The 144,179-nt window shown below is 39.0% G+C and overlaps 1 protein-coding gene across 1 annotated transcript; it reads left to right on the forward strand.

Annotated features, from left to right (window-relative positions):
* The first annotated feature begins 43,518 nt into the window (after nucleotides 1-43,518).
* Nucleotides 43,519-98,640, forward strand: LOC139469315 (substance-P receptor-like). Its single transcript, XM_071251453.1, has 5 exons — nucleotides 43,519-44,026; nucleotides 82,198-82,643; nucleotides 85,788-85,889; nucleotides 94,000-94,108; nucleotides 98,425-98,640. The coding sequence occupies exons 1-5, from the start codon at nucleotides 43,681-43,683 to the stop codon at nucleotides 98,589-98,591; spliced, it is 1,170 nt and encodes a 389-aa protein (XP_071107554.1). The 5' UTR covers nucleotides 43,519-43,680; the 3' UTR covers nucleotides 98,592-98,640.
* Nucleotides 98,641-144,179: the final 45,539 nt, after the last annotated feature.

Genomic DNA, 144,179 nt, shown 5'->3' on the forward strand with positions numbered 1-144,179 from the left:
AAAGTTTAAGTTTAGTCGTCGAAAATCATAAAAAGAAACACCATTTAACGAACACTTTGCGAAGAACATACAATGACTTCATCTGGACCTTAGCTGAATATTCTACTTGGAATCGAACGTAGAGCCTGATACACTGATCTGACAGTATCATATGTGGATAAAAGAATTACCCCATAACGAAGTGGGACATACAACAAATTTAAATAAATCAAGAACTTAGTTTCTCTATTTTCTTGTCAAATTCGGACTATATATAAGTGTAAACGATCAATACATATGAATAGGGCGGTGAATGTATTTGTACTTGTAAAATATTGCCACCGTGTAGATTCCAGGTCAAAATAGGTTCCCAGTAATCCATGTATAAGAGGCGACTGCATGGATCTGTGACTTAGTTGATTGCGAGTGATCGCGTGAATCAGTGCTCACAATATGATTTTGTTGGTTTGTTTTTTACCGCCGCACTCAGCAATATTCCAGCTATATGACGGTGGTCTGTAAATAATCGATGCCATGCATCAACCAAGTCAGCGAGCCTGACCACCCGATCCCGTTAGTCGCCTCTGACGACAAGCATGGTCGCCTTTTACGGCAAGCATTGGTGGCTGAAGATCTATTCTACCCCGGACCTTCACGGGTTGCTCACAATATATGAATCACTGGAATATCTGGTTTAGACTCAACTGTTCACAGGTCGCCATTTAGCTAAAATACTGCAACGTTAAACAAATAACCAAGCAAAAACAAATTTAAGATATAGTGCGTTAGGAGATAGCCGTTTTATTTTCGGATATTGATGAGGTGTGGAATGTACACTAGAAGAAATACGACTGGACCTTGATGTCAATAGTTTCAACTTTCCCTTTATGTAGAGCAATATTCCAGCAGCTCTAGCCTTTTGTGTCTACATTTCACAACTTCTCAGGCACAATCAATCACGCTCTTTTCAAAGATTTCAAAGACAGTCACACAACATTCAAATCCTCGGTAAAGCTTTAAAAAAAGTTCTATTGTGGACATGTAGAGGACATTTCTAAATTTGACGCATAAGTCACCGAAATGATTCCCGATGCGATGCCCTATTTTGACTCGTACCATATATTGCCATGTTTTTTCAGGTAAACAATTAACTTGCTTTTTGCGTACACTTTGTATCATCACTATTTGATAGTAATTTTCATAAACATATGCTCATGATAAAGTCAGTCAGAGATTACTTATGAACAAGGAACGAGTTTTGTTGCTTTTGTTGTCGTGCATTTTCATATATGTTAATACCCGTGTTTAAGCTGTAATGGTGCCTTAATCTTGTCTCGATATAAGTCAAGTGTTTCAGCGCAGATACACGTGTTCCCGATGTGCAATCTTTCGTGTATTTTTTTATATCATTTTATTGCCACTAAACTTTAACGCTTTATGATTACATAACTGAAAACCATTTAATCTCCAGTACCAATTTGCTATACCAATTATATTCAGTTCGTTGGTTTTTCAATATCAAGCTTATGCGAGACTGAATATATAGATGGATTATGTATGCCAAGAAAGGCTTTGCATTGTTCTTCGATGTAATATGGACAAGATCGTGCTACAAAGACATCCACAAATAATGTGTCCTAAAACTGAGCAGCACTGGGTGCCTTGTGAAATATGCCATTAAATACCATCCAGCGCTGTTGCATTCACACCTTCCTGTCAAGCGTTACGTACACGTGTTTAAACAATACCACCAAAGAAGCTGTACGAACTGATCTTGTTTCACTAACTGCGTCCAACTGCCTCAGGCATGAAAGTAGCATTGTCATTGGTTCTTTGTAGTATCATACCATCCCAAACATCAGAGTTGCATATCAAATAGCGCCAGAATTAACAATGGTAGTGAAACATAAAACACAATGATCTGACTTTCAACTGTGCGTTTTTGTGAATTTATCATGCATCACTCGGCAAAGGGTTTCGTCGCTGTCTTTAATACAAATTGTTCCTTTGAATAACTGTTTTTATCGAGGACGTGAATTTGATTAATAAGATTATTATGGATCTCATGATCAGTTACGACAGGTCTTATATCATCTTGGTGTATAATAAACTTGCAGTTTAATCGCCGTTTAACAATTCAAGGGGAATATAGTGAATCATGACAAAGAAGACACAATTTATGGATAACAACTTCTTTGATACTATAAAGGCAACGTTTCGGAATAGATCCTTATACCGTTGTCAAGCAGCCTTGCGACGTTTCGGTATAGATCCTTATACCGTTGTCAAGCAGCCTTGCGACGTTTCGGTATAGATCCTTATATCGTTGTCAAGCAGCCTTGCGACATTTCGGTATAGATCCTTATACCGTTGTCAAGCAGCCTTGCGACGTTTCGGTATAGATCCTTATACCGTTGTCAAGCAATCTTGCGACGTTTCGGTATGGATCCTTATATCGTTGTCAAGCAATCTTGCGACGTTTCGGTATAGATCCTTATACCGTTGTCAAGCAATCTTGCGACGTTTCGGTATACATGTAGATCCTTATACCGTTGTGAAGCAACCTTACTTGACAACGGTATAAGGATCTATACCGAAACGTCACCTTTACAGTTGTTATCCATAAATTGTGTCTACTTTGTCATCTGTCAACTTCTAGGTTAAGCCTATCAAACAATTCATAGTGAATCGTGTATATCGCCGCTTTGAACTGTTAATGTATTGTTACAGTATACGTATTCAGTTATAATATTACTTGTTAACGTGGGAGGAATATTCAAAGCATGATACGACTTTGATGAAACCCACAAGCACAAGAATTGTGTGACAGCCCCAAGGTATCATACTCTAGATCTGCGCGAATCTGGGACTCGAAATCAGCATTTCCGGATCCTAAGAGCATTTTCCCTTACATCTGTCTGTCTATACATCTCGTAAAGCCGGTGCGCGGTTTTTGCCGAGAGATGAAAGTGTATGGAATGTAAATAAATTGTTTTAGTCAATATTCCGAAAGGCCACATCTGTAGTATATAGACATATTATTTAGTATCATGTACACAACACTTTAGAAAGATTTCAAGTTTGTTTTTTAAAGCTGTGATAATTGAGCAACGAGACTCTGTAGCTCACCTTTATTTTGTGGAATATTGTTATACGATCGGAAAGGGCGTATAAGGTTTAAAAAATATGCAAACGAAAACCAGATATTAAAAACAAAATATATTGCGCATATATACGTGAATGACAGAGGACAGGTAGAGATGTGGTAACAGATGGACTTTGCGCCAATGATTAGACAAAATGATATAAATTCTATGTTATTAACATAATTTGCTGACGAGGAAAAACTCTTTGAGGCTATATATTGATGCTATAACCCTATATTACATCAATTTACGCACGGGAGCGTTACTATTAAATTGTAGATAAACACAAACGTATACTGTTCTACCGACAAAAGTATCCCAAGAACCATTTTAAATTGTACTAAGGGTATTACGGAATAGAATTTGGTCACTCACTATATTTAATCAGACCACGCGGATTCAAACAGTTTGTAACAAAGCAAATTAGTACACTGTATACATAAAATCATGATTATCAAAACGTTCATTACATTTTATGAAATGGAAAATTGAATTTGAGTTCTGTAGGCACATTTTAGAGATCAGAACGGCACAAAAAACGGCAGCTTCACAATAAACAAAATGCAGCGTAATCAAGGCCAAAGGCATCAGTAGAGTATAATATCGTAATGTGCCATAAAACAAACACACAACTTACTGCGATTATATTGCATCCATGTTTAAAATAGTTCTGTGAGAATCTTCTTAAACATTTGAGATCATGCTTGCAAAATTTAAGCTACATTTGAGCTGTCTGAGGTGGTGTGAAAATCGTAAATATTTACTCCAATTCAATAAGCTTACTTGAGCTGCAAATTCATGGGAGTTTAAATTAGAATTACACTTTCCACAAACATCAATTTCGTGTTTCATGTTTTATGTACATGCAGGGAGGAATTGTTATTCGTTTCGCGAAGATGTCATGGACTTCGTATTCTGTTGTCTCTAGATTACAAACCACAAACTTCTTTCCATAGTCATAAGAAGTATCTGCCAAAAGCACCGTTGTACGATTCCGATTGTGGTCCGTTTATGAATCACTGTCAATTTGTGACGATACCAGGTGTTCGTCAAAAGGCATCTCATTGAAATGTCTACAAAAATATTTATATAATAAAGCTTTGAAAGTTGCCCTTGAAAATTTTAGTTGATATAAAAAAAGCGACAAAAACCCTTTCCACAACCACAAGAAATCGCTGCTGCGGCAGAGCCAATTATACGATTCCGACTTTGTTTCAAGCTAATACTTCTTATGACATATAAGTATTACATTTCCCAGCAATTTTGTCAGTTTCGATGTTGATATTAATTCAATCCAATCGGGTTTCTATAATTGTATAGAAAACAAAGAGAAGGAGGGGCTCCGGATTCTGTGCTATATACAATGTTAAACTCAAATTCACCAGAAGCTGCTTAGGCCAAGTTTTGTGACAAACCGTGTGGTATACACACACATGTTCCACACTTAACTATGATGCATTTGCATGAAACGTCCGACTGCGTGCAATAAATATGTTGACTATTGTAAGTAACTTTTTCTGAAGTTTTCTCGAGGTTCTGATATTTCAGTGCAAAGAGCACTTACCTTTGACACCTGCTTATATTTGTACTCAGAATTATTTGCGTAGGGAAATGATTATACCAAGTGATCATGTTTTAGTAAAATAGATGCTTGGAAAACAAACTTAACTCGTTCTACGATACGGTATAATATTCTCAATAGCATGCTTGAAGCATTTAACATTTGCCATGATTTCATTTCGGGCGATCCGTGTATGAAATATACTTGTATCTGTAGAGATATCTTTACTTTACGTTTTCCAATTAGCCTCATCCCGGAGAGCATCCTCAGAGAGGAATGGATTACCATGATTCCTCAATGTAATATACGACCGGGATTCACAGAATAGATCTTTCTGTCCAGAGCCCAATTGCTCAAAGCTATCTCAGCGTTAAGATTATCGTTGCTCCCGTACTTAAAGCTAGATTAGGCTCTGGAAGCCGTGTCCTTGAATCGGGGTATTAAAACAACGCATTGTAAGTAAAGGCCTGCTTACTTAATTCTTATCTAGCAATCCGACAATAAAAGATTACATTCTGTTTGGCTGGAAGCCATAGACGACAATAATTACACCCTCAAGACTAGACTGTGGAGTTCTGATTGCCGAGACGTATGACGTACATGCACATCCCTTTCTGCGGGTATGAAAAGTGCATTTTCCTCTATCAAAATAAGGTGATTGGGTAGTCTAGATGTTTAAGCTTTCATTCGTCACACCGATGGCCCATATCTAGTGTTCCCTGCCGTAATATTGCTTGAATATGGCTAAAACGTAAAAAAAGTGATGCCATACGGTGATAAGATATTTGATCATGGACACAAAGGCTTCATGTTCTCTGCACGAAACCCGTCGACAAATAATGAGACTCTCTATTAGTAATTATATCAAAATAGCCTTGTAATCATTAGCTGCCCTGCCTGCTGGTCCTTGCTTCGAAAACAGATTAGGATACCTTGATAACGGTCCAGCGTCCTGTTGCACAAGGCAATCGTAGCGCTGGGACTGTCGCAAATCTTTGTTAAAGAATAGGAGCTACGATCATCTTAGTGCTAAGATCGCTATGTCCCGATAAATGATACATTCTCGATATACAGGTATACCTATCTTTTTTCTGACTTTCCTGAAGATCTCCACTTATTGATGGTTCGAATCCATAAGATTAAGTCTGGTTTGCATTCACCAGTCCCGTATGTATATGTTCAAGTCGACAATGTCTACGATCTGAGTCATTTGGTCATTTCATAAAAAAAAGGTGAAGTTTCGAAGGTCGTACCCATTCTTGCCCACACGTTATATTGGCAATCTTGCTGTTAAAGGGGGTCTGGTGCCTATTATCTGCCTAGTTCTTGATGTTGTAACTGGTATCAAGGTTAACGTGAGACACTACAGTCTCTGTGTTATCTGGATAATCATTAATTCGAAATAGGTATACATAATACCTATTAGACACCAGTCATACTGACAACCACCAATTTCCCCGACTCTAGTCCTGATTTAACCACATGTCCTAATTACAGTGACCTATTATGTTCTGTTTTTGTCTAGTAAAGTTGTCATTCAAGGTCAATTTCTCCGCGTAACTCCCGGATGTCGCGGACCACAATTAAAGCAAATAATTTACAGCTTTTCCACCAGCTGGAGACAAATGTACGTACTATGATCAAGGTGTTTGTGTAAATGGCCTAACGATGCAGGATAATACAGATACAATTCTTTAACTTGTCAAACGTAACAACGATTTCAAATGATGCCAACGTCATCATGATGATATTTACTTTCTCGATCTTATTTTAATTATAAGAAAGATAAAACCAATTTCCATGCTTCACCATCCCATATAAAATGAGGCGTCCATGAAGATATGACATTTGTTTTCTGAAGGTATTTCTCAATCTCATTAACTGTACCGCAAAAGAAACGCAAATTTCATGAAGGGTAAGTGTGCAAGTATAATTGGACGACGTCGGGTTATGTAAGTTAAAGATAACATAAGATCATGACATACGAGGCGCATCATTTGTTGAATTCGTTCTCTGTACATACTGGTTGTGCTGAAACATGTCTTTTGGGTACGCGAAAATATTTTTTCGTTTCTCCTATCAGAGACATTTTTGGGTTTTGACGCCCTGACTGGAAAAAAATATCCCTTTTCAACCAAAAGTGCAAGCATTCGTCACTACGTACAGAGTCCACAGATGACTGCCAATGCCTTCGATGTCAACGTAAGAAAAAATGTATCTTCGGAAGAAACTTTCAGCACCACAAACAGCCCCAATGATGGCCACGCAGTGGACTCCCAGGGGTGTCTTCACGTCGACATGACAGATAACTGCGTGGGCACCACCTGCTGGGCAAAACTGCAGCTGAGACAGCTGGCAGACTAATAACAGCAATCACGTGCACACCACCATAAGTAATCATACATCCTTGACAGTGGTGCCTTCCCATACAAATGGAAGAGTAAAGTGTGTGGACGGGCGTTATCTTGGTGAAAGATCGCTGAGGTCTGAGGACTTTGGACAACATATCGGCGAGCAAAGATGCTATTGATCCAGGATTTTGAAAGAAGGGATGTGCACATAATACCCAAGGGATTTTGCAGAGGGCGCAGTTGACATGTAAGGTGTCTGTAAAATTTTTAAAAAATGGGGGGGGGGGGGGGGGGGGGGGGGGGCGCAACCTGCAACCCCGAACCCCACCCTCTGTGCTTGGCGAGTACTTACCAACATACCGCTTGTATCCGCTAAACCCTTACACTTCCATTTGTACGGGGTGGCACCACTGTCAAGGCTTATGGTTCTTATAGTGCTGTGACTGCTGTTATGAGTCTGCCAGCTGCCTCAGCTGAAGTTCGGTTCATTGAGTTGTATTTGAGTTTCCTTTTCGGTTGAGTGAGTGAGTGAGTGAGTGAGTTTGGTTTTACGCCGCTTTTAGCAATATTCCAGAAATATCACGGCGGGGGACACCAGAAATGGGCTTCACACATTGTACCCATGTCGGGATTCGAACCCGGGTCTTCAGCGTGACGAGCGAACGCTTTAACCACTAGTCTACTCGACCGCCCCTTTTCGGTTGAGTGTGTAACCCACGGGAAGGACAGTGTCCCACTCTTTATGACATGGCTTTCGCGATGACGCATCACAAGAAATGGGTTTTTACCGTAAATTATAATGTTAAATTCATAATTATGGCATCCGTGTATCCAGATAATAACACAAATACCAAATATTCCAAGTAGCTAGTGGGTGAGTGAGTGAGTATGGTTTTACGCCGCTTTTAGCAATATTCCAGAAATATCACGGCGGGGGACACCAGAAATGGGCTTCACACATTGTACCCATGTCGGGAATCGAACCCGGGTCTTCGGCGTGACGAGCGAACGCTTTAACCACTAGGCTATCCGACCGCCCCTATTCCAAGTAGAATCTAGTTAAACAGAAGTGAGAGAGAGACAGCTTCTGTGGCAAAATGAAAGTAGTCATGAATGAGGAAGTCTGTATTAGCAACTATTTGCCAGTATTTCAGTTACATCACGTTGTATTAGTTTAATGAGGGAATACATTTCAAATCATATCGATTTCGTAAAAAACACGAGCTTGAGTGAGGCATTGATAAAGGATCCCAAACCATGTAACTAAACTTCTAAGCAAAGCTACACTCACGTTTAGGAACCTGTTCGTGGGTGTGAGATATTGAAGTTGAAGCTGTGTTGCAGTCTTTTTGCTTATGTGCCACTGGTATCTGAGAGTTTGACAAGAAGAGCGAACTCTTTAACAGCTATATGAACATATGTGATCCCCACGCAAATGTATATGTATTTCAACCCAAAGGATGTACCTTCAAAGCCCCAGTGTTGACGCAAGAGGCAACTATATTGGATTGGGTAGTCGGGCTCTGTGACTTGGCTGATTGCGTGTCATTGAACCTCGATGATGTGGATCATGGCACATGTTTTAGTCACTGGTTTGTCAAGATTTGATTCGTTACAGGACACCCCCACGCAATATAGCTGTGACAATGACAATGGATGCTTATACAGTAGAACACGGATATAACGAACACGGATATAGCGAACAAACGGATACAACGAACTGATAAAAAATCCCCGATTTATAACGAACTGATTTCTCTGGTCCCTAGTAGTTCGTTATATCCGTGTTGTACTGTAATACCAAACTATTCATGTTGACAACTACTTTAAATGGCTGCGTTTGCTTGGCATCACTCACGAAGTCTTCTACATAAGGCAGGACCTGCTCACCCTTCTTGTGAACACCTTGTGTCATATAGTGATTCATAAGTACAGCTAGGCTCCGCCAAATGTCTAGAGCCTAGACGTATGAGCCACCACAATTCCCTGTGTGCCAGAAATCAACGAACGTGGGTTCGGATTATAGATTCGCATTATTTACAAACTGGGCTTGACGGCAGTATACCCGTGCTCGTGGGTTTCCACTAACTTGGCTTTGTAAGACTTGCATCCTCACGTCTGGCTTTCATCATCTCGCCGCGAATAGCTGCAAAATTGCTGATGCGGCGTTAAGCAATATTCACTCACTCACTCTGGCTTTCATCCCACACCAAGCTGATACGCCTGTATCTGCATTAATCCAAACTCACCCCACACTTAGATAGTATCTCTTCCGCTTTGTTTCCTATTCTGTGAGGGTATACACGTAAATAGATACACACGCAGTTTATATACTGCCATTGTCAGATTCATAGAAAATATTTTTCTGCCTGACCCATCAAGCAAATCACTAGTTCTTAACACATTTTTAACACAAAGCGATTAGTCTGACATAAAGCATTTATACCTTTTGTATTTCTTTTTTTGCAAAGGTTTATTGTGATGTTAGAATATCAACATACCATCAGCACATTTACAAAACGATCGATCAAAAAAATTATTCTTAGGATTGTCCATATGTCTTTTCTAAAGATTTAGTTTATTTCCGCTTCAACTCAATCACAAATGTCAAGAGAAAGTTTGTATCTAAACATTTTGGATAACTGAAAGCATATCAAAAAGTTATTTCCAACCTAGGCACACGACAACCTTAATGAGACACTGGTACATGAATAGCATTAGTCACATGCTTGGTTGGCTTAAAGAGGACTTCTGAAGCGTGTGCAGGAAAGGGATTAGACACAAGTTTGCTTTCGGGAACTTCGGGCGAAAATAGTGAGTGAGTGAGGGAGTGAGTTGTGTTTAACGCCACTTTTAACAGTATTCCAGTTATATCATGGCGTGTCAGCTTAATGTGGGAGGAAAGCCCGAAGTAATGCAGGTCTCAGACGTTTATCACTTCGGTGAAACCCACGAGCACGGGTATGGTGCTGACAAACCTAGAAACATAATCGGGGCGAACTGGGATTCAAACCCACAATCATAGGTTTCTGGCGTGTCCACGCGGCGCCTTAGACGACTGGGCCAACCGTGCCCCCCGAAAATGATACCATCCCTTTGTCAGTACATGTAGTTTATCGTGCATATTAATTGTTACAACAGTAACTTTCTATGCTAACAAAAGGTTACGTTGTACTTACTGAAAGCAAGAAGTTCAATTATTTTTTTTTATGACATCGTTCATAGATTGAAGGAATGATGCTGTGATGATGCTACAGTTAAAGCTTAAGAGTTACAGCCGGGTCCTTGTCATAGTGTGCCGGGGAAACAGGTGGCCCAGCAAGGATGAGGTGCTGTGGAGATTGGCGCCTCCCAGCCGTGCAAGTACATGTACCTGCTAGGAATTGGTTTGAAACCAAAAACCGGTCACTTACTGCTGCATGATCTGTCATCACCACGTCGAAGCTCGAGTGTGTTGTCAGCAAAGTGGTAAACGTCAGTGTGTAAGACCTGCGTCACGATGGGCTACGTATAATTTGACTAATGGTGCAGCCTTTAAGAGAGGTGAGCTAAAATGAGGTTTAACGTCGGATTCAAGATTATTTCACATGCACGTGTGTGTGTGTGTGTGTGTGTGTGTGTGTGTGTGTGTGTGTGTGTGTGTGTGTGTGTGTGTGTTTGTATACGTCAAATATTATAGCCTTCCGTAAGAGCTTTGCCGAGTTACTGTAGAGTTGCCGGAAGGGCAGGACGTTGTGGGAGGATGATCTGCAGCTCGTTCCACATGTGTGCGATAGGGTTGAGGTTGGGTGACCATACTGGCCACTCCATGCGGACAATGGTCTCCTGTTATAAGTAGGTACTAAATAGTCTCACATACACATCCAGAATGCCATCTCTGTAGCGCACAACTGTCATCGTGCCCCGCTGTGGGACAACCAACCTTCCACTCTCCGGCCAGATGCTCCATCATGGCGGAGGCGGCACTTTAAGACTTTTATGACAGTAAGACGTAATGACAATGTGTTATCACAGTAGTGACTCCACTCCAACAAATCCTTCAAAATGAGTCAAGTTAAAACGCGTAGGTGTAGGGTTCATCGTCACATAGACTTAACTGGTAAATCTTGATGTCATTTTAATAGATTCTGTATAGATTTTTCATGAAAGCCTCTTTTGTTCGGTATGTACTTTGTCATATTTGTCCCTTGGGAATTGGCTTGTTATCGGGGTTACTTTGCTTGATGCCCACGCAAGACATGTTCATTGACATCCCGTCACTCAGCATATAAATTAATAACATAACCGAATTGAATCTTTACGCCACAGTTTTGGTTTCACAATATATATGTACATCGTAAGGACATCGTGTTGAACTTGTAATATTGAAAAGTTAAAACCTTGTTTATCTTGTTTATCTTTAACGTATTGTTTAAACACGTGTACGTAACGCTTGACAGGAAGGTGTGAATGCGACAGCGCTGGATGGTATTGAAAAGGCATATTTCACAAGGCTCCAAGTGCAGCTCGGTTTTAGGACACATTATTTGTGGATTCTTATACCACAAAAACCTGCCAATGCCCGTGTAAAATGATGTCTTTTCTATATAATAATTACACCTGAGCGACATGAGAACGATGCAAAGCCTTTCTTACCACACATAATCCATCCACATATCGCATAAGTTTATGATAGAAAAACCAACGAACTGACTATTATTGGTATTGCAAACTGGTACTTGAGATTAAAAGATTTCCATTTATGTAAGCATAAGAGTGTTATATTTCAGTGGCTATAGAATTTGATAAAATCCACATGGAACAATGCAGGCGGGAGCACCACAAGTACCTGTCGCTTGAATATTTGGCTCAGGTCGAGGCACGGTCACAAGGTTAATGCTACCATGAATACAGGTCTGAACAAGTAATAACATACATTAAAATGCATGTCAATAAAGCGTCAAAATCATTTCCACTTTTGATTGTACGATTCCGACTACATCACGAGCATTTGTTTATGAATCACTACCAAATAGTGATGACACCAGGTGTTCGCGAAACGGTCAGCGTATCCTGCGCACCGGTGGCGCCCGTCACAAACACATGCGAAGGCACGTCAATTGCTCACCTGAAAAAAAAACATATGGAACAAATAAAATAGGGAATAGCATCGGACATCATTTTTGTCACTGGTGCGGGAATTTTGTGTCTGCCACAATTTTGTTCTTCTGGAACGTTTGAATGTTGTAATCTTGATCGAACAACTTCATGGCAAGAATCATTTGACGCTATGCAAACATGGTGGAAAGAGCATGCTTGATTGTACTTCCAAAATTGTGAAATGAACATACTAAAGGCTGAAGCTGCAGGAGTATTGCTCGTCATAAAGGGAAAGTTGAAGTTTAAGAAACAGAAAAAAACAAGCTTAAGAAAGTTTAAGAAACTTAACATTGTACACCCACGTTAACGTCGATCCAGTGAATCAAGGAAATCATAACACTTATAATGTCATCGGCCTCTGATTATATTTGAATCATTAGTGCCAACAATCGCGATCACTTTTAATACCGTAGAAATTCCCGGGCTTGTTCGTTTTGTGCAGACCAAACGAATGGTGCCTGCATAACATATATTCATTACCATGTCATGACTCTGAACTGTCGATCAGGATCATGTTTCTCAATACCGAGAGTCCTCGATATATCGCGTCCAAATGTACACTTAACACAAGCATGCTAGTAACAGTGTTTCAAGATCTGTTTTGTCATCCGTTTGTATAATGATTTATAACTTATACGAAGGTATATGATATCATCACCTGAATACATAATCGTTCTCAAGCCTGTAAACTCGAGTGAAATTACACTGTCGGAGCTTCTTTCAGTCTGCCTCAATGCAACCAGTATGGTTTTAAATTAAGAACAGGGCGGTCGGGTAGCTCAGTGGTTAAAGTGTTCGCTCGTCACGCTGAAGACCTGAGTTCGATTCCCGACATGGGTTCAATATGTGAAGCCCATTTCTAATGTCTCCCGCCGTGATATTGCTGGGATATTGCTAAAAGTTGAGTAAATACATACTCACTCACTCACTCACTCAAGTTAAGAGCAGGATAACCAAGATGATGGTGTAAATACATATTGATTAATATAATGTTTGATGTCAACTTTTTCTCGATGTCATGTGACAAATATACTCAATGTATTTAGGGTCCCTTGAATACCTTACATACTGTGTAAATTATTTGCCTTCTATATAAATTAAGACAGAGAGTGGTAGGGCATCCAGCTCAGATCGTACATTACAGGTTACAAAATTCAAGGTATTAGTAAGGCTTTCAAACAGTTTTATGGTAGACATATGTTGGACATTTCCAAATTTAAAGCATCGCTGGCCAGATGGAATTCCGTTTTAACTTGAACCATCTCGAGTTTTTTTCAGGCGAACACCTTGCTTGTGTTTGTGGCGGCTGTCCATGGTGGAGCAGGATATCCGATACGCTCACCTTTTCGCGAACACCTGCTATCATCACTAATTGATAGTTATTCATAAACACATTCCGTAGTCGAAGTAGCAATCGTACAGCGTATTCTGCTTTTAGCAGATATTTCTCGATTAAGGAAATTGTTTTACAGCTTTATTTTACTCAACCTGGGTTCCAATTGCCACGTAAGGACAATTTCCTTCGTATCATCCTTCGTAATATGGTTGCACCAGACCTACCCAAGCTTAAGAATAGCTAAATTGTATCACAGATATTCGTGATGGCAACACTTTGTTTTCCTATCTCCCATATTTCTCCTTTCTCATACAGTCATGTTCAGGAATCTGACCTTTACTTGAACTGCTCGGTGCATCATTACAGCGCCCATGGAGATCAGACAGATTTAACTAGATTTCCAATCAGACACAACAGCCATGGACACATTTCACCCCTTAATGCTTGTTTATGCTTTTCCTTGCTCAGTTTGACATAAACATTAGGGTTCCATTGATCCGTCACTGCCGTTTGCCTCTTCCTGTTAATCTGGTGTTAATGACTTTAAAGTAGTTTCTGTCATGATATTTTCACAAATTGACAAACCTCTCACTAGATATAGTTGACGCGCCTCGTCATTCAATAATACTCTTGGTGGCGCCATGAGAGATGCCAAGCGGTACTTGGTCGATCCTGTCCAAATCTGAAGTTTGAAGTCAATACTCTCTGTCACGGCATGATAATTCCAGAGTTTCCATGAAAGAGTGAAGCCACAACATGAAAGACGTTAATTTGAAAGCTGGAACTTTTTCAAACACGCCAGAAGTTTGAATTTTTCTTATGAAGCTTTGTCATTTATTGAATGAAGTGCAAAGAAGGCAAATTATAATTGTACAAAGTCACTCAAAGCGTCTTGCGTGTGTTGGCGTTATTTAAGAATACATTGTGAGTGAGCGAAGCCTCAACATTAAAGGTAGCTGGAAAGACTTCACAGAAGGATTTGGAACAGAATAAGGAATGGTGAGCTGTCCTGTTTGATCCATTTATAATATAACGAATTGTTGTTAAAAATGTTTCACATAACCCAATTGAATAAATCAAAGAAACAAATAATATTAGGAATAACAGCATCAACATCAATATCAATAACACAAAAATGTTGCTTTTGAAAATCGTATGCCTCTAAGATTCATAAGGAAAAAAAGGTAGTTTGATAGGCCGTTGAACGTCGCAATTCATTTTTATACTGACACGACACTCCCATGTCAACATCTTGATACTCACATTGTTATACTGACACGACGCTCCCATGTCAACATCTTGATACTCACATTATTATACTGACACGACGCTCCCATGTCAACATTTTGATACTCACATTATTATACTGACACGACGCTCCCATGTCAACATCTTGATACTCACATTGTTATACTGACACGACACTCCCATGTCAACATCTTGATACTCACATTGTTATACTGACACGACACTCCCATGTCAACATCTTGATACTCACATTGTTATACTGACACGACACTCCCACGTCAACATCTTGATACTCACATTGTTATACTGACACGACGCTCCCATGTCAACATCTTGATACTCACATAGTTATACTGACACGTCGCTCCCATGTCAACATCTTGATACTCACATTGTTATATTGACACGACGCTCCCATGTCAACATCTTGATACTCACATAGTTATACTGACAAGACGCTCCCATGTCAACATTTTGATACTCACATTGTTATATTGACGGTGATAACGAACAAGTTCAGAGAATAAAAGCAAGGGCTATGTAGAATCAACACAAGGCATAATTGAGAAGAGTATCGTGTCACAGATGCAAATGTATTTCTTCGCTTCAAACGGCGAACAGGGGCACAGGTGACCTAGTCATATAAGGAGCCGTAATTCGCTGTGCAGAGTTACGTGCCTTAGGCGTGCCTATGACTGTGGGTCCGAATCCTAGATTCGCCCTGATTATGTATCTATGTTTTTCAGCACCTTACGCGTGATTGTTTGTTTCATCAAAGTTGGACCCGTGAAGATCCGGCTTAGAGTGAGTGAGTTAAAATTTAACGTCACATCGGCATTATTTCAGCCATATAGCGACTCAGGCTTAGACTATATCTCCAGCAACCCATACAACAGGCGACTTTTCTTTTAAGATGCGACTAAAGGGATCGGATGGTCATGATATCAATCACTGGATTGTCTGTTTCAGACTCGATTATTTATAGAACTGCGTCATAGAGCTGTAAAATTGCTTGTTTGTTGAACAAGAAACAAACTAATCATCAAAGTGGTAAATAAACGTTTAAGACCTGCATCGCTTCGGGCTTTCCTCCCACATCAAGCTGACACACCGCGATGTAATCGAAATGCTGTTCAAAGCGGCGTTAAAACAACTCACCCACTCAAACGGAGAAGACATGATAGCTGATGTAATCTTCTCCATTTACAAAGTGAGGAAATAGGTAACCTCTTAATTTATTCAGTCATATTATTGTAAGAACATTTCTTGATGTGTGTTACATTTGAAGAACATAAGCACATATATAGTCGGCGTGTAATCGAAGTTAAGGTTCAGTCAAGATTCACCACTTCAATCGAGACTGCTGGAATATCGATATTGCTTGACACTTGTTGGAATATAGGTAAAACTCCCTAAATTCCATCTCACTAACTCAATGCTTAGACACGCAAAAGCAAGTGCAAAACGATTCGTAAATCGTAAAAGTGCTGCTGAAAGTGTTATTTAACCTACTATGTTATTATTCGTATGTATTACACAAACTCACGTGTGTGTGAGTGTGTCTGCGTGTACTGGTCCGGACTGATGCCGATTTATAGTGCTAGTCCATGAGATATCAAGCCGCAGTTTAACATGAATACCCTACTAAGACAGAGTATACTGACTCCGAGCCAACCAGAAATTGTTTTAGCCCCTTAATGTCAAGCGTCGGCCAGGGTAACAACAAGTACACTCTTTTTGTATGACACCGGACCTTCCGCTCTCCGGGCGGACGCTCTACCACTAGACCACGGATGAATAACTTAATTGCAAGTGATTCCATGGCATTTGATTAGCTAACCAATGTTTTAGACCACGCCCACTAATGGACGTCTGTTGGGCCGCCAGAAGAATGGAAGGAGTTCGTGCTGAACAATGTGATTGGTTCGATGCTGTTTTCCTTGTTTTGGGTGTGGTGATAATTGAATAAGCAGTCAGTGAAGTTGCTGTTGTTGGCGTATTTATTCATAAGAATTATTTTCATAATGGAGTTAAACGTAAAAACCGATGGGCACACTTTGCAAAAATACGCTACGCAGATTTTCACATTGTGCGGGTCAGTTTTCACGTATATACATGTACCATATCCGAAACTATTGAGGTTAATTCTTAAGTAGCATAAGTCTTCCAAACATACTTGTATTCAGTAATGTGGACATATGACTCACAACAAGACCATCAACGAACAATATATAAATGGTTCCGTGGGTATGTATAGGTCATAGGTGCAGTGTAATTTATAGACCCATGCACACATATAAAATTTGGTTAATTCGCTGTCTAGACGTTTTTGGTTACATGCAATTATTAAGCCACCTAATCAAAGGTTTATCAATCAGTATTAGTGAAAAACAGCAACTTCTAATGAAAGATCACGTGATCACTAGTTAGGGTGTTCCTGTGGGACTCTTTGAAGGGATGATTACAACATTCGGACTCAATTTACGGGAGTGGAATTCATCAGGATGGGTATATCAAGAAATAGGCTTATCGTCATAGATTCGATACAGGTTTGTCACGGGCAGGATTTTATGGAGGTGATGTAACAGGTCCTCACTTAATATCCTGCCCAGCATTTGAGAGAGGACCTTCGAATTCGAATATTCCAAGGATATATCAACATGTATTTATATCTAAAAATTAATAGTAATATGAAATATCTCAATATCCTTGTCAAAAGTTAGCTGATATACAATACACATCTTGCATCGGCGCCCACTGTTAACTTTTTATGTAAATAAATGAAGAAAAAGGTGCATGCTCTGGTACAGAATTTAGGGATATCAACTTTCCCTATTAAAAATTTAGTTCTACACAATCTGGTATACACGTACTGTGACAAAACTAGCATCGACGCCTATAGGTAAGTGATTGATAAATAGACTAAACGTGGAATAAATATCCTTGTTCTGAATCTAGGAAAAGCAACATTCACTATCCAATATTGAGCAGTATAGAATATGCAATACAAAACTTACATCGACGTCTATGGTGACGTCTAACGTGAATAAATGAAGAAGAAAGTGCATGTTCATATACTGAATCTAGGGATAGCAACTTTCCCTGTCAAAAGTTGAGTAGTATACAATCTGTACTATTGTGGCAACACTAGCATCGACGCCTATGGTTAATTTAGATAAATGACGAAGAAAGTGTGTGTTCCTACATTGAATCTAGGGATATGAAAGAACGTTGTCATTGTGGTAACATTTAAATGACCAAACCTGGGCTTGTGGGACATCAGATGTTCAGAGTGACTTACATAACAGGCGGTAACAGTGATATGAAGGTGTCCTTACAACAATCTCGAATCACGCGGGCTAGAGATAGTCACTCAGGTACAAGACATGGGTTTGCTTGGTGTTAATCCGCTTCCTGCACAACGCATCGAGCAGCAATGGTGTAGTGATATTTCTTGCATGAATTAACTGTAAATTATGTAACACCAGATCCCTCCGCATGTAGTTCTAGACGACGGTTGTTTGTAGCGGAAGGTTAGTATTTGATTGTCTGAAATTAGGATACACTTTCATTTGAAGTAAAAAACAAATGGATTCCCAGCTACCTTCAAGTTGCGTTGTGTCATTTGATAGTCACGTGCATGAAGCCAGTTGCATTTTGGCTTGTTGTCAGAGCTGATCGAGACCCTATTGGACTGAAACGAGCCGACTGTTAGGTATCAACACACGGTGTGTAGAACTTATGATGCCTGTACGAGCTTCACGCCATGACATTGCGGTTAGGAGGTCTTTCCTTTGGGTGATAAAGCACAGTCTATGGTCTCTTCGTCTCGTGATAATTGGAGAATGAGTTATGCATCTGGCACTGAACACGGACTGTGTCTCATTGGGTGCACTATTTATTACATAGGAATCTAGTGAGGGAATAACATATAACAGATGGCAAAAACGCAGGAGTGAGTGAGTTTGTTTATCGCCGCTGTATATCACGACATGACAGCTTAATGTGGGGGTGAAAGCCCGAAAGGAATCAATCAGATGCAGGTCTTAGACGTTAAACACTTTTTTGGTGAAACCCTTATGCACGGATATGGTGCTGACAAACATAGAAACATAATCAGGGCGAATCTAGGATTCAGATTTATTGTATTCTGGCACATATCTAAGGGGTGCAACTCTGCAGAGCGAATTACAGCGCCTTAGGCGACGGGGCAACATTAAAGCAGGATAGAAGTTATTTGTTTCTTTCATGTTTATGTGATAAACACTGAATAATAGGTCATGATTAGTACCTTCATTGTCAAAACATATCTTCGGTTACCATATCGGAATAGCTAACACATGGTTCCGAATATATATCCGTTCCCATTTTAATCATTATGTGTGTAATGTTTACTACAGCATTCCCATCCCCGTCCAACTTTCAAAATACTACAAAACATCAAAGTCAAGGATGGATAGTATCTTGGGCAGAAGAATTTGAACATTTATTTGTAAGCACCATAGCCGTGCGACACCATCGATATTATTACCATTTTGACCTCGAAATACGCTGTGAAGATTTGCGCCCCTTTGCAGTACCAGGATCTGATGAATCTGTTCGAATCCCTATTTCACACCTAGGATAATCTTTGAATTATCAGCATTATCCTCAGTTTGTTCGTTAGAGGTAAACTAACGCAATGCCTGGGAAGGCTAGAAACCTGTGATTGTGGGTTCGAATCCCAGGTCGCCCTGATTGTGTTTCTAGGTAGGTCTGCACAGTACCCATGCTCGTGGGTTTCATCAAAGTGGTAAATGTCTGAAGCCTGCATCACTTCGGACTTTCCCCACACAGTAAGCTAACAGGTCGTGATATAACTGGAATGCTGTTCAAAGCGGCATTAAACCCAACTCACTCACTCACTCATTTAGCTAATACGTCATGGTATAATTGAAATACTGTTACCAGCGAGGTTAAACCCGTTTGACTCACTCACTGGAACACTTTCGGTAAGTGTACACCATTGGCATTTCAGTATCAGATCTTGGTGATTATTTGACCTGATGTCACCGGGGAAAAGGAAGCAGACATGTCTCACGGCATATCGACTAGCTCCGATATTAGCTAGGTGTAGCCGGTATTTAGTAGTTTGTAGAATAATCGTGAGAAAAGCGATTTCATGGACATAAATTGCCAATGCACGAAATCAGTATTGACTTTCCTGTGTGTCAAGGGCTGTTTGTTGGTACGTTTACTTGTTTTTCACTAGACATAATCGAGTAGAGACGTTTCTTGTAGCCATCCTGAAGCAGTTTCACAACGGGACTGCTCTCACATATCACGAAATACATTTTTAAACATCTTAACTAAACGATATTTAAAAGCAAAAGAAAACAATGTCGATGTTAAACTGTTTCTTTAATACGTGTGTGCGTTGCAATCCGAGTTAATAGGTTTAAAGGGTTTTGAACCCCAGAAATAGTCTAAACGATTTGAAGCGCATGAATACTTGTACATTCCAAGATGGGAAATGATTGGTATTCAAGAGTTAAACATGGATGTTGGGTTCGTCACGTATTCAACTTCATGTACTTTTCTCCATATTGTATGCTAGCCTCTCGGATAAAATGTCGTGGATGGAGATAAGGCAAGCACTGTTTGATGGCGCATCTGCAGCATGTGATAGTGCAATGAGTAATGTTATGCATTTCCAGATTTGTGAGTGCCACTGAGGATGTTACAGCGGGCAAGTGAATATGAAACTAGGTATCAAATTGGAAGATAAACGAAATGAGTTTTGAAAAACTTTTCTCCCTGTAGAACAGAAACATCTTACTTTCAAATGTATAAATAAGTTTGATTGTTAATGAGTTTCAATTGTGAGTTGAGTTCATTAAAAGTGATTCAGTGGCTATTCTACTATAAATCTTAGAAAGCACACAATCTCAGATTTTCGTGTATTTCTATATCTCAGAATATATTTGAAATAAGGTCGGCAGTATATATTGTTCCAGCATTCTCGAGAGGAACATATATCTGACGTCCCACTGAAGCACACGCCCATACAATTCGCATACAGATATAAACGTTTCCTTTTATTTGCAACAAATGATGCAACGTTTTGGTAATCGGTCCCTTGACAATTAACAGTTTAACAGATTTCACAAATACATGGCAACACACCAACAGATAGTCCTCAGTGCATTGAGATCTATCACTATGTCATCGCGCATCCTACACACAGAGTTGCCGGAAATATTTATTTGCTCAACTGTCCACATTTTATACCAAATCACGCGGACAATGACATTGAATGATTTAGAATCAATATCCTCGCTGGGTTTCTTTGGATGGTGCAAACTGGTAATTGTAATAATGGCAAACAATTTGTGTTTGTTGTTTTTTGGCCTATTTAATATGTGTTACATAATCTTGGCAAAATCTTCATCGAGTTGTTGCATAAGCCTGAAATAAATAATGCAGTGAGTGAGTGAGTTAGGTTTAACGCCGCTATGATCAGTACTATTTTTTATGTCAACGCGTGGCATCTTTATTTGAGAGGAAAACCCGAAGTTTCCCACTTTGGTAAACCCCACTATCACGGATATGATGCTGACAAAAATAGAAACACAATCAGGTTGAAACAGGATTCGAACCCACGATCATACGTTTCTCGCATGCTTAAAGGGCGCTACTATGCACAGCGAATTGCAAGCAGATGAAACGAATGGGCCAAAGAACAAATACATCTGCATTTTCTCGAGAAAAATTGTTTTGCATTAATTTATGATTTAGTGTCCCCCAGGGAGCTGAGAATACAATATGGAATGCACACTGATCCCTTATTAATGGTATGCGCTTTGAGCATACGTTGTGTGGTATATTGCGTTTTTAGTAGTCTTTTATTGGGATTAACAACAACAATATTATTATTTGGAGCCTTCTTGTGAGTGAGTGAGTGAGTGAGTGAGTGAGTGAGTGAGTGAGCCGCCTTTAGCGGGCTTCACGTATTGTACCCATGTATCGAAACAGGGCCGACGGATTGACGAGGTAACGTTATAACCTCTATGCTACCCCACCGACCCAATCTCTTCTTCAAGTATATGCACTGGGGTAGGGGATTATTTGAGAAAAATAGTTTCTTCCCCAAAATGCTGGAAAGTGTCTATTTATTTTTGTTTGATTCTTTCTTTCAGAAGCAATATTCCGCCTCTCACCACATTCCTAGCATCCCTCCTCTTCTCCATCGAGAAAGTCAAAGGGTCTTTCTCTTACCGAGAAGTTAATTATATAAATGTAGTTTTAGCGCAGGCGAAGGCGAAAGTCATGTTTTTGGTTTGCCAGTGCAAAGCGACTGTCACTCACGAACTACTGATATCACTTTAATGTACCGACCATGTCATTCTCTTGGGAGGCCCGGTTTGTTTTCTCGAGAAAAGAGGTTATTCCAGAAACACTGTTCAAACTTCCAAATGTATAGTACCACTCTTTACAAGTAATTTGCATTGACACTATTGACATTTCAACTGCTAATCTTATAATCCGTTTCTTTTGTTATTGTCGTTTTTAAATTAATATTTCAAAGAGTATTCTTGTCTTCAAATTGTCGTAAGAAGACGATCATAAGCTATCCTTTAAGAACAAAATGATAATTGAATTTATTCATGTATACTTAAAGCTGCATCAACGTTTCTCTGTCAGATGCTATAATTTATGCTCACCTTTTCGCCAACGCCTGGTATCATCACTATTTAATAGTGATTCATGAACACATGCTCATGATGTAGTCGAAATCGGACAACAGACTCTGATTTCTTATGAAATTCTACAGGGTTTTGTGGCTTCGATTTATGTAATGAGATATTACAGAACCCATGCTTTCGTCATGACGGCAACCCTGACCCTGACTGAAGCATGGTCAGATCGAAGTCACTCCTATTAAGAGGCTTTATGGAGGATGTTCTATTGCAGGCGATTATTGAGTTACAAGCAGACACAGATTGGCCATTATATTGGCTTAGGGTAGCCATACACAGTATTAGAAGTAGAGGGATCATTGCCTTCTGGTCCATATTATGCCAACTTAATTGGAAGCCAACCTTCGGAGAGATAAGCAGTTAAAATGAGTACTTTCGGTAAGCTCTTTGTGCAGACATACAGCTGTCAGTAGGAAATGACAGCTGTAAACTATGCGTGATATATGAGATCCCATTTCAGACGGGAATTTGTTTTTGTAGTTTTGTATACGGATGAATTGCAGTGGGGATTATGTGTATGATTGGATTATATGGCAGCCAGAAGTCAAATAGGGCGAGTACACACATTCTATAATAGTAGCAACAAAACACTTTTCGTGATCATAATATAATAAATCTGTTGTTCGTTTGATAGACCTGATAGACGTGATAGACCTGATAGCCAACTCCCAGCCCCCCTCCCCTCCCTTGAATCTGGAATACATCTAACTTTTAACGCTCATTTGCTTACCTCTGAATCCCGAACGCTAATTAACACGGATCACGGATGTCAGAGTTCACTCAACAAAGGCAGAATATCGATCAAAGATGATCGATAATCTGTACAACACGTTCCTAGGTCATAAAAGGGGTGATATTTGAAGTAAAATTACGAATAAATATTTGAAAAGATATTCTATGGAATTTTTGCGTACACCTTAAGTCCTTGTTTGAATTTGCGTCACGCGTACTACACTGCTGAGTCGAATACACTTTAAATAGACCAACGAATCCCGCGTACCTGTACCAAACGATGGTTGGCTACCTTAGACCTGGCTTCAAATAATTCAGACAGAAATATATTTCTTGATGTTATCGTTAAAATTTCATCAGATATTTTGGTCACTGATGTGTCAAATTTGGAAATACCCTCCACATGTCCACCATGTGCGCCTTGAATGTTGTTCGCGATATTTAAGGCCATGTACGAATAAATGACGAAGGTTGTTACCTTAGATAAAGAAGTCATTAGTGAATGAATGACCAATATACTGGTAGGAGTATGAAAATGCTTGGCAACCACATTTATGCAAGACGTGCTTATAACTGGACGACGTTGATGAAATGGTGTTCGTATAGGATAATGAAACTGTTGGTGGTTCTTGAAATTTAAGGAAAATTCAATTTCAAATTAAAGAACACGTGGTCTTTTTTCTGATTTGGCCAACGTTTCAATGCAATATCAAGAGAATTTGTCAATACTGTGGCCTCACACTGCTTGTAGGCCCATCCATAAGAAACCTTTGCCTGTGTAGTTTGATTTATTTCAACGACAGAGACTATGGTCTTGTTACTTTGTGAGGTCCCAGTTGTTCCCGAAGGAAGGGCCATAACTCTTCCAATTAAGTGGTATCGTTTGGCCTTGGTCCTTTTTTGTGCCCATGTCTGCGACGGCGTCTTTGGGATGTCGGAAACATATTAAATAGATTCGTAATTAACACAGTGAAAGGTTTGTTTGAATGATAAATATATGATAACAATGATAATGTATAATGTATATACTTTTGTTTATACTGGATATACCCCAAAGTCGAAGTTGGACATATATTTAATGTCAACTATTTCGATAATGTATTTATACAGGCCTTAAGTGCCGCCGGTCAATGACGTTTCCAGTTATGGTGAAACACATGAACATAAGGCGCTGGCACATTAACCCGAAGGTGGTCGTGGTACTTGGGGAGAATCTAGAACTCGAACTAACTCATGCAAAGAACGTTGTGGTAATTTCAATATGGAACAGCTCACGTTGTCTTTAGGTGCTTATTCACATAATCATACTTTTATAAATTATATTATCGTGTTTTGATATGTACACATCTCAATACTGGAATCTCGGATTTGTGTTGGTTTTCATTTTGCACAGCTATATCATACAGCTGCAAGGATTGCACATCTACAGGTTTTTTTATTTGAACTAACATATGTTTGTTTGAACATGGAAGGCCTTGGAAGGCACTGTCATGATGTCATGCTTCTACTGGTTATTTGCATAATACAAACTTGCAGATCAACTGTACAAGGTAAAAAGCTTGGCAAAACTGCCAAACGTGATGGACATCTCACAGAGTTTAATGGTAAAAGCCATGACTTGCAATTGTCAGTTGCACTCCATGTCAAGGGCCATTCCAAGAGCCCCATCTGGATTTACAATTATTGAGGTACTTGAGAGCGCTTACGTTACATGATGACTTCATCAAACGTCACATCGGCTGGTTAGATATTTCTTCATCAGAAGTTATCTAAACATAAGGGGACTCCAAAAATGGTAAAAAATCTTTCGTGAAAATACCGTGAGGCTGTCGATAAATGCCAATACCATACAATACATGTACACTTCAACCTCATAAGGAAGAATTTTCCGTTTATTGTCGTTCAAGATATTTAAGCCGTTCCTCTGAAGTAACCTGGTCTGAACGTTTGGACCGGTTTTCAGGGCCTTTGCAGTGCCAGAATTGTTTCTGGGCAATACCTGTTGAATGTTGCCGGACTGAGTGTTATATGACATGCCCGACTTCTTGCTATTGCTATGTTGCCAATAAGCCCAGAGACTTGTCACAATTTGAAAATGACGTCACCGTCAAATTAATTACGGGCCACTTAATTAATTGATGGTCACTCACCACAGGCGCCGCGGTTCGCTGTCAGCACCGCACCCGTTCTGATAGGTTAACGTGTATGAAATCAAATCAAACTGTAGCAAAGATAGCTACGCGATATATCGCAAACAATGAAGAACGAAGCGTGGTTTATTTCACGATAAAACATTGTTCTATCATGACGTCATATCTGGAGACGTCATATATTGGACGACGCTATTTCGAGAGGAAAATGTCCACTGAGTTGTTCCCCATAGATGTAGCTGGCCAGATGCGTTATGGCCGAACAATCGCATCCAAAAGTGGGAGAGATATGACAATCGGTATAAGTAGAAAATGTATAGATAATCGACATGAGAATTAAGAGAATATGCCGGAAATGCCAAACTTCACCCACCTGATCGTAAAATGGACTTGTCCGACATTTCCGAGGTCGGATTATATTAAGGGAGTCATCATTATTAAAATTTGGGTAAATATTTTTGAACATTTCTTATCAACATCCCTAAAGAGGCTGTACATAATGTTGATATCTCATCTAAGAAATAAACGGCTAGGGGTCGTTGTTTGTCGTACAATAAAACACTGCAGGGGGAATAAACTACTCGGAGATGCGCCCCTCATGGTTTATTCTCCCTGCAGTGTTTTTTATTGTTCGATAAACAAATACCACGAATCGTTTATTTCTTAAATATATATGTAAAGTTATAATCGGAGGATATGTTATAGCCATAATGCGTGCATATGTAGCAAAACATAATGACACAGGCTAGGGTGTAAGGTGCGTGTATTTACCTTCCTTTTGATGATAAACTGACACCCTGGAACAATGAAAATTCTATTAAACATACAATTATGCACCACATTAAAACCGAAGCAGATTAAATGATAATCTACACAGTTATAAGCTATCCGGTTCATGTCACAACATTTCACAATTATAAGCTTAGATATGTCAGTTTAGTGGTTTTACACATTTAATATAAATATGGTACAATAAATATAATATTATAGTAGTGTATAACAATGCAAACAACATATATGATAAATTAATGAATATGAAATTAGCTTCGTTATCGCGTTTTGCAAAACCCATGCATAAGGGCAACAATGAAAAAGTACTATGTTGTATACTAGTCATCCACATGGTATATCCACTCTTACCAAAGGGACAAAACACCTCATATATATGATTATCAGAAGGGCATGTTTAAAACCTGCATCACTTCGGACTTCGTTCCACTTTAAACTGATGTGCGTTGACAAAAATGAAATACTGTTAGCGGCGTTAAGTCTTAATAATTCAATAACTCACCTTTTGCGAACACCTGGTATCATCACTAGTTGATGGTGATTCATAATCACATGCTCATGTGTCACCAGGTCGTAAAACCAGTCTAGTCACGGTCTAGAGACAGACAGACAGACAATAGTTTATTAACGTCTCACTCCTGTACATACATAAAACAGCTTTATACAACTTGACATAGATAAAATGTACAGAACCATTTAATAGAATTATGAGAGACGAATTATCACAGAATTTATACATAAATGATATAAAGATGATATAGTAAAAAGTTATCCATATAAAAGATGTTTTTTACGATTAAAAATTAAAAAGCAGACTTTGGCAAGTATAAAACACACACTGGAGTCACTGAAAATAAAACAAAGTTTGTCGACATCAGGCATATCTAAAACATTATAAGATATAGCAATACATTCATTAAAAAGAGTTGCCCTGATATCATCATATAATGCGCAGTGAAACAAAACATGGACCTCGTCTTCTACGCTGTCATTACATCTTCTATTATTGACAGGTACACCTTCGTATCGACCGGTTTCCACTCGAATAGGAGCCACACCACATCTAAACTTGGCTAGTGCCGATCTATAGTTTCTGGGCATCTTATTTGAAACATAGTATTCTGTTCCATATACTTGTTTGTAACATCGATACATTCTCAATTTATTAAGCCCATTTCGCCCCTCTTCCTTTCTTAACATATCGCTCCAACGGGTAACATATTCATTTTTACACCATTGTTCCACCTGTGTACAAACAGAAAATTTATCAATAAAACCTGTAGCGTTTAATAGATGTCCTAAATCCACATTATTAAACTTCTTTCTTACCCCACCATTCCAATTTTTACAACCATTTACAGCGTATCTATCAGCCCAGTTAAACACATGTTTGTTTAACCTACTAGACATATTCTTAAGACGACACCATTGTCTTGCTACACTTTTCCACTGTCTGACAACAGGCGGTATCCATCCCATGTCCCCATTTATAGCGACGTTAGGGGCGAACCGCTCTCCTCTTCCTTAATTGCCCGGCTTCGTCACCGTTCGGCAAAGTTTGGCGATCGTCAAACTCAGGTGTCTGTACGTTCAATGTTAGAGAATTTGTGACCCGTGAATTATTTAGTAATTGTAGATATTTCTGTTTAATTTATGGTCACTTTTGCCACCTCAATATTTGTACATATCTGGTTGTAAATCTTTAGTGGTATCGTTGGATAGCTTATGTTCACCCCTTTAGTTTTGTATCTACATCACCCATATTAGTTTAGTAGTTAGTTTGCTATTCGGATATTTCCTAAGTTTGAAAACACACATTGGTTACCCCACCAGGCTACTGCATCCCTCCTGCCGACGGGGAGAGGCTGCTTTCTCCGAGGTCCGCGTGTCCCGTATAAAACTTTTAGCGAAATGATGTGTCTTCACCTCAGGGTATCGTTAGGCCGTTTATGGATCGTCTTGCTACTGGTTTGGTCAAGTCGAAACTTATGTTTCGTAAGTAAGTAGTTATGGGGCAGTTTTCTCAGTACAGACTTACTCTAGTGCCATTGAGCTAAAACGTCAGATAGACGTTAAAAGTCAGCTAGACTTTTATATTTCGTACCCGTTTTTCTAGTAATCCATGGATAACAAACTTTCCCACGGTTGCTTAGTTATGGTGAAGTACCTATTTACGATTGGGAAGCAAGTTACTCTTTTAGACAAGTACCTTTCTTATTGATTGGGAGTCTAGATACTCCTTAGGTCAAGTACCTTGTATTAGTGGGAAGTTTTCCTCAGTATTTACTTGGCTAGCCTTAAGTGACTGAGACTTCAGTCTATAAGACAAGTTTGCTGATCAGGCGTTTTTCGTCTGTTTTATTGTCTAAGGGACTTGCTTTAGTGATAAGCCTTTGTGTGATTTTCTCCCTATCTTACCCCGTTGACGTTATTCACTCATTAGTGCGTTGAGTTAATTAACTCTTAGTTGTTAATTGGTCGCAGCCGACGTAATTAGCTGTCCGTGCATGTTGCAATTATCACTTCAGAGTATTCATTTAGCTAGGCTCCTGTTCGGTTACTGTTATACGGTTGCTTAGCTAATCAGCTTGTATATCTGGTCTGATTTAATTAATCAGTGATCATTGTCAGCATACACTGGGTTTTTGATTCTTTATACTGTCGCCTATTGATACAATCAGCTGATAGTAAAAACTGGGAACTTTTACCACGTTTTCAATTATTACTCTATTCTTGTGTAATAACACCCTGGTCTCAGGAGCACAGCTCCATGACAAATGATATAGTCGGAATCGTACAATGAACTCTGCTTTTAACAGGCTTTTGTTTATGATTATAGAAAATCAATGGTTTTGTCGCTTTTATTTCATTGCATAGTAACTTCGAGCTGGTCCTCAACTTACATAAGATGCTATCAACAGAGAACACTTTTATCATTGCAAATTGCAATGATTCGCCATAGCCTTTAAACATTCGTGGCTTCTAGTTTGTTCTAGTTCCTTTCATCTGATCATGACAGAGCTACGAGTGCCGCTACCTACGAGACGCATTCTGACCATGTAATTGTTTGTTGAATCGACGTAATCGGTATAAAATGTTTTTGACTGTCATCGTATCGTGATGAGGTTATACGTGTAGTCATTTATATGCTTCCAGCACTAGTTCCCCTGGCCATGTTCTCTGCTTGATTAATGGCAGGACGCATGGTATTGCTGTAATACTGGGACTTGCGGTAATACAGTGTTCACAATTCACAGTACCATAGCAACTTGCCTCAACACAGCTGATACGTCACAATTGCATTCACAATTGACAAAATTGTTGCTTTGGTTTAAAGTTTAGATGTTACTGGCTCCATTATTGACAATTTCACTTAGTGAGGGAATCGCTTTCATCTAACATGCCGCGTTTCAATCTATTCTGACTTTTTTCTTCTGTTTTAGGATTTCTTTTTCTGTTATTTAGGGAAACATACCTCTCGGAAGATTCAGTTCACGGGCAACGCAAATATAAAAAGCCAGGGAATAATCAGTCTCCATTTCCTACCAAAACAGATTCCATTGGACGTAAAAGGCAAAATTGAAGTGAAAATTATATGAATGGATCACCGAACTTATTCCTTTTTATATTTTCAGTTTGATCATAGACCATAAACGTAAATGTTATTTTCCCTAATAGGATATTTTGTAAGTGGTCATTCGAGATAAAATTTATATTATTTTATGTAACCAGTACTATTGTACTGTTTCCCTGTAAACACACGTCCGTTCAACATAAATATCATTTTCTCGGATTAGTAAAACGTATTCTTGTCCGCGTCGCCTACTTTCGATTATAGTGTTATCAAAACAACCTTATGCACCAGTGATTTATGTTATTTCAAGTTGATCCATTCAATTACAAAGTAGCAGCCGGTAAAAATGATAAAATAGGAGAGTAAGCAATTTTCTTATTATAATTCATCTTCTTTAGTTTCTTTTTACATTACATATTAACAGCACTGTATACATCGCCTCCTATACACCTGGCTGGTGTTGGGACTAACCCATTAGGCGAACTACCAAACCACATCACCATTTCTGTAGGCAAAGCGAATGTAGGCGAACTGCATTGTAGGCAAAAGTAGACATAACCTTTTTAACCGAAACAATACAACACCTGTAATAGTGCAGCGGAATACAACTCGAATAATGGGATCCATGTACTGTATCAATATTTGTAACCGAACCAGTTCTGTTTGTGACAAACCTACACACTTACAATTGTATTTATCACCATATCGACCAAAATAGTAAAGAATAATAACTTGTTTTGTACAGTTGATTCTCTATTTAAATGTTATTAAAATGAAAATCATATTTGAGTTCGAGTGAACAAATCATGAAGGCGCCACACGTATGAGAATAATATGAGTAGAGAAGGAATCGTTCATAAAATATTTGATGTCTCAGCGAGGAACATTTCATCAAAAGGATCGGTAGCTTAACACAGAAGCAATCGTCTGAGATGTAACTGAAAGAATATTCAGTTCGTAATACCTCAATGGGAATACGTGTTTTGTGTCAGTGTCAGGTGCCAAGAAGAAATATGACGTCAATATATATAGTGGTGACGTATTTCATCACAGTTTAAGACGGCGTTATGTGTTTATTGCGTCAAACTTCCATACATCGATTAAATCTGCAATATAATACCAAACTTGGAGGCATAAGTTTGTGAAAGATTGATTAATAGTACAGCGTCAAGAAATATTAAGTTAGCTATTATATTTGTAATATGAATCGTGAACCCTTATCACGTTAATGCGATAATGTAATGAATATGTTCCAAAAGACCGGTGATTGTTATGTGTATTCATTAAAGTAATTCGGTTAGTTGGAGCGATGTATGTATGCACCGTGGAATATTATGGTGTTGTGCTTTGTTGTGTAGCGTACTGAATTATTGTGTTCTGTTCACGTTGTCTTTATTTGAAGTATGGCGTATTGTGGCAATACTTCATTGGTAGTTGCCATGAACTGGGAAAAAAGATAGAAAACACACACACTCCATGTACTTGTGGTTCGGAAACGTGCAGATGTGTTGTACGAAATTATTTCTAGTCGGACCTTAACGATATGTTGTAATACTCTTGCCTCTGATAAACATGGTGATTTACAATTGGCAGCAGGGAAACGTTGTGCGTGTGCAATCTGTATCGGAAATACAAGAAATATAGTGGACATGATTGCGCGTTAGACGATTAGTGTAGCTGCAGCTCTGTCCTTCAATCAAGTACACGTTGTTGAAACACGGCCGAGCAACAGGAACATGTGCTAATCGTCGGTATCGATGCAGTCTATGTGACCGCGCTTCAAGCTGTTAACCGCCGCCCAATAAGACCCTTAAAGCTGCACGCTGAGAACCATCCTCATCATGCAAATACAAGATTGGTAAGTGCTTAGCTGCACGACTGGAATGGTTTTCATCCTGACGTTTAGAAACATCTTCATTTTGACCTGGTATCATGTGCTGATTTGAGTATCAACGTGTGCTTATGCATGTTAGCCATTCATTATTTTGAAAATTCATTCCCCGAAATATCTCCAACACATCAAAATACGTTTTGATGTTGTTGTGAAACCACTGTCAATGACGTTCTGGCAGCGTAATACGGCCGTTCCGAGATGAAGACATCACAACACATCCGTACATGAAATTAATGAATATATTAGTTATACGATAACAGTTTATGTTGTTATATGTTTTGGAATGTGTTTGATGTAAAGAATAGATCTGGACATATATTTTCCCAACAAATTTAAACATGATGGAAGGATAGACCTTTGGCTGTATTTTCTCAAGGATAGGTTTACAGGTAGTAGCCTGTTTTGTCTGTCCAACAGATTGGTTTACATACCTTTCAATGCAGGTGCTACTGGTAGGCCAGGACTCTTATACTTTTCGCGAACATCTGGTGAGATCACCGAATTTCAGTGATTCATTCATAGTATTTTTCCCTTTACGTAAAATTGGAATTTGTTTCTAGATTATTATTCTACACTGCTTATTCTCTTGAATACACAATGTATATTCACGGATGGTAACCTGTTTTGTGTTTGAAGAATACCGCCTCCGTGGAGTTGTGGATAGTGCGTCAGCATTGAAACCAGAAGATCGGTGGTTCGATCCCCTAACCGCGCTATACCAAAAGACGGTACAAAATGGTATTTGTTGTTACCCTGCCTGGCGCTCGGCATTAATGGAGTAAGCTGTGACATGTCGGCTCGGAGTCAATGCAATGTGCCTTAGTTGTTCGGGTATTTATGTCAAATCAAGACGTAGTATCTCAGTGGTCACACACACACACACACACACACGCACGCACGCACGCACGCACGCACGCACGCACGCACGCACGAACGCACGCGCGCACGCACACACACACACACACACACACAAACGTTGGCGTGAGAGTTGCTACATTAAAAGATGATATGGTAAGTTTTATAGTCAATCCAGCTTTGACTTTTTCTGCAATTTCTGCAACATTTTGTTTCCATATAAGCCAATACAGACTCATTGTCAATTCTGCACCTGTGTCTATACCTTTCTCCAGTGTAACGTAGGACTGTCTTCGTGGTTTAGTGGTAGAGCGTGCGCCCGGAGAGCGGAAGATCGGTGTTCGATCCCCGGCCTTGTCATACCAAAAGACGTTAACACGTACTTGTTGTTACCCTGCCTGACGCTCGGCACTATAAGGTGCTAAAACAAGGACTGGTCGGCTCGCAGGCAGTATACTGTGTCTTAGTTGGGTATTCATTTTATAGTGCGGCATGGTATCTCAATGGACTAGCACTATAAAATCGGCATTAGTCCGGACTAGTAAACACACACATGCACGTCCCTATATAAGTGCCATACTCATTAAACGCGACGTAAAACCTCACCTCACCTCCAGCGTAACGTTTCTCTTTTGATTATATGTTTTACATCGATTCTGTGCATTTACCACATTTTGAAAATAACTCTCTAAGCCTGTACGTATTCACACCAACAAGAATACAATCCTATCAACCCATATTTTTTACTTTTTATCTCCAACATCTATGTAACGTGGCTGGTGTACAGTGTGATGCCTGTCCTGAATTTAATTAAGTTTGAAGAAATGATACAATCGACAACAAAAATCGAAGAAGGGAATCCCAAGGACAAACCCCGAATCACTTCACGTTATGGCAGTATGAAACTCGTGTGGAGGGATGTGAATGTTCTTTCGTCAGAAAGCCAAAGACGTCAAGATGTTATCTCAGTTGTTGGTTCCAGTGTATTAATAAATGTCAGTTTTATTTTTTTTATTGTTAAAGATGACATAACGTATGATGACGCTTAACGTCAAGGTGATTAGTTTACTGGTGGTATTTTTTCTCTCTTGTAATCCCCTGCTCTCTATCAGTACGTGTATTTGCACTGTGTAGTGTTTCAATGTATGCTGCAGTCAACAGCTATAATCAGGCAACATGCATATTGACAGAAATTGACTAAAATTGTCAATTTACATGAGACTCGATTTAGACAGATCGACTGAAATGAATTAGACTCCTTAATATAATCTCATCCTTTTAATTTATATCCATTTTGATTCTAGTGATATTGTTTGCAATTAGGTTATCACAGTTGTTACATGTGAACAAATATAGCATGTCTTTGAAAAGCATTCAGAAGTGATACACATAAGGAAGAGAATATATGGATGTCAACTTCTTTATTATGAGGAACACAACGTTTCGGAGTATATGCTTATTATCATGGTAGTTGCATTGACGAGGAGACTGTTTCATGCCACTGTTATGTGACTAATTAGTCATTTGGCTTCTAATCTAACTTTTAAGTTATTGAGAAAACAAAGACGATAAGTGATGTGTCGACATTTTTTAACATCAGATTGCTTCCTGTATATGGGGGTGTAAACTGCACACTTGGAGAAGTTACTTTGATCCTCGTACGACACACAAATGATCCGAATTAAAATGAGATTAAATGAAGGAGTGTAATTCATTTCATTTATTCTGAAATCCAGTCTCATTTTTCAGTCAATATGTACATTGCTGGAATGAATCAATCAATATGTTTACTGACTGAAATGTTCAATATACATATTGCCTGATTATAGACATTGACTTAATCAGATACATGTGTCAGCACCCGTTGGTAATTTGAACTTGAAACAGCCGCCCAAATATTAGAAAATGACCACTTTCATGAACTCGAGACATACTTTAGAAGTATGGTATGTGAAAACGAGTTTTGTTGATATTGTACCTCAGAGGTATTAATAGATACGACAATGAGTATTCAAATGATTAGCACGTACACATCGTTAGTACGCCATGAACATAACCATCGTTCTGGAGGTTGACATACTCAAAACTGACCGACAAAAGTACTTAGCTTGGAACAACACCACGCTTTTCAATAGATAGTGTATTATCGCATCCAGACTGCTATATCATATTACATGACTATTTCGGGCGTACATTTCTGTAAAATAAGGCAAACAAAAAACCAAAAAAACCAAAATACATATTAGTTCTGAATTAGTGAGGAAAATATATATAGTCTGTATTACAAATGTAACAATAAAATACGACTTACGGACATCGATCTCTGGTCTCAAGTTATTTCAGGTGTATGTCCATAGGTCTTATTGGATTGTTATTTAGTTATCTGAAGAAAATTTAGTATCTGAAAACCGAATCTTACTTACTGTCTGGTTATGGTTTCATCTTGATATCAGATGTTGGTAATCATAGGCACTGATCGTATGACAATTCTACCGGACTGATGTACAGTAATTACTGGTGGCACTGACTGCTACGTATACAGTATCTAGATTTACAGTTATGGTACATGAGCAATGCAGGGGCTTGTCGTCATGTTGGACACCATAACGTCATGTTACTTTCTCTCGAATCGATTTCAAACCGACTTAAATTGGGATTGAATGGTTGATCACTTGACCAAATCTCAGATGTGACCTGTATGTCATCGTATGGAGAGTGATCACGTGATCGATCAATAGTTTGTGACCGGACAGAACGTATGTCACCGTGCTCGGACGGAGTGGAGACTTGCTTACTGAATCAACCACTGGTTTTACTGGTCCAGAGACAATAACTTCACAGGCCTTCACGATAGCTGGAGATTTGGATGATCACCGAGATTACATAATTCGTTTCTACCTATCAATGTGAGTCATGAATTTGGTAAAACCGCTTTGAACAGTATGTTGCTTATTGTGGGGTCAGACCAATGATTATTATAAGGGGCATATTTGAACCAAAGACCAGCGGATCCTTGTACAGGTAAAGGTTGTGGATGCGCTAAAACCCTGGAAGGACCTTTAGGTTTTATACCATATTTGAGGTATCAGAGAACAAAAATGATTTCTGAAACTATACCGTACTTTGCCTTGTATCCTAATGCTCAGATGAACATCTGACTTGCCTTTTTGCATGTGTTTGTGACGGATGCCATCGGTAGGGCAGTTGCCGCTAACCATTCCACGAACACCTGGTATAATTAGTAGTTGATAGTGATTCATAAACACAAGCTTAAACAAAGTCGGAACCTTACAATGGAGATTTCCTATGTTCATGGAACCTTACAATGGAGATTTCTTATGTTCATGGAACCTTACAATGGAGATTTCTTATGTTCATGGAAAGGGGTTTGTCGCTTTTATTTTGTATGCAGGAAGACCAAAACATCACGGATAACCCCTGAACATGCTCGCTATTTTAGACGAGAGCCTATCTAGATTTTGTTTCAAACACAAAGGGGAACCCAATGGATTCAGACGCCTTAAAAAAAGAAAAATATCTAGATTTTCCGAAATACGAATTTGACAGATGTTATTACTGTCATAATACGAGAACTGGGACCGCATCCGATGACATGTCAAAGTGAGGGACTGTTTTTTAAACGTTTGAACACTATTTTACTTAAAAAGCCAACGCTAGCTTAACCAGCTTCATATCTATTTCATGATCCTAAGTAATGGAGTCGCTTGAAGTTCGTGACGGCTGAGGAGTGTCGTATTCTATGCGTGATGTAAACGTTTAAGAAACGATGAATCTGTTTGATGAGGGTTGGCACTACAAACTGATGACATTCCATCTGCGGCCGTTTGGCACTGTACTCTGATCAATATCATGATATCATTAACTGCATCAATATATCAACTCCAAACGGCCAGTCTGTCTGTTTTCATCAAGTGGTCATCAGTCATGAACACCGCCACTAATTAACTCTCTGTTAATCATGAGTACACAGACAAACGATATTTCCGCAGGGCATACTCATCAATATGGAAAGCGCTAGCATTTGAGTTTGCGGGGTGATAAACAGTATAAAAACTTCCTTCTTTCTCCGTTGTGATATTGGAATAGAATCTGTTGCAGATCAACATGTGTCAGGTAGGCTGTAATCAACAGATCAACATTGTCGAAGTAATACATCAAGGAAGACCAACCTTAATAGTTTTATGTTTTTGATATGTCATATTCCATGGATACCTGGTCAGAATAGGACCGAATTGATTGTCGTAAGTGGTCAGGCTCGGTAATTTAGTTGATGGGGTGACATCGCACCGTTTGCTCATAATATCAGTCACTGGCTTGTGCGATGCAGTCCTGTTTTTACATGTCGTGATATCATGGCTGGAATATTGCTGACTGACAAACACACAAACGCGTCATCGATTATTCTTAGTTGGGTTCTGACGGTTGTTTTGGGGTAGAAGAATAATGAGAGGAAAACTCAAACAACTTTGACTGGTAAATGTATTTGAACAAATAGGATATTAGTCAATTAGTCATATGCACAGGGATGCTTGAAGCTAGGTCCACAGAACGTCATGTTGTAAACGTCTTTGGTGTCAGCCAAGGTGTGATCAGCAGGGCCTGGAATCGATACCAGACGTTTGGATCAGCTATCAAGCAGCATGCAGGTGGCCGACAGCGTTCCACTACACAGCGGGAAGACAGGTTTCTCCTTATTGCAGCAAGACCTCATCGCTTCGTGACTACCACCACACTCAGAAATGACCTGCGGAACGCCAGTGGCTTTACCGAGACTACTCAGACAGTGCGTAATCGACTCCGTGCGACTGATATCCCGGGCGGTCAGGGACGGTTTGCATTCGTATCCAACTGACCCGACATCACTGGCAGGAACATTAGGGTTGGGCTGAAGACCATCTCAATTGGACAGACCAGGACTGGGCTCCAGTACTTTCCATTGACGAATCGAAATACTGTCTAGACTTCACAGTAGAACGATTTCAGGATTCCAAAGTAGCTTATTCTTGATTTCGGGTTGGATCAGTAGAGGTGCAAGAACCTATATCTCCATATGTCCCACAGCGGGGCACGATGACAGGTGTGCGCTTCAAGGATGGCATTCTGGATGTGTATGTGAGACTATTTAGTACCTACTTATAACAGGAGACATTGTCCTCATGGAGTATGGTCACCAGACCTCAACCCTATCGCACGCATGTGGAACGAGCTGCAGATCATCCTCCAACAATCCCCTGTCCTTCCGGCAACTCTACAGTAACTCGGCAATGCTCTTACGGAAGGCTATAATATTTGACGTATATAAACACACACACACACACACACACACACACACACACACACACACACACACACACACACACACACACACAGAGTGTCGAATACCCAAAGGTACTATTATACCTGTTCACACGAGAAGGAACGAGAAAGAGAAGGAGCAATGCTCACAAGAACACGACCGCGACTTCCTTATCACAGGTCACACCACAAGCAACCCCAATCTGAACAGACACATTTTCATATCTTTCACGAGCGCATGTTATGAATATCTGGAAGATTGTTATGACGAAAAAAACATTGTTACTTTAGGCAAATGTAATTACCGATATCTTAAGACCCCAAAGGACAAACTGAATCATTTTTGTCGAAGAACGCAATTCAATTACCATCCCCGTGTTGTTGTGCACCTTCTCCAATTGAGAAGTAGACATCGAATGCTTTGACAGCTATTCTCATAAGGCATTCAAGAAGTGACATAATTGATGTGGAGTTAGTTTGCATTTATTGTTTGTCAAACTAGATGGATGATGATAGTATGAATAATCATTCTATCAACTGATTTACGATGTCTTGCCCACAAGAGCTCCTCTGTCATTCATTGTTATTGATCAATTCCTTTTACTGTCAAAGGAAGACCTAAGACTGTCAGATACTTTCCCATGACATCAAAAACCAACATCTCAGACGAGTCCGAGATGTAGAACGTAGCTGCTAATATTGTAGAGCGATGTACGACCATACGAACACGCAAATGTCACGCAAAGAAAAAGTCGCAATAAGTGTTTTGTGAATTGCATTATCATTCTTTAAGAAGGAAAAAACGTATGAATAGTCTAGGTCTCAGTTGGCACAAAAAGGTCTTAGTTTTCGCGAACACCTGGCATCATCAGTATTTGATACTGATTTATAAACACATGCTTGTGATATGGTCGGAATCGTACAATTTTCCAAGAATCACCGGTGATCCAGTTAAGATGAGGTGAAATGGGGTTTAATGACGCGTTATAGATTTTTGCACTTATATATATGTATGCATGTGTGTGTGTGGGGGTGCTTGTTCTAATGCCGGACTAATGCCGATTTTATAGTGGAAGTCCACCGAGATAACATGCCGTATTTTGTACATGAATACCCCACTCAGACACAGTATACTGAGACCGAGCAGACCAGTCCCTGTTTTAGGTCCTTAATGCCGAGCCCCAGGCAGGGTAACATAAAGTACCATATTTTAACGTCTTTTGGCATGACGCGGGGATCGTACCCGGGCCGCTCTACCACTAGACCACGGAGGCAGTCTGATTCGGTTAAGAAATACCCAATAATATAAGTATAACTTAAAATGCACTGATTTGATGAATTTGTACCTGAAACTATTGTTTACCAAGAATATTCCAATATCGTGTTATCTTATTGGCAACTTTTAATACATATAAACTGACGGCCAAAAGAAACTTTATCACTTTAAAAATGAAATTGCCAAAAATTAAAAACACAAGTTCAAACTAAATCAATGCAAAACACATCGTCCAAACAGATACTCTACGCAGAAAGTGATACACGTCCACGGCATCTTTTTATGTAGAAAATACGAAAAAACACTCGCAGCTTGGGCAGCCGAAACTACAAGTGCAATAAGGGTATTTAAATGATACAGACGGCATGTCAGACATTGCACGATTGAGACCCGAACAACGCGAGCGGGACCCAGGTAGGTTACAGATGGGAGCAACCCATGTCCTCATTGCTACAACTTTTAGTTGCTCTCGTGTTGCTGTAACTAGCCTGATGCAACTTTGAAATAGACTGGGCAGCAGGCATCAGACAGGCCAAGAACAGGCAGACCCAGGGTTACTAGGCCCAATGAAGACCAGTACTTACGTACTTTGAATCTCCGAAATCATGACAGTGACAGTTCCTGACAGTGACGTCATCAGCGACGAATGCCTTAGGGCATATTGTTAGTCGACAGATAGTGGCCATGCGATTCAGGGAATTGGGGCTTACAGAGGACAGTTATTGACAGCGCAACATCATCGTCAGAGATTGAGAAAAAAGGAAAGTACGTCGTTGGCAGCGACGTGACTGGCAGAGGGTCTTCACTGATTAAAGCCAGTTCTGTCTGTTCTGAGCTGATGGAGGACAGCGTCTTTACCGCCTAAGGGGAGAACGAGCGGCGGCATGTTGCGTTCAGGGGGTCGTGCCGTGTGGTGGAGGGGGTGTTTTGGTGTGGGGAGGAATTTGTGGACAGGAGAGAACGTCACTAGTCTTCGTTAACGTATATTTGACAGCTAAGCGTTACATGGATGACATATACATATATTATATTTGTCATACTTGGACTCGTGGATAGTCTTATTTGTTGCAGTTCGACTATTATAAGTCAACATGTAGTTTTGGCGATCAAAATGGCAAGCCGCCGAAATTCGTTGTGCAGAGTTACGTCCCTCGGGCGCGCTAGAAACCTATGACTGTGGGTTCGAATCTCGGTTCGTCGAAGTGGTAAACGTCAGAGACCTACATTCGGCTTTTCATCCCCAATAACTGGAATACTGTTCAAAAGCGGCGTTGAGCCAAACTCACCTACTCACTCTTCCCTCAGATTTAGATATAATCTGCATCTGATGCAAACAGTAACTTCAGACAAAAAACTCCCCAGCGTGTGTAACCACCTAGGTTTGATTGAAAACACTTCAGCGTTAGTCGGTAATCAAGTGTGAACCTTTCATTTGGCTGCCACATACATAACAAGAACACTTCATTTCCAACCTTAATGACTTCCAAGCCAGAAAGAGAAAAGTGAAAATGCAAAGCATATGTAGCCGCGGTGTAACATTGATTTTGAATTAAGGCTCTAATTAGCCTACCCCCAGCAGCAGCGTGTATATTTTGCTTTTGGTATCTTGCCGCACTATGTGTGAAGTAATAATAGAAGGTGCCGCTTGTTGTGTTTACAGGTCTATCCTAGTAAAAAATGCGTCAGATAATACCAATTTGTAATTTCATACCTGCTTAAAAACTATCGGACTTGCTCACCTGGGGAGCTTCCACTGTTTACGTGTGAGGTATATCAAAATCAGACGTTTGACGTCATCATGTAAATATATGCTGGTGAGGTAGACTCGTTAAAATCACGACGCGTATAGCATAGTTTGTCATGCCCTTCAATCAGAGAGTGTGATAAGAACAAACAACGATGCGTTTTTGTTATGGATCGAGATGCTGTGTTATCGCTTAGTACCGTTCTCTCATTGTTATCTTGCAACCGACATGGTTCTCAACAAAACGTGACGGGATAGGACCTTGTAGCACATGCTTGTCGCAATAACTGACTAAGATGGAGATTGGGCGTTCTGGCTAATTCCGTACTATCCTTCCCCGATGACACGGATTGTTGCTCGCACTTTCAATCACTGGTTTGCTTGGCTAATATTCAGTTATTTACAAACTGTCGCGATATAGTTCAATATTGCTGACTGAGCTTCAAGCAGCATTCATCAACTCACGTTTTCAAAGCGCGTCAGCGGTAGAGCATATGTGCCATCATTGATCCCTGAATATGCATGTGAAACACCTTGCGGTGGTGCGCAGTATGATTTATGATGATCACTGCCAGACCGTTCATGGTGCCTTATAGCTCCGAGAGGAGTAGATACCACCTCCATCCATCGAGCTGACAGATGATGTATGCTGTATGTTTGTTTGCTTGTGTGTAGCATTGTTTTACGTGGGCGTTCCGTACCATTATCGGTACCGTCGCGAGCGTGGCGTGGGACTAACGTTTGCAATGACATCAATGGCTTCGTTAGAAAGTATTTCTGTTTGTCAGTCGCAGTAAAGATAATGATTACTCAGGGTGACTTCATGAGTGATATACATGTACAACATTCACATTTATTGATAAAATCACTATTCGTTCAAATCAATAATGATGCTCGGGATCACATTGGTAACACACAGCATTCACATTATTAATAAAATGTCACTACCCTTACAACGAGGATATATTTAAATCAATAATGATCCTCAAGCTTAAATGGGCGTTTGTAGGCTCAGTAGAGATCTCTTATGATTATGGAAATGTTTTTTGACGCTTCTATTTACATTGTATCCTTTTGCGGGATTGAACGGGCCTTTGGCGTGTTGCATGAGCGAACACGTCAACCACTAGGCTACCCCACTACCTCGTCAATAATGTGAATAGGGAACCAAGCCATTGATCCAAATGTTGCAGCTGTCGGAGAACTCTTTTTACTTGAAGTCTTGTTTTATCTGGATAAAAACAAATTCAACTTATAAATGGGAAATCCGTACCGGAGGCTGTCGTGCTTCTTTCGAAGCGTCTTTTTACACGAAAATCACTCGTAGTTAAGCCTGACTTGTCAATTACATTGATCATATATGTGACAGTTTTTTTGTGTTCATAACACTTATGATGAACACTTATCCTTCGTACATCGACCATATTTAAAAATAATGAAGACACTGATTGCATTATCAGTGTGATATTTTTAAGAAGTGTGATATAAAGTTCATCCGCATGCTTGCAATAAACGGGAACAAAAAGTTATTATCGAATCTGTCTGAGATGTTGACAGTTCAATGTTTCTTGCTGTCAATCACAACAATCGTGTTACGGATATTTTCAAAATGAATAAGTTCTAACTGTGGCATATATTCTGAAAACAAACTCGTTTATGATGGTAGGGCTTCAGTCTACAGATAAAGTGGGTGAGACTGACGATCTCATTTGATTATGGAGTACCTTGACAGCATTAATTCTTCAGGATCATCCACAATCCTCTTGGACCATTAGTTTTGTTATTGTTACAGTGCATGTGCACAACGTTACCGGCAAACCCAAGCTTAAGTTAGTTGACCGCGGTGAGGTAGCCTAGTGGTTAAAGTGTTGGAATCGATTTCCCACATGGGTAAAACGTGTGAAACCCATTTTTCGTGTTATATAACAAGAATATTACTGTGAATGGCGTAAAACCCTACTCAGTCACGAAACCCAGAATATGACATAGGTTACAAGCTAGTTTAAGCGTATGATGCATTTATATATTGTCACCATATGAAGCCAGGGTAGTTTAAGAGTAGTATCCAAGTGTGATATACAGACGTGGTGTTGTCTACATCCGATCGTCAAAGTTCATTAACACTGGCCTTTCTCATTTATCATAAGTCTGCCATAGCTTAGATCTTTCAATAGCTCCAGGCTAATAGCATCCTTATATCCAATATCAGAGAAGCCGATGGGTACAGCATCTCCGCACGCCAAGCGATGCATTTTGAGACTAATTAAGATGTTAATGCTGAGACGCCTGGTATCATGAGTTTTCAGCTCATTTCTTGACACGGGATACCATGTGTTAACATCCACTAAGATAAAAATGCTAATCCCTCTGTTGCCTTGAGCAAACACCACAGGACATATATCTACAAGTTCCGTCAATCGCCTTCTGGACCAATGACTGGCTTCAATGTCTGGGATGCTTGTCTACATGTTCCAATACCGGGCGATAAACTTCCAACGTGTAGACTCCCTCATCGTACTCTGTGATAGAAAAGCCCCGCACTTGCAGGTGATCTAGGCATCTTCAGATTCGCTGCTCGACAGTCAACGGGGCTGTCATGTACAATAGCCCCAGAGAGGAAAGGCGTGGTTTGGATACAAAAGACGCCGATAAAAAAGTTTACAAAGTGTGTTCAGCGGGAATGCTCGTGGGAGGACTTGTGATCAATATTTTCTGTACAGTGATCACACACAGTTGGTAGCCGCTGGCTCGTCAGTCTCGACTTGTTAGTCCTGCATAGTCTAACGAAGTGAATGAAAGTGTGACCGGCGCCTGGACTGTATTAATATTGGGTTCAGACCAGTTTTACATCATGGTCAACGCCAGTGACAGCATCACGGAGCCTCCATATTACGACTTCGACCTGTCACAGCAGCTCTACCCCGGGGAAAGGCGTTATGTCCCGCCCTGGGAGATAGGGCTAAAATGTGTGTTTTATACAATCATAATTGCGTTTTCACTGCTAGGCAACTTTTTGATTGTCGTGATTGTGTATCGTCACAAACGCATGAGGACTACGACGAACTTCTACATTGTCAACTTGGCAATTGCTGACCTGATGGTGACGGTGTCGTGCACGTGGGTCTCTCTCGTCGATGACGTTACCGAGGGATGGGTACTCGGGGAGTACTTCTGTAAATTCAACACTTTTGCTCATGGTAAGAAACAATCCTACTTTTACATAGAACGAATCAAAACTGTATGGATGCATTCTGATTTATCTCCATTGTGTATGGCAATGTCGTTTGTTCTCATGCATGTAGTGTGTTCCAAGATACTCACATTCGGAAACATGGACGAATAAGCAATAATTTTATTCCAAGAAAGACATAATATCAGACTGACGTATGTTCTGCAATGTTTAAAATATCTATATCTGGTCCTCCACTCATCGCACAGGTTATACATCAGTTGTGGAGAGTGCATGCACGTGGGTGACCGACCATAAGCAATACAGCTTGGCTTTTGCAGGTTACATGTGTGTTTCAAAGCAAGCGACTTCATAATATGCCTCTGTTCATCCAGCAGTAAATGGATACCCGGTAGGATGAGATGGTATTGCGAGTAGCAGTTGAGAATACAACTGTACACCGATCCATTGTCGGGTAATAAAACAATTTAGCGCCACGAACATTCGATTGGTAAATGTAATAGCGCGCTAGATGGACATTTTATTAATAACATTAACACAGAAATAATGAGAATAACTCAAGTATCGATAAAACGTGTGGGGTCTGAGGTACACACAACACTCGTTCGTGTATTTCGTACGAGAACAACTCTCCCTACCCTCTCGAAAAGTTTATCGGTATCATCATGACAGAATTTAAGGTTGGCGTTTGATTAGTACTATACGTCAATGGGGCGGTCGGGTAGCCTAGTGGTTAAAGCGTTCGCTCGTCACGCCGAAGACCCGGGTTCGAATCCCGACATGGGTACAATGTGTGAAGCCCATTTCTGGTGTCCCCCGCCGTGATATTGCTGGAATATTGCTAGAAGCGGCGTAAAACCATACTCAGTCACTATACGTCAATGATTTTTCAGTTACTGTGAAATTTAATGTTAATTATCAAGCCTCCCAAGTATCTTAAAAACCTGATGGCTCTGATACGATACTTCTGCGTGAAGAGAGGTTCATAGTGGATAAGCATATCTAATTTAATGATAAGTCAATCCCCCTTAACCTCAACATTGGCTTGATCGAACGTGTGTGTTGTTTTGAAATAATGATATTCATCTAAATACGTTGTCATACACTTTAAGATAGAGAATCCGCCCGGAGAGCGGAAGGTCGGGAGGTCGATCCCCGGCCTCGTCATACTAAAAGACGTTAAAAAATGGTACTTGTTGTTAAGCTGACTGGCGCTTGTTATTAAATAAATCATGTCAAAGTGCGGCATGGTATCTCAGTGGGCTAGCACTATAAAGTCGGCAGTAGTCCGGACTTGTAACAGCAGCCACACACACACGCTATTTTCCTGAGGCAAATTTTAAAATGGAAACACTAAAACTAAATTCACATTTCTGTAAGCTTGTCGTTCTTTCTACTTTGAAACCGTCTCTGTGATCTAGTTGTAGAGCGTCCGCCCGGGAAGCGGAAGATCGGGGGTTCAATCCCCGGCCGCATAATACCAAAAGACGTTATAAGATGGTACTTGTTATTACCCTGCCTCGCGATCGGCATATAGACAAGGACTGGTCGGTTGGGAATCAGTATACTGATTTGGGTATTCATGTTAAACTGTGGCATGGTATCTCAGTTGGCTAACACTATAAAATCGGCGTTAGTCCGGACTAGTACAAGCAACAACAACAACAACAACAACACAACAACAACAACAACACACACACACACACACACACACACACACACACACACACGTGCACGTCGTTGAACGCGGCGGAAAACACTTTTACCTCCCCATACACTCTTATAACCCGTATTCATGCATCCAGGTACACTTCAAGACAGTAACCACTGTTCCTGCCAATGCCGTTTTCCTCTCCAGCCCGCTGCCCTAATTTACAAGTAATTAGATCGTTTGTGGCAATTACCCTAAGCGGATCTGTGTGTGCTGTGTAATGACTAAACAAAACCGCATTTAGACAGGGATTTACCAATACTGAAGTGGTCAGTGGCTAGCTAGTTGGTGTTGATGTGTTTATGGACCACATGATTCGATTCAACAATATAATGAATACAAACATCGACATACTCACTGTGTGATGTTATAGTACGCTCGAAACCAGTGTATCTCCCCTATCGCAGTATTATGTTGTGTATTTTCTGTAAATCCTTCTTTTTATATCAAAAGAAAAGCTACACAATAACCAAGGGAGTTAAAAAAAGCTTTTCTGTCAAAACTTAAAAACAACAAAAATACATTATTATGATAGTGCTTATACTAGCGCTGTCTTTGGAAAAGAGGTTGTTGGCATCAGGCGGTGAAAAGTTCCAAAATGCAAAAGTTTATATTTTCCTTTCCTGAGGCATGGATTAAAACCAAACTCGGTGACGTGCTACTGATGCACGATGGCAGGGGGCCAAAGGCTGTCTGGTACCAGCGTAAACGTTTCACTCTTGGAATGGCTAGATCCTTGTGAAAATAACGCCCTCGCATTGTGAAAAGATGTCAGAATCATGCCTGTCGAGGGTATAGCAAATTTGTGTATCAAGTAGACCGCATGACAGCGACTTCAGTGTTGAAGTGGCACCTTGATGGATGGTCAGCTGGGAAATAAATCCTGGAATGACCGTATTTATATTTAGTTACCGACTTATATTTAGTTTGTCATGATCGTATGTTGAAAACTGATGGTTTCTTTCGACGGTGGGTTACAGTTTATAGGCGCTATTATGTTTTGCAGACTATCAAACTAGCCCCCCACCCCCTCAACTACGCGAAATTCGCGAATGAAGATTGTTATTCTTGATAATAATGATGTATACATTTCAACATCAACGTAACGCTTCTATCATAATCACAGCATACGTTAGCTTCAACTTCAAATACTACACGCATGCCACTTCATTAATGACACTAGCTGTCGGGGAAATGATATCTCTGAACATATTTGTACATATTTCTGAAATTCTTTGAAATTCCCTTTTTACATTTTAAAGGATAATGGATTCTGATTTCAAAACGCCAGCATGACGAACAATTGATACCCCATAGTCAGCATGTTATGTCTTATACTATTTGAAAAGTCAAGACTGATGGCTTTTAATTTCATGATAAGGCATAAATATGACATTCACAGACACATTGTGATACATCAACTGAGTGGTGGCGTTAGACAGTACTGCTTGGAGGTATAAATGTGGGGAACACATTGTAAGAAATTAAGTCTTTATTTTACTCATCTTTAACTCTATTTATGATAATATATAAGTATAATGAACAAGAATCGATACAAGTCTTGCATGCATAATGAATGCATGATCGTAAATGGAAATATTCAGTGTCGGTTTACCGAAATCTGTTAGCAGAGCCAGTGGCACCCTTAATGCACAGATATTTATTCATAGACGAAAAATGCTGAGCCAGAACGCTAGATAGATGAAAGTGAGTTCCCGTTTGACGTCATTAACATAATTATCTATCATCGGAGTCAACATGTTTTTTTACCTCTGGCCGGACTTGTCACATAGACATGCTGTCTGTATTTTCTATCATTGCATACACTTTGTTCACAGCCTGCTCGTAAGTATTGGTATGTGTGACTTCATCCCGAAAACATGTGTTCAACAATAACGTTGGTTGTTATTTCCAATGACAAGTAGACTGCATAACCATATATTTATTCAAACACATGTTGTCAAGAAAGCTGTGTTTGTGGAATTATTTTACGAAAGCGTTACAACGCAGGGCGAATCAATAATTTAGAATGGACAAGGTCAATGTTTGGACCTATAGCGTAATGGTTACCTTACTTTGCAAAATGCTTTGACAGAGGTTTATTTCCATTTTGAGTGAACAGTCGAGATATTGACATGTTTAATAGAAATTTGAAAAAGGTTCCCAGATTCAGAGACGTATATAGTATATGCATTGCTAGAAAGAATAGAGGATTATAAACCTTGAGTGAGTGAGTATTGTGTTACGCCGCTTTTAGCAATATTCCAGCAATATCACGGCGGGGGACACCAGAAATGGGCTTCACACATTGTACCCATGTCGGGAATCGAACCCCGGTCTTCAAGCGTGACGAGCGAACGCTTTAACCACTAGGCTACCCGACCGCCCTATAAACCTTGAGACTTCACTGTGACATAATACCTCCTGTGTTTTTGTCCCCACAAGCCAGGGCTGAATATGATCCCAGCATCACATACTTGTTGTAAGAGCCCACTATCAATGATTGATTGATAAGTTCTGAGACTCATATAGAAGGAATTGCGTTATGGTAAACTTTAACTATAATAATTAAATAATATTATAGAGTTATATCCACAAAAACTTGAGTCAGTTAAGCAAATTGTTTATCTGTGACAATTCTGTATAATAACCTTTGGAAAATGGACATATTTCAGCAAATTGCAGATTGTTGTTTGGCATAGGGCGAGAAGTGGTGAACACAGGTTTCATCCATAGCCATAAGTCGTTGCAAAAACCTTTCTGGATCAGCTTACAGCAGTTTCAAACCCTTGTACGAGTACAGGGTGGTTACAATGCTTGATCTAGTTGAATGTGTGTGGATCGTGGATCATGCTGGTGCAGATACGTCTATTTCTAGTATATACAGTCCATGCTGCGTGCGTCACAAAACAACATTCCCTCATTTCTGTCTTTCCAGGGCATTGTTTTTTTTTGTCAGACTACGTACACGTTGAAGTAGATCGGTATGCAAAAATTTAAATAAAACTCCTTCCATGGTATTCTAAAAACTAGACAATATATACAGGATCGACCCAATATGCAGCAAGTTAAGGGTTTATTATTTTTCGTAAATGAATTTTGGACGAATCAAACCGAGACATCGGGAATAATAAAAAATGATTCCACAAAGACATCACTTGCAATATCCAGTATTGATAAATCGTGTTGATTGAATAATTATCTTGATCATGTTTTGTCGTGTGCCAAGAATAATAAGTGGAACGCCTCTTTTGTTAAATAACGTAATTTCTACGTTTCCTTGCTCAGCTCCTCTGCCAAGTAATCGAAGAATTTTAGGAGAACGAGATGTAAGAAGTAAGTTGATAGAAATGCATGAATAAGAAACTCATTATTTCTTCTCAACAGGCGGCACGTGCTGATGTTTCCAATTAATGGCAATTCATCACAACCCATTTATATAAATTTAAACTCCCGCCATATCAAATGTTTTTTGCTAAAATGTTTTGTCAGATCCAGACTATTTATCTGAGCATTAATCTGAATAAACCCAATGTGGGCATGAATTGCCACTTTACATCGTGATGTTTGTTCTATCGACTGTCAGTACAAATTCATTCAGGAAGGCCTTATTTCATTTGATCTTCGTTTACATTTAGAGGATATTTGTTCTTGATACATCCTCTTTGACAACGGTAACACCAATCGGGAGTCTATAGCTGGTATGTCTATGCCAATGCCAGTGTACACTTTAAATTCAGGAACTGCAAAAGTGATCGACATGACAGGTGTCGAAAGTAGAGTTGATACTTGAGAATGTGTGCGTACTAGTCACATTTGAAACCTGTAATTATTAATTGTAAATACAGGAGGGGAATGATTTATAAAATCATTACTTTGGCAAACCAATCCTATAGCACCGATGGTCTGTAAATATTATGCAAACGTCTCTCCCTACGGAATATAAGGATACCATTACAATGTTTAGATCTTAAGAACAACACCTTTATGGCGTCTTAGTATACACATAGCTCAAAGCATCGTGATGCGGTTAACATGACATCTCATTAAGGATAGATTCGAGTCAAATGTCAAACTCTCTCGATGCCACTGAAATCACTGCTAGTCATTGTCTATAATGTCTCTTTCCGAAATAGCTGCCACAATGTCTGTTTAGTCAGTGTTGTCTTTCAATCGGATTGAGACAAATATTTTCATCTAAATCTTTTCTTTGCGGCGAAGCAGACATCAAGGAAATAATGGCCTCTCGCAAATCCAATAACACGGATCAGTCAGAATATAGGATTCTAAAGTATCATGCAGAAATATACTTTCATCTATATGTTAAGTGTTGCAGTGCCAATTGCTTTTGCTTTATCAGTTGAAGCAAGACTGTATAGCCTGTATGTCCTTGTATAAACGCATCCCTGCCAAAGGTGGATATGAAAAGGTTCGTTTGTCGTTGTGTGACGCTGCACTTACCAATATGGAAGCTACATGGCGGCGGACTGTTAATAATCGAGTCAAGACACTCCTGTGATTGATATCATGAACACTCATGCATGCCATTGGCGGTACGATGACACGTTATCAACCACGTTATCAACCACGTCATCCGAATCCATCCGATTCATTTACTCGCCACTGACAAACAGCATTGGTTAATTAGTCTATCCTGAATCCCCGGAGTAGGAGATATACGTCAAAAGTTTACACGTTGACGCAAACTAAACCTGTATATTCATATTACGAACTTTGCCACCAGTTACCAGTCATTTGTTAAACGTCGGTACAATTAATTTACAGAGCCATTTTCTGCGAACAGTTTTCATATAATAGCCTTCCTATCATGGCGATACGAGCATACGACAATGTGCCACTACGGTGCCATCTTTCTTTGCCCTAACTAAGATTAATGATAAGTCTGTTGCTAAACACCATAATCTGAATAACGATATATTTTTAGGTTTTATGACTCATGGGAATAGCCTCTCCAGTTCTACATGTACACAAGCAGTCCGTTAGTGACATGAATCTTTGTTACACATATGTTTAATAGAATGTTTGTCCTTTTAGAACAGCTCAGATATAAAGGTTCATTGTGATCATACTTGTATATACACGTACATGCATGTGTTCCTGAAAATGAGATTGGGTGAGTTTGGTTTAACGCCGCTTTGAACAATATTTCATCACAGCGTGTAGCATGATCCCGAAATGAAGCAGGTCTTCGATGTTAACCACCGTTGTGAATCTCAATAGCACGGATATTGGAGCTGGCAAACAAAGAGGCATAACGAGGCGAATCTGAGATTCAATCCCACGATCATAACTTCCTGGAGTGCCTGAGGGACGCCTGGGCTACCTGTTGTCCCTTCCTCTGAAAATTAGAATGGAGGAAAAGATTCAACGTAAATTCACAACGCGGTTGCCAAGTAATGTAAGGCGCCGTTATTTGCTATATAGAATTGCGTCCCTTTGCGTGTCAGGATCCGAAGTCAAGGGTTTCACAAGGGAGTTGAAATAAGAAGAATCACAGGATTCAGCTAAGCGGGACACATCTTGACCTGCGTATCTTCCTACAAACCTATATTTTAGTATTAAACTGCAACACCTTGCCACAACTGAAGTAATGGTTAAAGCAGCTTTAAATCCAACTCACACATGCACAGACACATATAAGACTCTCTACCATGAGTCTTATCAGAGTGATAATCTCATTCTAATAAAACACTTTGTCGAGATTATGGGTTAATTGTACATCTACGTGATGATGAATCATTGCTGGTATATCCTGTCATGTCTATGTCCTGGTTCAAACAACGGAAGCGACCTGTCATTTCGGTTCAGATGTAATTATTCAAATATCGGAATATAGTTCTCAACATCAATGATGTATGACTCTTTGACATGGACTGAGTGATTCTGCATAATTACAGATGTCTCTCTTTATATGTCTAGATCTGCAAGTCATGAGTTTTACCAGGATGTTTATAATGTTACAGTCAGTGTGTAAACTGAGTAAAAGAGTTAATCAGGCAATATACAAAACGCCTAAATATTCAGTCAGTTTACAAACTGACTCAACCATTTATTTTATTATGACAACGAATTCCAAACATTTTTATGTTAAATTTCGTCATCCTGTGACTGGAAATGACATGATTAAACGAAAACGAAAGTAACTGTATATTGTTTGTAAATTGCCACATTATGCACATGGGCTGATTTTACATATTGACTGTAACAGTTTAACCAAAGCGTTAAACATTCCGACCTGCATCACTTCCTTCATCCGGATTGATCACCTCAGTTCATAAACCACATGATCGCAGTGTGCTGAGCAACGAATCAAATGCAATTACCGTAACGTTTTGTATGATTGTCAAACAGGTGCTTCTCATTTTAATGATCTTCACCATTTAGTACCCTCTTTGGTGACAGAATCCTTTTATCAATTTTCTTCTTCTATGGAAACATAATTCTCAGATTTCAACTATTGTTCTAGGAAAGTTTAAATCAATAAACTTCAATAACAAATAATTTGAAGCAATTACCTGTTGTGACACTCATACGCTCTTTGACGGTTGCAAAAACTGGTCAGCTTTCCTTTTGGTTCCAGCTTGTGCTCGTTGCCTGGGTCCGTTCACCAAAATGACTACAATGAAAGTAATAAAATTTCGGTGCCCCCGTCGTGATACTCCTGGGCTATTCTATCAAGTATTAACTTGAATGGCCGAAACACTTCCATGTCTTCCCTTCTCAAAAGCAACAGGAGAGCAATGTCTTAATGTCAGTTTGTAATTTAAACATAGCTTGGCGTTCATGATTACGTTAATACATCCTCATAAATAAAAAGAATATTGGGAAGGATTTTCTTTCAAATATCTTGATAGAATCTGATTGGTTTCTGATTGAAACTGAAATCCATATATGAATGGTAATGCGTTAACGGTGTTAGATGTTTGAAAGGTTTATTGCATCGTGCTCTGTGAAACCTACTATGACATTGACGAGGCACATCACACATTCAGTTTAATGCTTGCGTGTATCAAAGAGAAATCAAATGAAACATGCTGGCTACAAATGCACAGTGTTAATATTTTATATGATGAAGTACAGAATGGCGTGATTTGCGTGGTTTTGTTTCTATCTATGTTTAACTGAGTCGGGCAGCTTTAATGAAGGGATGTTCATGTGAATATGCCAAGCATCGTGCATCAAAACGCACATGCATTTGAAATTGAGCAGAGGCAAAGGGTTGAAACAATATAAACACCGCAATATGGTAGGTTTTTTGTTACAGCATTATTACAGTGCAAATGTGGCTAAGGAGAACTATTAGATATATAAAGTCAACGCCAGAGAATAACCAGTTTCGTTTATTCACCGAAGCAGATTCCATTTTGCGTAAAAGGCAAAATACAGGTAAAACTTGATTATTACCTCAAATATGCAGTGTCATAACTTTTTGATATTTGCAGTGTGCAATTAGTGATTCTCGAAGCTGATTGGTCAGTTAAACAAATGTCAGTTTTCATTGGACGACGGGACTATTTTTCTCTCAATGAGTTCATTCACAATTCCAGGGCATTCATTCACATGTTTTACGTGCTACAATCTCACTTATTCGAGATTTATAAGACTAGAACATAGTTTCATATCAAAAACATGATTTCACATTATCATGAATAAAGCATTTATTTCGCATGAGTTTTAGTTTACAATAAGCGTAATTACAAAAAACAACAAATCTACGTCTGCGTTGTTTGTAAACAAACATGGCTGACCATTTGACACCTGTCAAAGTAAATGACCTCGTTAAAGTGGACGGAGTTCTGACAGGAAGAGTTATTCGCATAATTCAACCTCTGAACATATTTAATGTATTTGTTGTCAAAACTGCATATGGCCAGATGGAAGTTCCAAGATTTAGATTGCCAGTTTTGCCAGAGACTGTTTCTAGTGCGCAAAAGTCAACAGCACCAAGTCCGGGGTTGCTGGCGTCTGTGCTAGAGGACTTGCTGTTGACGACTTTTTAGTCCCAGTGAACTTAACTTTAATCTTTGTAAAATTTTAGTTTCGTCACGCAAATCAGATGGTTCGGAATACGAACCTTCTACTCTGAAGGGGATCAAGGCTAGCATTGACCGTTACCTCAAGCGACACGATTACAAACTTCTGCTGGCGGAATCTATGCACTTTGCGAGCTGATCCTGTGTCTGATATGGAACTGGAATAACTCTGTGAATGCGGACAGCTTGGCACTCAGTCTCCAGATGCTGTGTTAAACACATTTTGCTGGAACAGTCTACTTTGGGCTGAAGTCGACCACGCCCCACAAACATGCAGGTGGGCGACGTCACACTCAAAACTGATTCCGATAATAAGGAAATTTTACATTATTTGTAATGTCAGTCAAAAACACGGCAAGTTAATCCATCCCGTGACTTGGCACCCAAAGCGTGGGATTAACCTGGGGACGAATGTTGTCCGGTGGCAGTTTACAGGTTGTATCGGGATGTTCGCCCGAGAGACTTTAGCGATGATGAGAGTCCATTTTATGTTGCATCCACACAGTTCGGGGTAAAATCTGAAAACACCTGGTTTAAACGCCGACCTGTTGGTAGAAACAAATTAGGGTCTCTCATGAAGACCATGGCATCCAGGGCTGGACTGTCCTCAGACAAAAGGTTGACGAACTACAGCGCTAGAAAACGAATGATCCAAACTTTATCCGACAATGGTGTCATGGCCATCGCATCAGATTATGCAAGTTTCTGGTCACAAGAACGTCCAGTCCATCAACAGTTATTCGACAATTAAGGAGTCACAACATCAAAATATCAACAAAATCCTGTCATCTTCTATGTCCGCTCCACAAGCGTGTTTGTCAAATCCTCCCAGAATCCCAGATGCACTAGTGTCCCATCAGTCACACTTGTCACAAATCACACACGATGTCCATTCCCCCCACACGGTGCACACCCTGTTTTCGGGGCTCATATATGGAGGGGCTTTTCATTTCACCATTTCTTCCAACGACTCGGGTCACTCCACTGTCGACAGTCATCTGCCGGCCCCAAAGAGAAGAATACTCGTTGATTCAGACTCTGAGTAAACTATAGAACTTGTTGTCCGGAATAAACTTGCAAACTTTCAGCTGTCTCAAATCTGGGTCAAGTCGGGTCATTCTTTCCGGCACTGACAGCAATCGTATTTTTCAAAGTTTACCTACTTTTCGTAACTTTTCTTAATCAAACATGACTTCTGTAATTCCTTCTATGTTTTTGATACAGATTTTGGCATTTTTATCGAATGACACATGAAAAAATTGACAGGTTTTCCGTGTTTCCTCTTCTCAATGTGAAATTCAAGTCCACGGTGATGCACGACGGCTGTTGTCTTGTCAATAAGAGGTCTTGTCAAAACAAGCCTTGATTAAAAAGCCTGTTGAACCTTTTTTTGAAAATTGTCTTCTTTTATCAATACTAGATAGTGTTCACTGTGTTACTCAGACAGAAATATAACTGAAATAATGTGATCTTTTGTGTTTTGTTAACAGAACTTTTCTTTTTACGCGTAGCAAAACGTTGATTGAGTAATGCGCTTCGAGTGAGTGGACAGTGTTTTTTCAGACGCGGATTGATACAAAACAGCTGATTCTTGATCGGCGACAGTTGATTGTTTTTTTCTTGAAATATGTCTTTAATGTGAATATGTGTAATACATAGAATAACCCACTCGGTACGAGTGATTACGGAAAATATGTCACTCCTGAAATTAATGTTTGAGTCCCTGAAATACTTTCCGTAATCACTCGTACCTCGTGGGTTATTCTATAAATGGATCACTGGAAATCAGTGATGACATTAGTTATTCGCGAAAAGAGGAATATAAGCATGTCCTGCCCCGCCGGTAGCACCAGCTACTCACACAATCTTCTTAAAAAAGTAAGTGGTTGTTTGTTACAACGTTACAGGTTCGATACAACGCAACCGCTGATACAGTTGCTTAAGGAACGATTGTCTGAATTTTTTGATTGGCAGGTCATTTCTCAGGAGTTGTCTCTGAGTTTCCATATCCAGTTCTGCAGCTTTCATTATAATGAAACTTTGTGAGAATACATTGGTAACGGAAATTAATTTATAAACACCGGTACTGCGGTGGATACGGAATGACGTTGAGATTGAACATATCACTGATACCATGGACAAAGGTACACCATTCACCTTTTAATGGTGAGATTCTTAAAATATCTGATTGTGTGTAGATGTCATAAGAAGAGTAAAACAGTATTCGAAATTTTCATGAGGGCATTTTCAACCTCGATTGGAAATGAGATTACTTATTAAGCACTCATTTCCATATGTTGTTGTCCTTCGGGTTTAGTAACAGTAACATTATCTCAGTGTCCATATTAACATTTGAATACGATTATAGAACTGACAGTCAAAAAGCGTAAGCTCTCGTGGATGAACCACTGCAAGTTTACACAGTTGCTTAAGACAGCTGCCATTCAGCAGGAGATAATTAGTTCTCATAAAATTTCTTTATTACCTCTATGACTAGGTGCCAATGTTACGCTCCAAGGAAGCAGTTAACCATAAACACTGGGTGTTGGCAACGTGGAGGAAAATAAACAGCGAACCCAAGACAGCATTTACGTAGAAAACTGGATGTTCTCTGCGAAACGAACTTATTAATTGAAAGTTTCATTTTTGTTTGGTTTAAATGTTTTGCCTTCGGTGTCGTATTTCGAAGATTATTGACTTACACTATTTTCGATTTAGTGTTACTGCTGCTTTGGACAATAAATTATATGAAAACATGGGTATTGATTGAAATATGTAAGTTAGTTGACAGCCCACTTTGACGTTCCTACAAAAGTTGAAGAATGTTCTATCGTATAAACCGTTGTTTTGTCTTTTACCCCCGATGGAATATGTTTCGACTGGTTGTTCGACTGGTTGTTCCTTTGCGTTGGCGGTTCGTATTCAGAAAACTTGAATGAAAGCCATTAGATTAATTTCAATAAAGTTTTGGAGTTCTTGATGTTTGATGCTGAAAGATGTAAGCACAGTGCATGACGGTAGAACATGTTGATTGTTTGGTCATTCGTCAAACAGCTATAAACGGTAAGTATTAAAAGGCATATAGAAGTGATACACGTGCGGACCTGATGATGGAGTAAGTATATACTCCGAAACGTTGTGTTCCTCTTAATAAAGAAGTTCTCTTCCTCATCTATAAACGTTTTCAGCTGTGAGGAGAACTGACCAGCGGTTCATCAATAATATAACACGAATTTAAATTTGAACCAAGCCGCATTGGATTTATTTTATATTATTGCAAGATGATCCAACATTTAATAACATCCCCCTCCCCCACCGAATGTTTCTCACAGATATGTGTAGCCCCAACCTCCATCTCCATCTGCCTGGATGTTATACATGTATATGCATACAGCTGTCGCGCAAAAAAAACTCTATACTATTCTGTCTGATTGCTTCACAAAAAATCAGAAAAATATAAATAATCATTTCCTTGCTCAAATATTTGCAAGATAAATTATTCATGACATATAGTGTTCTCATTTACAGTACCTCGTTGTAATGCTGCTCTTTGTATAACCATATACACCCCTTCTCAAAACTACTTACCTCTTTATATCATTACTGTTTCGCGGTAGTTCCATGGTCATGTCGCAGGCCAAAATTTACCTCAAGCCTGGTTCCACAAAGCGGTCGTAGCCCTACGTATTCTAAGACACGTCAGTCGTTGCACAACGTATTCTAAGATACGTCAGTCGTAGCCCTACGTAGCCTAAGATACGTCACTCGTAGCACTACGTAGTCTCAGATACGTCAGTCATAGCATTACGTGCGCTTTGTGGTACAACAAGGTTTTTGTTGCTAGAGCAGCGCCGTGTATCGCGATGGTACACCGACATTACGCACAAATGGAAATGGATACATTGTACGATTCCAACTATATCATCAGTTTTCTAAGGCGCCGTAATTCGCTGTACTAGGTTTGTCATACTATACCCGTGCTCGTTGGTTTCACCAAAATGGTAAACGTCTAAATGTCTCGTACAATAAAACATTTTTAATGTTTTCCTAAGGCCTTGAATGCTGGAACCCTGATGAAAGAACATTTGAGGAAGAGTCGCATGACTTTCTTTGAAATCTTAGAAAGGACATGCTCCATTGCACCTCAAAGGTTGTGATACGTTGGCACCAAATTCTGGAACTGAGGGAATATCGTAGCAAATACATTGTAGTTGAAAGCTGTAGTGTGGTTTCATAAGAATGATGTGCCTTGGGCTTAGAAACCTAGTTCCTAGCTTATTCTTCAGATCGGATCCATAACTTTTTCTCTGGTCAAGACTCGATTGTTTCAAGGTCGCCCTCGTGTGCGATACTGCTGTGAGTCGTCAGGCAGCAGTCGCTTGCAAATTGTAATTGTGATGGGTGCTACAGGTAGGGTAGGACATGCTTCCCTTTTTCGCGAACACCTGGTGTCATCACTGATCCACAGAGAATGAATTTAGTGCAGGTTATCAATGCGGAGAAACAAACCCGAATCTTCGGTGTGACGAGCGAATGCTCTTTCAACTCAGCACCTTCGCCGCCCCTCATATGTTTGAGAAAAATACCCTGACTGCCAGTTACACATAACACTAATACTGTGCCACCCTAATATACCTCGAGTGAGTGAGTGAGTGAGCTTGGTTTGGTGTAACGACGATTTGAACAGTATTTTAGTTAAATCGATACGTGTCAGGTGTGGGATGGGGAGGGGATATTGGAGGAAAATTCGAAGTGATGAAGGTCTAAGACGTTACATCTTTCCTGAAAACCGCGAGCACGAGAATGGTGCTGACAAACGTATACAAATAATCAGAGAGATTCGAACCCACGACCACATGTTCTGGCAAGCACAAGGGACAAGACTCTGCAGTGCGCATTACCCGGCTGTAGCGGCCGTGCGCCCTATTTTCTTTGAACATGTTATTACAAGGAAGAAAATTCATATCAATGTTTTCTTCATCGTTGGTAGAGGTGGTCATGATCAAGTAGGGTAATGTTTGCACAGCAGGTTATGTAGGTCAACCAGATGAATCAGATAGTAGTGAGAGGGTAATTTCGTCCTGGGAATTATGGCCGGAATTAGCTCATGAACATTTCTGTAATACTATACAAACACGGTTCTGTTATTTCGATAAAAACAAAATCGGACGACAAGGAAGGTTTGAATCACATGAAAAATGCCATAAGTGAGTAACCAATCAACTCAGACAAATTTAAGTAATGTGTGTGTAGAAATGCTTGTGTAAGCAGGGGCTGAATGAGGATTACTATTCCATCAGAGTGAGTGAGTTTGGTTTTACGCCGCTTTTAGCAATATTCCAGCAATATCAGGGCAGGGGACACCAGAAATGGGCTTCACACATTGTACCCATGTCGGAAATCGAACCCGGGTCTTCGGCGTGACGAGCGAACGCCTTAACCACTAGGCTACCCGACCGCCCCTATTCCATCAGAAGTAGCTGAGTCAGTGAGTTGGTGGATAGGTGAGTGGGATAATCTATTATGCCGTATCGGCCAATTTTAGCTTCTGATTCTTGAGAAATAATATAGACCATATATGATGACAGTTCTGCGAACAGATTGAGAAAGTGAGGTTGTACGCCGCACTATTCCAACATTCCATCAAAATCACGGCGGGGGACGCGAGAAGTGGGCTTGACCCATTTTTCCTATGTGGGGAATGGATCCTTGGCCTTGGTCTTGACGAGAAAACGCTTTAACCGCTACATGGTACATATCAAACATCAAACATATGATATCCTCATCAATCCATGAATTTGAAACCTGCAACGACTAGCCTCCACCAGATTGCGGGTTTTCATAATGATTTAAAACTTTCTGAACCATTTCATCTCAAATCCTCGAATATTAAAAGTTCATCTAAGCAAATTTAATACATTATTGTCAACAATACGGTTCCTGTGAATGAAGTACAATATCATATACCTATATATAAACTGAACCACAAAAGAAACGTCACCATGGATAGATGAGAATGGATATGAGAAACCTTATTTGTCCAAACACTGTAAACATACTTTGAGACATATTAAAAAGATGAAACTTGGCAAAACTGATCATCAAGGTTGAAATTAAAGCGTCAAATGTTCTTAAAGTGAAACACAACACTAGTCTCTGAGAAAATGGCATCACAAGTCAGTATCTCGTGTGTCCCCCATGTGCACTGATGACTGCCGTGCAACGTCGATACATGGAATGGATGAGGCGGTTGATGAAGGCCATAGGCACTTGAGCCCACACTTTGAGGAACACCTGATCCAGTTCAGCTGCAGCTGCCGGCCTTGGTCGGACTCATTTAGCCGCCTTTGAAACTCGTCCCACAGGTGCTCTATGGGATGAAAATCGGGACTGATGACAGACCACTGCATGGTCCTGATGCCATTCTGCTGGAGGAAGTCTCTTGTTGCTCTCGCAGTGTGGGCACGGGCGTTATCATGCTGAAACTCGTGGTTGTGGCGACGTGCCAAATGAGGTATGGCGTGTGGTCTCAAGACTTGATCAATGTACCGAGCTGCTGTGACACCATTGCCACACCCTGAACCGATGTTCTGGAGTCCCTCTGTGCAAGACCAAATCCACCTCACACCATGATGCTCGGACCACCCCACGAGTCTCTCAATAACGCATAACGTTCCCCGCGGCGTCGCCAGACTTTATCTCTGCCGTGTGCTGCTGAGATACAGTAACGGCTCTCGTCTGAGAAGAGGACTCTTCTCCACTGCTGGTGGCGGCAATGTTGTTGCTGTGTTGCCCACTGAAGACGGTCCAGGCGGTGACGTGGTGTCAGAATGGGTCCTAGGTGTGGCCTGTGACAGTAGAGGTGTCTGCTCGTCAATCGTCGACGCACGGTGTCCTCACTAATGTGTCGATGGTGTGTCCCAATGGTCTGTAGAGCAGTTTCCGTAGCAGTAACAAAGAGATCTTGAAGATGCTGTCTCACAATCTGACGATCCTGACGTCGGGTGGTGACCCTTGGTCTTCCACTACGTGGTTGGTCATCTGTAGTGTTGGTGGTCTGGTACCGTTGCTGGAGCCTGTATATGGTCCTTACGTGGACGTGAAATGCATTGGCTACTTGCCAGGCGGTTTGTCCAGCTTGCAATCGTCCAAGGGATTGGTGTCGCTGATTTCTTGTCAATCATGGCATGTGGTAGCAATTCAATAACGAATGAATGTTACCCGACCTGGGTGGATTGTTATAGGGCAAGAAATGGGAGAACGCATATGCATTTCAATTTGCACCGAACTCACGTCCATCGGTTTACCATGGCCGTTGCCGTGATGCGTTTGGTGTTAGTTTTATCAAGTTCTTTATTGTCATCTGCTTTGTTTTTTTATCATCAAATTTAATTTTTCCGGAAAAGGTAATGTTAAATTTTAGAAACTTTGACAAAAATTATCCAGATATTTAAATGACAACTTTTCATGCAATGTTACTTGGGGTGATGTTTCGTTTGCGGTTAAAGTATATCTGTTAATGTTTCTCTCTATATCTTCTGGGCGATGGGGTAGCCAAGTGGTTAAAGCGTTCGCTCGTCAAGCCGAAGACCCGGGTTCGATTCCGCACAAGGGCAAAACGTGTGAAGCCCATTTCCGTGGCTATTACCATGAATATTGCTAAAAGCCGTGTAAAACCATACTCACTCACTCGATATATCTTCCATTGCCAGGAATACAACCTGTCCTTCCATATGGTCACATTTGTATACAGGGTACCATCACAGAACAACGGGCCACGCAGCCGCCGTCCCCATAAGAACAGCCTTAGAAGGTTAACATTGGATTCGCGAACGCCTGATATCATATTTATTTGATAGAGATTCATAGTAAATTAGAAACATGTTAATGGTATAGTCGGAATCGTAAATTGACATTTGTCAAAGTTATCGAATGTGTTCAGTCGCTTTTATTATAATAACAAGGGGGGCTAATTGTAACAAAGATATCCACAAGCGTCTGCAAATGCAGTTTTGCGATTATTATTTGAAACATCTTTTAAGAATCAAATTACACTAAACCTTTCACCTTCTCGAGGGACATCGTGTAATATCTGTAATTAGAAATATGTCACACGAGAAGATTATATCAGAAATAATGTTGCAATTAAAAAGCAGCCATGATTTTCATAGAGATATCTGCAGTTTATGTCCAGTCGGCTCACGCGATATTACTTCCTCGCCGACAGGTAATAATTTCTACCACTCAGCCGACATAACGCTAGAGAGTTTCGCGTTATGATCCTGAAGATACAGACATTGAATCTGTAAGCAGAACTTGAGGAACCCCAATATCGACAATTCCTGCAATATCGTCTTGAGGGCATTCATGCATGCACGATTTGCCAGTTGGTGCCTGCTTTCCATTGCGTATGTAGCTTGCAGTATTTCATATAAAGGCCTTGTGTCGCATATTTCATGAAGACGGCGCGAGGCATCACTCAGACACTTTTTCAATTACCCCTTTCTTGTGAAGCTGCCATTACTTGTTATATATTGATGAACGGGATTAACTTCAGTGCTCTTTTTACTTCTCTTGGGAGACAATGATCTTTGAAAAAGGTTCCATTGTGGAATATTTTTGTTAAAGCGTTAAACCAGTAAAAGTGATTAAATTTCACTAACCCACAATCTTAAAGAACATGATAAAACTAAGACCAGTGATACTGAGATGGTTAAATCAAATGATTTGAAAATGATATGATGCTGCAATATTCTGATTCTAACGTAATGACACAGAAAGGCTCTAAAGTTGATTGCATGAGTACTGGAGTGAAGGTTTGTCATGGTTTGTATTCGAGATGCGCATTGCACTTTTTTGGTTGCAGTGTTTTTGAAGGTCATGTGGTATAAATAAAAATAAAACAGAAAGTTTGTTAACAATTGGTTTATTTCAATAAAAATAATAAAAACAAAACTAAAACACAATTAGGTATTTTCTTTGTTATAAATTAATTGTGATGAATGATTTCGTCATCATCCATGTAAATATGCATCTTGTCCACTTTTTGGAAAGGAAAAATAATCAATAAAAAATGTGTTGTTTAATTGTAATATCAGCTTGACGACTCAAACTCTGTATAAGGCACAATAAATAAGACTTTTCATCACCTACACTCTTCAAAAGAAGAAACGCACAGGAAGTATGTAGTTCATTGAACCTGACTTCACAGAAAACCCTGTATATAAATTAGATATATTTTATTGGAAACTGTTTGTGGCCTGATAATCGACAAACGGTGCGTCAAAACGCAGCCATTCACACTTGTTCAAAAATGCCATGGAAGAAAACAGTAAAGTAAAATGCACGTGCAAGTTATGGCATTCGTTACGCGTGGTAGTGACTATAAAAAGGTAAGCATAAGCCAATAACATGTCTTTCAATTGTCAACATTTTTCAAGTTCTAAAATGTCGAGACTCATCGCTGCCGATCGGAACATCGCCATAGGACATATCCAAAGAGGGGAATCGCAGTCCTCTGTTGCACGACACTTCAACGTCCACCACAGCACCATTTGCCTCCTTTGGGACCGATACACACAGTTCAATTCCACTGCAGACCGTCCGAGAACCGGCCGACCAAGAGTTACCACCCCTGCCCAGGATCGCTTCATTCGAATGTTCCACCTACGTGATCGCAATGCCACAGCTACCGAGACTGCGGGACGCATCCCCAGTATGAGGAGGATATCGGAACAGACTGTCAGGAACCATCTTCGCGAGAAGACCAGTCATCGTCAACGTTTTGCAACAGATCCATCGACAGCAACGCTTGCATTGGTGCCATACCTTACAGCCTTGGAATTTGAGGAACTGGAGACGAGTGCGGTTTAGCGATGAATCACGATTTCTTCTTCACCGGCGAGATGGAAGACAACGTTTTAATCGTTGTCGAAATGAGCGTTTTGCCCCACATTCTGCAGTTTCGGTGGCAGTAGTGTCATGGTGTGGGGGCTATATCCGACACCACGAGATCTGACTTAGTTGTGGGTCAGGGAAATTTGACAGCAAATCGCTACAAATTCTTCAATCTCACCTTCTTCCAATCATTTACCGCCAGCGGGAGCTGTTTCAACAGGACAACGCTCCGACCGCACACAGCTCGTGTCACGATAGACTACCTTCATAATGCCAACACCAACGTTTTACCCTGTCCGTCGAGATTTCTAGATCTCAACCCAATCGCACACCTCTGGGATGAACTCGATCGACGTGTACGTCAACGTCAGAACACACCGCAGACACTCCTACCAACGCGTTACAAGCAGAACAGAATTCGTACACTTATCGAGTCAGTGCCGAGGAGACGTGATTGCTGCCTGGGGAGGTCACACCAGACACGAGTTCAGCGCAACCTTGTAGCCTTATATGACATGACAATGAAGAGTTTTCAATGCCTTTGTACAACGACAACATGTGACTCTCGAGCTCCAAAATGTCATATTTATATCTATGATATTAAATTAAGTATATGGTATATACATGTATATATAACTTTATAGTTACAACAAATTTACTAACAAGCTACCTGTGCGATCTTTTTTTGAGGAGTGAAAATATTTAATACAAGGTAGCATTATGTGGCATGATGGTGATTTTTGCATAAGTATTAAAACGCCACTGTCTGTGGTGTATTCACACATATATTCTTATATATGTTACATAAAAAATATATGAACGTGTCAGTTACATTTAAAAAAGCACAAAAACCAATTATGCATACGATTATTACGTTGACGTTTACTGAGGTGGAGGTGTTCAGTTACAATTATTATACTATTAAAGGACGTGATCGTCCAAACCAGAAGAGCTTTTTACAATTCAACGCCATTATTAAAGGCACCCTCGAAGTCATATAAATAGCGCCAAATTCTTAAAAAAAATGTCGGGATAAAACTGAACATTTGAGGCAAATGTGAGAAGACTGTGATTAAAGTCTGCGTGTAAATACCAGGATAAACTACCATAATGAGATTCAGTTATCTCCCTCGAACCCGAAGACTTGACCATTCACCTGGAGGTCAATAGACAGCTTACCCGGTGCTGGCTGAATAAAGACAGTACCGAGAGCTAATTATACAGGTAATTTTTCAGTGTTATCTTAAGCTGCCAAAGGTAACAGTACACGTGTTTACTCATGATTGAAAGTACACTCCATGGAACATGTACACAACGGACTTTGACAAAAATGTAATAACATGATTAACCATTTAAACGCTTGCTTTTTTAACCAGGAGGTGAATGCAACCTTTGACCAAGTTCACAGTATTTATGGGGAAAAGAAATTAATCACCAACTAAATATACGAGGATGGTATAATTTCTGAAAACGTGTTGTACATTCAAGGAGGACGATGTCCAGTTAGTGTACAATTCAACGAAACTATACTCCAGTATTGGATGACGATTTGTATAAGGAGGAAGGTAAATTGATGGTATTGGTTTTGGCTGTAAGTTAGGAGTCACAACATAAAAATGCAGGACGTTTAGTCTCCGTGTCTCAGCTCATTCCCCTGTGTGTGGGTTTCATTACTAAGAGAGTTTCATCACTTTTTACAATACCTCGAACAGTACTGACCACAACTCATTCAAAAATATTAATACATTAAACCTAACTAGTATAAAATGAATTGACTCTTTAATGGCCCAATATTGGTAACAATGAGAAAACTGTCTTAGCCGTGTAAAATAATCATGATAAAGTTCAATCCTGGAAAAAATGTTGCATAAATGTTTGTACAAATTTTCAGCTGTCTTCTGTACCTGATCCGACTGCTCGGAAACTATATTTATAACATTGTACTACTGTTATAATGTACATATATTTTGTATGTTAATCAATACAAGAATTGTACCTCTCATGTCGGTGCTTGTGACCTGCGTTTAATGAAGTACAGTTCAGTTGTTCCATGTTTAAACCTTAACGCTGCATTTGTCTTGAAAGCAACCATTTAACGCTATCCTTTATTTTTTTTAAACTTCTTGCCTCTATTATGTTGGTTGGAACTGGAGAAGCATCTTGAAATCTCAAATTCCCACGTCTAGTCCCAATTTAAACCTCATTTCATAGCACTGAACACTTCTTCGTCGCCTAATTGGAGGTACAACAGGTTTTTATGACCTTAAGATCACTAACATTCTGCACGATTTCTGAGGGATTTCTTTCAGCAATGTGCAGCAAATTGACCCACATGTCAAGGGACAAAGTCTTTAATGACATATACCTTACTGTTTGTAAGAGACTAGTAGAGAAATATATCATATGTCGTGCGCATGATCTCGATATAGACTTTGATGAAAACATATAGAACGCCCATAAACAACTTGTTACATGCATGTTCCTGTAATTTAGAAGTAACAAGTAAGCATTTTAGAAGTATAATGTTGTGAAACTCCCAAGGTAATATCATCATATTTAGAAGGTGTAGCTTCCTAATTAATCGTGACTGTGTGAATGTTTGGTAAATAATTCATATTCTCGCATAAGAGATATTTCATAATGTCGACTCATTAAATCCGACATTGCGTCAGAAGGAACGTCAATGGAGAACTGATCCTGGAAAAGAAATGTGAACGTCTTCATCATTGGTCATGATTTGGGCACATATATCCGAAGAATGGAACAGGCAGCTTAAGAGGCTTGGTGTGAAACCCGTAGGCGAACATGTCTGTCATTAAACCTGTCTCATTACTGTTACTGTGTCAGTCTCGCATTACTTAACAGTAGCCATTCTATTTCCAGTTTGTCTAAGGTTAAGCTGCCTCTTGAGTAAAGGGATATTCCAGGCACATCAGGAGAATCAATTGTTGTCCTCTCGAGACGGATATTGGGTTGGTGTTGTGGGCCCCCTACCCTCTTGTTATCAAACCTGTGATAAGACCTCATTGAAGTGTGCTAACTGCTTCATTAACCGTGCTATCGCCTCATTGCAACATGTAATTGCTTCTTTGTAAACTCTCAAATCCCATGTTCAAATGACAACGGCAGATGCTAGAGTGATGGCCAAGGTTATGTTAGAAATAACCATGGGCTTAAAGACATCTTTAAGAAACAAAATAGATTACAAGGCACACCATGTCAGCAAAGGACATTGCGCTGGACAAACGTCTTGCAACCCCCATGTTTATATCTGACTCCCTGACATTACACCATCAAACTCAACAAGGTTATTGAAAATTTCACACCTCCAGTATGTCCTTAAATGCCAATTTGTAAGGTTCATTGAATAAAGATAGTGAATTATATTGACAGGCGCTGGTAGCTGTTATTGACCCAAAACATATTTGAGCAATGTTCCTCAGTCAAGTGTCATCTCCTTCGCCAAGGTAGTACTTTGCACCAGAATTGATTAATCCGATTTTGCCAGATTGAGACATTTCTTAGAGGTTTCAATTCCGTTTTCTGCTCCCTAATCTATATGTTAGTTTCTCGACGGCAAACACATGTGTTTTCCCTTCTCCTGATCAATAGACTGATCACGGTGCAGATACATTGGACAGTGTCGCAGGTGGACCGTCTCTGTCACTTAACAAAGCTAATGTAACCACATCATTAAAGGAGGCATCAGAAATAACATGTACGTGGGAAGAAAACTAATTAAATAACGTTTCAGTTCACACCGTAAAAAGGTAGATTTTATGTCCCACTTCTGTGTTATTTATCATTAACAAGATCTGTCTGAAAAAACCTCAATAGAGACCTTAAGACCCGTAGTCTGGAGATGGAAGTATTCTTGTAGTTTTAGGTTCCATAAATGAGTTTGTGTACATCATGTATATGCAATGATATTGCTACAGTTAGGACTCGATTCCTTTTCGAAGAGAAATACAGGCACATCAACAATCCCTATGCTTGAGATAAAGGATACACCGTATTACCTGTCGTAAACAGTAAACAGTGACATAGTGATTATGAGCGAGGAAGTTTGGCTTAACGCCGCATTAAACTGATTTGTTCAGCCAAATTGGCAAGGCACCCACCACAGATTGAAACAGAAACGATTTTAACTAATTTACACTCTAGAATCTATCTATTTTTAACATATAAAAAGTGTAGCAAAGTCGGAATGGTGGAACACTATCAAATTTGACCTCAAAGATCACGGCCACTCCGAAAGACTAATGTGATATTATGATTTCTTATTTGTTTTAATTGTGTAATGATGCATATCAACTTCATAAAACTTTCAGAGAAATATGTTGAATTTATTTATATAGTTCTGAGGAATCTTTTGTGTGTGTTTTAGTGTTTGGAAACTAGATATTAATATTAAATTGTTTGATATAGATATTAAATTGAAATATACTGTACCATTACTTTAAAAGTAACCTAAATACAAACTCCAATTTAGTTTCAAGTAATTAATACATGTAAAGTGCCTCTTTATCAAAAGTAATACATAGTTGATTGCAGTTATTGAAGTAAAATAACTCCAGTTGGTTCTTCATTACTAGGGGCGGTCGGGTAGCCTAGTGGTTAAAGCGTTCGCTCGTCACGCCGAAGACCCGGCTTCGATTCCCGACATGGGTACAATGTGTGAAGCCCATTTGTGGTGTCCCCAGCCGTGGTATTGCTTGAATATTGCTAAAAGCGGCGTAAAACCATACTCACTCACTCATTCACTCACTCACTCACTCTTCATTACTAAGAAATGACATAACAGCAGATGATATCACTGCCACAGGAAGGATGAAGGATTTTGACATCTGAAGTACAATGCACTCACAAACATAGCTGCGGAGGTTGGGACATCATACATTGACATACTAGTAGAAGAAGAAGAAGAAGAAGAATATTTATTGTACATAAACATCCACAGGGGGCAGGGTACAAAACATGAACATGTCTAATTAAACACTGACATAAACAATAGAATACAAACATTACTATGATTATATTGCTAGAGAGGAAATGCAGATTTTCTTTGCCTGAACATTTTGTGAATGAAATTGGAGATAATTTTTGCAAAAGGATTTGGTGGACTTAAAAGTATATTTAGAGAAATTGTGGGCATAGCCAAGGTGGGTGATGAATAAAGTTCCTGTCTTAGGTCTTTGTACAGAGGGCATTGTAATAGGAAGTGTTCCTCATCTTCTATTTCATCAATATCACAGAGGGTACATAATCTTCCTATGGAAGTGTGTTTAGCTTCTCATAGCTATAAGGTATGTCTGGTCAGGCATGGTGCAAGTTATGAAGAGTGCGTGAAACATCCAGGAAAAGCTGACATGAATTCTAGTCATCTATCACGTGTATGCACCACATTACAGTTTACCACCAATCACTACATGTACATTTGTCCAACCTCTCTGGTGGAAAGCTACAATGGTACCAGCGTCAATTTATCTGAAGAACATAGTTCTGAGACGTGGAGGCCTGCACACACGGATGAGCTTTTTGGGTGTACATGTATTGGGTTTCTGAATCAGATCTACTTGAGTGACGTGAGGTGATATATGCTCATACCACAGTGAGTCTTATTCTGGCTGGAAGAGGAGCAGTAAGAGCCATGCGAGCACATTTTCTGATTGATACAGCCCTGAATGCAATGTTGGTGTCAAGACCCTTTGAAGTTACCCTTCCCGAAGATTGTATATGTCTTCCACAGATGAACTAGTTGCAAGCTTTCATCACGGATGATGGGGATATCAAAAGTGCAACAGTCCTTTATGATGATTTCATGAGCGAGTCTTTGTCTGTCAGTGACGTCTGTTTATCTTTTCTACTTCTCCTCAGAGAATTCAACAAAGGACAGGTATGTAGAAGAATACCACAAGAGACATCAGAACTAGACAGTTGTGGTTCCATTACAACGACGGGGTTTATATTCTACGCAATGGCACCGTACTCTTGCTCGTGGATTTCACCAAAGTGGCAAACATCTGAGATCTGCATCACTCTGGGCTTTTCTCCCTCATTAAGCTGACAGCCCGTGATATGACTGGTAAAATGTTACAAGCGGCGTTAAACCCAACTCACTCACTCTGATGAGGACTCTTAAGAGAAGCGGTGGACTGACAAGAGGAACAGATATGTCTGAAACCTAAAAGGTTGGTATGCCTTCATGCACAGAGATCACTAATGCCATAGGAAAATTAACTAATGATGGAAACAGAAATTCTGACCTGCATAAGGATATTTGATATGCCAGACAGAAACGAGACAAGAATAAAGCATGTAAACTACTCAGCATCCGTCTAGCCAGAGCCTGACCTCCGAAACATTGCATATGATGTGAGAGCAAGTAAATCTGTCAATGCATTTGATACGTATCATGCTAGCGCAATCATGCCAGATTCTATGACAGAGAAGACAACTGTACACACTGTCATTCAGAATGAACATGAGGAGATCAGTCATGTGGACGTAACCAGTGATAGTATTCCAGAGGTTAATAGTAAAACCGAAAGACAGAGAGACAGACAGATGTATAAAGGCCAATTGATCCATTGTACAACATACATTTGCATCATTCATATATATATATATATATATATATATAATATATATATATATATATATATATATATATATATATATATATATTAGAGGCTAATTATTATTCACTTATTCAATATAACTTAGAACATTGCTAAAGTTTGAACTTTGCAGTTATCCACCAGCTCACTTTAATTTTGGCTGTGTTCATATCAAAGTAAGCAATCGTTTGTCTTTTAAACGGTCAATCAAAACAATCAATAAAATTAAACGTGTGCAACCTCTACCGGTGTATATATGCCATGGTTGCCGGAATGCCTGATTTCAGTAATTAATAACATTACACGTCTGGGGGACATTGTATTTCCAATGGTCAACCAAAAATTGGACCACCTGAGCAAGCGCTGCAGGTTCTGTCGTAAGCGTCTATCCGTTGAGTGAACGCAAGCGTCGCTAATACGTTCTCGGGGACGCCTGTAGACCCTTGCACGACCATCAGAGTTGTCCTGAACACACTTGGCCTCATTTATGAACAGTATACTGTCCCATTCTTGTCTCCTGAACCTCAGATGCTGTCTACATCGACCTAGGCGTGTCTGACGGTGGCGTGAAAGCAAAATTGGGCGTATCGCTTGACGTCGGGAACGGGGAACGGATGTTGTGCTCCGTCAACTGTTGCGTTCGGCTCTGCCACTAATTGGTCTCAACCCAGGAATTGTCCGAGCTGTTGATGTGGCAGTTCAGTATCAATTTCGTAGATGCACCAACCGAATATGTTGGACGAAACGTCACACATGGACGAGCGGCCCCCGGCAAGTAATGAGTAGATAACGTCACCAAAATGATGGTATTATATTTCGCGACATAGCCACGGCACTTTTACGGTTAAACAAAAGTGATTTTATGAGCAACTGACAGCTAAACAATCAATGCGTGCTGTTCACTTTCAAAAATCACGTTTGTGAGTACTATGCTTCTAACAATCACGCAAATGTCCTAACTGTGCGCCGTGCATTATGTGAATCACGAACTTAAATGCTAAGGAGATGTCTTCATGAATTTGTATTGAAATATGCACATATGATTTTCGAATAAATATATTTTTTATTGAACTTTATATGAAGCAAAGTTACTTTTTTCCGTTTGTTGATATTATCAAAACAACACATGGTCATATATTTTTACTAAACTTGCAAGATTGACAGCTCGCATGTCATGATAATATGTGAAGGCCTTGTGTAGATTTAACAGCAATTCTTTCTTTATGACCGTTCTAAAATATTTTCAAAATTTAAATAAAAACCTGTGATGAGATGTAACTGACGTTCATTTGATTTTTCATTTTCACTTTTTTATATACTAGTATACTACTCAAAAGAAGTTAAGGAACACTTGATTCTTTCATATTACTACAGTTAATCTGGCATGCCATGATGTATTTACTATATTAATATGAAAGAATCAGGTGGTCCTTAACTTCTTTTAAGTAGTATATATAAAAAACCGTTTATATCTTTGACATTTATCAAATTTAAAAAAAAATACATAGCCTATGTTGGTCACGAAATGGTGATCATTATGCAAGTAAAATGTCATATTATATTCAAAACTTTGTCTTTAAATAGCAGGTAAACAGAGATTTTGCGTGTGTTGTAAGTAGAGTAGTTACACAATCCTTGGAAAGAAGGTTTCATTTCACGACAGGGGTCCATGAAAGTTCACATAACCATGAGTACTTGCAAACCAAGTTGCTTTTACATAAAGATATATGTTTAATGTTTGTTTGTATGTGTGTTTGTTTGTTTGTTGTTTAACGACGAACTCAACAGTATTCCATCTACCGTTAACGGCGGTCTGTAAATAATCGAGTCTGGACAAGACAATCCAGTGATTGATATCGTGAGAATCGATCTTCGCAATTGGGATACAATGACATGCATCAACCAAGTCAGCGGGCCTGACTACCCGATCCCGTTAGTCGCTTTATATGACAAGTATAGTCGCAAGTATGGGTTGCTAAAGACATACTCTACCCCGAATCTTCACGGGTCATAAGGTTAATGATTTATTTTATGTATTTGTGCAGTTTTAACAAATAACCTCTTCAACAAACCCCCTCATATGTTTATATAGCACCAGCATTTTAGCAACGTTTCCTTGTGTGACATCGCAGCATCAGACAATGAATGTTTTATGCAAGACGTTACGTCACATTTCGTGATTAGCGATGTTTGCCGATGCATATGATGTTGTGGGGTCTCAGAATAAAAGATGAGAAACCCCTCACGAGAACAGCGTCTCTGATCTTGACGTCTTTTAACATTCACAGAATGGGACGTGGAATCATTTTTGGCTGATGAAGCAAAATGAATTGTGTCAACAGACTGAACGTCCAATACTTCAGTGCACATGCCAAAATGGCATATGGAAGATACTCCATCTTGGCATAATGAAAGTAGATTCATCAATTTCAGTAAACCATCTTCCAGATAATATGGTTCTCATGGAGATCTTATTTAATAATCTTATCGACAGAACTGTTTCAAGTGTTATTGACCCTTTAAATATCAATTCATCAGCACTCAATCAGCAACACTCGATATCGCTATATATTCAGTTTGTTTGACCGCTGAATCGAATACGTTTATTTTCAACGGCTGTATCAGTAAGTCTTTTGTCGACACCACGATCATTTTCTTGTTACAAAGATATGGTCTGTTGACTTTTGGGGGACGACCACACACATGCTCCATCTGAAGTAAATGTTGACACGCGTTCTTACACATATGCTTTAGTCTGGGTTTATATTGACACATATGTCTGTCATTGTCGCTCATTACATATATCTGTCCTTGGTTAAACATATTCTAAGGATTTACTGCTAACTTTGTTATTAATTTAGAAGAACATCATTTTCGTCTGGTGGATTCGAAAAAGAAATTCAATACATCCCATTTTGACATCACGCGCGGGTTACACTGGGAGACTCTTTACGACGTAATACATAACGAAATAATTGAGAAATGAAAACATTATATGTTTCATGATAAAACAAGAGCGGAAACATATTCTTTATGCTTCTAGTGATAACATCTTTGACATGGGACGGTTTTCAGACATACGGGAACATCAGTTAAATGTGCGTGTATAACAACTGAAACAGATCAGGTTAGTGGATGTATCAGTGTGTTTCACTAACAATTCTTGGTTGTCAAACTAGTATTGTTATCACAATTACTATGGTATCTGAACTCAATTTAATACAGATCATGATAATAATATTTTGCAATGGACACATATGCCACTTAAAGAGGAGGACATGTTTTCTTTCGACTTTCAAGACATTTAAAGCTATATATGTAACGTCCATTAAGCATTTTACAGAAAATGATACCAAGAACAGTATAAGCTTGCTATCAAAATCCGCTCTGCTTTCAAATACAGAAGGCAATATACAATAGGTCAAACGCCTGAAGGATATTGGTCATCAGAGCCATCGGTCAAACATTCATATGTCCATTTAACCATTCTGATGGTCATATTCGTTCGAAATAGTGTTTTCTGATGAAGATAAAAATACCTGTGTTGCTACTGAGACAGATCTGAGACTGCCTATAATCATCAGCCACATGAGACAGCGCCGCCTTGTGTAACTCACATATTACTTTGGCCCTCCATCTGAATAAGCGGATGCATCAATCATGTGGGATAGACGTCCCCGCGGCCTTCTCGCAGACCACGCATCCTTTACAATGCATTGGATATGAGTCAGTTTTTAAATTCCTTCAAAACTGCAATTTTCACTTTACCTCCAGCAGTACAGTTAGCTGTCAGTGATGGATTGACATCATATCTCAAGGTTTCTTCACAGATGTATTGACCATCCTTTACAATGGATTAGTGATTAGTCGATTTTTAGATTCCACCAAAAAGACAATTTTAACTTTACCTCCAGCATTGATAGTAAGCTGTCAGAGCTGAATCGACATCATTACCTCGAGGTTTCGGAACAGATGAAGCATGACATTAATGATCCTTTGGTTGACTTGAATGTCAACGAAACAATCTCCGTGTCTGTGCAGTACGGATTTTGTATTCTATCACTTAGGTTTCGTTTAAAATATTCAGGCTGGGACGGTGTTCGATTTGAATATAGATTGGAAACATATAGCGTCTTCGTATGATAAGTACATATCGTGACCGAACATTGATGACCATCGTCTGTTGCTCACAATTAAATATTTATAGGAAGCGTGTGTGTGTGTGTGTGTGTGTGTGTGCGTGCGTGCGTGTGTGTGTGTGTGCGTGCGTGCGTGCGTGCGTGCGTGCGTGTATGGGTGTGTGTATGTGTGATAAAGTGTGTGTGTGTATGGGTGTGTGTATGTGTCATAAAGTGTGTGTGTGTGTGTGTGTGTGTGTGTGCGTGCGTACGTGCGTGCGTGCGTGTGTGTGACTATTCGCGTTGAAGATTTGCCCCCTAAATCGTGACAGGATCCGTTGATCATGGCTTCGAATCTCGAAGTTATATTTATCTATATTTTATTCTTTAATTTAGATGTCAACAATGAGTGAATCAGATAATATTATTTCCATACATTTCCAGTGTTTTCCTGTTAAATGTATATGTTTCATCAAAATATCAGTAAAACAGTAGAAATTGAAAAAGCCATACGTTAATTGTGATAAGCAATTATAGAATGAGATCATGTGATCTACTAAGTCAGTGCTCACGTCACTGCTCCTTGTTAAGATTCCTTACAGTCTGTTTGGCTTATCCTACTTGTAGAACCTCACACAGCCCCATTAGACGTAAAGCCTTTTTAGTCACAGCTGCTGTGTGCTAATTAGAAGTACCAATGTTTACCATACGACCAAATACATCTATCAGAACGTTACTTTGGCTACGTCTGCCTAATGCTACCAATCTCCTTCAACGTTCCCGTCAATCAATCTATCACGAGTAAGCTTCATCGTAATGGTGGGATTTATAGAAATGTATCATGTTTGTTTGAATGTATACATATATAATATTTTCGAAATTATATTAATCTATCATTGGAGCGTCCTTGTAATGACATCGCCAAAGACATTTGAACTAAGATTTGATTTGTAATTTATACATCGCTCATAACTTGTCCCAGCTAATTGAATATTGAATCTCCACATGCTCTTGAGGCAGAAAAAGTAATCAATGTGTTGTGGCCTAAAGACTAAGGTGCTCAGTGATTCATGAGCGAGCCTTCTGTTTGATTAATTCTGATTTAAATGGTTTCTTTAATATGTTATTTCCACCGACAAATTTAAACGTTCAAACACATCTACGATTTCTATTAAACGATATTGGAGGCAATTAAGAACATCTTGATATCACGGCTTGTAATTGAACTGTAACTGAATTAGAAAGGATAATGGCAAACGAGAAAGTGGCGCCAATCTGCTTGCTGTGTTCAATGAAACTCGAACGATGCTATGAACGATGCTCGCATTCCATATATACAGTAGTTTACAGACGTACGTCTCATTAAGCGTAACCCTTTTAACATCAGCTGAGCTATTGGAATTGCCTGGCGTGTGTCTTCGGTCCTTTCGTCCGTTCACTCTCCATGTTTTGTTCATCTCTGAAGAAAATGCCGGACCAATTACGGAACTGAATATTTGCGCGGATATTCCATCAATGTTGTCTCACAGGTTTGATTAAGATAATTCCGATCTGAATTTCAATATGGTCGCCACGGTAGCCATATACTGGACCTAGAACTGTGGGCTTACGACGCTGAATCTTTGCATAGGTCCTCTTGTCAATGGACTCACTTCAACGTGACTGTTTATCATATTCAGATCTGATTTTATGAAATAAATATTGGAAAATCCCCTTTGAACAACTTCTCAGCCAAATATTTTTCGCCATGTGGAAATTGATAATGTAGGTATAGGGTCTCAAAATGTGTCTGTGATTTGTTCCTCCTTTGTATCTTTGAACTTTGAATCTGGCTACATAATAAGAACCATCGGTTCCTCTGAAGGCACACTACTACTACTGTAGTTAAATCTACATTGGCTTGTTAAATCCTGTGACTTATCTGTCTTAGTTCCTGATCTGATCTTCAATATGGCAACACGGACTAAGGGCCGACAAATTAATATTCTTGAGTCACTGTTACAGTCACGAGTTGATTCCCAAGTTAAGAATACAGAGTGAAATTCTGAAATCAGTACTTTAAATAACCACACAAGAGAAATGAATTATCAATTTATATGAAACAGAAAGTAGCTGGTTTACAATCATAAAATACAATACAATGGGTCTAAAATATGTAGCAACAGCAAACAATACAGGCCATTTTACATAATGTCACGAATTGCCAGACTTCAATATATTGAATGAGGCATGTGCTACGTTCTTGAACCCATGAAGCAGTGCTGGTAGCCGGCAGAAAGTCGGACCTTACTCATAGTTATCCTGTCCGTGCTGGGCAAGTCGCAAATCAGCCTCAAATCTCCCTCGTCTTGCTGTCATATAGGTAAGGCCAATCTTCTAGAAACTGGGGGTCTGTCCCGGAAGTTAATCAACAAACTAAGCTCATCACAGAGAAGCTCTTTATACCGAGAGGGTAACGATGGTGTCAAGCGGTAAACAGATCATATATATGATAGTTTTATCTGTACTTACTCGTTGGTACCAGTGTTGCATCAAACACTTGGCTTCCATATAATTATAGCCACATATTTTGCAACGCCATATTCTGTAAATAACTGATTAATTTTGTCACGGAAGACATGGACCAATTTCCGTATAAAAAAACAAGTGACTGGTCGAGAAATACCACCGCGAATTCTCTAGGTTCCCTTTCTAAAAGTCAAGCTTTATGACCACACGAGAGTCATCAGTCTCTACGCAAATTGTGCAGGTAAAGAGAATAGAGATATGCATCATGAAACTGGCCCGAGCTTGGGCCAAAGGATACACCACTTTCCTATTTCATCGATTAACATGGTTAACAGACAAATAACTGTCATTATAGCCCCTTCATTTGACTCGAGCGGATACTCAAACATATTGGATAAAGAGTTACTAGACATGCATAACCGATGACATTTCTGGTCAAAGGGCTTGTATGCAGAATATCAATCTTGATACACTGAATCTCTTTGATCGCATGTAAATGTCAAATGCAATGAGACCTTTTACAACCGGTTCCTGAAAGATGATACAGCGTGAAATAATTTGGGTATCTAAAATGTGTTAAACGAAAACTGGAGCTAATTTGATATATTCCTGTTGGCCGTACAATTGGATTAATTTGGTCCCTCGGATGTGAATGTGATAACGCTAATTGTAATTCTTTTCTATATATTTGGTGTCGTTACATATATCGGCATATTAATTGTTGTTTGGCATATATATAGAAATGGTAGAAAACCAGAAACAATTGCAATTTAACTAGTTTTCCTGGTTCATGGTTATAATCTGGCTTCTGCATGGACAGATGACGGTGGACGGTTGACGGTGGACGGTGGGGAGCCTAGTGGCAGAAGCGTTCCCTTGTCACGCCTAGTTCCATTCTCACATGAGAACAATGCTAGAAGCCTTTTCCGGTTTCCCCATTTCGTGATATTGATAGAATATTGCCAAAAGAGCCGTAAAACTATACTCACTCACTCACTCACTCACTCTACTGGTGGCACGGTTGGCCAAATTAACGTTCTTCAAGGCGCCACAATTCGCTGTGCGTGTCTGGAACCTATGACTGTAGGTTCGAATCCCGTTCCGCCCCGATTAGGTTTGTCAGCACCATAAATACTCGTGCTCATGGGTTTCTCCAAAGTGGTAAACGTCTGAGACATGCATCACTTCGGGCTTTCCTCCCCCATTAAACCTCCTCCGATTCGTGCTGTAAATGTTATGAAGTTAACATTTACTTGCAAAACAAAAACTTGTCATTGTGACAAAACGATAGTAATCGTAAATCTAAATCGACGTGCGTGCTTCACAGGGAAACTTAAGCTGGTTATTAGAACGAGGGGAGGCAAAGAAATACTGGTATTTCGCATACCCAATTGCTAGAAAGAACGATCTACCAAGACTTAAAGTCTGCCTTTACATAAGCAGATTTCCTAAAGCATTTTTGAGAGAAGAAATGTAAAACAAATAGACAGAAGTAATAATCTTATAAAAAGGCTTAAGACTTTGTTTTTTTCAAATCACCGAATGAGGTGTCCAGGGCCGCCTACTAGCTGTGTATGGGCCCCCGGAGCATCCTTATGTCTACATAACTCTATACATCAAACTGACTGGATATGTGATAGCATTCAGCTTGAGTAATTCCACCAGCCAAACCTCCTGGCACGGTGACACTGGGAATGGACATTCTAGTTTTAGGCGGGAGAAAGACAAACAATCATTGACTTTATTGATGTGATGAATAATACATAGAGGATTATACTGGGCGAGGTTTTTAGGCCAGGCCATATTAAGCAATAAAATCCCGCCCAGTAACCGGTCTAGAATAATTTGACTCCTCTAAATAAGTGAACAACTCGAGCTTTTTATTCTATTGATCAGCTGATAGAGACTGCTGCGAGCGTGTTTGATGTATAGGGTGTTTGGAACCAGTCATTCGAAGCACGCAAAAGACGTGCTCAAACTATTGCCCAACAGAAACAGGGAAACGTCTTAAACCCCCCTTTCATCGACAACGATAAAGATCAGTCTAAAGTCCAATAGATGAGAGGAATACTCACCTTTATCAATTTGTGCGACTGTAATAGAAAGACACCATAGGCCTACTGCGGATATTGCAATTGTTATCGTCTGGCTGTATCGGCTGTTAATGGTCATGAGAGAGTCGAGTAGGTCCTCAAATTTCCGACTCCAGTATTTCAAGCCTTGTAATAAGATTTATGCACGTTATTGTAATAAGCTCCCATGTATTTATATACGAATAGAAGGTGTCATGAAGTATTAATGTATATCTATCATTAGCTTTAGGCCCCATTTTAAAAACTGTTCTAGTTACATAGAAATATGCCCTTTGCTAAAACGACTGCCGAGATCGACCACAGTGTTGAGGTAGCTCTTCTGTTAGGATCGCTATTTCATCAGGTTTACATGCATCAGGGTGTCTGTTTCCTGTGCGCTCCTGCTTGTAAATATACGTGTTGTAATTGGCAGATTGGTGATGGTTCAAAGTGTGAATATTTACTTATATTTGGAGAGGGCATCTTGAAATGGACATTTTATGTATATTTGAGATAATGATGTGAATGGAGTGTTGAAGCGAGCAAGAAAGAACACGTTTATCAAAAGTTTAGAAACGTTGAAATGAGTGAACGAAGCATCCCAAACTTTTACAGACTTCATCAGTGAGCAAACACCTCCTCTTCACGATCATTCCTTCTGCCTTTGGAATAATGACTTATGTCAATGCACGGTTAACAACAAACAAGTGTTGAAGACAACACATGTATCACGTGGTATATCGATCCGATAAATATGCAAATGATGCCACATCATGGAGATAAGACCCATACATCGAAGATTGCGAACAACTATTGTCTAATGCTCCCAAACTGTTTAGATGGAGCTTTCCCGATGTGTGAGTGTTTGTTTAATTTATGTTTACAACTATGGCTGCAAATCATTGGGCACTATGATAAATGGGCTGTTCATACATGCATTGTATTCATACGCGGTTGCTAAAGCTGCTTTAGTAAATGAAAAAGAGCGTTTAAACTTCATTTACTTTAAGAATGGATTTTATGATGAAGACACTATGATCCTTGTATATATCAGTATTGGACATATCATATATCAGGAATATAAAATTGGCGAGCATAATATCTATTTGGTTTCCATATATATGTTTTTACGATATGAAGACCTACTCGACTAATAATCTCTATCTTTATGCAACCACATGCTGTAAATTTGTGCCGAAAAAAAGCAAATCTGAGATATCCATCAGCAGTTGTGTATTCTGCGAAGTCTTAGTTTTAAGTTTAAGTTGTTTTAAATTAAATTAAATTATAAAAAAACATGTAGAAGTATTCATTGTGTGCCGATTAAGCCCCAGTACAGTTCATTTTGTAATACGAATAATTTACAAATTACAAAATATGTTTGTATGACCATCTGATGCTGGTTAATGAGAGAGACACGTAGAGGACATTAGAGAGAAAGTACTTCGTGGTGAATAAATGGAGATATCGGAGCTGGGTGTCCAGTTCTCTTCTGCAGTCAATTAACGTACGGAAATCTATCTGACATACATGTGTGTATAGGCGATAAAAAATCCTGTTTCACCTATTCCATATTTTACACGTTTTTTTGCTGTACGCGTACTGCCTAGTTATTAAAAGATGAAAGTGTCTTTTGACCTTGTGACTCTGTGACCTTGACGTTTGATCATAGTGACGGGAATGCTTCACGATTGATTCTAATTAATTCTGTTATTTGAACATCGTGCCATCTACAAAGGTGTCCCTAATTGATTTTCTTTCAGCCAAACCACTGAATGAACAATATGTGATATGATGTTTGATAAATGAATTTTTCAATGCAATATCCTCACTACAGTCAGAAATACATGTATATACAACAGCTAAACATGATTTCAGCTGATAATATTTCAATTGATATTTTTGTAGGTTGTAAGTCACATTGGCCGACCAAAGCACAATTTTATTGGAGAATAACATAACACGTTATGTTTTTTTGTTACGTCAGTTCAAGTAGACGTTGCCCTGCGGCATCAGGTGATATCATGATACAATCTTCGCGTTTGTGATTAGTCTGCGATATTCCTCCCAAGATAGAAATAGCATGTCAGATAAAAGATAAACAGCTTGATACGGTTTAATTATTGTAAATTGATGATCTCCTAACAAGCCGATACGTTCTGATTATTAATGATAAAGTTTGCAAGTTTAATGTCCTGGTGTAACAATGCAAGGTAACATTTAGGTATTGATTAGTTTTTGTGACTTTATTGTGTGTTTCTATATATATCATAAATCCTTCTGCCCAGGCGTATACTAAAGTTACCGTACATATCAAGTTATCGGCTAGTATGATTTCTCACATCGATATATTGAGTTAGAAGAAAATCTCTTGAACGAGGATTCGCTGGACTACGTACATGCACACCACATACGTAGTAACGGGGGTGGGGGGTGGGGCGGTCGGGTAGCCTAGTGGTTAAAGCGTTTGCACGTCACGCCGAAGACCCGGGTTCGATTCCCGACATGGGTACAATGTGTGAAGCCCATTTCTGGTGTCCCCTGCCGTGATATTGCTGGAATATTGCTAAAAGTGGCGTAAAACCATACTCATTCACTCTTTAGTAACTGTGACTTCCCAGTGAAGATCTGGGTTAGAATAATTTATTGGTCTTCAGCAACCCATGCTTGTCCTAAGAGGCGACTAATGGGATCGGGTGGTCAGTCTCGCTGACTTGGTTGACGCATGTCATCGTATCCCAATTGCGTAGATCGCTGCTCATGTTGTAACTCATTGCAAGGATTGTTTGGTGCAGACTCGATTATATGCATACCGCCGCCCTTGCTACGTGCATTGTCAAACAAGAAACAAACAAACAAAGTAACAGTGACTATGGACATTGAATGAACTTTGTATCAATAAAGAGCTTCAGTTTATCAAAGACACATTTTTTTAAGAATTGAAACCAAAGTTAATTCAAATTATTCTGAACACTACCCGCATGGGAAGAATAACGTTTAATACTGGTTTAAATAATTATTGATATTCTCAGAAGTAGCTGAATTCCAAATGCTAGGAAGGTTTTGTTATATATTACGATAGGTGTGTGTTATATGTACATGTCATCATTTTCCTGGTCTAAATAAATACTTCCCTGTGTAATTCATATATCATGTTAGCTTCAATAGATAACTGACGTTTCATCTCATTGCTTTCAGTTCTCTCCCTTGTTGCCAGTGTGCTGACCTTAACCTTGATCGCCTACGACAGATTCTTTGGAATTGTGTTTGCCATGAAGGCACATATGTCAGAGAGAAAAGCTAAAACCTCCATAATAGTTGTATGGTTGTGTTCGGTGATAGTGGGATCTCCTTTGCTGTTTTTCCGAATTCTAAATAAACGTCAGTGGAAGGACCATTTAGAACTCTGGTGTGACGATGAGTGGCCGGTGGAGCAGATTCTGGACCCAACCACGAATACAACAAGGACTGAAATGCCATGGCGAACTGCTTATTATACGGGTGTCTCCGTTGTGCTGTTCTTTATGCCTATGTTGGTTATGTCTGTGGCATACTCCGTCATCATCTGGACACTCAAAACACAAACTGCCCCAGGGGAAAATGTGCCACGTAACAACTCAGGCCAGAACAGAGCGAGGAAGAAGGTAGGAGACACATACAGCGAAACCCTGTTAATCCGAAAACCCTGCCTCCAGGGCGATTACTGCTGAAAATGTTAATACATAAAACATACATATGTATGCATAATTAATAACAATGGCATTACTACGTACCAATGTTTAATCGGTACTCAAAGCAATATCTCTGGAAATGGGTTGTCCAGATTAATTGGGGTTAGCTATATCACTATTTAGCTGGAAATGTGTCTGAGATAATGTGAATTTGTATTTCAGAAAAAATCTTGAACAACGTCATATGTATCAATTTTGATACTAACAAGTTATAACAATGTGCCTGTAAACCATCTTATCTCGAACCCCGAAGGAACCAGTGATAAGCGTCGAGACATACGGACCATTGACATAAACGGGAATCACCAAGAACTACCTGTACTGGAACGTTAGACTACAAGCAGTAACTATTTAGCGCCACTCATATTGGTTTAAAGGCACAGGATCAAAGCGAAACATATACTAGAATTAGCGATAAAGTAGATGAAAAAAAACAACGTATTGTTCTAGATGTGAGTACGCATGAAATATATAACTTAATAAGTAGCCATGTTTGACTAATATATTTTCAACGACAGTGTTAAGTGTTCTGTATGTGTTCAAAAAGATGTATCATTGGACTCAAGCAAGCATTCACTGAAGTCGGGCTAAACAGATGTTGGAATTTTATGGTCCCGACAGAATAATTTTCAACATAATGGAATATATGAATCTCTGCTTGTCTCGAACTACTGATACCTCGATACGTTTTCGATGGTCGCGATTTCGAAAGAGGGAACAGGGATTTACTTTTTAATTGCATATTTTAGCATTTCACAGTTTAGGCTCTCCCTTGTTAAAACAGGAACGAAAGCAGAAGTTGGATTTTTTAAATTAACACAAATTCATCCACAGATCTGACAGTTATGATACTTAAATCTGATAATCCAGTCATGAAAAAGATTCACACCAAAATAAACTTTATAAGCATTTTGTCAGTTCTCAAATATGCATGTCAATATGACCGTCCATGTCATAAAATGAACAAAAAACAACAAAATCTATGGCATAAATACATGTAGTCGGTATGACTTGGCTTCCTGGACATACATCTCGATTATAGTGTAAGAGCATGTGATCCAGAGCTGGTGATCGACACGACCAAAGTTCTTAATCCATCGTGTCCGCCTATAGATCATCTATATCAAAATCAATACACTATCAAGGATGCTGTTTTGGCTCGCTGAAAATTCATTTCTTGCTTTTAGCAATAACCTCCGTGCAGACTGCTGTATCGTGCAGAATATTTTATTTGCCAGCCTAAGCAGGTTCTCATTACATGGTAAACCAAATGTGTGCTAATTTAATATCTCAGCCGGAGACTAGGAAACCCTAAGCACCACATATTCTTCTTCCAATTCAGCATCTTGCCTCCATGTGATCGATGGTGTATGGTAAGCCGATTTCGAAGTCCCGTTTTGGATAAACAATTCAATATCCTTGTCTCCCCTTTTTGCTTTGTCCAACTAATGAACTCTGTTTATAACTGCACTTGACTGCAAGAAGAGACCTTTCCACAGTTTTACAAAGGCTTTAATTTTACGACCGTAAAGATCAGGACAACCGGTTAGACGTGTGGTGTTCGTCGAGGAACTAATTTTGACTTCATAAATCAGAAATGGATGGCTCACGTCTGGGGATATTAAACACTAACCACAAAGCTAATGAAGTAAAAATTATCGAAATAGGTAATAAGATAACTGAACATTTTGGTGACCTCTCCATCGTAGTATTTCACGGTGTGGTTTCCGCGAGCTTTGATATATTATCCGACAATACACGATTAGTCCAGTCGGTTTAAATATTAATTATCTTCACAGTTCCTCGAAAACATCGGTTTTACTCATTTTTTTTAATATTCTATTATGCATATGTTTCGAATGTTCTTTTCAGGTTCCTTTCTTTTTTAGATTACAACACTTATTGAAAATTAATGACATGTAGATTTATTCAACAGGGTTACGATTTATTAGTCAAAATGTTTCTGCGGCATATTCCTCTTTTCCATGTTGTTTTCCAGTCACATCTTTATCGCTGTGAAACTGCTGTTTCCATTTATACATATGCACGATTGCCGGAAAAGTATTAGACAGTAACTGATGTGCCGCTGACCAAATCCTTCGAGGTACTAGCTAAAATCGGATAGGATAAGGGCCCTTTATAGCCACTGGAATGTCAAATTTTACAGTTGCAGAAATATCAAAAAGTTTAGTATGAAATTACCAGACATTTTCAAATGGCTAACAGCTTTTCTTGCAAATTCGGACTTATGGTATGAACAAATATAATGAATAAAAATAAAAATAAAATAGTAACATCTTTTAAATTTCAAGTTCGTTATCCAAGATGGTTTGTTGACCATATACATGACATCTGTATGTCCTTGGACCAAAGACCAAAGACTTGGTCATCTTCAAATATTTGATTAATGAAAGCGCTTCCAGAAACGTCTCAAATCAGCCTCTTCGACACATTTAGCCTTACCACGGACGTATATACGTCTTTGGCCTTACCTATTCATTCACCGTTGTTATAAGCCCAAAACATGCACGTGTTGAAATGTTCATCCGTATGCACAGATCAAGTATGTTTTATGATGATTGTAAGCGTCTTGCTAATTCCTTACATTATTCAGATCCCGTTAGGCCAAAAGGGTCATTTATCATACACTCGATTGGTATGTTGTGCAGCAGATCTTTAAGGTAATAACTTACATGAGTGTAATTGCTTTGCAGGTGAGCTTCGCTTTGATACTCCATACGTTTGTTAAATAGCTGATGTTAACACTAGGTTCTAATGTTGTACAGGTGATCTTCATGTTAACACTCAGTTCCCATGTTGTACAGGTGATCTTCATGTTAAAACTCAGTTCCAATGTTGTACAGGTAATCTTCATGTTAACACTCAGTTCCAATGTTGTACAGGTGATCTTCATGTTAACACTCAGTTCCAATGTTGTAAGGTGATCTTCATGTTAACACTCAGTTCCAATGTTGTACAGGTGATCTTCATGTTAACACTCAGTTCCAATGTTGTAAGGTGATCTTCATGTTAACACTCAGTTCCAATGTTGTACAGGTGATCTTCATGTTGATGGTTATCCTTGTGGTGTTCGCTGTGTGCTGGCTGCCCACCCAGGTGTACCTGCTCTACACAGAACATCGCTCAGAGAGGCTACCGGTACGTTGACTACACTATTCTCACTATAGCACCTGATATATCAGTCTCCGGGAGAACATTAAGAATCAGATATGTAGAAAAATATGCACATAAATAACGCATTGATTGCCACTGATCGGGGGTTACGGACAAACAGACTTAAGAAAACACAGGCTCACAAAACGCGGTCTGGCTATGTCTTTTCTGAAACCAGCGCAAAAGTGGCGGCGTGTTAGCCTTGTGGCTAAACGTTTACTCATCCCGCCGAAATTCCGGGTTCGTTACCCCAAATGTTAAGCCCATTTCAAATGTCTCATCATGTGATATTGCGAGAATATTGGTATAGATAATTATACTGACTCTGCTTGTGCCTCCAATCATTGAAGTCAGTTGAACGAGCTTTATACGACATTTCCTATAGCCGACTCTCTTTCAGACTGATACAATCTGTACACATGTACTATGTGGATCTAATTATTACATTCTTTTTATACCAAAATATCATATCGGTAAGACCATAAACTGGTGCAATAGCATATATGATACATATACATGTATTAAAGTAAGTTGGTATTATCAATGCTAAGTAATTCTGATGACTATTAACCAAGACAGATTCAAACCCGTGTATCTGTAAAACAACAGTGCATAACGCGACGCGAAACCTCACTCGGTGTCATGACAAAAAAGTATGTCAGGTTTGAAGGAGAATGAAAGTTGTTCAACAATGCACTATTCCAGCAATAAAACGACAGTATAATGCAGGGGTGTCACGATAAATCGAAAGATCGATATATTGTTATTGGTAAGCACTTAAAGTCAATAAATCGATTGTTCAATCAGTTTCTGATCAATAGTATCGATTTCAGTTAGGAATATCGATAGTTTTGATTGTATTTACCATATCAATACAATACATGCGATGCTGTTAAAATTTGTTTTTCTTTTGATCATGAGTGGTAGTAATTTACACATGGTAATGTTGAAGTTTATTTTTCTTAAAATATTAGGGTAAAGAAAAACACTCAGTCATATCTCAAACTTTACTTTATTTGTTGTTATGATTGTAATATTCAAGGGAAACTTCAGTTCCAAAGTTTAATTCAACTTTAAAATCCATCTAAAATGATACACTGAAAACTATCGATATTTATCGCAATAGTTGGTTGCAATATCAGCAGTTATCGCAATAGTGATTTCAAGACCAATAGTCACCCCTAGTTTAATGGAGTAAGGGACCAGGCAAACGAGTCACTGAAAGCATGAAGAACACACAAGCTGAGTCAGCCATAGACTTACATGTACATGTACGTGGATATATGTCATTAATCACCGATGTCAGATTACAAACGCAGCAGGAGTATGTGCATGAGTACCCATTTCATAGAATATTGCTACTTAACGATTGACGTCGTCGATAATATCGAAATGTACCACGAGTGTCATCAAAAGATTATATTATATTATCTAGCGGTTCAAGATAATGATAATGTCATTTTAACCTTCTCGATAGGTCTTCATTATGGACGACACAACTTCTTTATTGCAATTTATATAATGTTGAGAATTCTGAAATGGTTGCAATTTGGTATGTGAACCATACTCCCCTCTCTCGGTCAATACACCAATTCTGAATATCAGTATGCTCACACACAAATGTAATAATCTCCATGTGTAGCACGGACAAATTATATCTCTTTCTGAAAACTATCATTGATATTTGTACAAAAAGCCATAAAAAGGTAGAAAATGCAGAGCAGAGTGAAATAAAGCGAACGATTTCCTGAGAATCCAAGACAGAGGATTGAAACTCATCACCCATTCATGAATATCAATACAAGTGAAATAAATAGCGACTTTGCGCAGCACTAAGATTCTGTCATAGCTTGATAAAAGCCAATGCACTTCTATGCTTTTGACCACAATTGACGAGCGTAACATCACATTCAACTCTTCATTGATACCGCAGCTTCTAAAGTGGCATTTGAAGATATCACATTTACCAAACGATTTCTGAGCACCGTGTCCTTACATTCAACACACTGACAACGTTGTGTCTGGTTCTGCCATTCCGAAAAGACAAACGATGTCCCCAATGCATCGAAAGATGAACCAGACGAGGTCACCGCGGCCAGTCTTAGTGTTTTCTTTGTATTACCAATAGGGGGTAATTCCTCAAAGCTTAGCGGCTCTACAGTCTGTGAAGCTAATTGCAACAGCCGCATATAATTGTATGCTCATTAGCTCACTTTGAAGTTGCATTTTGTCATAAGTCCACTTTGTTTAACGCACAAGTCATCGAGATTATGAACAAAAAAAGAGATCTGATTCTTCTTCCTTTCCGTCTTGGTAGTCCGGCACAAGAGCTTCTATGACATCATAGTTTTGCTTGAACTCGACGAATTGTGCACGGAAAGACCTTCGCTTGTATTGGAAACTAATTTACTTGATAATATTTACTTTCGTAATAATCATTGGATGATAAACACCTACCACGGTGCAGCTCATGTTGCTAGTATTTGGCACGCTTTCTTTGTTAATAATACGTAATCAAACAAGAGAAAAATATTTTAAGTGTTTAATAATGTACTGACAAATTGTGCACGGAAAGACCTTTGCTTGTATTGTAAACTAACTAATTCACACAATAATGTTTCCCTTCGTAATGATCATAATATGATAACAGCTAGTGTACCACGGTGGAGCTCATGTAACGAGCATTATGCACACATTCATTGCCATATAATTACATGAGTCAGAGAAAAAAGTTTTATGTGTTCAATATTATTGACAGGATGTTGTGTTTTTTTTATTCGAAATGGTCAGATGTGTGTCTTGGACGACGCGTTTTTGCTAAATAGAAAAGAAAATGCTTTCTTAAACGATAATTGCTGACGTGTTCTGGGTCATGGTTAATGAATTGCAAACATTAATACAATTAATATAACAAAAGGTAAGAACACAGACATCAGTAATTTGACAACATTACAAATTTCATAAAAGACCATTTGCGGACCGTGGTTATTAAGCTTAACAGGTAAAGGACAAGATAAGGTTTGTTGGCCTTGATAGGTCTGAGGCTGTATACGGACCTATTCCAACGAATTTTGTATTTATCATTTTCCATGACGCCCTCTACGTATTTTGGGTCGTAACATGGATGGACATCTGTGTCAAAACCACAAGCATGGCGAAGACGGTAATAAAATGATCGAGCTTAAGATACTGTGTTTGTGCTAAAGCTGGGTATCCACTGACAATGTGTTGGACAGTCTCATTAAATCCATTGCATATTCTACATTTCATTTGAACATTTTAATGCAAAACCACACATTAACGTTTTAGAGCTGGAAGTGACTGGTCCTGAGCAGCAAACAGAAAGCCTTCTGTTTCACTTTTCAGGCCAGCAGACTTTATCCAAGCGAAGGACTCTGCAGAGTTGCTGATCCTCTAAATACACTGCACATAAACTCGATGCAGTGGTCGTTCGTATAGTCACTCATTTCTGTCCAGCAGTACAGAACCATCAACAAATTCAACACTGACATTGACATTATGTCCCACATCCTTGGGTCGTTTAAGAATACCGTGGAATGCCTTGTTTTCATCATGAATCCTCCTCACAAGAGGATTATTATTATTATTATTATTATTATTATATTATTATTATTCGTAGTAGTAGTAGTAGTACATGTACAAGTACTACAGTTTATATTGAAATTTATATCTTAACTTTTCTGTGAGGTAATGAGATTAGTTCAAGATACTATGCATGCTTTGGCCAAACATGGACTGCAAGATTAAGTAGTTATTGAATTATTCAAATCATGGAAACGATTGAGCGCGAGTGCTTCAACAGTTATTTATTAATGTAATTTTCATAGGATATTGATCTGTCTTTAAGTTGATTACGCGGCTTAATGTCTAATCCTTTTTCTTGATAGGTCACAAGTCCCTTTATTAATCATTAAAATAATTGATAATATCAGGTTGACAGCTAAACTCTTAAAAACTGTGTATGACGTTTCTTGTGGGTCACCTGGACGGCATCCCTCGTGCATAGTCCAAACGGCATAATCTTCTTTGCCTTCCCGAATGAAGAGTGTAAAGGTTAATAGTCCAAAGTGAAATATAATTTTATTACATAGTCAAAGCCAATGTTGTACAGTTAATAACAGGTGAATTTCCCAGGCGATCAGATGTTTGATAGATGTGACTGAACAAGGGGAAAAAGTGAGCATGATTTCGATTGCAATGTGTAAAACCTGGCTACAAAGACATTAAAGATACATAAAGTATGTACAAATAATTATCGAGAAACTTATTGATTAATGATTAACAATTTAAAGAAGCTGTACTGACATGCTTTGTGCTATATGTTTCTCTGCTGAAATGAAGAGCTTTATATAGAGAGCCTTGCCCTTCGAGAAAGAACATTTGTTTCCGTAGTAAGTTCCGGTTGCATTTTTCAGCAACGTGGAAAAAATATATGTATATGTGTCGAGTTCGAACCTTCTAAGAAGTCTGAAAATGTACTGTACGAGATTCATCTTTAAGTTACATTTGGGAACAAAAGCCGTTACATAAATATAAAACGTGAACGCCAGAGAACAACCAGTCTCGATTATAAATCGAAACAGATTCCATTGGACGCAAGACAAAATAGCGACGAAAATTATATGGATGCATCACTGAACATCAGTGATGACACCAGGTGTTCAGGAAAAGGATACACCTGTCGGGTGGCGCCCGCCACTCACACACTTTACATAAAAAATGAAAGTGTTTGTTTCTTGCCGGACACCGCAAAGTAATCTAATCAGGGCCCACTTGCACAAAGCGGTCTTAGCGCTAAGACTATTGTAAGCCTATGTTAAAGTATGGGAGTTACGATCATCTTAGCGCTAAGATCGCTTTGTACAAGTGGGTCCAGGAGTGCCCAATTCATAGAGATCTTCTCTCGTGAGACAATGGAATGCTTAAACTTATAACACCGGGTGTTCATGGAAAGGTGCAGCTCCTGCTTTTAAGTGAAGGTCACGCCTAAGACAACCATATTGGTGAGAATATATTTTCGACGCTGTTTCGCGAGTTATCATTGATTTTCAGTTATCCATTCATATTGTTTCAATCACTAGTTTCCCTTTTACGCCTAATGGAATCTGTTTCAGCACATAATCTGATTATTCCGACTGCTTATTCTCTGGCGCTGACGTTTTAAATCTTTCAGTACGTGAACTGAAAGGTATTTGCAGAAAGAATTACATTGTGTGATGCCTGGAAATGCTTATGTATAGTCGGCGCCAGTTTGGGAAGTTATTTGAACGGTAACTGTGAGATCTGAGTAATTAAGGATGCTGGAAAGTCCGAACTAACAAATCATAGACTTTTACTATGAGTGTGTGAGTTTTGGGTTTAACGCCGATCTCTTCAACACTGGAAACGTGTTTGAGGAGCCGTAGTCTAGTGAACCATGATAGTCGCTAAGACATTTGGAAACATTTGTCATCCAAAACTGACTTCCACAGGAGATACTGCTTGGTTGAGATCAAGCGATATCTCCGAGATCTCGCTGCAGTGATGCTTTGCAGACCATTGTGACGTAATCGGTTACCATTACATGACAATCAAATGACATCACTAATCTCTGCTTCTGAAGCGGGTAAGCTGTACCTTTTTAATTGAGGACACTGTTACTGTTACTATTACTGTTTACAAGCTAAAAACAAGTTCAACTTGGAAGAATGATTTTGATTGATAAATACATTTTCACCCTCGTGTATTTTTATATTAAATATATCAAAACTAATCTCGGTGTATGACACTTTTATTGGCTCGTTTTGATATCAAAATACGCTAGGTTGGCTTCCTCGACATATCACCTCAGACAAATTATAACCTATACCTAATTAGATGTTATCTTACAGGATAATTTCAATTGTTGAGGATCACAATACTTTTATTGAGATCGAAGTGTACAGACTTCAGACAGCGTAACAGAAGAGTCTAGGAATTCAAATACTGTCGCGGCATTCAACGCTAATAACGTCTCAGTTTTGTCCATATTAAACCAGCCATACTGCGGATCTCACTGTCAGATCTTGTTACAGATTGGGAGGTGAATGCTATCTTCATCCAGTTTCAGAAACATCATTCCCATATTTCACAATATCGTACTCTGTGTATGCGAGTCCATTGTGAATGTAATTAGGATGCTCCGTTTAATTTAGCAGTTATTATTCCTGTCATAAATACCCAAAACAATAAATTTTTATTATGATTGAAAAGGAGTATTCTAGTATTTGCTGTTTGACCGCTTTCATTAATTTTTAATTTATAAAAACTACACATAGCGCAGTTAATATTCTTAAAATGTTTGGTTATTACTGTTTTGATAAGTTTGCAGGGTTGTCATTCTGGCAAGTAATAACTATCACGCACTTAGCACTCATTAGCAACTCCGATAAGTACTAATTTTACATAAACTGCCGAGAAAAAGATATTATACACTTGAAATGATACGTACTAATTGTACATAAACTGCCGAGAAAAAGATGTTGTACACTTGAAATGATATGTACTAATTGTACATAAACTGCCGAGAAAAAGATGTTATAAACTTGAAAATTGGTTTGACGAAACAATTACAAACGTTGCTAGGCTGAAAAGAGACGAAACACTGCAACACAACTTTGTGACCAGTATCAAATACATCACCATCGAATTAGTTTAATTTCAACCATAATCAAACATGGGTGTATACTGTCTTTTACGCTTGAGCTTATAACAAATATCTCTGACATATAGAAATATGAATGAAAGAACGAGAAGCTAAATTATATTTTTGCGGTGCCAACATTAAAGTCAGCAATTTTATCTAAAACTTCATGAAAAGTCCAATTTATCGAAATTTCACAAAATATAATAGCAGAGTAATTCAAACGAATGCAATTTGACTTCAGTTTAGCGCGATAAACATTCGAGGTGGCTCGGAATGCAGAGCCAGTCGACAGACATGGGGATAAAGTTGTTACAATGTAGTGACCTGATCGATAGTCACCGTTCTTGTCTGGTCCAAACTCAATTATTTACAGGTAGTCGTGATGTCATTGAAGCGTTATTGTCATACAATAATGAGCTGCAAATATGTGACGATAATTTGGCACTTATGTGTTATTGGACATGGTGTCAATTGCTAGTGCATCAGCTCAGAATACCTCTACCAATATATTTCCCGTATTATGTTCAACTTGAGGTTTGATGTTACATTAATTGACATCACCTAAAGTAAAATGTCTAAACACCAACCATGATTCTTGGATTTGCCATCGTTCTCCATTCATGGCGATACCTGAATCGTATAAAAATATTCCAAAGGAGATATTGGATATATTCTATTCTTACACCTAATATGATATCAATGTTGTCAGACAATGTGCTAGGGCTTTGAGGGAACTCAGTGTCGTCAATATGGAAATTGCCATGTCTTTAGAAGCCACGTCGAGATCACAAAATCTTCTTATCACTAGGCAAGGTGTCCTCAAAGATCTCGTACACATTCGTTGACATTCAGTGTGCTAGAATGACATGTCTTCTGCCTAGTAGATAATCTCACTCACCCTGGTTGGCAATCATGTATACTTGAACCTACACTTTTGTTGAACGCTGGTCTCTTAACACGATCTACCGACCCACAGTATCACATTACATGTTAAACTAAGCGTAGAGTGTTTATTTCAAACATTTGTCATATTGTAAAATTGAAGATGTCCTGAAAAGAAAGATAATGGTTCTCATTTTTAAATATATTTTAATTAGCGGCATCTAATGTTTTTGACAAGTTTCATTTCTTCTTCATTATGGATACATTTGACGCTTTTTATATATTTATAGTCATCAAAGGCTCCGCAATTCGCTGTGCAGAGTTGCGTCCCTTAGGCAGACCAGAAACATATGATCGTGGTTTCGAATCCCGGTTCGCCCCGACTATGTTTCTATGTTTGTCAGCACCGTACCCGTGCTCGTGGGTTTCACCAAAGTGATAAATGTCTGAGACGGGAATACCTCCCACATTAAGCTGATACATCGGAATATAACAAGAACACTCATTTTCGGTTGATTCTGTTTTCAGATGGGAGAATGGTATCCGAAGTTTGAATTTGCAGCCAGGTATCTTGCATATTGCAACAGCGCTCTTAACCCACTAATTTATGCTGGGTTTAATGACAATTTTAAACAAGGTGAGTACTCAAGTGGTAAGCGCCATTCATTATAATTACGTGGAAAAATATAATTATAGATCATGAAGTTAAGCTGGTTAAAGTGATGCACATAATCAATTACTAAATGCAATTCTGTTGATAAATGATGCAGTCAGATTCAATCATGAATAATATGCTTCGCCGCAAACACATCATTGATGGTATAATGTGTGTTTGTATGAGAATAGATATCTGCTGGTTCGTATCATGGTCATGCTCGAGTGTTTAGGAAACTATTACGCATTATGTTCCCTTGCGTCAAAACTTGTTGTTTGTTGAAAGGAGTGAGTGACAAGTGACACAAAGAATGGACGTGATATTGCACACATTTTGAAGATCGAAAACGGGTCTTTTGCTTGACGAGCACAAGGGGTGATACCACGGCAGTGAGGATTAGCCCCTAAAAAGTCTTTTTCTTCTCTGCCATATTTTTTTCTTTTCTTAAATTTGCTTTGGTAATGAATCTATAATGGGGATAAAATGACTGTATTTAGAAACAAAATGTCGCTCACCCGGGGCTAAAGCCTCCCCAAAGCTTCCCTACCAAGGTTCATTTGGAATAAGAATCAGGCGCACCCAGTAATCGATTTATTGTGGTCTAATGATTATCCCATACATGACTGATCCACGCACGAAATGCACCGTAAGCACATTGCTCTCACTTTTAATTATACTCGTATTGTGGGGATAACAATTCCAAATTAAATTATCCTTCCAAACCAAACATAATACGATGGCAGTGACTACCAATGGCGATATTTGTTCAGCAATGACGTCATTTAAGTTTATTTTAGATCCCATACAGTATTATGCAATTGGGCATCCCTTTTTCACAAATGAGTCTTCTACATGTAAGAGTAGAAGCATACTTCCATTAGGTTTCCAAGAATAACTCACAATGACCTGGAAACATATTGTAATGAACCATTTGGCGTTCATGGGAAGCAACAAAGGAAAAGGAGGAGGTAGAATAAGAGCCTTCTTTGCAGAATGGAAATGTAATATTTTAAAGTTACAGAAAGCTTTGAAAATTTGGTTTGAAGTAATCAACCATGTTCAAATGACTGACACCTAGCCTTTTTTTAATTTTTTACATGACATGGTCAAATACACACATATAGATAAAGTGGGTGAAAAAGCAGATTTATTTAAATTGCATAGTAACATTTATCGATTATACCGAGTGAACTGCAAAATACATGTTTAGGCCGACACATTAAAACATTTACCATTATAACAAAATCAGAAACTGCGCCATCGTGTCACTGGATTAATTTTCATCAGCATATCTGATAATTTTCTTATGAATGTCTAAACGTTTTGATTAATTTTGCACATCCGGTGGGCCATAAAGAGCCCTTTCCTTTTATTGTACCATAATACAAACATTTCATATTTCCACATACATCGTAATTTGGTCCACGACTAGTGAACCTGATTTGATACGTTCGGTAATACCCATATCTATCTTCAGTAGAACTGGAAAGGTAATCAAATAGGATGCTGATCTTAGTACCCAAAGCCAGACATATGTGAAATGCTGGACTTATTGACTTGTTTAGGAGAAATGTGAGGCCGGCTACTGGTATTCCGATGCTATAATATCATAAGCTGTACTCATGATACATTAAGAGGGAAATTTGTTTAACAATAGGTCGTGAATTCCAAACTTAGGCTCGACATTATTATTACTATATTTGGTATCTCAACGCCAAACTCGTTTTAAACGGTAACGAGCTGTATGGCTGTTCTCGTCCATAATGCTCACTCGTTCTATATATATTGCTTTTATGTGTTATTATAGCAATACTCTTCATTAGCACTCTGATGTGCTCCACAATTTTCAACTATAGGTATTAGCTGGAATCTGTACAATAGAACTATCATGCATACTTTTGTAAGAAATGTGTATGTGTAAACTTAAATGACGTCATTTACTAAACAAATGTCATCAATGGCATAAGTGCTAAGTCCCATATAGCAGTCGGTGTCATTGTATTCTGTTTGGTTGGGAAATTTATTTCATTAGGTTTCTTCACTCCCGAAATACAACAGTACGAGTTTTCGTGTGCGGTTTAGTCAAGTATAAGAAATACTCATTAAGCCAAATTAAATTGATAAGATGTGCGTAATTGATTTTATTTCAAGTGAACCTTGAAAGTGACGCGTTAGGGAGGCTTAATTATAAGTCCATGCTTACGGCATTTTGTTGCTCAATACAGTTGCAGATTTATCGCAAAGAATCTTGAAATGAAATGAACTATTTCTTTACTAACATATCCACACGTTGGTTTCACTGGCACTGTTATTGTCATATGAGTGTAAAGCAAACGGTTGCTTTCATTTTTATTAAACTATGATGTTCAGTACAATCAGGCATAGACACGCGACTGAGAGACAAAATTTGAGTTATGTTAAGGTTATGAATCACCATGATGTGGGATGAAATCCCAAAGCGATGCAGGTCCGATACGTTTACGTTTTTACTGAACTATGCGAAGCAAATACGAAGTACCAACACCGTGCTAGTTGGCCATGATAAAAAAATGAATGCTCAAGTACCTATTTAGAACAGGATTGTGTAAAAATACTTATGATGCACTTAATGGAAGAATTTATTACAACCTGTGACCTTGGCAAATTTTGTAAGTACAGTACATGTATCTTCTATTGTTCCTAATGCCTGTGTTTTCGTCTCCCTTGACATGGATACATTCCAAACTGCTATTTTGCACATGTCTATTACTCTCACGCAGGGAAATCCATTACTCTTTATGTCAATGTCGTGTTTACCATGTACCAATTATCTGTGGAGGTAGGGGCCCATGAGATAGCCTTGTGTCTTAAATAGCGTTTTCTCGTCACAGCGAAGATATTCAATGGATTCGACACATTTGGTTCAATATGTTAAGCCCATTCTTGGTGCGCCATGTCTTGATATTGTTGCAATACTTCTAAAACGGCATACAATTTTACACACTCACTCAGCGTGACCATCTATATTCAGAGACGCGGGACTAAATAATAACTGTCGTGTGGAAGATCAACAACCTTAGTTCAAGCTTCTGTAATACAGTGTCCTTGTCGAGATCGGTTCCAAGTTTAATTAAGGCAGATAAAAGATGTTATGTCAGGCAATATGGCTACTGCACAAGATGACCTAGTATCAGTCATGGTATCGTAAACTAGCATACAAAGGGTCACTTAATTAGATATTTCTATTCATGGATGCAAGATACATCTTTACCATCCTGTACGCCCCATATATTGTTTTGATAATTTCGGATTAATTAACTTTTTCAGGCGTCCGTGGTTCCATCGAGTAAATCTTACAGTTTGAGTTTTATGTACATGCCAATTCTAACGTATAATATAAATTTAGCAGACTTGATAAGTAATAAAATAAAACATTAGCCGTTTTATGTAGCTGAACAGGACGATCTTTACTTTTATCCCTGCTGATGAACTATGTGAACGAGTTTCCTTCTCGTAAATTTTGCTTGACAAATTTAATCTATACTCATATACATCTGATCTTCCTTATTTTCAGTAGAGGTATGCTCATGCGGTTCTTAAGTTTTTATAATAGGAACCAATCCCTGAAAACTAAACCTGGTAGGAATTTTCATTTAAAAATCGCTAATGACTCCATGGGTACCCACCGTACAGTTTACTTTCTAACTTATGAGAGTGGTCTGCGCACTTCGTATCTTACAGGGCGAAAAGATAACCTCCCAAATTAACCCGTGTATTGCTGAGCTTTGACAATGTTTTCTTCCACAAATTACTTGAGAGAAAAGTTTCATGTCCTTGCCTCAAGCTCCTTGTTATTTTCTCTGGTCAGCTGCACTGTGGTCATGAACGACAGGTACCGATGCTACAGGTGGGCAGATCAAATGGTCATTAGCTTTGTAGCTTCGTAACTACCATTTCAGTAATCGGTGTAGTTTCCTGAACTATCCTGGCTGCGTATATGTGAAATGTTATGGCCGCAAATATTTAAACACAAACACCTTTACAAAATATAATACTTTAAATAATTATAAAAAAAATGCTAATCTCCATGAGAGAACTGGTTGGTATTTGTTGGATTCGGGGCTCATATCATGAGGAACAATAGGCAGAGAGACGTTGAGGCTAAGATCAAGGTAGGGTTCAAGGCATGGTCATCTGGCATCATCGATAACTAAGATGTGTTACATAAAATATGTAATGTAATACTAATATATATATATATATATATATATTCTTCTTTCGTTGGAATACTCTTAAAACAAGCATCTTTGTATATTCAGGCTTATGGAAAATCCTCGGTATGGCCACCCGGAAGCCTTCCTTCCTCTGTGGAGAGGGGAAGTCCTACGGCACCTACAGCAGCACTGGCTTGACGTCGGTCCAGCTTGTAACAGCGCCTGGTGCGGACAGTCCAGTGAAAGGAGGCATGGCTGTGACGGCGGTATAGAGCAGTGATTCAGGGATCATGCCGTGTCTAAAACTGGTGTCCTGCTACACAGATGAGAGTCAGTACAGTGATCACGTTTTGACAAAAATGATTTAAATCAATCTAAAAAGAATAACGTTACTAACATGATCCGGTACCCTCTACATCAAAAGATGTCTCGACAGTGTTAATTAATAGGTCTATCGCTGGAAAAACATTTTCCGTTTTACCACCCGACTGGTCCAAAAGGTGTTCATCATCACGAAGTGATGCGAGGCCTTCTGTACGAATCTACCAAAGAAACAGCTGAGCTACATGTACATCTGGATACGATGGATTGGGGTTGGATTGCTAACAAGCTAATGAGCTGTTCCAAATAATTACTTTCACACAGGATACTTACGTAGTGTTTACGATTTGTATACACACAGGAAGCATCAAACGTCAGATATAGCAGTTTAAGTAGAGACAAAGAAAGTTTCCGCTGCACTATGACGAATCTGAGGGTCATCAGTTTCATTATCCACTGAATTACAGTAAACCCTTGTTAATCTGGACGGCACCATTCCCAGTGAAATCGTCCACTGCGGAATAGTGTTTAATAGTAAATAATAAACACATGTATTTGAATCGTACAATGTATTCTGCTTTTCGTAGATTTCCTATGATTATGATCATGTTTTTGTCGCTTTTATCTAATCCACGCGGTCCAGAAGAAGTGGGTTTAATTGTTGTCTGTGCATACCGAAGGCTTTGTTTTAACTACGGGGTCCCGACGTTTTGGGTTTCAATGTACTCTGTACATACAAAAGGCCTTAATTTAACCAACGAGGTCAAGACGAATTGGATTCATTGTACACTGTACACGCGGAGGGCGTTGTTGTAACTAACGTGGTCCAGACTTGTATACAGTGCATATATGTGTCTAATTAACTGCGCGTGAAAATCAACTGCATCAATGGAGGCAATCCATCATTCCCTACCTTGATGTGCGAACAGCTGACGTATCGTAATCTCCAGCACCTGGATATCATAATTCAATGTGTAGTCATGAAATATACTTGAACGAGAAGCCGAGGTAATGATCTGTCTGCCCCGCGAAACCTGCAGAATTCAGGGAATAAGTTGATAGGATTCCGAAATATTGTGTTACCTAAACATTAATTTAGGTATTTGTTCTTTGAAGAGTTCAAGCTGAAAAATAAAGTGTTAAGTATGCTTCACATTGTAATGATGGGTTAGTGTCTACTATCATACGCGATCTTGTTGAGTGTAATGTTTTCGGCGAGCACCTTAATGTGGCTTCGTTTGCACAGACTGTCCTTGAACATATTGATATTGTAATCCATATATGACCGGACGATGGGCCTGTCAATCAGCATTACTCTCAGCAGCACGTTCTACAGGATCGTGTGCTAACAGGAGTTTTCATTTTTTAATTGGGACTGTATGTACAAACGGCGAAAGCCGAAGCTACAGGGTAAATGCCAAGTAGGGTGGTCAGTTTGTACATAGACTACTCGTTGTTCTCCTGTAGTATCATTATCTGCATATTCCGTAGTGGGCATATTGTAACATGATGAAGGCTTAAGTGTTAACAGGGAACGTGTAATGGTTATAGATATTGCACTTTATGTTGGACTAGGTATTAGTTTCGGGCCACTACTCAGTTTTAATTTCAACAGTTCGATTTACACTTATAGGTCTTAAGCAATACTTCTCTCCGTAAATGTTGTTTCAAGGATATTGGTAATGAATGTAGCATAGAAAAAACTTAAGCATTATATATATATGTATATTGACTTTTCGAGATGGTATAAGAGTGATTTTTGTTTAAATCCGCTTTGGAAAGTATGTCAGTCATTTCACGGCGTGTCAGCTTGATGTGGAGGAAAGCCCGAAATTATGCAGGTCTAAGTATACCACTTTAGTGAAACCCACGAGCACAGGTATGGTGCTGACAATCCTAGAAACATAATCAAGGCGGATCTGGGATTCAAACTCATGATCATAGATTTCTCACACGCCTTAGGGACGCAGCACAGAACAGCGAATTGCCGGGCCTTTTATGATTTGGATGAAGCAGTTAGTATTTTTCTTACTTTTCGTGGTGAGCTGTTGCACAGGTTCGATTAACATGTCGTTTGTGATTATGAAAGACTGCATCTTATAATAATATTTCCATATCAACATGTTTTCAAAATGTTTATTTTGTATATAAAGTACGCTATTTTTCTACTTTAAATGTACTTACATGCGGAAAATGCGCAGCGAAACCACCGATCGCTATTTAAGTATATAAACAACGTTTAAATTCGTATTCGTCTCTTTTTTCCAAATATGTTCATATCTATACCATGTTATTGACCCTCGATTGTACAGGAAAATTGAACTAGTTAATTCTTTTCAACCCCGTGTTCGATTAGTCTACTTTATATTTGTTTATGTGTTTGGTGTTTAACGCCGCACTCAGCAATATTCCAGCTATATGACGGCGGTCTGTAAATAATCGAAATCTGTACCAGACAATCCAGTGGTTGATATCATGAGCACCGATCCACCCAACTGAGATATGATGACGTGCATCAAGCAAGTCAGCGAGTCTGAACACCCGATCCCGTTAGTCGCCTATTACGACAAGCATAGTCGCCTTTTACGGCACGTATGGGTTGCTGAAGACCTATCCTAGCCCGGATCTTCTCGGGTATGTTACTTTATAGAGCGATATGGCTGAAATATTGCCGATGTGACTTAAAATTTTAACTCGCTCACTACTTTATAGAGAGTTTTATTCAGTATATGGGGACCACAAGAACAGCATGTTTTTCTGGAATAACAAAGTTACTCTTTCCACACAAAACCTTCATTTATCAAGCAAGGCCGCTTAACAAGAACTTCCTTCTTGATCTTGACCTTTCGACGACGTGAATATCCTCCAAGGCGTTTTCTTTGTTTATCACACACCATCACAGAGGCACTAGACACATCGCCTGACCTCGGTTTTCCTATGTTGGACTAATGTTAAATGTTGGAGACTATCCTTTTGTGTATCCTATTGTATGTCGTGTACATTTCCTTTGGCTGACAAATTGTTTCCAAAAAGGATTCTTCTTTTCTTTTTTCCCTTTTAAAAAAGGCACTGGAATTGGACCGAACTGTGTGATCTTCTATAACTTTTAATGGTACAACAACATTAGAAATGCTGTGTGTTAAACGTTGATGGAAATATTCCTGGGGGTCCCATGCCTGTGTTATTATATTTCTTGTTGTTTGTAGGTGTATTTTTATTTTACTGATGACTCGTTTACATTTGCAGTTGTCTGAAGTGTGAAATAATTGCTTCTGGAGAACATACAAAAATGTCATTAACCAAGGCTCACTGCACATCAGACGTGGGGACATACCATTATACCTCTTAACATATCATTATCCGTCGTGTGTCAAGGTGACAGTGAAGGTCAGGGAACAAAATCTAAAACCTCACGGACAAAGGACATGTTGGACAATATTCATCACTGTATGAATGTCTTGTCAATGATTGGCAAAAGACATTCATGTACTTTCTGAGCTGGTAACAGAACATGTACATGCATTTATGTTTATTTGTTGCTTCACCATACGTGATGACGAGTTTGACGAGTAATCGTTCTTTTTCCGATCTCATCATGTTTAAAATACCCCAGATCGCACGGTACCCTCTGCTCATAACACTACACGTTACATTGCATTGGTTTTCTGGCTATAACCTTGTTAACATGTTTGTTTTTCATGTAAACTGTCATTACCAAGATCCAGTTACGTACGATGCCAATCGTCTCCAGGAGAAACTGAAGTAAAGGAATGGTTATATTTTTAATGGTAATGAAACTAACGTTTGTGTATATATAAATTGTGCTAAGTTATTGTTTTGTTTTTATGCAGATTTATTCACATAGCTATGTATGTGTCAGTTTTCATTAGGTGTGATGATATTATTTATGAAGTACGTTGCACTATGTTATATGAGAGAATGCATTACTGTGACCACTGTTCTTATATTAACATTCACATATAGAGATAACTTCATGTGCTGTTTGTGATCGCACTTCAATGTATAGCTTCGGCTGCATTATATATACGAGAATTATTATTATAATATGATAAATGAAGCAATTATCCGATATCAAGTTTCCATTTTCGTGTAATGCTTTACATGTTTGACAAGTAACATGTACTAAATATCCAAAAGTGAACGTTTTATTAAAGATATAGTTTTGAAAAGATGCATGATTGTAATCATGGTGATAATATAGTTGCACAAAATGGGGCTTTAACAAATTTCTTTTCATAACATTTATCATCGTGTTGTACAGTTATGGCTATGTTTATCTTCGCAATATGGCCAATTGAATTATAATGCTTCATAGAAGAATCACCTTCAGATCATAATATTGATTGTCGTTACTTTCTTCTTTCCATTTGTTTTGTTCCCATGTGTATAACGCAGAGAGCATTGCAACAACTACAAATATATAGTTTGTGTTGAGTATATCTGGATTTTGATAAAGAGTGGAACAGTAAATAGTAGTCAAACAAACATGATGTAAAATGACATAGAATGACTACATATTTAGCAATGACACGAAGCACATTGACCAGCTGGACCTTCTGGAGCATTTTCGACTTTTCGACATGGACCTCCTAGTTATCACAAGGCTTCGCGATAAAACAAGTGACCAGCGTACATATAGATTTCAATATCGTATATGTCTACCACTCGTATATGTCACGAGAACAATTGTGGAACTTACAATCAATTACGAAGGACCATAAATTAGAAATCTTGCTTCCAACTCCTGAATAGCAGTCCCAAAGACATTACGGAAGCAGCTCTGCACAACGTGTTGTAGCGCTACTGAATGAACTGAGCTTCTATGCTACGTTAGCTGTACAAGTGGATCCATCTTGTAACTTTGAGATACGTCGTCTGTATTAAAGTACATTGTATCAAATCAGAAACATCTCTTTAGGATAGATGGGTTACTGAAAAAGAACTTGCTGTGTGGGAGGGAATTGGGTTTGACGCTGACAGTTTCAGTTATTTCACGGCGCAGTATTAAGCAGGATGACACAAAATGGATGCAGATCTCAGACGTTTAGAGATTAAACTGATGGTGTATAGGTTTGCATTTCGTATGTACTTTAATGTGATGGTTCTTCATTTGGGGATATAATCTTCACATTGAATATAAACAATGATGTGTAAAGTATGGTTCTGAAGTATTTTCAGAATAGAAGTATTATTGACCCTTAAAAAATGTATATGGGTTGTATCATTTTGCAACTATGTAAGAAGAGTCAGAAGAGAAGGGCCATAGTCATGGAAACGCTTCATCATGGGGCAGTAGATGTGTGTCCTCAAAATTCCCCTTATTTTGCTATGTTCCAGTAATCCAGTCGTGATCACACAATGAAAAACAATTGCACGCATTGAGAAAATGGTTTCATGGTCCAGATATCTTATCATGTTGCCATGTCATTTGATTGTTGAATATGGAAGTAATGTACCATTTTCAAAGAAAAGGCTTCCCTGTTTATGACAAGGTGTTGTGTCATTTATTGATGTTTAATACGTTGTTGTCACTGCTCCGTTGTCTGTGGTTGTAATTTTTCTTTTTTGGCATCGGAATAAAACATTCTCTCTTGTTTACTGTTTTTGTGTCTTTTCACACTTATCAACATTCAGACTTGTATGAGAATAAACCAGAAATATTGGATTCAAATTAGGCATTGTAGCTAATAACAGATCGATTTTTATCGTTTTAGGTGACCTACAGTCCATGACTTTTATCGACATATACACAATTATGACTAGAATAAGATTTTATTGCAATTGATTGGCAATTAAGGTTAGGACAAAACAAATTGATTCTTCGGAGGATTCGACGGACAAATTATATAGTCTTTCCAAAAAGTTAGGGATTATTCGGAAATAACTGATAATTTCCAAAATGATAAGGGATATAAGTTTCTAGTAACACTTTCATGATAATAATGAACGAATTGGTGTAGCCGCTAGTGAAGTATGACACGTTTTTAGATCAGTAGTGCGTGGCATTCTATGGATTTTGGGCTGTTAGAGGTGAGCATTGGCGATTTGGGCAAGGTGAACACGGGAGTTGTCGTCCTGGAAGACAGAATGACAACCAACACACAATGCAAACGGGACAACAAAGGGTGTCAGTATGTTGTCCCGATAGTACTGTCCGGTGACCCGTCCTTGACAATATGGAGTATACCTCGGTCTCTCATCCGATCCATATCGAAAGCTGTCTTTAAGTCTTAGGTTGACATTGGCATAACTTGCGACGATTATCCCAGTTTCGAAGTTGTACACACCATTGACATCTAGCAATATGACAATTTGCAGTGGGCGGCGCAACACGTGGTCTTCGAGAATGGAGATGAGCTGCATGTTGACCGTTTCTAATTGTCTAACCCGTAACTCGTACTCCAGAAGCCCGATGAAAGTTTGCAGCAATTTGATATGCCGTTTGAGCTCTATTTCGTAGAGCCTGCCTTGGGATCAATCGATCCTCTACTCTTGTCGTTGACCTTGGACCCCCTCAACAGACTGAAACATTGAACGCATTGGCGACTGCAGGTTGACGTCTGCTACTTTGCAGCATGCCCATAGCACGTAGACGTTCCGCCTGTTGTGGACGCTGCATCACCAGTTCATACACAAACAATGAATGAAATCGAGTAAATCACAATATGCAGAATGAATAGGTTTGACAGAAATAATTCTCCACAGACATTAATCGACCTTCCTTGAAAGTATCAAAATCAGTGTGTGTGGCACTCCTGCTTGAGGCACGTAACAACTATATAGGTGTGTTTTGATAAGAATATATTTGCGTCAGTGTATAAATTTGTTTATTAACGCCCGAAACCGCATTTGTTAAACACATATAATAACAGATCATATACACGCACCATGGTATCTTGACTTACTACTATATCCTCCTGTGGCGGGAATTTGCTGGGATCTGATCAGATTGTGGTGTTTCTAGTAACCATAGTACATTGCACGTTCCATTTACATGTCCTTACGCTGGACCCATGCCACATGGTGACAGCAGATGATTAATGTCCACGAGATGACTAGCAGACGATGCATTTATGATTTACAAAAAGACAGGAATAAGCATAAATAAATCGAGTTTCAAGATAACAAACTGTAATTGAGCCTATTAAATTTCTGAACTTTGATTGTATTTAAACATTTATCTTTTTTGCTTGGAGCTTTAATGTTGGTGCTTATTTTCCATCATATCAACAATGTATTTATTACAAAACAACAGCATGTCTATGCAGCTCTGTATGATTGAGTCTACTTTCGTCTAAGGATAAGATAGCCACAGTTATTAATATCAAGATATTAGAAATGCAACTGATCTAAAACAACAAATAGTTATAAGGGATTTATAAAAGAAACTACTGATTCCCCTTGATCATACAAACCACTAGGATGATCAAACGCAACAAACAAGTTAATTTGTAACAGACTTTCTTCATTCAAGATAGCATAAGAGGATAATAGGCATTATGTCAATGTATAAATCCAGGTTGTATTGGTAAATGTACCATAATGTATCAACTGGATTTTGATTTTGGTTTTATGTGCAATGTGAATTTCATTGGAGCTTGTTGGAACATGGGCAACATTTTAGCAAGAAATAAGACTTATTAAATTGTTCTTATATTGGATTGAGATTTATCTTTGTTATGGATGGAGACGGTGCCGTGGATTCACTCGTAACAGCTATGCTTCATTAAAGATGACATCCACTATGCAGAAAATCCACCATATTTAACCAAAACTATACTACTGAGGTGAATATTTTATTTAATGACAACAATCTAGTACCTACAATTACTACCGTGTCGCCCATTTCTGGTGTCCCCCGCCGTGATATTGCTGGAATATTGCTAAAAGCGGCGTAAAACCATACTCACTCACTCACTCACTACCGTGTCTTTTAAAATGTTTATCCATAGAAAATAGTTTTACAAACCATAACTCATGTATTATGTCTTATTATGTCTTCGCTCATGGTATCTCAATGAGAATACTGGTATTCAACTGAGCTGTGTATGCATGTATTATATGATATATACGTATACGTGTGTAAATATGTTTGTATAAACTTAAGTATATATATATATTTAAGTCTATACAATGTTTATGTCAATAAAGTATAATATATACTTAAGTTTATACAAACATATTTACACATATATATTTGTGTGCGTCTGTGTGTGTGAGCGCGTGTGCGGGCATATCAACCTGATGTGCGTCGGGGTACATGTGTGCATGTATGTCAGATCAGGTATAATCTGGTGTTTGTGTGTATGAATGTGCGCGTGCTTTGTATGAAGAATGTGTGCATGTATGTTCTCATATATGCATTTACATCTGATAGCTTGTATATGTGCATTAATGTACAAATGCGGAATATATTTACATCTGTCTGAATGTGAGGGGTGGGGGAAAGAGGACTGAACTGTGTCTGTCAGAATGTATTTCCGTACTAGTAATATTCCGATATTTACAATAACATTACTTTGTATAGTTTATACTGTTAACGACATAATGTCTCTCAGAACCCTCTATTATTATGGCACTTCTCTTCGTAGTTTTTATTGTATTTTACTCTATTATTACCGGATACCTGGGCGTGTCTACAATGTAACTGAAAGGGATAAACATGAAATAACATAAATCACTGGTGCATAAAGTTTTTTGATAACACCGAAGGAAATGGGCGAAAGTAGACGACGCACGGGTGCATAAAGCCGTGCATAAAGTTGTTTTGATAACCCTGTAGGCGAACTGCAGCGTTGGATAAAAGTAGAAGACGCCCTCTGTATGGATCCCCTTTCCACAGTAGGGAAGTTAGGGATATTTGATCTTGAGGACAGATAATTAGAATTACAAACAAAAACAACACATTTGAGTGGAAGTAGCTTAAACACTCAATTAATACTAGTCCATCCTAATCGCTATAAGCAACATCTCATATTTATTACGATTTACTTTCATTTAAGAATTGACTTCCACTTTGTGTGATTAGAAAGTGATTTGATGGACCTTCATAGAGTGAGGGCCAAACGGTATGAATATCAGATCGTTCACAAAGTAAAAGTAAATTCTTATAATTTTATATATCACTATATTTAACTTGAGGAAATTAGCGCTAGCTCTATACCTGTAACTTATTGTGTAGTATTACACTGAAAGCCGTACAACAACAAGCTGTGTCGCGGAATATAATAGTTCCCCAAAAAGAGAGGTTACATGAGCGTATGTATGCCCAACTTGATTTACAGGGACATCTGTTATAGTTTTGTTTTCAAGAAATGTATTCCAATAATATCCTCATTCGATGATAAAGGTCTGTTAAGAACTACCCCAGTAAGTCAGTCACAATGACAAACATTTATACCAAGTACAAGACGTCAAACTGGTCGACACGATCAACTTGAAGGGAGAAATATCCAAAGTTGCAAATGAACCTTTGGCTGTTTCAAGTGTTAGGCATCACTGATCAACTGGCCGATCATTGAAAGGTGATTGAGAAGACGTGTCAAATAGATTCTAAGGCAAATTCATGGATTGATGTCGACTGTCACTACGATAGTTTGGATGTGCTTTTCTTCGTTTTGTTATCTAGGATGGGTTGTAGCGACGATATCCTGAAACGGACATGCAATCAAACTCTCTGACTTATCCCAATGTATGCCAAAAAGCTAAGCTCAAAATTAAAAAGGTTTAAATGATGAGAAACAACGCTTTTGTACTTATTCGTGCTATGGAATTCCCAGGGGTTTCCCTACAGTCTCGTGAAGAACGTATAAACATCACACTGTCGTTCACACACCTGTAAACTTCAATTACGCGGTCATGTGACAGACCTCTCGTCCAATGAAATGCCTTATATCATGTAAACTGCACATTAAAATATTTACGGTTATAACCAAATAAAACACAACCAATTGTACGATAGAGGTAACTGTGCATCGCGGATGGGTATGTTAGTTCAATAACATTAGTAACATGGTCTAGTTTGACTTCTTGGTACGTGTCAATTAACAGGTTTCATATGCTAAATCTGACTGAACATTGGGCATCACGTGCGTCAGGAGACCAGCGCCTTCTGATTGGCCGTTAACAGTTGTACGAAGCGGAGCAAAAAAAAAAACCCGACGCTTTTCCGGACCCTTTCTGGACGCTCACCGATTAATTAATTTTAATGAATTCTTCGTCGTTTTTCCGTCCAATGACCATGTACGAAAAATACGACGTTTTTGTGTTTTCAGAATTTGGAGTTAAGTTTTATAAACATAAATGTTCTTACAGGGGATGTTTGGCGTGAACGCTTTTCTTTGAACTTGGTATTAACATACATACTTCATGATCTCCTACTGTATTAAGAGTAAGTGTTTGAAACGCGAGTATTGATTATTTTGAAGTAAATGCGATATATTCTAGGTGACTGTTGTTATCTCAAGAAAGGATATAGAAAATATTATCATAATAATGTTAGTTTCTTTCATTCTGTGAAGAAAGCATTTGTCACCAGTCATCAATTTTCATCAGCCGTTTTTTTGTCATCAAATCCCAAAATAAGTATACAAGCTGACCCAAGGTCATCGTCAGAAAGGTCCATCGTATTTTTTTCAAGAACGTCTTGATGTACTTGTCGTGAACACCTGGAATACGTTGCTTTATGATAGTGATTCATAAACACATGCTCATAATATAGTCATGAATCGTACAATCAGCTCTGCTTTTATCAGAGATTTCTTATGAATATGGAAAGGGTTTTGTCGCTTGATTTTGATGAACTATACATAAATAGGTTCGTTATATAGTTTAATACTTATGAAAATTTCCGATAACTGTGGATCAAGGTGAAACATTTACACAAATCGTTTCTGAAAAATACATAGAATACATAGATTGGTGGATAGTGAGCAGGGTTTTACGAGGCTTTTGTCAATATTCCAGCAATATCACGAAACCAGAAATAAGCTTCACACACTGGCCTATGTCATGATGGGCGAATGCTTTAACCACAAGGCTACCAGACCATACTCACACGATTCAGATGGGAGTGATAACACCCCAAGCGCCATAACAACTGTGATGTGACTTCCAAACGCATTACAGCGGCTCTCCCTACTCAAACATGCTGAGTTGTGTAATCAGTATACATGAATATTTTGGGGTTATTTCTAAAGATTGGTTTACTCACTCTTCACTACAAAAATATATCCCCCAAATAGTCATGATCCCTAAGTTTTTGTTGTTCATTATATGATGATTAATCACTAAACAATATAGTGGTATGTAGTCAAATTATCAAAATATTATCAATTTCTGTTATGAATAACATCATGGATTATTAATATGATTTAGGTTCATGTACATACATGTGTGTTTACTTAACATGAAAGTAATCCACAGAACGTGGCACTCAAGACACTACAGTATAAAACAGTAGTATTTTTTTACCAGTTGTTAAGAGAACATATCGTCAAGCAGTAGTTGTTAATGGGTTTATTTCCATTAGCCCACATTCCACCACATAGAGTTCGTTTTTTTAATTAACAATAAACCAATTTATGTTCAAAGATTTACTCCAAGAGAGTTGCTTGAAGCCAGGCTTTACTGGTGATCACGGACTTAAGAAATTGCGATATCTAGAGATTCAACATACATGAACAAAAACATTAATATTTATTAATCCCCCGTGAAACACAAATAAGTAGGCATCACCATGGGCACCAATTGTACTACCCTTCTTGTTGATGTTTCTTATGCTTGGGGATTTCTGTTTGGATTGGCATCATCAAAACAAAGGAATTCGGACAATAAGTTTAACTAACGCTTCAGGTATATCGATGATCTGATTTCGTGCAAGAACTGTCAAATAGCCAAGTCCATTTTACCCATCCAAACTTGAAAACATAGGAGAACAGTGAAACTGCCTCACCTGTTTCATATTTAAACCTATGCATGCAGAATCCGAGTACAAGACTTATGAAAAGAGGGGTGAATACAACTTTACTATAGTAAAATTTGCCATTATGTCGAGCAGTATTGCAGAAGCCCCAGCCTTTGGTGTCAACATTTCACAACGTTTGAAATAGAATCAAGCATGCTTGTTCCACAAAGGCTCCATAGAGCGTCATATGACTCTTGCTCAAAAGATGTTTGATCAGGGTTACAATGTTCAAGGCATCGGTAAAGATTCCATAATGTTTTGTGGCAGACATGTTGATGATATTTCCAAATTTTACGCATCATTAACAAAGTATGATGTCCAATGCAATTCCCTGAATTGTACCATATGTTCCCGTGTTTTTTTCAGGTAAACAATTGACTTGCCTTGCATCTGTCTGTGACGGGTGCGACTGGTGGGGCAGGATACGCTCAAATGTTCACGAATTCCTGTTATCATCACTATTTGACACCAATTCATAAAAACCTGCTCATGATATAGTCGGAAGCGTAAATTGACTCTGCTATTGGCAGAGACTGCTTATGAATATGGAAATGGTTTTGTCGCTTTTATTTTCTGAAACGTAAGTGAACTCATCAGAGACAATCCTGCCTGCATCATGGGTCATGGCCAAATTCGCCTCGATTATAAGCATGGGTTTGTCAATACCCTTGGAAAAGAAGCCAATGTCTACGACCATTCTCTATTTTGATCTGGACCTCCAATATTAAGCTGACACGCCATGGCATACCTGAAAGGCCTTTTCAAGTCGGTGTCAACCAACATGACCCACTGACATAATTAAAAGTGGCAACATCCTTTCCATAATGCTGACAAAATTGGACACAATCCGAGTCCTTGTACATCATAAGCATGTGTTCATGAATCACTATTATTGACATAAGCAGATTAAGATGCTTGAGTTGTCGGATCAGAGGGTGAGGTTGGTCTTACCTTATCTGATAAAGCACAAAGAACCAATGTGTTCATTCTGGTCAGATGCTGTTACAGAACATTGTCTTCTTCATCTCGTTGACAAAATGACACAATCTACAATGTTCTAGTTACTAATATTCAGTATAGTTTCATGCTATTTTCAGCAAACAGTGTAGTGATTTCTCCACGAAAAAGTACGCTTGACTGGTTAATATACTTACACTATTTTTTAATATTCTTCGAAATGTCCATACTGCATTTGTTATCTATTTAATTTAAAAAAATATTTTTATTCAATTTACTGCATTTGTTATTGCTGTAACTTGACGTGTTTGATTTTAACTTATCTCAATGTCTGGTTGCTGTTAAGCACATTGCACGTCGATCGGTTGCCATAGTTATATATCTTTCAAGAACGACACTGTCCAAACTTGTGTGTCTTGAAATATTTTATCTAAAGATATCCTTTTCATTTGCTTCCAGTTTCCACTTCTTGCTATATTTCTATACAGGGTTAAATACTTGGAATTAGATTCTAAATTACAATACGTTTATATGTCAGAACAACCACACCAAAATAAACATTAATTTTGAGAACGGTCCTTTCAAGTAATGAATTCAATATGAAAGTGGGAATAATTCAACATGCATAAATCAAAATCAAACCAACCGACGTATATTCAATGTATATGGTTGCATTGTGTAGCATTATGAAACATAATACGTAATGCAGGCCATGCTGGTACTATCACATGTTATCAGGCATTCCGGAATTTGTGTGATATGGTATATGTTGTTTTTAATCATTTCATTTCATTTCTGAGTTCATGTACGTGTTCTAAAGTTAGTATTTCGAATCAGTCAGGAGTACCTTTCTGTTGTTGTTTTTGTTGTCGTTCATGGCCAGACTCTTCATTGTTCCAGCGATATGGCAACCAGTAAACAAGCGAGCCTAGACCAAACCAGATATTATGAGCAACGACGTCGGGGTACCAAGTCAACCAAGTCGGCAGGGATAACCACCCGATCCATAAGTCGCTTCGTACGACAAGCAAACACGTTCAATTGCTGCATATCACCATTAAAATAGGGTGTTTCATTTGACTATCGCATTCTCGCCACACAGGTGTCTACGTTGCATGTATAAATTGAAGTTGCTGTGAAACAGAAAGTGGGCATTCTGTCACATTGTCTTCATACACAATGCAATAAGTATGGCCAGGTCCATACGTTTGAAGACACAGACGTCCACTACGTTTGAGCAAGTCTCAGGGCACAGAAACCAAACACAGGGTATCAAAAAGGCTTTAAATATAAAACGTCCTTGCCAGAGATTATCCACCGAAGCAGGTGCTTTAGAGCGTAAAAGACAAAACGTTATAGGCAAAGAAGTGGTTAAAATTATATGTATGGATCATTAAACTAATGAGTCTCAGGGGAAATCCCGGTTAAATTTCTAGTTAGTTGGTCTGTCAGATACATGTTGAAACTATCTCCGTGGTGTTGTATGTTGACGCTATATGAACTATATATTGAATTAATATATATTCATCAGCGTAAATATGTTTTTAACATTTTGTGTTATTTTGGTAAATATGTTAAATGTATCATCCATTTTACAGTAACATTGTTTTGATGATAGTATTACAATATTAAGAAGACCACCAACCTACAGACAATAAATAGAATTCAACTTCTTAACGAAACTGAATTTACCGAGGAAAAAAACAGGCTCACGCAAAGAAGTGCAATGTGGAACAAAAACTACCGTTCCTATTTCGTATAATCTTAGGTTATAGGCACTCTTCAGTACACCAGTTCTCAAATGATCTATCTCCGGTAAAATAAGAGTGACAGCTCACATACTAACTAATTAACTTAACTAATCAAATTTGATTTTCCACGAAAAAAAGAAATTGTTTAAAAGCCTAATGAAAGTCAGGTGAAGCCAGAGGAAAATGGCCTGGCAAGCTTTGATTTTTATGCCGGGGCCCTTAAAACAAATGAGCAGGCGTTGTTACACGTCGAAAAAAGATGCACTTTCTTTTTGCCTTGCAGGGAAATCTTCTAATCATCATGAAGATAACTCATACCGTAACCATTGGTTCTGGATAGGCATTGACGTTAATAAGAATAAACCAGCTGATAATGGCTATAACTTTTTGATATAATTGAGAAAACTATCTGAGAAATCGATTACACATTTACACGAGGCCATTAATATTATTTTGATGATGACTACTCGTCATTTCATGGAAAAAGCAGATTTGAAAAACATAAATAAATTCATTGACAAAATAATAATATGGTGCCAAAAAGATAAAATTTCCGAAATAAACTATTAATGTTATTTCTATGAAATTTAAAGAAGTGATTTAAACTTTAGTTTTAATGTTTAAAACAATACTAATTTAACAAGTATTCCTTTATACCGGACTAGAATCAATTCTCTAAATGTTCTTCAAGATGTTACAAGCCTAATTGGTTGGGAGGTCTGGTGGTTTTACTTGGTTGAGATGTCCTGGATATTCTTTCTCAGAATCGATTATTTACAGGTTGCAGTTATAATAGATGAGAATATTGCTAAAAGCGGCGTAAAATCCTAATTACTCACTCAAATCGTGTCAGGTACGCTGCATACAGAGGGACACACACACACACACACACACACACACACACACACACACACACACACACACACACACACACACACACACACACACACACACCACCCACACACACCACCCACCCACAATGACACACACACACACACACACACAAAGACACACACACACACACACACACACACACACACACACACACACACACACACACACACACACACACACACACACAAAGACACACGCACACACACAACTGGCCAAGTATTGACTTGACCTTTCGGTTCTTGATATTCATTACCCCTGATGTCATGGCTAAATCCAGTTTATATCGTTCATGCGATTGACTATTGATTTGTGTTTAGTTTTCCAGTAATGGGGTTGTCAGGACCTGTGATACACTGCTTTATTTATTACAACACAACAGGGGTTACGGACTGGACATGGCGGAATTCCATTTATTATCGTCAATTGGTGTCACTTTGTCTTGTGGCTGGGGATTGCAGCGAAGTGAGAGAATCAAAGGTCATCAAGCCGCGGCAAGACCATTGTCAACAAGACTGGACAACCCGAAATGGCGCCATCTTCTCCGAAAATAACCGCAATTTGTTTTAAGCTTCCTGGTTTTTATCCGGCTTAATAAGAGTCCCGTGTATTCATTTGTCATTTAAAGTGATATATTACGTGATTTCCGATTCCATAGTGAAGGATGTATCGACAGTTGGAAAATATCTTCATGACAAGGAGTCGGTTATACGTCAATCTTGAAAGAAATAAAATGATTAATAATAACATTTAAAAACTGTCTGTGTATCAGATTCGAGTTATCCTTCAAGGCTCATTAATAATTTAGCAACAACTAAACGTCTAAAAAGTAGCGAAAGAAAGAAAACAGATATCAAAGTTGTTTCTCGGATTCTAATATTTATCTTATTACATATACATTTCGCGGAACAGTCGAGCAGGGTGTTCGAGTACCTCTGTGGTTAAAACGTCAGCTCACCATGCCAGAGACCCGGGTTCGATTCTCTACATATGTACAAAGTGTGAAACCATGGCCAATTCGTGGTGTGCTCCTCAGTTACACTAAATTGTCTTTATGAAGGTCATAACGTATAAGTTAAAAAAATCAAGTCTTATTTGGATTTATTCATACACGTTGTCTATGATTTGCAATTTTCTGATGACATGGATAATTGCTTATGCTTCAGTGACAGGTTTGCCAGTTTGCCAAAGTCAGAGATCTAACCCACTCAGCCACCGAACAGTCCGACAACTGGTAGTCTAGATCACGTACTTTGCGTACCCCTCTGGTAGTGAGTGCGTGAGTGAGTATGGTTGTACGCCGCTTTTAGCAATATTCCAGCAGTATCATGGAGGGGGACACCAGAAATGGGCTTCACACGTAACCACTCTGATGTGTACATTGGCACTGCTCCCAAGGCAGAAAACTATCATGAATATACAATGCCTTTTAGAAAGTGGTCAATGTAACAAATGTTGTATTTAAGATAACACTTTCTTATTAAAGTACAAAACTGGTACTTTGGTGTTTTGAGTCTCATCCAAAAACAAAATGTGTTACATTTGACCACTTTGTGAAATACATTATGTTTTCATATTGATTCACGTTTTCACGTATTTCTAATCAAATTTGCAATCATGTTACAAAAACAAACGCGATTCAATTAATCTGAACGCACGTTCATCATACAAGGTTACGTGTTAGTGTAGGTGAATCCCTACATAAACATAATAATTATACGAAATGGTTTACCAGGTATTATTAAAAGGTTCAAAGCGGTCATTACAGGACTCAAATGGAGTCGTTATTATCAGCAGTAAGAACTAAATCTAAGTTCAAAAGAAAATTTCCCACGAGGAGATTATTTTCTTGATTTATACCTCTTCGCACTCGCCAAGAGTTGTGGTAATAATCTTTTAACTCGCGTGATGCAAAGAAACAAATCAAGTTACCAAAAGTAAGGGATGCTCAAGTGCAACGTTTTGGTATCATTGACACCACATGAAATAATGTCTAACTACTTTGTATGGTTTACGGGAGGATCCATTTGAGGGAGGAGGGGTGTATGATTTTATCATAGTTATGTTTTCAATTTAGCGATATTATATCCGAAATATTAAACTGTACTGAACTCAAACAATACTTTTCTACACGGTTTTATTTAAAATATATAAAATGTAATACCATTTAAATTTTTTGAATAATATATAAAATATTACACAAATTATGAGGGATAGTTTAGACGCAATACATTTGTTAGGCACAAATTTACAACATTACAAAAATTCGGTATACCTCCTTTTGACCCTCGGTTTATGTTTTTATTGAGCACCATCAAACATTCTATTCATTTACACTATCAACACAACAATTTTTACATTTGGATAAAATCAAAACAAACTTTTCATTTTTTTTCACCACTGCCAACGAACCATTCATTTGGGGCATATTTCTAAACAAAGTAATGCCCTCTAATGCTGAGCGCAGAGTAACATCATTACCATCTTTTGACATCTTTTGGTAAGACTTGTCCGAGAATTGAACCCACGACCTTCCGCTGTCCGACCTTCCACTAGACCACGGAGCCTCTCACAATCAAATGGATGCTCTCTAAGGGTATACAGGTGGGGTTTTAAATGATCATGTTTGGCTGAATGGTCAAAGAAGCCGCCACGTACTCTGCACATTGGCATTTAGTGCCATAATCAGCTCATTTTTGTTTTGAATCCGAAGTACGCCTAACTATAATTATCAGTATGTCAGTTCAATACCCACAGCAACTTGCATTGTTTCAGCAAAGGTGTTAACGTCTGAGACACGTTCAGTTTTGGACGTTCCTCCCACACAATGCTTACACTCTATGATATGACAGAAAAACTGTTCTAATTGGATTAAACCCAACAGTTTATGGCACTGACTATCAGGTAAATGATATTTAATGTAGAAAAAACATAGACCTGTAAATGGTTAATGTGCATTCAGCGGACAGTTAACCTTTCCAAGATAGAAAATTTATTTCAGACATTACTTCTTTTGACATTTGTTTCTAGTGAAGTAATATGAGAAAGCGGGTTCGATTCTCCCAAAGGATACAGCGTGTGAATCCCATGCGTGTGTGCCCCCCACGCAATATTGCTGGAGTATTGCTATAAATGGTGTAAAACCATGCTCACGCACTCACATTTTGTTATGTTTCGGATTAAATGTATTTATATATTAGGATCAGCAGTGGTTTCCTGAAGACATGTACATTTTTCCAAATATTTCATTCATTAACGACACTGGCAAATGTAATTGAATTCACTGTCACTTCGATTTGCGTAATGGTGTGTTGATGTCGTTTATATTTATGAATATACACGGTTATCATCCAAAACTGGTGATATTGCTTGGGTGATGTGGTATTGTGTCACACTGCTTTGCAGATAAATGTAACGTCAAAGGTTACAATGACGCCATAGTCATATGACATCACTCATATCTCATTGGCTGTACATGTTACACTCAAGACACTGTTTAATTTTAATTGCTAATTAGAATTCCACCCACGTGTCCATTGATATAAAATATATCAAACCGTGCCGCAGAACATAGACACGAAGGTGAGATGCTCTTCATATCAAGATGATGTATTCGGTCAAGGGGCACTTTGTTGTCCAAGTGCTGACAATACGTAGTGTTACTGTCATGGTATAAGCCGACTGAGTCCATGCAATAAGTAGGACGTCGCTTCTAGTAGCATTCCAGCCGCACCACAGCAGGGGACATCAAGAATGGGCTTTACACATGCATGGAATCGAAACATACTGAACAGCATTGAAAACGCACAACCATGAAAATGAATGCATTTTTATCCGGGCTTAAGTCATATGAAAATATATAAGTGAATGAGTAATATACGACGTTCTGGACGAAGCATGAAGAAGAACAGCTCGTCAAAACGCATTCTTAAATTCTTTGTGAGCGACATCGCCAAAACGCAACAAATTGCGTGCACATCATGGAAAGCGTGTTTTGTTTCACGGGAAGCATACATGATAGGGCTACAAAAGACAGACTTTTAAAAGCCACATCACTTGTTGCTGCAGACGTAAAGGGTACTGACACAAGAAATGCCAAGATTAACAGCAGAGGAACGTGAACGTGCCTTGGGCATGCTTCAAGTTGGTACGTCAAGTAGAGTCGTTGCACAACGGTTTCAATGCCATCATCAAACAGTCCTCAGGCTACTGAGCAGATACCATCAGACAAGAACCACCAGAGATCGACCATGTCCGGGTCAACGTCGTGTAACTACACCACGTCAGGATCGCCATATTGTTCGTCGGCATCTTCGTGATCGTACACTTCCGGCTACCAGGACTGCAGCAACCGTACAAGGCCGACGGGGTTTGATCAGCGCTGACACCGTACGTCGACGTCTCCGCTCAGCAGGGCTATGTGCTCGACGTCCATATGTTGGACCCATACTCACTGATCGACATCGAAATGAACGTCTGCGTTGGGCCAAAAGGCATCGTCATTGGAGATTGCGGCAGTGGCATGGTGTGCTGTTCTCTGATGAGTCCCGTTTTCACTTACGGAATGCTGACGGTCGACTGCGAGTGTGGCGTCGACGTGGAGAACGTTACCACGATGACTGCGTTGTACAGACAGATCGATGGGGGGGGGGGGGGGAGTGTCAAGGTGTGGGTCGGCATCAGTCATAACCATCAAACAGAGCTCCATGTTTGTCGTGGAAGTGTTAATGCCCTTTACTACAGGAATAACATATTGGCAAATCACGTCATCCCATTCTTTCATCAGCACCAGGATATGCACACCTTCCAGCAAGATAATGCAAGAGCGCACACTTCACGTGTTTCAACACAGTACCTGACGAACAATAATATGCCTCTGCTTCCATGGCCAGCCCTGTCACCCGATCTATCGCCAATTGAACATCTATGGGATTACCTGGGTCAACGCCTCTCACATCGTCCGCGAGTACAGAACCTGAGAGAACTTGAATGCCCCAGAACACTATTCGAAGACTTATTCGATCAATGAGAAGACGTCGCATGGCCTGTATTGCTGCCAATGGCGGACATACTAGATATTGACTTTTCATTTTAACCCTATGTGTCGTCCTTACACTGATGACGTAAATGTAATTACTGTGTGGTATTCCTGTTTCCTTTGTCGTCTTTCTTAATAATCCGTCTATGTCTGTTCTAATTAAAGTCGGGGCGGTCGGGTAGCCTAGTGGTTACAACGTTCGCTCGTCACGCCGAAGACCCGGGTTAGATTCCCGACATGGGTACAATGTGTGAAGCCCATTTCTGGTGTCCCCCGCCGTGATATTGCTGGAATATTGCTAAACGCGGCGGAAAACCACACTCACTCACTCTTATTAAAATCGATCATTGCTCAAGTTGTTTTTGTAATATTTCAAGATTTATTGCTGGTGCTTTTTCATTGCTGTTCAGTATATTAGACCTATCGTGACTACGTTTTTTTTAATATGGAGTTGAACATGTATTATGTAGTATAGATCATCAATTGAACGAAAGCATCAGTAATCCTCTTCGCACAAACGAATAACACATGCTGACAGGATATTGAATGTAGACTTGTAACGCCGTTGGAGACGTTGGAGAGAAGTCGAATAGAGGTGGGCGGTCGTGTCATGTTGTAAACAGTTTAGTCGCATTATTTCATGAGCGATTCACAAGAGATAAAACAGATCTAGCCAAGATACAATGTATGAGTAACTAGTATGTGGATGTGGGAAAACACTATGTGTTTTCAGATTTCGATCGGTTTGAAAAAAGTTTTCGGGCATCAAAGCTGAAATTATCCTGACAGTAATTGTCCCTTAAGGTAGCACTCAGTCTGTCTCGCAAAGTGATATTTCACATGTGACGTCACGATAGATAACACGTCATGATACAAAGCATGACACCATACGTGTCCAAGAGACCACAGAAACACATTTGCCAGGGCTAAATACTTCAGAAGTTGGTCAGGAATATAGGCCAGGAAAGGTAGGTAACTTTGTGGCACTGGACTTCTTGCAACGGTGCTTCTCGAGAAATATCATGCAAGAGAGTGAGAATTCATGCAAGACTGAATGAGTTGGACTTAACGCCGACTTGTTTCTGTATTTTAGACATATCACGGTGTGTCAGCTAAATTACATGGAAGCAAACTACAAAGTGACGTATCTCGTAGACAGTAGCACCTTGAAGAAACGGGCACGGGTGTGATGTGTAACAATGGGCAATGTCATGAACAAACTATACTTATCACGAAAAGTAATCATAATAGTGTAGTAAGCCCAGAAGCTCATCAAGAAAAGTAATCATAATAGTGTAGTAAGCCCAGAAGCTCATCAAGAAAAGTAATCATAATAGTGTAGTAAGCCCAGAAGCTCATCAAGAAAAGTAATCATATGTAGCACATTTCTACACTCGCTCCCATTGCACATTTCATTTTATAATGTGGCATTAACTGTGAAATCACAATCTTATTTCAATGAAAGAGGCTGATGTGGGTTTCTTAGATAGAGGGGTGACAGTTCATGAAATTGGCTTGCCGGTAGAGGACGATACTTTTTAGTCTCCCAAATGCTGACATAGCATGATGCTGACATAGGGAGGGCATTGTAATTTCTATCAACATGATGTGTGGGTAGCTCGTAACAATCATTTACAGTTATTGTGAATAGGTATCAATTATAGGTCTAAACATTTGATTAACTTCAAGTGCTGGATGTATGTTAATTGCTGAAGATACACTTTTAAAAAGTTTAAATTATTGTTATTGTATATTTATTGTTTAACTTTGCACATTATGATTATCGAAAATTATTTAATTGACAACATAAACCATATACTTTGAGCAATCTCACAATCGAATTGAAGTAATTACATTTTGTATAACATTGCCTCTATCAAATCACACAAACTAATATGTTGTCATAATCGCCCTTAAAGCCTTGCAGAGCAGAACAACAGCGTCTCGTGCGGGAAATTCAATACAAACATCTAAAAATAGACACAGAAATGGAAAACGGGCAAAAAATAGTTCAAAGGGTTTTACTTTGACTGAAACCACAAGTTAACATTATTTTCTTTGCTATGTTCAGTTGTGGAGAACTCACTTGACAGTTACAGGGAAATATTACCTAATAAATCGCAAATCTTCTTATAAGATACTATAAATCAAATTACATCTGGTATGTAAGACATATGCTACAATAGAAGATGAATTCGTTGGAAACTTCTACTGAATATCTACATGCACGTAAAAATGAAAGTGATATCAGTGCTTTCTAATTCAAGTACACGCAACGTGGGTGTGCATCTAACACTGGTGCAAATCACGCTGTGAACTGAACACTTAAAAAGAATGGTAGAAAAAATTGATGGATCTATTTCAATGTCTGTTTTTGTGTGTGGCTAAAATGCATGTGGTACATATTGACACAGAACAATGCCACCCATGGTGCTATGAAAGTTTCCCTGTGTAATCTGCGCCTCGCTTAGCAGAGTTGCGTCCCTTTGCGGTTCCAGGAGCTGATCGTGGGAGTGATACATCCTGTTATAGCCCTGGTGTCACAACGTGTGCAGAGTTGCGTCCCTTGTGCACGCTAGAAACCTGTGATTGTTGGTTCGAATCCTGGTTCACTTCGATTATGTTGCCAGGTTTGTTAGCACCATACCCGTGCTCGTATCTTTTACCTAAGTGGTAAACGTCTGAGACCTGCATCCCTTAGGGCTTTCCTCCCACATCAAGCCAACACGCCGTGATATAACTGGAATACTGTTAAAAGCGGCCTTGAACACAACTCACTCACTCATTTTGTACACATAACAGAGAAAGTGGAGCACAACCCGGATTCACTAACTTAACGTATTATCCTTTTAATTATCCTTATGTGTATATAAATGGCGTGCTTTACTGTCACGTTGACTGTTATCAGGTATAAATATCCATGCTTTCACCACATGGAAACTATACACACATATGATCTCTCAGTTTTAATATCAGACTTGTTCGTCTGTTACACGTATACAGTTGCAAAGTCACTTGGAAATTAATATAACAAAGGTTCATGTTCATAACCTGGCTCTGGTATCGTTAAGTATTGGTTGCAGCTCTGGTATCGTTAAGTATTGGAGGCAACAAGGATGTTTTGCTCACTCTAAAGTGCCACCGTCTACGAGATACGCTACTGTGTAGTTTGCTTCCATGTAATTCAGCTGGCATACTCTATTATCACTGAGTACCGAAAGCGGCGTACATCCATCTCGCTAAGTCACTCACTTATTCATGAACTCTCGCTCTCTAGCAAGACGTTTCACGAGTTGTTAAAATAAATTATACATCCTCCCCTTCTTGTTCTGCCCTTCTTTCGTGACCCCCCCAAAAACCCAAATGACCTCATGTAGTTACATGTATATTTTGGTTAACATACTCCCGTGAAGATCCGGGTTAAAATTGGTCTTCAGCAACCCACGCTTATCATAAGAGGCGACTAACTGGCTAATCGATTTGGTTGAGTTTGATTGTCATCGTGTCCCAATTACGTAAATCGATGACCACGGTGGATTCACTGGATTGCCTGGCCCAGACCCGTTATTTAAAGATCGCTGGTAGCAGCTGGAATATTGCTGAGTTAGGCGTTAAACAACAGGAGTCGGACTGACATATCAGTCGTCACGACTATGGTCTTTCTTTTTTCAAATTCTTCTAGGGTCATTGATCATACCAAATTACTATTAAAACAACCATTTGTATAAAACCGATGTTCAGAACCTCAGAGTTAATAGAGCTATAACATTTGATTTGTTACGAAAAGACACTTAACAAGTCTCCTTTGTTTCTGAGGCATGACATAAATATTCAAAAGACATTTGTTTGTCGCAATCAATGTGGGTTACTTTGAGTAGTATCGATCGAAATGAGAATAGACTGTTTTTATCTCCTCGTTGATGCTAGTAGAACCAGCTGGCACACCCAACTTGCACTTGTCGTAATTGTTGAACGAATCCGCATTCGTTATAGTTCTCGATTCCGTTGCGGTCGATGGGATGTAGGTGTACAATTGCTGCTATGACGTGACACTCGTACTCTTTAACAAGCATGCTCTGAAAGTCAGTCATTATTCTATTTGTTGGTAAAAAAGATACTCAACTGAAAGTATTTCCGACTCAAAAGCTGGCTGTTGACTGGTGTAAAGCATGAGATTGTGAGACGTAAGTGAGTTTGGTTTTGCTGTGTTTCAGTTATACAGATGCGTGTCAGCTGCATGTGGAAGGACACGCGAAAGGATGCAGGTCCAAGACGTTCAACACTTTGGTGAAACATAAGCCTGGGTTTGGTGTTGACGTATCGTGAAACATAATGATGGCGATCCTGGATTCAAAGCCTAGATCAGGTTTCTGGCACACTTAAAGACGCAACTCTGCACAACGAATTGCAGCACGTTAGACGAATTGGCTGAACAATTGCTGTACCCACTGCCTTTGAGGGTCATCATCTAGATGTCATGTAAAACAATGTTTTGAAACAATGTATTGCAGCCTTTTTCAATTATCATATATTATGCAATTTGTTCAACTGGGATAGACAGAAATGATTATTGTATTTAGTATCTACAATACAGCAAGACCCTTTGGTTGTCTGGCATGGTTCTCATATTGATCCAAGGCAAACTGTAATTATCCTCTTCGTCAGTTACCTCAGCCAGGGATACATAGAGATTAAAACTTAGTTATAACAAACAGTTCTATGCAAATAAATGCTGGCTACACGTCTCTGCGATATTTTCCAAGCATTAATGTTGCTGATCACCGAAAGCGGTTCGCGCAGTCTTACGGCAACGACTCTTCCTTGAAATTAGTTCTTGTAACAGGACCAATCACTTATCTTCTAAGAGATTTTATCTTCAGAGATAAGTATCACAAATACCATACACTAAATGGATGTAAGATTGCTTTTCTAACATGGCTCTCACCATCTCCTTCCACAAAGCGAGCTTTGGGCTCGCCTTACGTTAACATTGATTGCACTAACGGTAGTCTCAGCGCTAAGATAAGTACGTTCTTATTTTGAGAGCCAAGGTTAAATTCCTTGAACAGTTGACCTGCGTATGTATGCATTTGTGACGAGTGCCACCGATTGGGCATGATAAGCCCACCCAATCCCGAACTTCTTGTGTCATCACCATTTGATAGTGATTCATAAACACGTGCTCATGATATAATCGGAATCGGACAATGGACACTGCTTTTAGCAGAAATGTTTTCGGATTATGGAAAGAGTTTGTCGCTTATGTTTGCATTCCCTCAACGAGACGTCGTCTAAATTTGTTGGAACCATTGGACTTCACACAGTAATGGATAGATTGTGGTGCTCTAAATATACAGTTTCAAGACTGTTGGTCCATAAGAGGGGCATACAAATGGTTTGTTGATAGCATTCAGACTGAACATAAGTAACCATATTCAGTATCCAACTTTTGCCCACCTTCAAATTTCAGCCTGATCGCTTTAGATATCTCAGAGAAGTAAAAACGAAGACCTCGCTTTCGAAATGTCACGCTTGCATCCCAAGTACCAAGTTGTCCGACTCCCCATTGTTCTCGGTGCCTTAGGTTTGGTACCTCCCAATCTGTTGACTGACACTTGGAGAGTACCCGGGTTTGCTACCAGGAATACAGCCCTTCTGACAATCTGGGTAATGCAGAAGGCTGCAGTGTTTGGAGTCTTCACATGCTCCGAAAAGTTCTTGGTGGGTTTGACTCGGCAGCGCTTCCTGGGAGAAGTCCCATTCGCTGTCTGGGCTGCGTGTAGAGGGGGCAAGGGCCCTGAGCTGATGATGAGCCTAACCAGCCTGACTGTGCCAGAATCACTCAAACCCTATTTGCTGCATTTTTTATTTATATCTGTAAATAATAATAATAATAATAATAATAATAATAATAATAATCATCATCATCATCATCATCATCACACGTACGCTCAATGAATAGAATAACATACTGAATATATCACAAATATCCCCGTCCTAACCCACGGGATTCGAACCTGCTTAGTCCGCACCGAAGGCTAACAAATGTAAGTAGTGTTCTACCGTGGCAACGTCGAAAACATCAAGCGGAATTAACAGTAACATATTTACTAACTTTCAGACGAATAGTTAATCTGTGTAATTAAAAGCAACAAAACCCTATCCATATTCATAAGAAATCTCTGCCAAAACTGTATTATGAGCATTTGTTTATGAATCATTATCAAATAGCGATGGTACCAGGTGTTCGCGAAAAGGTGTGCGTATACTGCCCCACCAGGGACAACCGTCGCAAACACATGCAAAGGCAAATAAAACACCTGAACAAACAGGGGACAATATGGAAGAAGTCAAAATAGGGAATTGCATCGGACATAAATGTTGTCACTGGTGCGTCTATTTTGGAAATGTCCTCCATATGTCTACCATAAAAACCCTGAAAGCTTTGATGAGGCCTTGACTGTTGTAACCTTGATCAAACAAGTCTTGAGCAAGAGTCGAAAAGCGCCCTTTAAAATTTTGAAGACATGGAGTTCGAAGACAGCATGTTCGATTGCTTCTCTGCACTGAATACAAATAACAGCACATGTGTCTTTAAGTACTCCAATACTCACATTGATGTGAAGCAAATGTAAATGATACAATCTCATTAAAATCAGAACTTAGTTCTGGCTATCGCTAAACAAAGATCTGAGGACATCCCATTACGGGTCACGTTAGGCCGACCTTGCGCGAATTTTGACCGACGGACAAAAAGTCGACATTAGCCAATTAAACCCGTACCAATCGTTCGGAATACCCCGTGTTAAAGTTTTCGAGGTTGCATGATTAGAAATCACATTCCGACTGTCACTTTCCTGATCTGGTCAGCGACGCTCTGATTGGTCGGATGAAAGGTCGTTCTGACGTGACCCCTAATGGGATGTCCTCAGATCTTTGTTTAGCAGTAGCGAGATCTAAGATCTGATTTTAATGAGATTGGTAAAGAAAATGACGTCTTCATCAATAAGTCTTCCTTGACCTACAACGTAGGGATGCCGGCTAGAATCGGTCCCAAGCAACAAACATGTATGCTGGTCATACGAGACGCCCTAAAGGAGCAGGTGGTCAGGCTCGGTAACTTGATTGATTGATTGTCATCGTATACGGGCGGTGTAAATCGTTGCTCATAATATCAATCAATAGAGTGCTGGGTCCGGACATAAAGAACGCAGTCAAAAAGCTGTAATATTGCTCAATGTAAGAAAACAATAAACAAACAAACAACCATCCTTGTTTGAAACTCAAGATGGTTTGGATAATGTAATTGTCAAATAAATAACTCATCATTATATAAACATAATGAACAATGGTCCTTAAAAACGTCGAACACCGATTGCTGCTTTGATTCCCTGGAGGAACATTTATATCTATTTTGGGTTATTTGTGGGACAATTATGGTTATTTTATACCAAACAGGTGATGATTCGATTTCTCATTGGTAAAAGGAAATCCTCCCCCGTGTCTTCCTTCACTAATTCCGAATTAATGAGGATGAACAATTCTATTTTTGATAAACCCGATTTCTGAATCATCAATCAAAAGTTATCTTATCGTCCATAATTGTCATATGAACGAAGAGAGATACAAGCTGATAAGTGTAACAGTGTCTACCATATTTATGAATAGTGGGGGAGTAATCGGATTAACAACAACGTACAAATTTCATCCGTCCCTTGAAGTCCGATTTGACCATGCTTTAGTACCTTAAATATACTGAGCAACAAAAGTTCCTGTGACATTGAACAAGATTTAAAGCAAAGTTATGTTTTTACCAAATCTGAAACAATTTCGGTTTGCAACAGATAAAAGACTCCTGTAAGTGTTCAAATGGTTTAATTTGCCATACTGACTTCAGAAAATGCCTGATTTCATAAAAAAACCCATGAACATGCCAAAATGTCAAGTTACAAATGTAAGCAACACATCTTCGTCTCATGGAATGGACCAGGCGTCGCACAAAGTTCCTGTGGGATATCTGTCCATATCTGCTGGAGCATGTTTCGAAGTTCCTGGAGTGTCTGTGGAACACGTGGTTGACGTCGAAGGCGCCGATTCATCTCATCGCACATGTGCTCGACTACGGAGATCAGGGGAGCAAGCCGACCAGGGGATGACATTCACGTTGTTTTGTTGAAGAGAATCCTGAACAAGTCGAGAAATATGAGGCCGGGCGTTCTCATGTTGAAAGGTAATGCCTAGGCCATGACGACGCAAAAACGGTAGAACAATAGGGTCGATGATCTCGTCGCGGTAGCGCTGTCCATTGAGATTTCCATCTACCACTATCAAACGGGTCCTCTGTCTTGCTGTAATCCCATTCCATACCATAACTCTGCCGTCCCCGAACCGATCTTCTTCCATGACACACTGATTGACGTAACGTTCACCTCGACGTCGGTACACTCGAATCCGTCCATCGCTGTGTCTGAGGTGAAAAGAATAGAATAGAACTTATCCCCACTGCATGGCCGTCCAGGTAGACGCTGTATGTAGACGTGCATGACGGTGGTTTCCTGTCAAAATGGGACGCCTGGCGGGTCTTCTGGCGACAATCCCTGCACATCTGAGGCGACGACGTACAGTTTGTGAAGATATTCGTCGAAGACCAGGGATGCTTCATGCAGTCGCTGTTGCTGGCTGGAATAGGTGTTTCTGTGGACGTTAAATTGTCTTGCAACATCACATTTACTCGATCCTGCTTCAAGCATACCAATGGCTCACAGACGCTCACTTTCGGACATGCGTGGTGTTTCGTAATGTTGAATAATTGCGTAATTTGTTGTTTTTCTGAGTGGTTGTTGTCAGCACGATGCTAAACAATGCATATGGGATCCCGTTAACGCACGTGTTTTTATACCCATTCATGGGTAGTGAAATGCATGGGGCTTGCATAAAAGTCAACTTTTGCATGGAATGCATGTTTTTCTGTAGCAGTTGCGTTTTTGTGACTTGATTCCATACATGTACTACACTATTGAAAACCAAACTTTACTTGTTTGAAAAATACACTGAAATATAGGTGTCATAGGAACTTTTGTTGTTGAGTATATTTTGGACATACTTGGGACTTGTTCGTATCTGGTGGTCAGTCACCCTCATTCTACAGTTATAGCCGATCTGGCCACCCGATACCCACTGTAGTCATACGACAGCTTTAGGGTATTAGGGAGCCGTCTTTTACAATAACGACTGTCTCACCCGTGACCCCCATAACAAGACGTAGAACAATGCAGACCCTGAATAGATTCACTAGCGCCGGCTAACGTCTGCTGAGACATCGGCAACACGCCCATTAACTCCAAGCACCGAGATGCTCCAGTGCCACACAAGGTTCTAACAGGTTGCAGATTGATAACATCGCTATCGAGAGAAACAAAACCATCAGACAACTAGCAGTTTAACTCAGTAACATCACCATGATTTGAAATAGCAACTTTGTTGAAATGCTGAAGAAAAGTTACTGGCCTTGAGTCAAAATTGACAGTAGGATATTAAGTTAGATGTTTCAAACTGATTTTTCCAAGTCAGTTTCAACATTCAGAAATCAATCACTTTAAAAGTCCACCTTTTGCGTAATAACCACAAGTAGACCCTGAGGAGGATCCCTCTAAAAACATTCTTGGTGAATAAAATAAAACATTTTGAATATGACAAAGTACTTGCCGAGATGAAGACTGGAAGAGTTGTGCCCCTTTTTTTTACTATCTGGTATCTTTCTGGTAAGTTTGTCCTAGCTGCATATATATAGGCATCGACATCTGGCAGACAAGCATATTTTGGGTTACAATAATTGAAAAGGCTACAAAACAGTGATGAATACATAAAGCTCTTAAAACTGTCTGGAACAGATTTATTTATTTACCACTTGTAATGGTAATTGAAACGTCAAAGATGGTCTCTGGAGATATTCCAACCACTTCACCCTGAGGCACTGCGAAGATCAAAGGGAATTAAATTATGCATTGAACATTGAATTCCTGCCGAGAGTCCTACCGTAGGGTAGGTTGATCATTCTGCAAACATTCCCATTTTATTATTACATTATTGCCATGAGAGAGATTCAAAATTCCGCAAGTATGTAAGCAAGCGCGTCTGAGTAAAACCAGGCTGTTCCCAAATACACCTGAATAAAACCAGTACACCTGAATCATGGTAGGATGAACATAGATGTAGCTGATTTAAATCACCCACATAAATGTACACCAGAATCAAACCTCGATGTACCAAATGAATATGAATGAAACAGGATGCACTCTGCACTTGATTTATACAACTATGCACACAATCAAGCCTGATTCAAACACCTGATTTATACAACGATGCACACAAATGCACCTGATTTATACAACGATGCACACAAATACACCTGATTCATACACCTGATTTATAAAACGATGCACATTAATACACCCGATTTATACAACGATGCACTCAAACACGCCTGGTTCATACACCTGATTTATACAACGATGCACACAAATACACGTGATTTATACAACGATGCACATTAATACACCTGATTTATACAAAGATGCACCCAAACACGCCTGATTTATACACCTGATTTATACAACGATGTACACAAATACATCTGATTTATACAACGATGCACATTAATACACCTGATTTATACAAAGATGCACACAAACACGCCTGATCCATACACCTGATTCATACACCTGATTTACAAAACGATGCACACAAATACACCTGATTTACAAAACGATGCACACAAATACACCTGATTTACAAAACGATGCACACAAATACACCTGATTTACAAAACGATGCACACATACACGCCTGATTCATACACCTGATTCATACACCTGATTTATTCAACGATGCACACAAATACACCCGATTTATACAACGATGTACACAAACACGCCTGATTTATAAACCTGATTTATACAACGATGTACACAAATACATCTGATTTATACAACGATGCACACAAATACATCTGATTTATACAACGATGTACACAAACACGCCTGATTCATATACCTGATTTATACAACGATGCACACAAATACATCTGATTTATACAACGATGTACACAAATACATCTGATTTATACAACGATGCACACAAATACGATTGATTCATACACCTGATCTATCCACCGATGCATACAAATACATCTGATTTATCCACTGATCCACACAAATACACGTGTTTTATACAACGATGCACACAAATACACCTGATTCATACAACGATCCACAAAAAAACACGCCTGATTTATCCATCGATGCACACAAATACCCCGGATTTACACACTGACGCACACAAATACACCTAATGAATACAAAGATGCACACAAATAAGTCTGATTAATAAAACGATGCACACACATACATCTGATTTTATGCAACGATGGACACAAACACACCTGAATAAACAGATAGTTCAAAAGGCTTTTTCTGCCACACATTCAATGTAGTTTGAAAAGAAACGAAAACAAAACCTTTCGTAACTATACCTTTACCTTTCTCTTTTAACAAAATATCCCCCTCCAGAAACACATGCAGCATATGTAACAAGATTGCATGGAGGCGCTTACCTTATGTAATTGGGAAAGCCTGAAAATATGTTGATTCCGGGAGTTGACTCTACTTCCGGAATCAACAGATTAATTTCTAACACCATGTGATGTTACATAATTTCTCTTTAATTTTTCATAGTGACCTATAGTTGCGTAAATATTTCGTGTTTAAATTGTACGTTCAGAAAGGCCATAAAATCCTGGCTCAGAATCAACTCCAAGAACAATAGCGTGACGTGAGCATGATTGTTTAAATGATGGGAAGCCAGTGATTGTTGCGTAAAACGCATTAATGGAGTATCTACACCCGCTTATCAATAAAACAAATCATGTTTTTAAAACGCATAACCTTCGAATCGGATACGGTCAAAACTTTTATGTAAATACCCTAGTGATGGAAATCATTATTCAAAGATTATATAATTATCAGAACTTCTGTCCCACACAATTGTTTAACATTTAACCCGGTATAAGATGCGCACGTAAAATATGTCTCTCATCTCGTATAATATTTGCCTATTCGAGTTTTTTCATATTCTACTGGGGTGGTGGGGTAGCCTCGTGGTTAAGCGTTCGACACGCAGAAGGCCCGGGTACGATTCCCAACATGGGTACAATATGTGAGGCCCATTTCTGATGTACCCCGACGTGATATAGCGGGAATATTGCGAAAACCCAAATCACTCACTCGTCGATCATGCGCACTTGACTGTGTATTGTTTCATCTTGGCTTTAAGTTCAGTTTGCCAGCTTGTAATATTAATATGTGTACAATATTCACCTTGATAACAGGTGGATTGCACAGTTATCACATTAGATCGTTGTCATGTACAACAGCACCTGTTGTGCGTGAGAGGATGCCCTGAATCCCAGCAAGGGACTTTGCTAAAAGGTTAGTGAGTGAGTGAGTTTGGTTTAACGCCGTTTTGAACGTTATTCTAATTATATCGTGTTTATGTGTGAGAAAAGCCTGAAATGATGCAGGTTTTTCGCATTTTCAGTTTGGTGAAATACTCGTGCAGATGGTTATTCTCGCTGACTTAGTTGATGTATGTCATCGTATCGCGAAGATCGATGCTCACGATGTCAATCGCTGGATTGTAAGGTCCAGCCTCGATTATTTACAGAGCGCCATCATGTCGTTGATATATTACTGAGTTTCTTTAAACAAGAAACAAACAAACCTTTGGTGAAACCCAGGACCACTGGTTTGGTGCTTTCAAACCTAGGTAAATAGTCAGGGCGAAGCAAGATTCACATCCACAGCTTTTACTCCTAAGGGACGAAACTCTGCTATCTCCTTCCAACGCAGTAGACGACTAGGTCACCCATGACCCCCTGCTGCCAGGTTAAGCCAATGGTAAAATACCATCCTCCCAACCCCCGGTCCCAGTCGAGGGGAGCAGGTTGAGGGCACGCCATGCCCCTCTCAGGCACCGTTCGTGACAACCTGTGTCAGTCACTCTGTCATGTGCTTTTGTTCACTTGGTCACTTGATCCTGCCAGTAGCACTCGCCGTGATTGATGGTCAAGTTTTTTTATGGCCGATTAAATCAATAATGATGTAGAACCATTAGTTACCGTAGAAAACATATAGACACTCAGCAATAAGGGGATAAAACAGGGACTGGTCGCACGTAAGTATACTGTGCCTGATATGAGTTGGGTATCCAGGTAAAACTTCCGCAGGGTATCTCAGTTGGCTAGCACTATAAAACCGGCATTAGTCAGTACGTACACACACACATCACACACATACAACACACAACACACACACCACACAAACACTTCTACACAACACCCACACACCCACACACAGAACACATAAGCACAAACACACCACAACGCTATAAATGTTCATGAATCTTGACGTTACACCCAATTTCAGCTCATCACCGCCTATAAACAATGACATAGATATGACAACGTATTAGTGTCACATTCTGAAAAGCAAATATCACCTACGTAGATGATACATTCATTTACGTCAATGATGCTACTCACGTGTGTGCAGAAATAATTTCAACAACGTATATGACATTACAATCGCTCGTATCGTTTCTCAGATTATGGTATTGTCTGCGAGAGTTGAGACCCTAGTTGGATATAGTTTATACACACACTTGAATTTTAAATAAAAGTGATTACTTTATTTTTAAGTTTCTGAAATGTATGGAAGGTCGTTGGTCGTGTATTTTCATTTTGCCTTTTCTGTATTTTTACAACACACTGAGATCTTTTCAAATTGTCAGACTATCAGCACCAAAACAAACCACACAAATATTTAACAAAGGTGAAAAATTGTACCTTCGTTACGATGATGACGAGTAATAGTTTGATGTATTAACGAAGGTGCAGAATTGTACCTTCATTACGATGGTGACGAGTAATAGTTTTATATATTAACAAAGGTGCAGAATTGTACCTTCGTTACGATGATGACGAGTAATAGTTTGATATATTTACAAAGGTGCAGAATTGTACCTGCGTAACGATGATTACGAGTAATAGTTTGATATATTAACAAAGGTGCAGAATTGTACCTTCATTACGATGGTGACGAGTAATAGTTTGATATAGTTTTTTATATAGTTTGAGTAATTCACACCCTTTCATATTCACGGTTCATCTCTTAAATCTAATTTCCTTAATAGAGAAATCACGAGAATCAACGACTTAAACCATGTTATGGTTGATATTGTATTTTGCATAATGACTGAAATATTATTAAAAGCGTTATAAGACCCTAATTACTCACACCCTCACTCACACAGACCAAAACTTAACATTATATTTACAGATAAGTGGTGAGATTAACAAGTGTATAGTAGCATATATGGAAAGAAATTCACAAATAATCACAAGACACTGATTGTTCCGCACCTTTCAGCTTTATCTTCGGGGAGAAGTGATTACACTTGGTTAATTGTTTTTTTGAGAATGCGGCACGAATACTCTTCCATACATAAGGAGCGGTGGGGTATATATACGTATCGCAGTGGTTACAATGTTCGCCGCAGACGAATACTAAAGACGAATCTACGTAATATATCTTCTATCGAAGAAAGTACGTCTCATATACGAGTATTTACGAAATAAACAACGCCCACGACTCGTTTATTTCTTATATGAGATATCAACATTAAAGGATGTTGGCCATCTTTAAGGATGTTGATCAAATGTACAAACTTTAAAAATATTTACCCAAATTTTTATTAATGATATATATAATTATATAATACTCATTTCCATTCCCTGAATAGAATCCGACCTCAGAATTGTCGGACAACTGCATTTTCTCACAATCCTCACGTCGATTATCTGTACCTTTTCTCCGAATACCGATTGTGATATCTCTCCCACCTCTGGTTGCGATGGTTCGGCATTCACGTTTATGTGCTTATCTGCGCCACCCAGCTACATCAATGGGGAACAACTCATTCCGTCAAATATTCGAATCTCCAGCATAATATATATATATATATATATATATATATATATATATATATATATATATATATATATATATCATGCTGGAGATTCGAATAAGCACATAAACGTGAATTGCCGAACCATCGCAACCAAAGGTGGGAGAGATATCACAATCGGTATTCGGAGAAAAGGTACAGATGATCGACGTGAGGATTGTGAGAATATATATATATATATATATATATATATATATGGATGTATAAATCGTCAGTCGGTTGCCTTCCGGACGCTAATTACCCAAAAGAAAAATCGTACTCTACACAGGTAATGTGTTTATGCGGAAATTTGTTAAATCGGACAATTTCAGAGAGTACTGTGATATCCATATTAACGAGGTTTCACTGTACATCGATACGTGTTTCACAGCTTCCCACTTTAATTGTTAGCCTTTTTTGTTGTCTTCTGGTGATCATTAGACAAAGAATAAGTGAGCTTTGTACGCTGTCAGTATGTCAGTCATGTCACGGCGTTAATGTGAGAGGAAGGGAAGCAAGCCGAAGGCGTTTAGCAGTTTGAATGAACTCACGAGAGCTGATTAGTCGCTGACATATAATGGAGTTTGATCTTTTTTCATGTGGATTTTATTTCCAGCAAAAGTGCAGGTATGGGACACGGGGAATCATGGCAGTTAATTGGGATGAATCTAGGCCTGGAAATCAACGACCTGATAGGAACAGCCCTCGGCCCCATCAACATCCACAGCCACAACACATCCCCTGGCGGTTAGTTATATCTCTGGAGCAAAAACCCAAGAGACACAGGTCATGGATGCCAAGCACCTTGTCTGGAAATAAACACCTTGTCCCATAAAGAACGCAGCATTGCAACTGAAGTAGATTTTTGATTTGTGTGTGCATTGATTTTACTGTAACCAGATACATACACTGTGCAACTTAATATGAAGGCGACCAAGTCATCAGGTGAACAAATATATGTAATAGACATATGTGTGGATGAAACATTACTTTCGTATTCTTAGAAATAGTGTCAAATGACCAACGTTATTACTCCAGAGCTGGCTACCTGAACGTACTATGATCTCATGATCAGCAACAAGAGGAAGAAAAAAAATATTAAATCAACAAAACTTATAGCTGTAGTTTGAAAACATTTCAAACGTAATTACAAAAAAGATTGAAAGCGATTCTTATTCCTTCCTCTAGGATTACATGTAGGTGCTGACTGCCAAGTGTTTCAGGAATACACCCCTATCAGACAGTATACTGGTGCTTCTTTGTCGATATATTGGCATATAGCAGTTCTCGTATTACCTCATTACCATCTACAAGGAAACCTGTGTTTGCATGTTAATCAGTATGTAAACATAAAACACCAACGTCAGAGAACAACCATTTTTTATCATCCTCAAACAACAGAGCCCACTGGGAGTAAAACGCAAATAGCGGTGAAAATAATACGAATGGATCACTGAAATCAGTGATGACACCTGGGTCCACTTGCACAAAGTGATCTTAGCGCTAAGATGATTATAACTCCAATACTTTAACATAGGCTTACGATAGTCATAGCGCTAAGATCGCTTTGTGCAAGTGGGTCCTGGTGTTCGGGCCGTACCGGCAGCACCCTCCAAACACAATCTTTCATAAAAACGTTTTTGTTGCCTACGCCACAAACCATTACCTTGCCATGTGTCAAACAACGTCAACGTCAATGCGTCAAACAACGTTACCGTACTCGATAATTATTCACTTGTAGTACCAGCTTAGTAAAGAAGACACTAATTCACATTGTTTTCTCCAATGTTCCTCACAGTAGAAAATTCTTATGAATATGGTATTTTGTCGCTTCTATTTACGATAATATGCGCTGACCATACCATCCTCGATAATCCAATATACTTATTTCCATTCATTTCAGTTCAGTGGTATTATTAAATAATATGCCAATGCAGGTATATCTATCATACTAGAATGAAGATTTCATACATTGGGATTCTCGCGTATGTGACCCTGCAGATTACTTTTTACAACCGATTCTTTTACTTCTTAGTCCTTCCTATTGTGTGCCCTGTGGACACGTGTAGTTCAGTGGTCTGTACTGTGTTACGAAACAGATCTGTTAATAATAGGTTCGAATCCCAGATTGTCAAGATTATATTTCTCGATTTGTGAGCATCAGAATCCTACTGATTTTCATTGGGGTCTCAACACACGTCTTGGGTAATCATTGACATCACTGAAATATTGTTAAGTCAGTAGGAGTGTTAACCCAATTGAATTACTCCCTTTGGTTAGTGCCGTGACAATTGTCTTGACATGAGTGTGTGAGTATGGCTCAAGGCTGTGGCTCAACAGGCCAGCCATATCACGGCACGTTAACCAAGACTGCACTTAACAGTCAACCAATTCCAATGCGGTGAACTGATAGACGTGGCGACTGAGCATTGTAACCACAAGGCTACCCCAGCTCCTTCAATATGATTTAAGATAATGATCTGAAAACGCATTTATCTGAATACTTCAGAAAGGGTCAGTCTTCTAAAGCGCCGTATCGAGTTACGTCCCATAGGTGTGCCAGAAACTCTCTGTTCCACAAAGCGTTCGTAACCTGTCGTAAGTCTTCGTTTAAGTATGGGAGTAACTCGTCTTAGCGCTATTATGGTTTTGTGGAACGTGCCCAGATTTGCACCGATTATGTTTCTAGGTTTGCCAGCAGCAGTGCTTGCTCATGGGATTCCCAGCTGTATTGTTTATAATTGATCAACAAACCAATAACGAAAGGAACACTTCTGGAAAACAGATTGGAAGGATAAAACTGTACTTAATGATCACAGTGAGTTACAATTATCATGAAAAATATCGGACAGTTTCACATCTTTAGGAGGGATGGTTCTTCACTGTGCCTTGACAGTTTTACGCCGGCTGTCAATTGCAATTTTCAAATCGTCTTCAAGCTTCTTTGGTTGGCTTTGGTGAAAATCTTTAATATTCTTGACTGAATATTTAGCTTTATTGTTGGTTGTGAGATTGCGCGATGGACGCCTACATAGAAGCCAAAGATGAACAATTCCATCTCAGATGGGGGTTAATGAAACGTATGGATTTACAGCTTACGATGGACACTAGATCAGATGTTCAAAATTGGTTTAAAAAACCATAGGAAATCTGTGATAACTAAAGTAGTTGTAATAAGTTTGGATTCTTGGTCGTTGTGAGTACTTGTCTATCTAGTAGTTGCCTTGTATTTTCTCTAATTAGTTTCATGTTGCGACTTTTGTACATTCAATGTATAATGTCCCTGACAATGAGGGGTCGGCCTTCTTAGCCGGTTTCTTGGATATGCCGACAGGTTGGTTGTGGTTAGCGTGTGCTTCTTCGATGTACCGACTATATTCCGTATGGAATATAACCCCGGGAGTGAAATATAAGTCTAATATAACTTATCATTGATATGATATCCATTTATACATGAAAACATCAATACAAATTCTTACATTTCCAATTCATTCGGATCAGTACTCGGTTAGATATATTAAGGTATTCGACTGCCATACTGCTGTACCATGCTATAGTCTTGTTCTTATACTCCATTTGAATAAATTCATTTATTTCGAATAAAATAATCCTTTATCAATATAAAATGTGTTTACTCACAAGTTCGAGTATTTGAATTGATGATATAAATTCACATTAGTTGATAGGAATGTCACGATACGACTAATTCCGATACCATACCTATCACTGTATTTATTTTGCGTGATTCATTTTATATTTTATATTGCACAAACTACACACTATGAAAAATGTCTCAATTCAATCAATATTTTATTTCAAATATAACTTGAGTGTCAACCTCAGTTTGAAAAAGACTAGGACAACATTTAAGTCTTAAAAATATGTACATGTTACAATATAGATACACTTGTTTATTAAAATGTAAGTAAGGATAAGATTTATGGATGAACAACTTCTTTATTACAATTAGGAGCGACGTTTCGGTGTGAGTTCAAACACCGTCATCAATTGTTATCTTGCCGTTCGCACTATATACTGCAATATTCTACATGTACTCATGTACCGCCGACAGGTGGTTTATCATTTGAGTAATAAACACTATTCGGATAACCAGCTGACATGAGTTCAACATGGTCCTTTTCACCAGAACCGCCACCCATGCGCTATAACTTTGGATTACCTGACCGGCTTCGTGGTATGAACCTGATTTTAATGCCACCCTGGCTATTATGCCATGTATTTCTCAGAAAATTTCCTCATTTCCGCAATGCAAAATTCCCTGGTTGTTGTTGCAATAAGTGTTTAAGAGGTCACCTTCTTCCTAAGCATTTTCGGCTGACCTGTCCCTCTTTGGACACCTGTGTGGGAGTAGAGTACACATATCTATTGTGAGTTTGGTATTCACAAAATTTCTGTTTTTGTATTGATATGATTTCTATTTTCCTATATTGATATGATTTCCTTTTTATCAGTGGCTGCTCTGTTTATATAGCTGTCCATCTCTCAGAAATAGAGTTAGTTTGCCTTCGCTATTGCATCTCTTGGCTTTAGGAGATCCATGACAGATAGCGGATCTAACTGCAATTCCTGTTCAAACCCAGCCAGGGCTGGGGCATGGTCCTGACATTCTAGTAACAAATTCCCTGCTTATAATGCCAGCCTAGTTATAATGCCAATGCCAATATTTATCAAAACAAAGTTTCATATTTCTTGTTTAAAATGCCATTATTCTCTACAAGCTAAAATTAATTGGCATTTCTCAGGTCGGTGGTGATGAGCCTTGAGTCACAAGCCAATCCACAAGCTGGGGCTTTGGAGAAGTGCACATACTTGACACAATTATCAGCTGGCTCAGAGCAGACTTATGTGAAAGATTTTTTTCAACCTTTCTGAATTACAACTGTCAACATTTGACCCCAGAGTGGCAACACGAAGTCCTGTTTGAATAGATAGCTTGGATTGACTGGGTGTGTCTTGGTTCTTATATACTCTTCCATATATCATGTCACCTCCCTGGTGAAATGCCACCCTGGTTATAATGACATATCTTCCGCTGACCGAAAGGTGGCATTATATCCATGGAGGACTGTATATAAGTTCAGAAACATATTCCAAGAACTATTTTGATATAATTGCATAGGATGATCAACTAGATTTTCATAGGCAATTATAAGAGGAATATGAATATGAATAAAAAGTATCAGTTCTTCTTTTAGATAATGTGTTTTGTACTACAAGATATAGAGGTTTGTCCCAAAGCGTTAAAATCCCTGACTGTCTATGTTTACATTAAGCGTTTTTATGATATGAATAAAAAGTATCAGTTCTTCTTTTAGATAATGTGTTTTGTACTACAAGATATAGAGGTTTGTCCCAAAGTGTTAAAATGGCTGACGGTCTATGTTTACATTAAGCGTTTTTATGATATGATTAAAAAGTATCAGTTCTTCTTTTAGATAATGTGTTTTGTACTACAAGATATAGAGGTTTGTCCCAAAGCGTTAAAATGGCTGACGGTCTATGTTTACATAAAGCGTTTTTATGATACATGATCCGAAGCTAATTTTTCACTGGTAAGAAATAGTTAAAGACAGCACAAACACGTGGTAAAAATCTCAGCGTGGATCAGATATACTCTCATTTTAGGAATTCTTCTGCATTTGACCTCGTCATAGGTCCAAATTCTGAAAGAGGTTAAAAAACTAAAGGCTAATTGTTAGTCAAATTTGCATATTCTTTAACCTTTATAACACTCGTTATTATTTCGTGATTGATGGTCAAGGTCGCGGAAATGTCGACCGAGAAAAGTATTACAAAGTAATAGATAGGATATAGGCTAATAATGTAACTAATACACCTTATTGAATATCTTGACATCACTGATTATCTAAGAAAACATTTATAACATATGTGTACTCATGTCACACACACACACGCGCGCACGCACGCACGCACGCACGCACGCACGCACGCACACACACACACACACACCTATATATATATATATATATATATATATATATATATATGAGCTCGAGGAAATTATAAAGACAGACAATCTCAGACAATCATCCCAGACCTAAAAATGTATATATAGTTTAATGGCAGTATGAGGAAATTATAAAAACACCATCATTCTAAGACTATCATCTCGGACAAACTGACTGGTAGCGATTACCAGTTCACTCAGTATCATCTCTGTACATTCTAATAATATTTAAATGCTACTTAGAGAAAACTCTCCACTGAAGACTTATATGTTTAGTGAAGCAGAGTCTGACTTTTCCTGTCGGTATATAGCTGAAACCGCCGTATAATCCTAATTACTCACTCCCACACTTTGAACTAAAATGAATATGTTGTGTGGTCAGTGATTCATCGGTGTCTGAGCTACTTCATTCACCAGGACCCGGTAGTTCGGAAACATTGCCTTCCGGACGCTATCGATGATGTTCAAATCCGGAAATTTTGTTAAATCGGACAGTTTTAGAGGTTTCTGTATTGTCGAGATTAACGACGTTCCACTGTGTTTTGATACGTGTCTTATGTATCGCCAATTCCATTCATTTATAGCCTATATCGTGCTCTTTGCTTGATCATTAGACACTGAGTATATTGTAAGTGGTCTTTGAACAGTATGTCAGTTATATCACGGAATTAATGTGAGGAGAAAGCGATGCAAGCCGAGGTCTTCAGCTCTTTGACTAAGCTCACCAGCAAGGGCGAGGAAGAACCTATTCCACCCTCAACTCAAACCCTATTCCTGACCCAAACTTACCCGTTGTGACAGTGGTGTGAATTACAACATACATTGGGACATGTTCATTCATGACCCAATTTGAATTTTTGAATTCTTATTATGAGAAAAAATTATAGAACAACGAGCATTGCTGCAGTAATGGCCCATACAACAGTTCAGATTGATATAGTCTGACACCCAAAGTACATGAATACTTTAAACGGAATGTCATGAATACCTTTTATTTCTCCCATTCTTGATTCCAAGATTGTAGCCATTGTAAATACAATATAAATCAGTTTATGTTCATTTACATAAAATTAGTGACTGTCTGCGGCGACTCTAGATATGGGCTTTGCAGACTGTTCGCATGTGGGGAATCTTCGGATGACGAGCCTATGTCATGGAGCTTTTCATAATATAAGTGAGTGAGTGGGTATGGTTTTACTCCGTAATGTTCCAGTAATATCACGGCTTGGGTCTTCATAATATGGAGCTGTTTCAACAATATTACATCAGTTTTACATATACAGGTCTGACACAGGTCATAGATTTGAACTACATTCCAAGGGATCAGACCTCTGTGTGACAGAGGGTGCAAAGCGCGCCAATACTGTCATACACTTCATCTTGGTCAAGTTTTAAGTTAAAGGGGTGGCGCTACGGCCACTCTAATAACACAACAAGCGTATAGTTGACAAAGTCATCTATATCCCCCGCCCATTTTAACACGTTATGTTCCCAAACCAGGTAACTGACCCAACATTTCTCCTAGCCCATGTCAAAATAGCTGCAATGGAAATTCTAAAATAAATATTTCTAAAACTCCTTAATATCAAATGGCACTAGTTCAGTATGCGCTTTATATATAGACATGAAATGTTTGGCAAGGAAATATTTAACAGTTTATTTGTTATACTACTTAAGTAAACCAATCCTATATTAAAACTGAAATCCAACTTGTTGTCATGGAAACATAAACAATAAAAAATTCTAAAAGTGCTATATATCAAAAGGCACCAGTTCAGTATGTGCCTGGTAGACATGCAAAGTTTTGTAAGAAAGTATTTAACGGTTTTTGAGTTACACTTTGGAAACAAACACCACCCCTGTAGAACCTAAGTCCAACTTATTGCCATGGAAACGTGAAAAATAAAAATTTCTAGCAAGAGGCACCAGTCCAGTATGTGTCTGGTAAACATGCACAGTTTTTGTTGGAAAGTATTGAATGGGTTTTGAGTTATGCTACGGAAAGAAACTTGTCAAACTTGTTGCAATGGAAACGTAAAAAATAAGAATTTATAAAATTCCTAAATAGCAAAAGGCATCAGTTAAGTATATGCCTAGTAGACATGCAAAGTTTTGTAAGAAAGGATTTAACAGTTTTTGAGTTATGCTCTGGAAACGAACACCACCCTTATAGAACCTAAGTCCAACTTGTTGCCATGGAAACGTAAAAAATAAAAAAATATAAAATTCCTAAATAGCAATAGGCACCAGTTCAGTATGTGCCTAGTAGACATGCAAAGTTTTGTAAGAAAGGATTTAATGGTTTTTGAGTTACGCTCCGGAAACGAACACCACCCTTATAAAACCTAAGTCCAACTTGTTGCCATGGAAACGTAAAAAATATAAATTTATAAAATTCCTAAATAGCAAAAGGCACCAGTTCAGCATGTGTCTGATAGACATGCAAAGTTTCGTAGAGAAATATTTAACGGTTTCTGAGTTATGCTCCGGAAACGATATCGGGACGCACACACGCACACACACACGCGCACACACACACACACACACACACACACACACACACACACACACACACACACACACACACGGACGGACGGAACCCATTTCTATATCCCCCGCCAACTTCGTTGGGGCGGCGGATAATCACCGATTGCAGCTGAATGTCTTCATTAACACATGTTTCGCACGACCCATGAGGGCGGGCGGGTAGCCTAGTGGTTAAAGAGTTCGCCTGTCACGCCGAAGACCCGGGTTCGATTCCGACATGGGTACAATGTATGAAGCCCATTTCTGGTGTCCCCTGCCGTGATATTGCTGGAATGTTGCTAAAAGCGGTCTAAAATTTAAACCTCACTCACTCTAGACCCGCGAAGATCCGGATAGAGATTAATAGGTCTTCAGCAGCCCAAGCTTGCCGCAAGAGGAGACTCTGCTTGTCGCAAGATGCGACTTACGGGATCCAGTGGTCAGGCTCGCTGACTTGGTTGATGCATATCATCGTATCATCAGTGGTAAGTCTGGTCCAGATTCGATATTTTTACAGGCCACTGTCATATAGCTGGACAATTGCTGAGTGCGACGTTAAACAAAAAACAAACATGCACGCCACCGCGTTATTTTTTTATGAAACAAAGCTTAATTTTCCACAATTATTACTAGATATTTCTTTATGTTTGCGCGGGGGCACGGGTGGCCCAGTCGTCCAAGGCTCCGAGTTGCGTCCCTTGGGCACGCCAGAAACCTATGATTGTGGGTTCGAATCCCGGTTCGCCCCGATTATGTTTCTAGGTTTGTCAGCACCATACCCGTGCTCGTGGGTTTCACCGAAGTGGTAAACGTCTGAGACCTGCATCACTTCGGGCTTTCCTCCCACATTAAGCTGACACGCCGCGATATAACTGGAATACTGTTAAAACTGGCGTTAAACCAAACTCACTCACTATATGTTTGCGATATATAGGCAGTAGACACACAGTACAGACTGCATGATGCATTGATATCCACTGTAACCGGATATGTACACTGAATATGAAGACTAAGTCAATGAACAAATTTGAGCAATTGAGATTGTAGTGCAGAAAAAACCATAATACTAACGATAAAAAATGATTAGAAGCAATAGAAGCACTATTGAAGCAATAGCATATTACAATGAAATGAAGTTCTCCAGTCTACTGTGCATTTCTAGATAATGAAAAAGCCTTCGACAGGGTATGGCTAGATGGACTTTTTCTAAAACTTTATGACCTTGGTATCAAGATAAAAAATAAGGGAATTATCGATTTAAATGTTGTACATTTACAATACCGTGGCGTTGCATCTGAATGCAACATCTGATCACAATATGAACAGCGCGTGATGCACGTG

This window comes from Haliotis cracherodii, unplaced genomic scaffold, assembly GCF_022045235.1.
Source record: "Haliotis cracherodii isolate W230 unplaced genomic scaffold, xgHalCrac1.p SCAF_2, whole genome shotgun sequence".
NCBI lineage: Eukaryota > Metazoa > Mollusca > Gastropoda > Lepetellida > Haliotidae > Haliotis > Haliotis cracherodii.

Excerpts from the sequence above, each read along its gene's own strand:
- LOC139469315 (XM_071251453.1), top strand. The coding sequence starts at position 43,681 with ATGGTCAACGCCAGTGACAGCATCACGGAGCCTCCATATTACGACTTC. Across the intron at positions 82,644-85,787 it reads AGAACAGAGCGAGGAAGAAG|GTGATCTTCATGTTGATGGT; the intron begins GTAGGAGACACA and ends AATGTTGTACAG. Across the intron at positions 85,890-93,999 it reads ATCGCTCAGAGAGGCTACCG|ATGGGAGAATGGTATCCGAA; the intron begins GTACGTTGACTA and ends TTCTGTTTTCAG.